The 119,410-nt window shown below is 37.5% G+C and overlaps 5 protein-coding genes and 1 pseudogene across 7 annotated transcripts; 3 read left to right on the top strand and 3 right to left on the bottom strand.

The window, feature by feature from the left end:
* Positions 1-14,006: 14,006 nt before the first annotated feature.
* LOC114461359 (uncharacterized) lies at positions 14,007-14,124 on the bottom strand (annotated as a pseudogene).
* Positions 14,125-21,305: 7,181 nt separating this feature from the next.
* LOC114454457 (AP-2 complex subunit alpha-2-like) lies at positions 21,306-58,820 on the top strand. Of its 2 annotated transcripts, XM_028434952.1 has the most exons (23): positions 21,306-21,505; positions 25,836-25,904; positions 28,054-28,196; positions 29,586-29,779; positions 29,856-29,985; positions 31,364-31,465; positions 31,549-31,657; positions 36,794-36,944; positions 37,025-37,193; positions 39,160-39,297; positions 39,400-39,582; positions 42,824-42,921; positions 44,772-45,003; positions 46,012-46,179; positions 49,143-49,232; positions 49,449-49,612; positions 50,690-50,772; positions 50,885-50,971; positions 51,928-52,051; positions 53,011-53,127; positions 55,820-55,889; positions 56,316-56,450; positions 56,992-58,820. In XM_028434952.1, the coding sequence occupies exons 1-23, from the start codon at positions 21,439-21,441 to the stop codon at positions 57,067-57,069; spliced, it is 2,901 nt and encodes a 966-aa protein (XP_028290753.1). In that variant the 5' UTR covers positions 21,306-21,438; the 3' UTR covers positions 57,070-58,820. The 2 variants fall into 2 exon arrangements, with proteins under 2 accessions (XP_028290753.1, XP_028290760.1); XM_028434959.1 differs by lacking the exon at positions 49,143-49,232.
* Positions 58,821-61,557: 2,737 nt separating this feature from the next.
* LOC114457710 (protein C19orf12 homolog) lies at positions 61,558-65,571 on the bottom strand. Its single transcript, XM_028439741.1, has 3 exons — positions 65,446-65,571; positions 62,809-62,971; positions 61,558-62,008 (listed from the first exon to the last, which is right to left on the bottom strand). The coding sequence occupies exons 1-3, from the start codon at positions 65,548-65,550 to the stop codon at positions 61,743-61,745; spliced, it is 534 nt and encodes a 177-aa protein (XP_028295542.1). The 5' UTR covers positions 65,551-65,571; the 3' UTR covers positions 61,558-61,742.
* A 913-nt stretch (positions 65,572-66,484) lies between these two features.
* LOC114457698 (tumor protein p53-inducible nuclear protein 2) lies at positions 66,485-71,548 on the top strand. Of its 2 annotated transcripts, none has more exons than XM_028439723.1 (4): positions 66,485-66,634; positions 68,783-68,921; positions 68,991-69,138; positions 70,967-71,548. In XM_028439723.1, exons 2-4 carry the CDS (start codon positions 68,798-68,800, stop codon positions 71,193-71,195), a joined length of 501 nt encoding a protein of 166 aa, XP_028295524.1. In that variant the 5' UTR covers positions 66,485-66,634; positions 68,783-68,797; the 3' UTR covers positions 71,196-71,548. The 2 variants fall into 2 exon arrangements, with proteins under 2 accessions (XP_028295524.1, XP_028295530.1); XM_028439729.1 differs by having other exon boundaries at positions 68,994-69,138; positions 70,967-71,541.
* Positions 71,549-74,062: 2,514 nt separating this feature from the next.
* Positions 74,063-81,121, bottom strand: LOC114460065 (uncharacterized protein F13E9.13, mitochondrial). Its single transcript, XM_028442092.1, has 6 exons — positions 81,002-81,121; positions 79,184-79,266; positions 78,378-78,558; positions 76,896-77,046; positions 75,624-75,751; positions 74,063-74,257 (listed from the first exon to the last, which is right to left on the bottom strand). Exons 1-6 carry the CDS (start codon positions 81,072-81,074, stop codon positions 74,067-74,069), a joined length of 807 nt encoding a protein of 268 aa, XP_028297893.1. The 5' UTR covers positions 81,075-81,121; the 3' UTR covers positions 74,063-74,066.
* A 2,285-nt stretch (positions 81,122-83,406) lies between these two features.
* ccne1 (cyclin E1) lies at positions 83,407-98,258 on the top strand. The gene is made up of 12 exons (XM_028440116.1): positions 83,407-83,774; positions 84,270-84,320; positions 84,487-84,574; positions 85,687-85,749; positions 86,963-87,126; positions 89,301-89,436; positions 92,530-92,676; positions 93,564-93,659; positions 93,820-93,954; positions 95,265-95,376; positions 95,450-95,607; positions 97,419-98,258. The coding sequence occupies exons 2-12, from the start codon at positions 84,307-84,309 to the stop codon at positions 97,596-97,598; spliced, it is 1,293 nt and encodes a 430-aa protein (XP_028295917.1). The 5' UTR covers positions 83,407-83,774; positions 84,270-84,306; the 3' UTR covers positions 97,599-98,258.
* The last annotated feature ends 21,152 nt before the right edge of the window (positions 98,259-119,410 follow it).

Genomic DNA, 119,410 nt, shown 5'->3' with positions numbered 1-119,410 from the left:
AATAAAGGATAGATTGAGAATAAAGGATAAATAGGATAAATATAAATATAAATATATATATATACAGTGCAGCAGGTATCAAGCTGGTGGAGGTGGTGATCGGGTGGGGGGGGGGGGGGGTTCAGTGGGTGACTTGGGGTGTGTTCATGTGGATGGTGGCAGAGGGAAAGAAGCTGTTTTTGTGTCTGGAGGTTCTGGTCCTGATGGACCGAAACCTCCTACCAGAAGGGAGAGATTGAAACAGTTTATGACCGGGGTGGGAGGGGTCGGCCACAATCTTACCTGCACGCCTCAAAATCCTGGAGGCGTACAGGTCCTGGAGGGAGGGCAGATTGCAGCCGATGACCTTCTCTGCAGAGTGGATGATACGCTGCAGTCTGGCCTTGTCCTTGGCCGTAGCTGCAGCGTACCAGATGGTGATGGAGGAGCAGAGGATGGACTGGATGATGGAGCTGTAGAAGTTCACCATCATCTTTGTTGGCAGACTGAACTTCTTCAGCTGCCGCAAAAAGTACATCCTCTGCTGAGCTTTTTTGATAAGGGAGCTGATGTTCAGCTCCCACTTGAGGTCCTGAGTGATGATGGTCCCCAGGAAGCAGAAGTACTCTACAGAGCTCACTGTAGAGTCTCCCAGGGTGAGGGGGGTGAGGGGGGCTGGGCTCTTCCTGAAGTCTGCTATCATCTCCACTGTCTTTAAAGCATTGAGCTCCAGGTTGTTCTGGCTGCACCAGGACACCAGCCGGTCTGTCTCCCACCTGTAGTCGGACTCGTCTCCATCAGCGATGAGACCGATGATGGTCGTGTCATCTGCAAACTTCAGGAGTTTGACCGACTGGTGAGAGGAGGTGCAGCTGTTGGTGTACAGGGAGAAGAGCAGAGGAGAAAGAACACAGCCCTGAGGAGATCCAGTGCTGATGGTCCGGGGAGCAGAGATGGTTTTTCCCAGCTTCACGTGCTGCTTCCTGTCAGACAGGAAGTCTGTGATCCACCTGCAGGTGGAGTCTGGCACGTTCAGCTGGGAAAGCTTGTCCTGAAGGAGAGCTGGGATTATTGTATTAAAAGCAGAGCTGAAGTCCACAAACAGGATCCTGGCGTAGGAGCCTGGGGAGTCCAGGTGCTGGAGGATGAAGTGGAGAGCCAGGTTTACAGCATCGTCTACTGACCTGTTGGATCTATAGGCAAACTGCAGGGGGTCCAGGTGGGGGTCGGTGATGTCCTTGATGTGGGAGAGCATGAGGCGTTCAAAGGACTTCATGACCACAGATGTCAGAGCGATGGGTCTGTAGTCATTAAGTCCTGTGATCCTCAGCTTTTTAGGGACAGGAACGATGGTGGAGGCCTTAAAACAGGCTGGTACGGTGCATGTCTCCAGTGAGGTGTTAAAAATGTCTGTGAACACTGGAGACAGCTGATCAGCACAGTGCTTCAAGGTAGAGGGAGAGACAGAGTCCGGTCCACAAGCCTTACGGGGGTTTTGTCTCCTGAAAAGTCTATTCACATCTCTCTCTTTGATGGAGAAAGGTGTCTCTGTAGGAGGGGGGGAGGAGGGGGGGAAGATAGGGGAGAGAGCCTCTGTAGGCAGCTGGGGTGAAACTGTAGCTTTGATGTGGGGGGTGAAGGTGTTGGAGTGAGGCTGGTCAGAGGTGTGAGGGGGGTTGGAGTCAGGTCTGTCCCATTGTCTGTCAAATCTACAATAGAACTCATTCAGACTGTTGGCCAGGCAGAGGTCGTTAGCAGCAGCAGGGGCTCTGGGCTTGTAGTTTGTAATTTGCCTGAGCCCTCTCCAGACAGAAGCCGAGTCATTTGCAGAGAACTGATATTGTAGCTTCTCTGAGTACAAACGTTTGGCTTTTCTCACCTCCTTTTCAAACGTGTACTTCGACTCTCTGTACCTGGCTCTGTCTCCACTCCTGAAAGCGACCTCTTTGTCTGTCCTCAGCCCTCTGAGCTTAGCTGTGAACCAGGGTTTGTCATTGTTATAACTCACCCTGGTCTTTGATGGAATACAGCTGTCCTCACAGAAGCTGATGTAGGACGTCACAGCGTCTGTAAACTCATCCAGAGAACTGTTCGCAGACCTGAAAACATCCCAGTCAGTCCAGTCCAAACACTCCTGGAGTTTCTCCACTGCTTCACTGGTCCATTGTTTAGATTCCTTCACCACAGGTTTACAGAGCTTCAGCCTCTGTCTGTATGAAGGAATCAGATGGACCATCAAATGGTCCGATTGGCCCAGTGCAGCACGGGAAACGGCGTGATAAGCACTGCTTAGTGTGGTGTAACAGTGATCCAGTGTCTTCTCCTCTCTGGTCGGACATTTAATTAATTGTCTATATTTGGGGAGCTGGTGTGAGAGGTCCCCTTTATTAAAGTCACCAAGCACAATGATAAAAGAGTCCGGGTAGGTCCGCTCCATGCACAGGATCTGGTCGGCGAGTGTGCGCTGTGCCTCGCGCACATCAGCTGACGGTGGGATGTACACGCCAACCAGGATGAATGAAGCGAACTCACGGGGAGAATAGAAGGGTTTGCTGTTGATAATAAAGGATTCCAGGTGAGGAGAGCAGTGCTGGAGGATCACTGTCACGTCGTTACACCAGTTACTGTTCACATAAAAGCAGATTCCTCCACCTTTCTTCTTCCCGGTGAGCTCCGCGTCTCGGTCCGCTCTGTGAAGTTGGAAGCCGGCCAACTGCAGCGCAGAGTCCGGTACCGCTCCACACAGCCACGTTTCCGTGAAGCACAGAACAGAAGATGAGGAGAAGTCTCTGTTTCTACCCAACAGCAGCTGGAGTTCGTCCACTTTGTTACACAGTGAGCGCACGTTAGAGAGGAATATCCCCGGTAACGGTGTGCGTCGGCCGCGCTGGCGGAGGCGCACAAGCGCACCGGCTCTTTTTCCTCTCCTCCGGCGCTTCACTGCGTGAGCAAAGGTGAGCGCACCTTTGAGTAAAATGTCCAGTAAATCCACAGAGGAAGCGATGAAAGTGGGGAATAAATCTCTCGGGGTTGTTGCCCTGACATTCAAGAGCTCTTCTCTTGAATAAGAGAAGCCAGTTGCGGATTTTACAACAAAAACAAGACAAAAAAGTGCGCACCAACACACCACAGCAGCCATCCGCGGCGCCATCTTGCAATAATGGCATAGCATATGCATAAAAAAAGTAATTTTTTTAATTTATGACAATCTTTAAGCATTTGTAAAGAACAATTCCCCTGTTTCGGATTGCGATTGAATTCATTTTTAACACACCGCTGATATTTTCTGACATATTCGTACACCGTAAGATCATTCTTTATCACATCATTATCGTACAGAGACAGCGTCTGTCCGTAAGATAACCCGCACGCCCGATGGCAGAGATAATAGACGCAGTGATGTCCGCAAACCGCTGACAGGGGGTGTTGCAACTGCTTGTCGTGGTATTCTATGTTTCGTGAGCGATCTTTCAAAAACTGTAAGATGGTCTCTGGGTAGTGTGCAAAGTCCGGAGGGAATCCATAAGAGTGGAAAAAGGTGGCTTTGCGGTTCTTTTCCAAGGTCAGAGCTAACCAGTGTTCTCCGGGCATGTGACCGGGGTGTGTGTTGACTATAAAGTAGGCGGGTGGTTTAAAAGACGGATTCAGCGAGGGGAGTTGATCCGACGCCCACACACCGCAGAACGCATCCCCCAACAGACTATGCAATAGAGTCTCTAGTTGAATGTTATCCATCTTCTCAATAATAATCCACCAGAACCTGCCTCTTAGCGTTGATCTCCAAAATAGAATCGTAACAGGCGTAGACGATAAGCGTAGTGGTGTTTGGTAGGGGAACTCTAAATCTCATCTCCAGTCTTAGATTTCCGTTTGAAATGGGGGAGAGGGCGTCATTGTCATCGCCCGGGTTGAGATTAAACACAAACAGAGAGTATCCTTCGTTAAAATCCTCCCGGGTGATGCTCAGAGGTAAGTCTTTAAGATGTCTCCCTGTAGCCAGGAACATGTTGTAAAATTCTCTGACGGATAACCCGGCGTTAAATTGCGGCTGGAAAGCCTTAGCGGGGATCTGTCTGCCATCCTGACAGAGAGCCAGGTATTCAACGTCGTTGTGAATGAAATTAAATGGTGATAGGTCTCTTCTCCCAGTAAAGGCTTCGTGGTGTACCATAGCCAGTACCACGTATTTGGGCATGGAACCCAGAAACAGATTCTCCTGGGTGCATATCCTAGAGTTCTCCGGTATGGAGTATGTTTTTACGTTGACCCGCGAGAGGGGGTAGAGAGCGTTACCTTTCATTAAGGCTGCGGCGTGACCTAACCGCACAGCCGGGGACACAGAGACTTTTTTTGCAAACAGAGAGGCTCCCAATATTTTCAGATGAAACGTAGAGTCGCGGACTCCGGTGAGGGAAAAAGCGTCGCTAGCTCTGGTCAGTTTAATTCTCAAATCAACCGAATTCAGCAAAAGTCTCTCGCAGAAAAATATATCTCCGTGAAGAGGGCCGAGCAGGTGCACTTCTCTGGAGGTGCTTGTGAAAGCCGCTCTCTTATTTAATCCTTTATTCGGCCCGTTAACGGTCACTGTAGAGTTTATTGCACCGGCTGTATCTTTGTATAAAAGGCCTGCGCTAAACTGACTTTTCAGAGTGTTCTCTGAAAAGTTGAGAAGAGTCTCAATCATAGCGCGGTAGGGATGTGTAGCGCTAGACTGCGAAATCAGCCGAGGCAATGTTGCTGGCTGCCTCTTTAAGATGCGGTTTAGCTATGGCAAAACCCTTCTTCACCAGAGGACTAATAAAACGAAATAATTTAGAAAACAAAGATCCTATCCCTCGCCCATACATTACCGGGGCTCCGTAAAAGCCGGGCAAATTCCCGCCGACCTGACTCTCATAATAAGATAAAAAACGGTGAGGGTCCTCTCTCAAGGTGGCCCTAACCATTTTTAATTTTTTTTCTTCTTCTGGATGTACCAAAAAAAAAACAATGTATCTTATTGTACGATGTTCGCAAAAAGACACCCCCTTAGACTAATGGGTAGTTACCTTAGCTCAACGTCTCGACACTGAATGACACTGTCTTAGACGTATGGTTTATATAAGCTGACGGCTTCATGCTTTGGGTCTAAAGTGAAGCGTTATGATAGTCTTACCGTAGGTAAAATCTACCGGTTTGTTTTGATCTGATTTTATCTCAATTTTAATGTTTTCAATGTGATGTTTGGCTACCGGTAAGTAATAAGAGGGATTGAAATATTGCGTGATAATGTAACCGTACGTTCCTTTAATATCGAACGTTCTCAAAAGCGGTGCATATATATCACCAACCATCTGCGGACTCACAATGTCGCAGTAACAATACATGTGGTAAAACCCTGCACGTATATCGGCTGGGTAGTGTGCAAACTTTTGGTCAAACACAAACCATTCCCCTGGTTTTAGTCCCAGCAGGTAAGCCGCTGGTGCGTCAAAGAGTACGTGAGTTTGAGCTCCGGCTTGGAATTCCATCTTTTTTTGAATACCGCTATAGACAAGATAAATATCGGAATTGATTTTTCTAAAAAAACTATTCAGCTCATTCATTAAGGTTCCTATGGTATTGTAATAGCCTCCTCTAAATCTCTGCTGATGTACGACGCTTTCTTTCGCTGGTTCTTTGGGTTTTTCCCTCCAATAAAAATAGGCGTCACTCTGCGCTATGGTAAAGAAGGTGTGCGGATATGAAATTTGCGTCATGGCTACCTCCCAGCGTCCGTCTAAATTTATATGTTGAGGTAAATCCACCCGGTAACTGGAACTCTTGTTGTCTTTAAAAACGTTGAGGCTGGCGTTGGAGGGAAGAGTGATGAAAAACCCTTCATCCTTTGGGCCGTACATGGTGAAATGATGGTTTTTGCCATCTTGTGTAGATCTTTTATACATTTTTCAAATCAGATTCCTTGATCCAACTGTTAAATTTCTCGGGCCAATTTTTCCACTGTACAAAAACCTGTTTTTCACCCTTCAGAATCTTCTCTACATGATAGACTCTGTCTTTGTCCATCGTTACTTTTTGCAACTCTGCCTCGTAAAATGAACCTTGGATGGCTTCTCCGTCATAATCTGTTAGTTTGTACACAGGTGGTCTGCGGGGTACACAGTGTGATATTGTAAACATTTCATCAGTAAAACTCTGTTCATATTTTTTATCAAACACTCCCCTCAACTTTGAGATCCTGACTATGTCACCCTTCTTAAAATTCATCTTTGGAAGATGTGTTTGAGGTGTACCATACAAGTTTTGAAACACTTGATCGGTGTTGTCCGAGGTCACCTGCACAGGCCTCATTTTAATACTGGTGTGATAGCTGTGATTATAACCTTTCACCAAGTCTTGTAGGACATTGAGGTATCGCAAAGTGTTGTTTGCTGTAAAATATCTCCACATTCTACCCTTTAAAGTACGATTGAATCTTTCCACCACAGAAGCTTTGAGATCGCTGGCTGTGGAAAAATGAACGATTCCGTATTTTTTCATCAAAACCCCAAAACTTTTATTTAAAAATTCTTTCCCCGCGTCGGTTTGAATTTTTTTGGGCGTCTGACTTTCTGCAAAAATGGATTCAAAGGCATTCACCACTTCCTTTGCGGTTTTTCTTTTCAGAGCCCTCACGTAAGCTTTCTTGGAAAATACATCTATGACCGTTAATAAATAATTGTACCCATCATTGTGCTCAGACAGGGCCTGCATATCACACAGGTCAGCCTGAAATTGATTAAGCGGGCGAGACACAAAAACCCAATTTCTAGGAAAATGTATTCTGGCGGGTTTGTGTAGAGTATATGCATCTTGCGTTGATAGGAATTTCTTAACATTTTCTACAGGGATAGTCTTTCCCATTTCATCTTGCACACCTCTACGGAGTCGCTCTACACCGCCAAAGCTACCGTGGTGAGCTGGGGTGTAGTATACTTTTTTCATGAAACGTATCTCAGACATGATAAGGAAGAATGAGAAGAAAAGAGAGGGTTTACAGTATTTATTCATTTTGATTAGCGATGCATCAGTCATTTTAAGTATACATATATAGATATAAAACATTAGCAAACACATTGCTTTTCCAAAAGACAACAACTAACATGAATGAATAATTAAAACAATAGCACACAACATACAAAAGTCTAAATCTACCTTTTTATCATTGTTAAAATCTGAGCCAGTACAGAATGATCCACAGTACGGTAAATGACATTGTGTATTTTTTCAAGCTCAAACATGATATTTACCGAATGATTTTTTAGCACAAGTTTGGTGGTAACATCAACGAGTAGAGCGTAAAATGCAAGCAGATGAGAGGCTCTCACTACATGATTAGCCAGGTCTTTTAAAATTTCTTAAAAGCATTCGGACAAACCAGATTGGCACAAAAATACTGTGTCGCGGATCATCGCACTCCAAAGTACCGGAGCGGGTTGGGATCTTGTTATTGCCAACAAGTTTTCCAGTCTCTCAATGTCCGTGTCTCTGGCAAAAAAATTGGTGTTTGTAGACGCTGAGACATTGTTCTCAATAACCTGACACAATAGCTTAATTAACTGAGAAATTACCATTTGGCTCTCAATGTCGGCGAGGACCTTTCCAAAGAAGCTCCCCATTTCTCAAAAACAGAATCAAGGATTTTTCTAAAACTCGGCCATCTCTTCCAGGTGCTCGATCGTAACCCCTTTTTCGCCGACCAGCGTGTCATACATGTCAAATATGGTGTCGTGGATTTTGGACGTTGACCTCAAACGTAGCAAAAGAATCTGCACGGCGGCTCTGACTTTGCGTTCCTCCATCGGAATGTTGTACAGGTTCAAGAGATGTTTGATGGCCGGAATTAACTTGGGGGTGTAGAGTTTTTTCATCAGTCCGTGAAAGTTGTCGTTGTAGAATTCGTGCTCGAGGACATCCAAGCAATCATGCTGCCGCTGGCTGGGATGCTGGATTTTGCATCCGTTGCACGTTTCTCTCTTGTACTTGTCCAGAACGTAGCTGAGAAGATGAAGCACACCCGCTTTTATCGTTTTAGCGAAGTCGAGGGGCCCACTGTCAATCTCATTCCCGCCGCTACCGCCTGATCTGGGTGGGGTCTGATCCTCAGCACTACTTCCTGCTCCGGGTGTAGTCTGATCTGGCTCGGTACCTCCTGAATAAATGTCTTCTGACATTGTCGATTCAGAAGAGGAGGAGGAGGAGGAGGTGGTTGTGGATGATTGACAGGAGTCGGTGATGTGTGAGCAGGGCGCAACCACGACGCAGCAATCTTCCAGTATAGGCGATAAGGACCGAGGGTACGACGATGGACCTCTGCGGTTCGGTGTGGTTAAAGTCATGTCGAAGAAGAGATCCTCCGTGTCAGGCAAGGCGGGGGGAGACTCAGGTGTGTCCATAAACACAGCATCCTGGCACTGACTGTCGGAAAAGAGTTCCTGCGTGTCCGGCGACACCGGAGATGGTGGCGGTGTGCTCAGACACGCGTCGTCCTGGAGTTGCGGATCAGAGAGAAGCTCCTGCGAGACCGATGACTCCAGGGATGGTGGAGGCTCGTCCGAACACTTTGCATCCTGGGAGTGCTGGTCAGTTTTAGTGTAAGGCCCCCAAAACTTTGAAAGGTCTTTAGGAGTCAGACGGTTGCTTCTGGTGTTTCTCTTGGTAGAAGGCATGGTTCTTCCAGCAGCTTTTTTCTTTCAGTAGTGGATAACTTATGGTTTGGACCGATGTATTTTATAGACTGTAAAAGTATGCCCCTCCTATTTAAAAGGAGGGGGCTAGGGTGGGGGGAGGGTCTAAAATGAAAGATGGTTATTTTTTTACCATCAAAGTATCGCTCCAGAGGCGGCAACTGTGAAAAAGTAGGGTCATTTTATCATTGATTTCTTTTTTTTTCTGACCATGCTACTGCTGGCAGAGTCAAAATGTTGCAAAAAACTCCACATTCTGAGTTGAAAAGATCCAGAACAAAGTAATGTCTTGATCTCTGCTGAGGGGTATTGTCTTTCTGCTTCTTATAACTAGCGCGGTAGAACCAACGGGCTGTGCCTGATGTTTTTGTCAACCAAATACTCACAAATGGTTCTTTTAGCTCACATAAATCGGTGGATGTGGGAAAAGGATTCAGCTTTTGCTTTTTTGTAGTATCAGAAGCAGCTTCTTCTTCTTCATTATTTTTGATGTTTCTAGGGTTAGCTAGTTTTAATACACCCCAGTCATTTGACGACAAATCAGCCGCAGACATTTGTGTGGTTTCACAAACATTCTTCTGATACAGACAGAGTTCACCCGTCTCATACTTGAATACGTACCCCCAGCTCCCGCGTTCATCATAACTTTCAAGTGACCACTCTTGATGCAAAGGAAATGGAGGTGGTGTCTGAATTCTTCATCAATCACTCTAATCTGCATAGAGACGACCAAAGTAGGTCAGGTTTTTTTTTTTTTTTTTTCCATTTTGGCGGGTGCTATAAGGCGGGACTTCCGGTTTGGGAAGGCGGGACTTCCGGTTTGGGGGCGGGACAAAGGGCGTGACGTCACACCTGTCAAAAGTTTGAGTGATTGTGGGTACTATCTCTCTCTCCCACTATATGAATGCATACTTCCGACAGGCACTTTACTAGCATACTTTAAAAAGCAGGACTTCCTCAAAATTGTTCTTGAAGTCGTTTCTCCTTTTGTTATAAGAGAAATGTATATATTAAGACCAAAGACATTCTTACTAAATCTAGTTTAGGGACCAAACATCACCCCCTATATCAGTGTTTCTCATAGGGGGGTACGTGTACCCCTAGGGGTACGTGATGGCACTACAGGGGGTTCTAGAGAGAGAGAGGGAGAGAGGAAATTTAACAAATTAAAGCATTACAAATATGGAGTTTTATAATGTTTATCTTTAGTTCAAAATTATCATCATACAAAAAATTACCAACAACTCACAACTCGGCAACAAAAACTGACAAAATAAGAGAAAAATATACTATAAAATAAAGAACAGGCAAACAACAACAGAATACACAAAATGACACCAAAAAGAGACTAAGAGAGAAAAAATAGCAAAGAAACATACAAAAGACATAAGGAACAACCAAACAACACAAAAACACAAATGCAGAGAGAGAATTTAAATAACAATAACACACAAATTGACACCAAAAAACACAAAAACTTATGATCGAAATGATTTTGATGAGAACATGAACGGAAGTCAGTTTTGGTTGCACATCATGCAGGAAATTACCGTAAATTTTCCATCCATCAATCCATTCATTTTCAGACCCACTTATTCCTGTTTGTCAGGGTCGCGGGGGTCTGCCGGTGCCAATCCCCGGCTCTCATTGGGTGCTGGGTGGGGGTACACCCTGGACAGGGCACCAGTCCATCGCAGGGCAACACAGACAAACAACCACTCACTCTCGATCACTCCTATGGGCAATTTAGAGACTACAATCAACCATTGTGTCATGTTTTTGGATTGTGGGAGGAAGCTGGAGTACCCTGAGGAAACTCACGCAGCACGGGGAGAACATGGAAACGCCACACAGAAAGGACCCAGGTGACCGTAAATTATATGAAATGAAATAAATCTAAATACTAAATACGGTTTCTTTCCACATATTTACAAAATTAGATTATTTAAAATCTGTGTTATCACTTATTCATTCCCTCATTATGATCCAAAGTTATTTTTTCACAGAATTCTGAGCCAAATGTTCTTGTAAAACCCATAGGGGCACTCGGATTCAAAAGTTAGAGAAAGGGGGAACTTAAGCCAAAAAAGTTTGAGTACTTCTGCACTATATGGAGGTAGATTTCTGTCTTTATTATTCAATCAAAAAAAAAACAAAAAAGAAAGAACTTTTCAATGAAAAATAAACATTTTCAATCGAAGAACAAAAGTGTTGAAAATATATAAGACCCAAATAATTGCATTTGAACACTTTTTTTCTTTGATTAAAAATATTCATTTTGGATTATTTATAATTTTTTTGTGATTGAATAATAAAGACACAAATCTACCTCCATACCCCGAAGGGACGAGCTTAGACAAGCAAAGAAAAAAATATTCACATTCCACATATACAGTACTCACATTACTGTGTACTTTTTTGAGTATCTCTCTAATAAATCAAAGAAGTTCTGCGTGCGTGCGTGTGTTTGTGTTTCTCCCCAACGCTGTGTCTGTTCAACCTGAAACTGTTTTTGACTGCTTGCACATAGGTTGAGTGTGTGCATACATTATTCTGGACTTATTTGGTGATGCTAAACGTTTATTTTAATTTTATTTTGCTCGGACGGCACATTCATGTTTACCCAGAAATTAAACCTATTCAGCTTTTGACCTCAGTGTGAGGAGGCGCTAACGCACAAATCTGTTCATTTACATCCTCTAATAATCAGTAGAAGAAGACCCTCCTCTAGTCCACAAAAGAAGGCCAGTATTAAAAATATTTTTGTGCTGCTAAAAGTTATTCAAATGTGTTGCAAATGTTTATTTTCATTTTGTTTTGAGATTACGGCTCCCAATTTCGATCGCTATTTCTAATTCAATAATTTTATTTGTACATAATAAAAGGTGTAAAGTGTTATGGCAATTATTATATTCATCATCATATCGTCAAATGTGTGTTCAGGTGTACAATTTGTCATGTTTTAATACATGATGACTGCATTACTCTTTGCACTTTTGAACAGCTGAGGCATGTTAGATTAAACAGTACAGATCGTATTGTATCCACAGTGCAACACAGAGTCTCTGCTGAAGGCCAAACTCAAACTCACATGCAGATATACACGCACACACACACTATCAAGGACAGATAAGAGTGGCACCCAATCTTCCTCATAATATACACGTCTTCATCATCCTCAAACGTTTCCACTGTTGGGCATCTGACCCCCTCCTTCTCCTGACCTCGGGGTGGAACTTTTTCTGTTATCTGTATAAAAGCTTAAGCTGTGAAAGTGTTAGTTAGAGTGGGTCTTTCCTTTTTGCTCTACCAGGAGCCTTTTGACCATCCTTGTTGGGGGGCTGCTTTTCATTCTTACAGGATGGAAGCTTCTTTTGTACTCCTTTTTTTATTTAATTTTATAATAAATCTTTTTTATAAAATCATCATGCTTCGACTGGACTCCATCATTCAACCAGAGCAATAAATCATGTCTCCAAATGAGGTCAACCGCAAATTTGCCGTGACAAATGTAACACCCATCCATTGTTTTCAGATGATCAATGGACGGTGTGGAACCACAAAAAATGAAATGACCAGACAACTATCACAGCCGACCAATCAGATTAAACGTAATGTACGGCGCCAAAACAACATTTAATGCCGGTTATTTTCTCAATTTTAGAGTTTGCAAATATAGCTATACTTAGAGCATGATATATTTATATATATATATATATATATATATATGACGTGGCATTTTGAATTTATGGTAGTACAAGATATCTGAATAAATGTATTTTACTTCATTAAATTACTATTACTTTTAATATTTAATATCTAATTTACTATTTAAAAGTAATTTCAAATTCAATTCCTTTATCAGATGAGGATGCTTTTAATCAAGCTCTCTTTTGTTCAAAAGGTGCTTTTAGGAATACAATGCAGGCTAAAAGCACAAAAAATAAATAAATGAACAAAATAAAAACAAAACAATAGTCATTGCTTCTTGTGATTACAAATAAAAGGTAAACAAAAAAAAAGGTGGGGGGGGGCAGGTTTTCTTGAAAATTAATTGTTGGAGGTGTCATCGTGATGGCACTAAATGTTTGCCCTTGTCATTTATTTATTTTTATTCCATTTTTTGCTCTTATTTTTTTGCCAGTGTCCCACAGGCAGAACATATAATTTTTTTGCATAGGTAATAATACTACAGGACAAGAATAGTAAACTTGGTGTTGGCAAGGCCAGGCATTATATACACAAGGCAATATATAATGTGCTCTACATGATTAACAATGCAAAATAAAACAATACGCAGTTTGAAAAAAATCAACAACAAAAACATTAAATTATGGAAAATCTCCCTTGGGACTCACCTGAAACACTCAGAAGAAGAGGAAACTGTTTAATAAGGTCCTAAAAAACTGTCTCATAACAAGTCATACAACCAGCTAAATTAACTTGGACTGGTGATCAGAATAATCTTTACTAAATGGAGAACTCACTATTGGTAGTTTGTTTGTTTTTACATTATGTTTAATTTGATTTAAATTAATCTATTTTAACATGTTATATAAAAATCTGCTAAAGTACTGCACAACCGCACCAGAGAATTTCAATTTTCTGAGGTCCGTCCATGGCCACATCACACTGGCTCCACATTTGTTTGCCCCACTAAAATTGGTCTGGACACCCCACCGGACACCCCTAATGCATGTCTCTGTGATGCATAACTTAGGTGTCAAGTGACAGACCTACAAAGACGCTCTTCTATGTGTGTGTCAAACCGATTAATTTTTAGTTTTACACTTTTTTTTAGCTTTACAACTCGTGCTTCATTTCTGCAAATTAAAAAAAAAAAAACAACTTGAAACTGAAACTTGAGATCAAATTTCTATGAAACTGTGACACTTAAAAAACACTGTGTCTCATGTGAGGATCATAAAACTGATATTACATATTCCTCACTTTGAACAACGGTGAACTTTCAAGCCCATTGGCCCCCAAATAATCCTGAAAAATAACACATTTTCAAATATATTGAACGAACAGGGAACAAGTAATAATAATAATAATAATGCATCAATTTGATATCGCACTTTATCATAGACACTCAAAGTCGCTTCACAGAATTAAGGCATTATTCTTTCACTCCAAACTTAGTGGTAGTAAACTACTGTTGTAGCCACAGCTCCCCTGGGGCAGACTGACGGAGGCAAGGCTGCCATAGCCCTCCGACCACCACCAACACTCACTCACACACTACATTCATACTAGGCAATGTGGGTGAAGTGCCTTGCCCAACAACACAATGACAGATACCACTGGGGTGACTGTACCCCACTGTGGCACCTGAAATTCTCAGTGGTTTCCCATCCAACTACTAACCATGCCCAGACCCGCTTAGCTTCTGAGATCTAACGGGATCGTGCAATGACAGGCTGGTATGGCCACAACATCATATTTCATAATAAATCAAAACAAAAACGAAGTTAAATTAATCACCTACATGAAAAACAAAAGTAAAAGTGCAGTAGTCAAAAACACAGGAAATAAGCAAACATTGTTTACAATCTGTGACAAAAAGCTTATGAAAACAAATTTTTTTTTAAGTCAAATATTGAAAGTTTTTTATTGTTCCACTCCATTTCACACGCCAACAAAATTAATTATTAGTTACACATTGTTCCCTGTCACATATCTATTGCAGAATGCAGTTTATTAATGTAGCGCTCTTTTAAATTCTGATACATTTTTAGGCTTCTCTGGAAGAGCATTAGGGCAAGGCCCAATACCTATTTTTTATTATTAATGTTTCAAGAAAAAAAATCAGAATTCTGACTTTTTTCTCTGAACAGTAATAACAATAACAAAATATTGTATTTTGGATCTTTTTTAAGTGGCCCTAATCCTCTTCCATACATTATTACTTTCTTTGTATGTAAGAGTTTTGTTTAGCATTAATGATGTTTATTGGCAATGAAGAAGGGCATTTAAGAAGATCAGCCTGAAATAGAAAATGTCCTCCTGTTTGTCGCGCCCCACCTGTCTTACCTCCGTTCCCCATGAGGAGGGCATGCAGTCATGCCGGCCCTAGCCTCTCTGGTGCCCTCGGAAAGATTTTCTTTTGTCGCCCCCTTACATTTTTTATACCAAGTAATTTATATTTACATTATTGTTATATTATTATTATTAGAATCATTTCTAACACTTGCATAGTGGTCTTCATCATATCCACAAAGACGCTTTACAAAAGGGGAAAACATGAGAAAAATTATTTTATTTAATTTTGATAAAAGGGTTTCACATACACATGTAAAAGAACACAAACAAGTAAATAAAAGCCAATTTAAAAATCTTAGTAACAGGTTCAAAATACTAATTAATATTATTAGAGTAACACAAGATACAGATAAAAGATCAAGTGTTCTTTTTAATTTAAATATTTATGGATAAAATATTTTACTATTGACATTCACATTTCATGAACAGATGCAAAACTTCCAGATTTAACATAATAATTCTGAAATTGTAGAAATGAACGCATGAATGAACATCATCAATTTAAACAATTGCAGTTCACAGAGGTACTGCACAAAGAAACTATTTAGTAAAAATAATGTCATTTTCTGGTGGTGCTTTATAAAGCAGCTTTAACCAACACAAGCTAAAAAAGCCCCATCCATTCTATGGGGAGGAATTTGTCTCAAAAATATTCACAAATACATCCACAATTTTCACATTTTGTTTTTAGATTTGTTTTTCAAATCCACAAATACATCCACAATTTTCACGTGTCATCATGTATGTGTGTGTTTTTATCATGTGTAAATCTTCAATTGTGCTTGTGAATTGTGTAAATTATGTTTGAGGATTGACCGGGGTGTGCATTTATTTTGAGACAAACTTAACTCAGCTTTGCTCAGATTTACACACACAATCAAACCAAGTGTTGTAGTTTGATCAACAGGGGAAGGCTGCAGTGATTTTGGTGACACTGCAGTAAATACCAGTGGCTTTATTATATATTATTTTTGCTTATATTGATATGTAAATGGGATTAATATACATCAGAGACTTCAATACTACCCCCTAGTGGAGGGTGGGGCTTTCCACATGTGGATCAGGATCTCTGGGTGTGTGGATCTGAGCAAAGCTGTTGCATTAAAAAAAATTTTTTTTTATTTTAATTAAAACTAGACTAACTAATTATTAATAATACTATCACGTTAAGTATACTAATATCAGCGCTTTGATTGTTTAATTAATATTTATTTGTTTTTTGGGTTTTTTTGGCGCCCCCTATGTTGGCCGGTGCCCCAAGCATTTGCTATACTGCCTATGCGACGGGCCAGCTCTGAGGGCATGCAAAACACTTTGAGAAGCACTGGTTTACTTTAATGAGTTTTCAGGTTATTCTAAATCCACAGATGCTAATTTGATCTTCAGCACGTATCCATACGTATCTATCCAGCATCCATTGAACACCATTGATGCCCTCCTAGGTTGCAGGAAGCGTGTGCCAGTTCCCAGAAAGACAACAGTGATAACAATCTCTCACAAGTTCTTTTGTCTTATCAATGGGAATCAAGACATGCCCCGACCAGCATCAATTCCCTTTCCAGTGCCCAAAGCCTAGATAATGTAGACATGGAGGATTGGATTCCAATTCCCCAAACCTCCTCCAAAAAAGGCAGCAGACCAAAAACCAGGACTAACCTCAGGGCTCTGATTTTTCCTCAAGGTTGACGACTGAAACTTTTTCCATGACTAGAAGCATATTGTTCATTGTTGTTGGCAGCGGAGGTTTGCAGTTCTCCTGACCTAGATGAGATGATTTCCTCATATGATGAGTCCCATTTGTCCCATTTACCTGAACCTGACCAGCTGAAAAACAGGAAAACTCCTCTCAGTCCTGGACTCACTTCAGGAAGAATAATACGACAAACAACCACATACAGTATAAATAGTCAAAAATGTATGTTAACCAATTGTAGTTTCAAAAAGAAATTTAGGTCTTTTTTTTATCTATAATGTGAAATGAACCCATCCCATTTTCATGAATGCACTTTAGATCAGGGGTTCTAAACCTTGGGGTCGCAAGAAACTGGGATGGGGTCAACAAATGCCTTAAAACGAAGAATATATTTTGAAACATTTTTGCCCTTTTTCTGCAACTACACTAAACTTGCCATATTTTTTTTTAACCTATTTTCATCACTTTTTCTTGCCATATTTTTGCTCCTTTTACGGTAATGCATTTTTACTACATTACATACATTTCTAGCACCTTTTCTGTAATTTTTTCCACTTTCAAAACAGTTTTGGCTCTTATAAAACCGTTCACCTCTTTTTCCACCTAATGTCACATATGTGGACCCATTGTTGCCAATCTTAACCTCCTTTCACCATATTTCATGCTTATTTTTGCCACATTCACAATTTGTCATGCCCATTATTTGCCAGTTTAAACTAATTGTTCAAATATTGACACTTTGAACCCTTTTTTTTTTTTTTTTAAGGATTTTTTGGGCTCTAGTGGCCTTTATATGACAGTTGCTTGACAGGAAAGGGAGAGCAGGGAATGACACGCAGCAAAGGGTCCCAAGCCGGGAATCGAACCTGGGACCGGCTACAGGTGAGGAACTACAGTCTCCATCCATGGGGCGGGCGCTCAACCCACCGAGCCAAACACCACCCACTTTGAACCCTTTTAACCACTTTTCCATTCCAAATAATAGTAAACTTCCTGGATAACAGTGGGTATTATTCGGATGAATAAATAAATGTGGTTATCACATATTTATAGAACAATGGACCATCATTTTGCTGATTTTATGGATGGTTTCTTGATGGAAGGCCAGTGGCAGCTCAGTTCCTGTGAATGTGATTATTAGTATAGAACGCTCTGACGACGTGTGTAATATAAAGTTTTATATAAGTAAAGACCATTTGTCGTAACTATTTTGGAGATTATAAAGAAGACCAGGAACATTACGAGGGAGGGATTATGATGTTGCACTTACCAGGAAAAGGGATTTTGATAATGGCACTTGGCGCAGCGTTTGGAAGCCAGTAATCATCTATTTAACTACAGATCCACACACTCCTTCAGCTGAACAAGGAAGATATCTTAAAACACCATGGCAACCATCGGATGCCCTTAACCTCATCAAACAAGTTGGAGTTATGTAACTGAAGCACTTCCTTGAGTAATCATTACATCACAGTTTGTCAAACATGTCTTCCTCCACAAGCGTGAGTTTAAAGTGCTTTAAAGGGTACCCGTAGTGAATCTTTACTGTACTATCTATCAAGAAAGTACGACCATTGCACTGTTGCAGATGCAGCGGATAGATAGCACTTTGGTGATTTTCCTCCTTTATATGGCTTCAAAGTTCTGCCAGAATCAGTCCACTCTCTCTCCCGCTCACTTTTGTCAAGCAGAGTGATCTCTGTTGCGTCTCGTATGTAAACAGTGCAGCCGGCTGTGGCGGCTCCGATGCACAACAAGAGTTCACAATAGCAGCTTTGTAGACATCAGATGGAGCTTCAACACACATCCTTGTGTTGTTCGTAATAACGAATGAAATCAGGTTAAAGGAAATGTTGAGAAAAGAACTACAAAAACCTAAATAAAGAGGAAACTCAAAGAAATCTGGTGGGATGTAAACCTAATTCACCAGAATCAACGACTTGGCTGTTCCCCATGGATTGTACTTTAAAGGAGCATAGGGCATGATCTAGAAATCAGACTCCAAAGGGATACCACGGTGGTTAGTGTAACTGCAGCCATCAGCCAGAAGGTCGCCTGACGCGACCCAACAGCACCAGATGCGTCGGGTTTGGACAGATATTTAGAATTAGTGGGAAATTTGTGCCCGCAACAGCAGTACAAAATATATCACATAATCTGTTCAAGGCAATAGGGAGAAATGTGTGTGGGCTCATTCTCTTTGGTTTTCAGCACGTCATCACCCATTAGCATTAAAAGACTTGAAATGAATGTTTATTTTTTTTTTTTCACAAATCCTGCCTTATGCTCCTTTAAGGTACAATGTCGTTCAAAAAAGTTCTACAAAGATGTTTTTTGAAAATAAAATAAAGGTGTACATATTTTGTTCATTGGTAATACAATAAACATATTTTATGTTATATACATTACCACCACAAGTAGCCTTTCAATCAGGGGTTCTTAAACTTGTTGGATTCAGGGACCCCCTAATAATCCTCATGTCACTCAAACAAAATGTACTGCCATTTGTATCACTAAATGCCAAATGAATGATCTATTCTTTCACCATTTCAACTTAACTTGACCACGCTCCCCCCTCCCCCCCGTGTTTTGATCCTATCTGCATAGACACGACTGTAGTCTGGTGACTTTCTAACTCCTCTCAGCGACTTTATCTTGTGTTATTGGAGTTTTGTGATGTTTCCAAAACTCTGACATGAAAGCTCGTATCAGGTAGGTATTTTCCTAAAGAGCGATTACTGCCATGAGGCCCTACCCTACCACAAAGCGCTCACAGGTGGCAGCAGTGATTGCAACTGCAGGTCAGAGCAGACCCACACCACTCCAGACTGGAAATGAATTGTGCATGTCCTCTCCACCTTGGACATGCTTGTCTAAGGTTTATTACATCAGTACGTGGGGCGGACGCTTGCTTTGAGTCCGCGTGGACTTCTGCCAGTCGGTTCAGAGTATGTTCAGATTATTGCTTCTCAACAGTGTTCTCCCTTTTTTGACTTGCTTTTCCATGTAAGCCGTTGTGCATATTGCTGCAATGGGGACTTTTCCTGTTGGAACGTCCCCTGTTACACCTTCAGTACATTCAGGATGTGATCGAGCATCGACCTTTGTTGAGCGACCAAAAGTAATACCCCAAAACATCTCATGGATTCTTTTTGTAAAAAGATCTCTGATTGGCCAAAAAGTTGCATCACGCTCCTTTGTTTTATAAAGCTTAAATACAGAGGCAAGGCAAGGCAAGGCAAGGCAAGGCAAATTTATTTGTATAGCGCATTTCATACTCAAGGCAACTCAATGTGCTTTACATGATAAAACATTCAATTGTTTAAAATCAATAAGAACATTTAAAATCATCAGTAAAATCAATTAAAATCATCAGTAAAAATCAATTAAAATCATCAGTAAAATCAATTAAAATCATCAGTAAAAATCAATTAAAATCAACAACAAACACATTACATCAACAACATGACTAAAAATCTCTCTCTCAATAATATGCAGTAGAGAAAAAAAGTGCCTTTAACGTTGATTTAAAAATGTTCACATTGGATGCTGACTTCAGCTCTGCTGGCAGTTTGTTCCACTTCTTTGCAGCATAACAACTAAAAGCAGCATCACCATGTTTACTGTGAGCTCTGGGCTCCACTATCTGACATGTGTCCATAGATCTGAGAGATCTATGGACACAGAGCAAATAGAAGGAGCAGAGCTCCAGAGTACTCTCAGAACACTTTGGATTAAAACATTCTCATAGGTTATTTTGGTTAAGATAGAAATAACAATAATACAAATTTACAAATATAATGCAGATGTATACAAAAACCAGAAAGCTCATTTAAATTCATCAAATTAACCATCAAAAGAACATCACATCTCCTCCACTCTTGCTGTTCCATGTAAGGCATCTTTGAGTTATTTAGGAAAGCGCTATAAAAAACTAAATTATTATTATTATTATTTTTTTTTATTTTTTATTTTATTATTTTTTATTTATTTATTTTTTTCCCAAAAAATATTCCACAATCCCTTCTGTCTTTAAAACTTTTGTAAATTAAAGTACATTATTACAAATTCAACATTTTTTTATTTAAATATGTATAACACGTTCTATAAATATTATCTGAGATGCCCATTGTATATAATTGTTGGCAACAGTTTTTAGTAATAATCATGGGTGTGGTGTCGGTAGTCGTCAGGGTTGGGGTCAATTACATTTTTCAGTTATAATTACGTTTTCAGTTACCCATCTTCAGTTACAATTCTGTTTCTTTCAATTACATTAAAATTTATTTTTTATTTTCAGAGAGTCAATTACAATTACGTTCTCAATTACAATCACAATTAATGAGCCTGAAATAAATAACCTAATAAAAGTTAACCTTCTTTTTGTGTTAGCTTTCTGTTAGCATCTCTTGTGATAAAAGGTCCTAAATCAGCTGTAAAACATACTAAAAACAAATATCTATCATCTAATTTCTTTCCTATCTATTGGTTACCTTCAAAGGCTTCCTAATCAATAAAAATATAGGTTTTAATATTTTTGGTGTGGGCGTCTGAGCCTGTTTTGTGTCAGTATACCCCTAGATTTCAATTTTTTTAATTGTAAAATGTGGGAAAGCTTTGTTTAGTGTTAAATTATAATTGACAATTTTTATAGAATTTTCACAGCAATTACAGTTACAAAGTCAATTATCTAAACTAAATTATTACAATTTGATTACGATTACGACAGCAACATGTTTATAAAATTACGATTATAACTTCACCATAATTGTAATTAATTATTAATTACGCGATTACAATTATAATTGACCCAAACCCTGGGTGCACAATGAGGTGTGAATCCCGCCCTCTAGCGGTGAGCCTGTGCTACTGCTACTGCTCCAGTAGAGGGTGTAACCAGAGATGTCTGCTATCAGGGCTGGGCTGAGGCAGACTGACAGTTGTTAGTTAGCTGTGGTGCGAACTTTGAAACACAAACACACACTAATAGTTGGTGTTTAGAGGGAAGCTAACAACATGCCCGCGGTGTCTAAAGGTGACGGAATGAGAGGCCTGGCCGTGTTCATCTCTGATATCAGGAACTGTAAGTTTATTATTTACCTTCACCTTAATAAAACACTACTTTATTAGTTAGCCTTTCTAACGCCTGTTCACACCAACAGTGTCAGAGGCAGCTGTGGAAACACACTCATAGAACATGTTTGTTGTTGTGTTTGTAACTCAGGTCAAGTCATAAAAGCGCACGCGTGTCAACAGCTGCATGTTAGCTTAGCATCAATGCTAACGTCTTTTATCAGGGTGTGGACACCGATAAGTGCATTTATCACTTTCACTGCCACTTTAAAGTGTCCATACAATCAGAAATCGTTGTACGTCTGTTTTTTGTCACCAATGATGAAATAGCCACGATTTTATTTAACTTTTTCCACACTTTTCGTGTCTAATATTTATTTATGTATTTAATAGGAGTTGCTGAAACTAGAGCAGCCGCACTGTTATCATTTATAGTTCCCCCAAAACTTTTCATCTTTTATCAGCCTCACGCTGAGCCGTGACGTCACGTGTCGTCAAACAGCAACAAAACACTTTTTTATTTATTTATTTATTTTTTAATGGTAAAACAAAACAAAGTTTTTTAATAGTGAGTCTCCTCTCAGGAGTTGAACCATCAACCCAACACTAACAGGTGCTCGTGACCTCATTGGCTGCTGACAGCCGTGGACGTCACGTGAGCCGTTTGTATTTATACATTTTATTTACAAACCTTTCAAGAATTGAGTTTTTTTTTTTTTTTTTGACGTACAATTATTACATTATTTCTTTAAAATTACATTTATTCTCATAATAATACACTTTTTTCATCATATCACACTTTCATTCTCGTCATATTACAAGTTTTTTGTTGTAATATTACAACTTTTCTTTCCAGTTAAATACCAACTTTTTCGTTGTAATGTTATGACGTTTATTCTTGTGAGAGTAAGACTTTATTCTCATATTATGAGTTTATTTCTAGTAAATATAGACTTTTTCCCCCCTCAAATTTAGTGTTTTTTCTTTAAGGAGCTCAGGGCTGGATCAATAAATAAAACAATCTGTTCAAACTCCTCCCCTCCAGCAGATGTTACAGATCACTGTACGCCACTTGTGTCAAACTCAAGGCCCGGGGGCCAAATCCGGCCCTTTGGAGCATCCGATTCGGCCCGCAGGAGAAAGTAAAAAAATTACAGTGGAAACATGAATCATACTGTAAATGAAACGTACCACTCCTGGTGCTTATATGGCATTATTGCAGACATTTTTTATGTTTAACTGTTGATTAAACTCAAATTATTACATAATATTACAGAAATTGGTCACAAAATCAAGGAAATTTAAAGTGAACATCCTGTTGGGACTGATATTTATCACTTAATGTTTGGATATTGTCAGTTTCTTACAAATTTAATATTTTATATATACGTAGAAGTGTAAACGAGGGCACAATAATGTTAAAATTTGAGATCAAACCATATCTGGCCCCTGACCTAAAATGAGTTTGACACCCCTGCTGTACGCCAAAACAACCCATCATAGGAACAGTTTCTTCCCCCAGGCTGTCACTCTGATCAATGCTAAACAGTCAAAGAGTGTCAGACCTGTTGCTGTGTAATAACTAAACATGTATCAACCCTGGAACAAACTGTCACTGTGAATGCACATGTACATAAACGTATATACTATTTAATTTCATTGTTCACCTGCACTACTGCACTATTATCCTATTATTATTATTATTATTATTATTATTATTATTATTATTATTATTATTATTATCTTGTTATATTATCCTATTTAGTTTTTCACGTCTTTAATTACTGTTTATATATCTTCAAGTTGATTGTTATTATTTAATGTTTACATTGTTAGAGAGAGCACAGGCACAGTTCACCAAGTCAAATTCCTTGTGTGTATAACATACATGGCCATTAAAGTTGATTCAGATTCTGATTCTGATAAATCACACTCCACGGTGAAAAGACAGCCGTCTCTGAGTGTTTGACCTGTGCGCTGATCTAATGTTGACATTAACAGTTTTTCGTTAATAAAAGCGGTGCTTAACACTAAAACAAACTTAAATATGTCATTTCTTGGGAGGAAAAAAATGAGGTTTTAACTGTAGAGTCGGACAAAAAAAAAATGCTTACCACTCCACACTCCAACTGTGACATGGTTATTAATATACTCACCGTTCACGTGACTGTTTACTGCAAGACCTCCACGCATGCATCTGTGGAACCAAACAGTAGTTTAGTCCACCGTGCTTGCCTTCCTTCAGCCTCCAAGCCGTCTTCTTCTTCTTCTTTATTTTGTGCAAGAATGCAAATCAACGTCATTTCACATCACGTTTGCAGAAATGCGCACAAAATTATGGCCCAGAACAGCAGAACAAAAAAAAAAAAACACTGTCATACTAAAGACCCTAAATGAGACATCTTTAATTTGGTAGCCTAAAACAATAAATATCCACACACAAAAAAGTGTGACTGCATGGCACGCCTCTAACACATCACGGATGTTGATATTAAGTTGAGATCTATGTAGGGCTGCTCAATTAATCGAAATTCAATTTCGATTTTGATTATTATACCCAACGATTACAAAAATAACATAATCGAGAAAAAAACAATTATTAAACAAAAAAAATATATATATATATCTATATATATTGCATATGTTTTATTTGCTAAATAAAACACCACTATTTCAGACATCTACAAATAATAAAGCTTGGCACACACATGTTATTAATACTAACTTTGAGTTGTTTAATCCACACACATGCAAGCTTCTCCCCTCCGCCCCACCCCTCTCAAAGCTAAAGCTAGCCTGCAGGCCAACACGAGAAAAGTTGTTGCTCTTGGTTTTTAAACATGGCAGGAGAAACGCAGCAAAAACACTTGTTAAACAAGTGGCAAGTTAAATTATCTTCTATGGGAATACTTTGGGTTTGATGATGATGACCTAGAGCAAAGACACATCACATGCAAGAAGTGTTTTGTTTTGTGCAAAAGTGAACACACTTGATTTTAGTGTTTGAAGGATTTTATTTATGTTTAAAGAATATATTTTATATATTTTTTGTACAAATAATTGTTTGAATAATTGTGATTTCAATTATGACTATAATCATTGTGATTATTATTTTTTCTATAATCGAGCAGCCCTAGATCTACTGTATGTGTAAGGAATCTGATTAACAAGTTATCGCCTCAAACTGGTTTTTGTGAACCTTAAACCATCCGTGCTTTTTGACGGGAGCTGATTCTGCTGACAGAGGAATATGCTAGGAACGGGAATATGCTAGGAACGGTGTGGTTGAAGTCAAAACCGCATCCATTAAAATCCTTCATTTATTTATTTATTTTCACTATGATAGCATCCTGTTGAGGTTTGTAATAGTATGTTTGAGCCCAGGGCAGCACAGAGTGAGTCTAACAAATAAAACCTTATACAGCACACATGTACAAAATGTATCTAGCTGAAAGACACAAAACCAGAAGCACGTAACAAAAGTCAGCAGGTTTAACAAAGCCTGAAACCTCACCATTATCAGTCCTGTACATGTCTCGCCTAAATACTGTTTTATCTCTCTCTACACTTATCTAACGTTACACCACATGTGGCCCTCAGCTAATTTTGTTCAGTAAATGCATGAAACGACTCCAAAAACCCATTATATGACAGTAAAAATGCACAAAACTTACTCCAAACACACGAGACGATCACAAAAAACAGATAAATATACAAAATGATAAAAAAAAGAAAATAGAAAAAAAATGACTCCTAAAAAATAGACTGATTAAACAAAATGATTTCAGAACCACATAAAATTAGAGAAAAATATACCAAATGACAATAAAATACACAAAATATGACTCCTAAAACCCAAAATCACCAAAAAAAAAAAGAGAGAAAAATATATAAAATGGCAACAAAAACACATAGCATGAACAAAAAATTTACAGAACTACAATGAAAAAACACAAATTGACTCCAAAAACAGACAAAATGAAAGAAAAATGTACAAAAACACAACAAAAATGTATAAAATGCCCCAAAAACAAAACAACAACAAAAATACACAAAAATGACTCCTAAATCACAAATTAAATGACCACAGTAAACCACACAAAATGACAGAAAAATGTACAAAATAACAGAAACACAGAGATTGACCTGAAAAATATACAAAACTACACTTGGCTCTTTATGAGATTTACAATCAGTTCTGTGGAGCTTTAATATTCTTACAACCAAAGACATAATTGATACGTGATTGGTTCTACAGTGCTGCTTTTGGTAGAACCTGAATATTTTAAAGCTTATGAAAGCTGTTAATCTGTTCTGATGGTTTCCTTATTGTTTTGCAGGTAAAAGTAAAGAAGCAGAGATCAAGAGGATCAACAAAGAACTAGCTAATATACGCTCGAAATTTAAAGGTAGGTTGTGTTCTTGATTATTGTGTCCATAATTTACCATATATATTAAAGATTGGCCAATATTTGCCATAAAATGTCAAATTTCTTGACTTCAGGATTGTTTTTTTTGCCAAACTTAATTTATTTTAATGAATTTATTTACTTTTTCCTCATTTCTGCAAAGAGCACCAAACTAAAGCAGCCCTCCTTAAAGAATGGTAGGAAACACTTTATTAGGGGAATAAGTTGTTTTTTTATTTCCACTCATATTAAGAAAGCGATATGTGCTGTTGTTTTGACAACATGTTAAATAAATAAAACTCTTTTTCTATAACTATAGATTGTTGGGTCTTTGTATATATCAGTATTATTGATTGATATCAGAAATGGAAATAAAGTGTTGGACATTATTGGATATCAGTTATTGTCAAAAAGGAACATGGAACATCTCTAATATCTATCTAAAGATGTTTATTTCCTGTTGTGGTGTAAGGCTGCAAGGTTTATCGATATCGAATCACAGTTGAGGTTTATACTTAAGCAATAATGTAACCTCAAGAGGCTGAGGTTTTTTCTTCTGTCTCTAGCATCCACTTAATACCAAATATTTTTGTTCTAATGTGGGGCAATTTGATCTAACATATGTTGTTTGTAGGGATGTAACGATTCACTCAACTCCCTATACAATTCAATTCACGATACTGAGTTCACAATACGATTCTCTCACAATTTATTTTACAAAATGGGACTGTACACAAATTACTGAAAAATATTCCTTTATTTTTTTTTAAAAAATACTGTACTATTTTCCTTTTATTTTTCATTGTCAAAAGAATCCCTTGATAAACTATTCAAAACAATGCAATTTAACTAAAAATAAATCTTGAATGAAATGAATAAAGGAATAATACAAATGAAGAAGAAGCCCATTAATTTAATTTCTGGTTCTATAGTAAGCTATGCAAAATTGCATAATAGTTTTTTTTCTTTTTAAAAGTGCAACTGAAAATGTATTTTGTGCCTTAACAATTGGACTTTTAAAAAACAAAACAAAAAAAAAACAGTAATTTCACTGTATTTACATCAGATATTTGTTTGGACCAGCAGAGGGCGCTGGTAACCCAGTGGTCGGTTGGCATGCAGAAATTCTTGCAGTGAAGAAGAGATGCTATGCTAGTAGACAGAGCTAATAGAAAAACGTGACTCTTACAGATATTCACGTAATATTACAGATATTCTTTCAGTGCTAAAGGGGTAAGGAATCATTTATGAACATGTTTAAGAGTAGGAGGCGGCCAGAAAGAAAGTAGTAGCAGATTCTGCCCACCGCCAACACTACTGGACAAGAGAAGGATAAATATATACTGCCCTCTGCTGTTTAAAAGAAGTACTGTGATTAAATTTTCACAGGATCAATGTTAACCGTGATACTTATGAATCGATTTTTAACTGCCTTACGATTAATCGTTACATCAATTGTTGTTTGACAGTCTACAAGTAACATGACTTCCTTCACTCATTATTTTAGCAGTTTATGTATTTAAATGTATCAAATATAAAAATCGCAAAGTGTATCGCAATATTGGTCCGAAAAACCTCGGTGCAGGCCTATTGTGGTGTTTGTTTTGTTTTACTCTGAGATTCACTGCAGTTATTGTCATACATAGTCGCTCTGCTCAGTGTGAATTTCATTCCCTTAATCATCTGTTGTTGTTGTTGTTGTTGTTTGTGCCACCTGTTGCCTGCTCATTATATTTAGTTCTCTGTAGAATGAATCTGTCTGCTAACTCTCTACTCTGAGAAACCTCTGCTTTTCAAGTGATAATAAAATTAAATTTTTTATTGAGAACTTTATTTTTTTTTGCATATTTTGCAAATCCTTTTGATTTGGCGGGACCTATCAGGAAGCAGGTGAACATGTTCCTGAGATATTGGAAGCTGAAAATGGAAGAAAAAGAAGGACGCATGAAAATCAACACATCCCCCCCTCACTAACGTGGCCAGGGTTCCCGCAGATCCCTAAAAAGTCTTAAAAGGCATTCAATTCATGAACTAAAAATAAGCCCTTAATTGTCATTAAAATGTCTTAAATCATTGTTTGATATTTGGATTGTCGAACATTTTCTGTTCCTGTCTTTTAGTGTGTGTGTGTGTGTGTCTTGGTTAACAGGAGACAAGGCTTTAGACGGCTACAGTAAAAAAAAGTACGTATGCAAGCTGCTCTTCATCTTCCTGCTCGGCCATGACATCGACTTCGGACACATGGAAGCCGTCAACCTGCTCAGCTCCAACAAGTACACAGAGAAACAGATAGTGAGTATATAAAGCTCTATTCTCCCATGTTTTTGGCTGCGCACTATTCTTCCCCTGCACTTAAGCCAGTCGCTGTGTGCCTTCATCCCAGTTACTCACTCTGGGTAGAGTGGCCCTGAAATGTCGGCGTTCCCATTCAAATGTGGCCTTACGCGCATTCTCCCGTCTGCTTAAGTTCTTTTCCTCTTGTATTCTTCTAAACCTGGAATAAGTGCAGCGCCCTGATAAGGTGAAACATTAAACTGCACTTACAGTAGTTCCAATTTACGCCACACAGACTACTACTAGTATTACAAAAGAGACTTCCAGAAAGAATCGATCCAAAGTAACACTGCCACGCTGTCACGGGGGTGGAGGGGTGTAACACATGCACGCCAAAGGATTGACCATCGGCATTTCTAATATGTTCACATTTAACAGTTCTAGACGGGACAAAATGTGTTACATTTCATTATATTTTATCCGTGCCGTCGACTACTTTTCCGGGGGGGGTAGCGTCATGGAGGTGATCAGCTGTGTGCTGAGGTGTGCACGTCAGCTGCAGCTCATTACAATGAAACTCTGACAGACGTCATACTGATGTCCAACTATTTTAACACTGTGTACAACTTAAAGCCCCAATTTGATTCACTACAAGAGTAAATAACAAATGAAACATTGATGACAGATGATGATGATGGTGACTAATGCGCTCTGATCGTTTCTGAATGCAGGAATGTTAGAAGTTCATAAAATCAGGCTTCCCCCACAAACATGAATTTGTCATTAGAATGAGGGGGAAAAAGAGAGATTTTAACTGTGACTCGTACAGAAGAATGCGGCCGATCTTCACCCTCCAGTAATCTGATCAAATCAACCCGTTACATTGATTATCAATGCAAGTGTTTCAAATTAAAACTGTGCTTTATCATTTTCACTGATTTCAATGACATTTACAGGTGTTAGGAAAACTGATTTCTAGACAGCTCCAAAAAAATGACATCATGGCCCAGTCCGCCTCCCTGGCTTCAGAACGCCTTCATTCACAGACTGCATGCTGTTGGTGGGCGTGTCCGGCACCTGGACCGGAGAATACGCGCAGAAGGGAGGCGTGTAAAAAAGCGCTTAAGCCCAGACGGGAGAATAGGGCCCATAGTGTGTGAGAACATGTTGATATCTATAACACCCCAGGGCTTTTTTCACTGATTGTAATTCAGTCTCCAATATTTGTTTTTCTATATTCAGTGAGCTGTGTTTTACCTGGAGGCTTATTCTTCTTAGATTTTCCGTTTTAAAATTTCCCAAATTCCATTTAAGGTTTTACCCATTTCCATGTCACCTGTCATGTAACCAGGGACCCAGGCCTTCTTACTGTGAGGCACAAGTAAGCCCTATAATGTCCTTTCACAGGGTTACCTGTTCATCTCAGTGCTGGTGAACTCTAATAGTGACCTCATTCGTCTGATCAACAACGCCATCAAGAACGACCTCAGCAGCCGTAACCCGGTTTCCATGAACCTCGCTCTGCACTGCATCGCAAACGTGGGCAGCAAAGAAATGGCAGAGGCCTTTGCCGCTGAAATTCCCCGGATCCTCGTAGCAGGGTGAGTACATCCGTATTCACACAGAAATAATTACAGAAATGCTCCAAAGGCTAATAAAGCTGCGTGTTTGATTCAGGAACACCGTGGACAGTGTGAAACAGAGTGCAGCTCTCTGTTTGTTACGACTGAACAGAACCTCCCCAGACCTCATACCCATGGGTGAATGGACGGCACGAGTCGTACATCTGCTCAACGATCAACACCTGGTGAGGTCCAACATCGTCTTTGATAGTTTTAGACTACGAGCTCACCTTAAACTGGTTCCAGGTTCTTAGTGTGTTCACTAGAGCAGTGGTTCTCAACCTTTTCAGCCCACGACCAAAATAAAGGTTCCAGATACTGGGGACCCCCACCGTTCCTGAAGGTGGTTGAACACAAACATTGAAGAACAGTCATGTGGAGACAGGGCCATCTATAGGGGGGAATAAAGGGGAGAGATTTTTGGGGCCCATCCATAAAGTCAGCAAAATAATGGTCCATTGTTTTATGAATCTGTGATAACCACATTTATTTAACCAAATAATATCCACTGTTATACGGGAAGTTTAGTATTATTTGGGCCATCGTATATAGTAATCTTAAAGATGTAAATCATTGTTTTAATCAGAAATAAATTGGGTTAAAAGAGACCAAAAATGGTGGAAAAGGTGGTGAAATGGGATTTAAAAAAACAGAAATTTGTTAAAAGTAGCAAATTAGAGTGGCCAAAAACGGACTGAAAACGTGGTTAAAAAAACGGTTCAAAGTGTCAATATTTGGGAAACAATGGTTCAGTTGTAGAGTGGGTCGTCCAATAACCGAAGGGTTGGGGGTTTGAATCCTTCTCTATTCAAGTTATTGTGTCCTTGGGCAAGGCACTTCACCCACATTGCCTAGTATGAATGTGATTTGTGAGTGGGTGTTGGTGGTGGTCGGAGAGACCGATGGTTGACTATATCTGCCTCGCTTCTGTCAGTCTGCCCCAGGGCAGCTGTGGCTACAATAGTAGCTTACCACCACTGTGTGTGGAGTGAAAGAATAATGCACATCAATGTAAAGCGCTTTGAGTGTCTATGAAAAAGCGCTATATAATTTCCAATGCAATGCAATATTGGCTTAAATGGGTGGGGGTTGGAGTATTGTAATTTAAAAAGTAGGTACAATTAATTTAAACTGGCAAATAATGGGCATCACAAATTGTGAATGTGAATGTTAAATTGGCCAAAATAATCATGAAATATGTTGAAAAGAGGTTAAAAGTGATAATATTGGGTCAACATATGTGACATTAGGTGGAAAAGTGGTGGAAAGGGTTGATAAGTGCCAAAAATGTGCAGAAAAGGCATTGAAATATGATGAAGTGGCAGAAATGCAAGTAATGTAGCAAAAATGCATTAAAAGGAGCAAAAATATGGCAAGAAAAAGTGATGAAAATAGGTTAAAATTTGGCAAGTTTGATGTAGTTGCAGAAACAGGTTAAAAATAAGCAAAAATGGCCTCAAATTGTTAAAAAAAAAATCCTTAGTCCAAGGCTGAGAACCCCTGCACTAGAGAAGTGATGAGAACTGGAGTGTTTAATGAATATTTTATTGTGTTTGGTTGTAGGGTGTTGTAACAGCAGCAGTCAGCCTTATTACCACACTAGCTCAGAAGAGTCCTGATGACTTCAAAACCTCCATCTCATTGGCTGTGGCTAGGCTGAGCAGGGTGAGCATCAGTGCTTTTTCTAGCTAAGTAGAATTTCCATTAGTGTGAACGACGTGTAAAGTGTTTCCGTTGTGTTTGCACAGATTGTGACTTCAGCCGCCATCGACCTCCAGGACTATACGTATTACTTTGTCGCTGCACCATGGTTGTCTGTCAAACTGTTGCGTCTGCTGCAGTGTTACCCTCCACCAGGTATGGAACTCTGGAGGGATATTAGCATTAGCATTAGCAAGCTAACAAACAAAAAGCAACTGAACTGGTCTACTACCAGCCCCTTTCAAAATAAAATAACAGGAATGATGAACAGATATCTACAAAAACAAAGAAGATGCATCAATTGCATAATTTTTGGGAAGGTTTACGTTCGGATTTTTCATTTAAAAATTTCCTAAATTAATAATTTTTGTGTCATTTCAGCATCAGTTTACCCATATCCATTTCATTTCATTGTCTTTCCCTGTTTAGATGACTTTACTGTAGGGGTGGGCGATATGGGAAAAATATTATATCATGATTTTTTCCTTTGTGACATCACTTTTTTTTTCATTCAGATCATTTAGACTATTTTTAAGTTGTTTACCAATAAAACAAACCAAATCACCTACTTAAAATAATCGCCCTAAATGTAAAAAAGAAGTAAAAGATCATTTAGGAGAAAGTAATTATTAATTTCTTTTTTTTAAATTGTATGTAAGCAATTATTCAAACTGGTTCCTAGTACAATTAACATCAAACAAAAAGGCTGACAAGTTATTTTAGTCACACACAGTTTTTTTACTTTGTTTAACTAGTGTAGCATTAGTATTAGCAACACTTGCTACATAGGGCATCAGTCTAGTGATTTCTATTTGTTATTGAGGTAACACACTCATATTAATAAAATCCTACTTTAAACAGTGTTTGAATGCCTCATTTCACACAGTTTAGACAATCATACTCTTTACAAGATGAAACATTACTGCTTTGGTTACATTAGGCCTGGCTGATATGGACCAATATTCATATCTCTATATTTTTCCTCAAAATGGCAATATGTGATATAAACTCCATTTATTTATTTTATTTTTTTCAATAGTTTAACAAGAAAAACAATAATGGGTCAAAGTCAGTGGAGAAAAATGCCACGAACACCCCTTTATTAATCACTAGCAGCTCAATATCAATATTTTGTATCACTTTTGACTTTTTCCTTCATTAAGGCTGAAATGTGATTTCATTATGTCGTGTTGCTTCTTTCAGGGCAGCTCCGAGTTGCTGAAAGTAGTTTTTAAAGTAAATCACATTCAAGACACTGTCTCTTTTAGAATATGGAAACAACCCTGTTAGCTACAGCGCAGCGACATAATTAGTTAGAGAAGAGAAACACATGCAGTGTTTTCTCAAACATATTTCAGTGCTTCAACACTCAAAACTGATAAAGTTTAACAGACAGACAGACATTTGCACTGAACCTCTGACAGACAGTCGCTAACACGGAGGAAACAGCACAGCTAACTTTGTGTGTCCGTGCACTGGGGGGAAGGGGGAGCAGAGAGTACTTCTGCCCCCTTTAAGCGCTTAGTAATCTGTAATGTCTGTAATGCTGACATGCTGACTAGCAAATGGTGTGATTTGGCAGAGGGAAAAAAAATGGATCTGCTGTGTATGGACCACAGACATATGACGCAGACACGGCACTGCAAGGGTTAAAATGTGAACTACAGACGGTTTTACGATCTCCGTGATTTGGAGAATTGTCGTCATGTTGTAATCCTTAACGATCTAATATCGTCAGAACGCACACCCTTACTTTACTGGCTATTAAACCTCCTGAAATCATACCAAAACATGCTAAATAGGGTTAATGGAGTCAACTTCTGTTATTAATTTAATATTTATATGCTTCAGACGATTTACGGAAGCCAAGAGAAGACACTGAAATTACACAAAATTTTGTCATCAGAAATTGTCGGTATGCTACACTTCCTAGAGATCCAGCCTAGAAGAATACCATGGAAATGTGTGATATGGTATTAAAAAATAGGGTTGGGTTTAGTTCATGTCATAAAGATATTTCCATTTCATTTTCAGCAAAATACTTCCAACTAGTGAATCATCATAAAGTTTTACATGAAATCTCAAGATTTTTGTGAGATTTTCTACTTTAGTGTGGGGATAAAGCACTATATAAATCAAGACCATTTACCATTAATTTTAGATTTTTCTAGAAAAAGATGAACAACATTTAAAGGTCCCATATTCTATTTTTCACCCATCTTCATTTGTTCTAAGAACTCTAAAAACATAATATTTGAGGTTTATTTTCCCAAACTTACCTGATTTCCAGAGTTTTAGCTTTTGAAAAGTCACATTCTGAGCAACTCCACACAAACAGGCTGATTTGAGGCCTACTTATGCATATTCATGAGTGGGCGTGTCTATAGATGGGACACTGACTTTCTTCTCCCCGCATGGTGACGTAGGGCCCGCCCTCCTCCCACCCACTCTGTAGCTGAGCTCATGCTCCTTTATAAACACGAGACAGAGTGTGGGGGCAGAGCGTTCGTTGGTACTGGAGAAAATATATACATAGCACTGCGCAAAGGACGCTGAAATGCTCACCTTCGTGGGCGTGTCTGTTTACATGTCAATCACGGCAGAGAGCTTCCTGGAGGCGTGGCTTCTTCAGCTCAGTGCTGTCAAATTCATCATCAAAGTGGGAACGCGTCATCAAATTGTAGCGAGGTGTTTGGGCTCACCCTGCAGTAAGAAAGGAGCAAATCATCTTCTAACTAAAAATTGAGGAAATCAATGAAAAAACACTTTGGACATGTGTATTAAGCCCTAATAGTACTTTATAATGTTTAAAGTACAGAAAAGTTAATTTAGCTTAACATGGGCCCTTTAAGGTTAAGAGTAATCTCTGAGCATTTAAAGTATCCACTAACCTTTTAAAACTCTCGTTGTTAACAACAGAAAACGGCCTTAACTGTACAATGTCTTTTGTTATTTCTTCAGCTGTTTTTAGGGAGCTTTGTTGTAAAAACTTCCTTCCGAGTTTTTTGACTAGACTGGATTATTTATTTGACACAATCCTTAAGCTTTTCTGGATGCCGAGTTAAGTGGCTTCTCATCTTGCTTGTAAAAGAGTAGCACACGTACATTTACAGTGTTTACATATGGTCCACCTATTCTCCATTATGGTTTGTTGATGCGGTGAAACCAAAACATTTCCACACTCCTGACTTGTAGCCGCTGCATCATGCACAGGTTCTACAAACTCTTTTGTTTCTACCTCGGTCTGTTGACTGCCTCCATCCGCCATGTTTACTTCCCCTCTGACCTCGCACTGTCACACCACGCCATTGGCTCAACCGTCTGTAACCTATGACCATGCCCCAAAGCATTATGGGACTTATAATTTACTCTTAAACGTTCCGCAACAGCAACCAAAGACTTATTTTTTTAGCACAACAGCTACCGTGGCATATATTTATACCGTGACATAACCACAATGATATCAAGGCACTTGTAATATCGCGTTATGATATCGTCAATACCGTGACATTCTTAATATAAATAATTCACACCGAAAGCGACTTCAGCAACTCTGGCGACTAGATTACATTCAAAATCAAAGTAAATGACGCAACGTCAAGCGACCTCCCTTTAAGCGACGCGACTCACGCAATTCCAGCGACTCAATCGTGCGATCTGAGTCGCTGGAATTTGCTCAAAGTTGAAAATTTTTTTACATTTTTTTTTTATTTATTCAGTTTATTTCCGACATGGTTGCATTCACAGAAGTTTTATTTATTATTTTTTTTTGTTTTATACATGTCGAAAAAGGAGACGAGAGAAGCAGTTTGCTCATCTAGTTCCCGTCCCCTGTTTAAAACACAGAAAATTTACATCAAAGCTTGTCTCTCTGGTCAAACAGTCTTTGGTTCTTCTGAGCACAATTACAATTTTTTATTTATTTTTTTGTCCTTTTTTAATGTAGGATTCATTCTCATCTGTAGTCAGTCAGTGTTGTCTTTTTTTATTCCTCCTCCTCTCCATCGGTGTTCGTGTCGTCCTTCTTCCCTGCAGATTTCATTCCCAGCCGTTGTTTGCTTGTTTTGTCTCTGCATCAAGGCTATTCCAGATGGAGATAGCTCTATTGACAGTGCTGTATTTTCCAATGTTAGATTTAACCCTTTCTTGTATAAACACATTACTATGTCTTAGTTCATAAGCAGTTTGTTTGTATATGAAACGTTTTTGTAGTTGATATGGGAGTGTTTTAAGAGATGCCCTAAATGCTAGAATTTGTGTGTTATAGTGTATTATTTCTTGCAGTTTTAAGTATTTGGCCTTTTCAAATAGTTCATTTGTGTGTGCGTTGTGTGGTGCTTTATATAGAATTATAATTGCTTTTTGTCAAATTTTCATTCATAAATACCTTTGTTTCCTTCAGTTTCTTGCCTTGCCTCAGTAGTTCTCCTTTGAATTTCACATTCGTGAAGGTGATTTTTACGGCTCTGTTGTCATCACGCTTTGGAAGGAGTTGGCAGGAGTTGATGTTGTCAGGGTTCAACACATTGTCCTTCGACTCCAAGTAGTCAATGACCTGTTGTTCAATCGATTTTGTGTCTTTGTCACTCGGGTCCACTGCCTGTCTCAGCGCACTCGTGTAACTCCTGGGTTTTATCTTTAAGCCTGTAATGATGACATCTTTCTCTCTTTCCTTTTGTTCCAACTCTTCAACCCTCGCGTTCAATAGTTTTATCTCTTCAGCATTCATGAGATTCTGTTGTTTCAGTACCTTTGCTTCACTTTGGAGGCTTTCCAGTGATTTTTCCATTGACTTTGTCTTGGCTCGTGCAGATAGATTGTCTTTGATAGACGATAGATCGTCTTTGAGGTTTCGTATCATCTCCTTGACCTCTTCCAAACCCGGATCAGGTTCTGTAGGGCCTGCAGGCGGTTTTTTAACCATTTTTCTTTTCGTCTTGGGCCCAAGTTTTATTTCTCAGGCTGTCCAGCTACAGCTGTAAGCTGTTAATCTCACAAGGTCGTGTTATCGGAGCGAGTGAACACACGTCCTCTCTCTCCGAAGACCAGAAGACAAATGTTTTACTTTTCAAGCGACTTTGACGTTGTGATGTGACATTCAATCAGCAATGAGTTTCTCGCCAAGTCAGGGGGGGTAGATGAAGCGAGCAAAAAGAGTGACTATTTTCAAGCGACTCATCACTGGCAAATTAAGCAACTGTAGTTCTGTGTGAATGCACCTTAACAGTCTTTGCAGACAATCCATCTGTCATCACTTTTCAGTTTTTAAGAGCTAAATGTGTTTGGTTGCAGAGGATGCTGGTCTTCGAAGTCGTCTGACGGAGTGTTTGGTGACGATTCTGAACAAGGCCCAGGAACCCCCCAAGTCCAAAAAGGTGCAACACTCCAACGCCAAAAACGCTGTGTTGTTTGAAGCCATCGCCCTCATCATTCACCACGACAGGTTAGCTGTGCTTCACGTGTGTTTGGCATGTGTAAAAGTCTGATTAAAGTGATCATTGGTTGTGTTTGGTTACCCATCAGTGAGCCCACTCTGTTGGTGCGAGCCTGTAACCAGCTGGGCCAGTTTCTACAGCACAGGGAAACCAATCTGCGCTACCTGGCTTTGGAGAGCATGTGCACGCTGGCCAGCTCCGAGTTTTCACACGAGGCAGTGAAGACGCACATAGAGACTGTCATCAATGCTCTGAAGGTGAGTGTCTACACAGGCTGCCTCAACAGAATAGACGTGTAAATATGGATCTATCCGTATTCTTTATACTTTTTACATTCTTTTTTTTATTTTTTAATTCTTTTTATATAAATCCTCTATTTTTGTATTGTTTATTTTATCTTCATTGCACTATTTTTTGGGTGTTTTTTTGGGTTTTCTGTGTGTTGCCTTCTGATGTCTTTTTTATTGCACTGTTGAGCTGTTATGACAGTACATTTCCCCACTGCGGGAGCAATAAAGATACTCAACTCTATGTCCTTAATCACATGTCATTACAGGATACTTAATACTGTTAATGGAGTTAAATATTGTCATTATTTTCATATTTATATGCGCCAGAAATGAAATGACACAAGAATTGACATTTGTTACACATTAGATCATCTGTTTTATGGCATAGAATATAGTGGAAATGTCAAATATTGTCCAGTCAGAGGGTTTAGTCCAGGGATGTCAAACTCATTTTATTTCAGGGGCAAAATCTGGAGCAGAACAAAAATGGGCTGTCTTGCCTGTCTGTGTCTGTGTCTGTGTCTGTGTCTGTGTCTGTGTCTGGAGGCACCTTCTATCGTAACTGAGTTGGCTGTGTGTGTGTGTACAACCTTGAGGTTTGGTACCAACTGGAACAGTATCATGTTGTGAGCTCATTGTGACCCACGGCAGGAGAAGATATTCCAGAGACGAAGAAGAACTTAAAAAACCTACAATTTGATAGTATATGAGCACACAATGTTTCTTTTCACAAGTAGTCATTGTGCATAAACACATTAAAAATTGTACGCATGAACACAGATTTGATATGAAGTATGTGATTCTATCAGTCTCTGCAGAATCTTAACTTAAATTTCCCTGATTTTAGGGATTTGGGGAAATTTCGTGGAATAATTTGAGGAAAATTTTGGAAGTAAATAGCTTGTTGTTATTGAGCTCCACAGGCCTCGTGTTCCCATTTGGCCACTTAGCTCTTAAGTTCAAAAATTAGTCTCCTAATAATTGATTTTAAAAAAAAACACTACATGTAGTGCAACATTATTGCTTAATTGTGACCATCACCAGCCCTCCCTAAGGAAGGGTAAGAAACACTTTATTAGAGGGAGGATATATAAAGAGAGAGCAGTGTTACACCTTGGGGAGGGGGGAAAGGAACAAGGAAGAAGTTATGCTCAAAGTGTAATGAGATGCAACTATTGTACGTATTGTCTTCTATTGAACCAGTTTTTTGACGAATGTGAAGAGATTGATTAATCATCAGCTTTGACTTAACAACTGTCTGAGATCCCCCATTTTTGGTTCTATCTGTTACTTTTTCATGTGGTATCCAGTTCACCTCCTCTGAACGAGGGTGTTTATATGATTTTCTACAATTCAGTCTACAATCTAACTTAACTCACGATGAAAATCATCATAGGGTCATTTCATGTCATTTCAACACATTTTCAAGACATCCCATGGACTTTGGTCTCAAATTTTTTTTAACCAATTGTTTTGTGATTATTCAATAGGCACACTCTACATTTTCGGTTTGATTGGATCAACACTGTTTTGAATATGGACAATTTATTGAGGGGGGTATGTGTCGATTTTGGCTTGTAGTAGTAGCTTGTAGTTCCTGAAATATTGAAAGCTGAAAATGGAAGAAAAATAAGGATGCACAAAAATCAACACATACTCCCCTCACTGAATTGGCCATATTTCAAACAGCATTCATCCCATCAAACTAAAAATGTACAATGTGCCTATTGAATAATCACGGAACAATTGGTACAACATTTCAGAATTTTATGAGACTGAAGTGCGTTGAAATTACATGGAATGACCGTGTCAAACTCTAAAGATTTTTAGATCTGTGGGAGATTAAATGAGTGCCTGATAAAACCGTGCCCTCTCCATGTGAACTATTTGCTCTCAGTCCTGCTTTTATCTGCATGGTTTGGTTTCCTTTCAGACTGAGAGAGACGTGAGTGTTCGTCAGCGGGCGGTGGACCTGCTCTACTCCATGTGTGACCGCAGCAATGCCAAACAGATTGTAGCAGAGATGCTGAGTTACCTGGAGAACGCCGACTACTCCATCAGAGAAGAGATTGTGGGTCACCATCATCATCAATATCAATCATCAATCATCATCACATGCTTGGTTCCTCTGTGTACGTTCCCTGTTCTCAGTGTGTGTGTTTCCTCTGTGCAGGTGCTCAAAGTGGCCATCCAAGCAGAGAAATACGCCGTGGACTACACCTGGTACGTGGACACCATTCTCAACCTGATCCGTGTGGCGGGGGACTACGTCAGCGAGGAGGTGTGGTATCGCGTCATTCAGATCGTCATCAACCGAGATGACGTCCAGGGTTATGCAGCGAAGACTGTTTTTGAGGTGAGAAATGACTACATTAAGCATGTGGAGACTGATACAAATTGGTTTCTAGATACAAACGGGCGCACTCCGTGTGTGCCTCAGAGGGGTGCGTGGTGATGTAAGTTTTGGTGTGCACACCTTGTGACGTCCCGCGCTCCTCAAGCATAAACCAGGCTTTGCAAAACACATCAATTATAACAAGCCTGTACGTCTGCTTGCCTTATGTCAGCACATGTAATCACCTATCACATCCAACTCCACACACGCATCAAAACTTAATCAAAACCAAAACATGTCGGCATGTCTACAAGGCATCTATCAACATGTGCAAAATAACCTCTGAAATACTATAACGCGAATCAACAAACCAATCAATGACAAAACACACACGACCATCATAATAAAAAAAATTTTTAAAAATTGGTAATGTAATAATGTCCGCAATCGTGATAAAAATCTGCAGTATTTAATGCAATAACCCACAACACAGTGCTAACAATTAATAATACAGTTTATAGGCCTACAGATTAGCACTTACCTTAAAACAGAAGCGACCACACAGGCCTGGGATCAGCTACCTTTGCTGTTGGTCCAGAAGCCCATGATGTGGACAGGCGATGACCTGATTTGATCCAGGGTGTGATAAAAAGTGTTGGGTCGAATCTCTCTAATGGGGGTCCATTAACTCATTTAGTGCCAGACATTTTCAGGATTTCTACCCCCCTCAGTGCCAGCCATTTTAGAGCATTTTGACTGATATTTAAAGACCCACAGAATATTTTTGTAATATGACAATCTGAAATTTGATTAGATTAGATTAAAGTCTCTACATTCAGAGAAAAAAAAAATGGTTGTATCTTGTTTAGTTCTTCCATGATCAGCAGTTGAATAGAGCAAGTTACACAAATAGCCAGTTTCAGAGCAAAAACCTGAGAAAACAAAAAATCTCTTGTGACTTTTTTTTTGCTTTATTGAAAACTATAACATTTCAACATTGGTTTCCCTCTAAAAAAAATAAAATAAAATAACAACACTGAGATTAGGCTTTTTATGGCAAAATTATTATTATTTTGCTATCTGGCTCACAGTTCAATGTTTTTCTATCAGTGTCATTGACGGCAGAAAACTCCCTCTCACACTCTGATGAGGTGGAGAAATGTGTTCTGCTTTCTGTACAAAGCTTTTCCAATGTTTTGCCTGGTGGTTTATTTTGCAACTTCCAGTGGCGGAACTCATCCACTGCCTCTCTTGCTGACTCACCAAGTTTTTTAGCAAGTGTACGTACTTGGCCGGAAGTGCTTATTCAGGAGTTTTAACATGTGGACAAGGTCTGATTCCGGCATTCGCCTTTTAAGGCCGTCAGTCACAGACTCTCTTCCTCCCGGACGCAGAGTGCCACAGCGTTCCTTGTTTTGTTTATATCATTTTATCTCACCATCGTCACACTATTCATGAGTTCCACACATGCTCTGGTTGAGTATGCGCTGCTGGGAACGTCAAATCTCGTACGTAGCGCCGTTTTCTGTCTCGTAAACGCCTTTCCTCCTCTCCCTCTTTGCTCTGCTGAGCATGGATGATCTCTCATCCAAAGGTGTGCTGCTACCTCCTACATATCACCTATTATTTTGCTATCTGGCTCACAGGCTGGGGGTATTTTCAAAGTGAGGAATGCTAACGTACGGACGGAGATCTCTCTTCCCTGTCACCGACACACACACACACACACACACACACACACACACACACACACACACACACACACACACACACACACACACACACACACACACACACACACACACACACACGCTTACCTGTGCTGCTGCTGCTGCTGGCGCTATAGTCCCGAATAGTTATTGCATTCTACTACTAAGATGAGCAGAGTAGACTGATCGACACGCAGTTATCTATCAGCTGTTTGCTGTGACTGCAGCTGATTTGACGGAGCTGGAAGCGGGGGAGGGGTACAAGTTTTATTTGCATTTTTTTATTTTAATGCGTACATTAATGAGTACAGACAACGTAAGCCATAGGTTTCTTACAAAAGTATTTAAAATAAGTAAATTAAAAGCTAAATCTGCGGATGCGGGTGCTGTGGGCTGAACTAAGGAAGAGAACATTTGAGGGGGAGGGGCTCTGCTGTGGAGCGGTGGGCGGTAAGGTGTCGAAAGGTCCGAGGTGTCTCTAGGAGGTGGGGGCGTACCTAGGAGGATTCAGGCGTATTTACACCTAAAATGGATGCCGTCAGAGTTTTTAAAGATACTCAAACATACATGAATGAGCCAAGGCAACACTCCAGGCATGTGTTTAATGAGGGAATGACACAGTAACATGATATAAATCTTGAAAAAGTCGATTTTACATAATACCTCCCTTTAAAGTGAAATAATGATGTGTAAATCATACATTAAAAATAGCCTAATTCTATGCATAATCCATGATTATAATAATACAACAAAAAAAAATATATATATATATAAGATAAGGGAAATACATGCTAAAAAACAGCATTTTGCCAATATTTAAGTGACCCCCCAAAATGTCACAAATCATGTTTCCAGGGGAGCTCATGTTTCATTAAGGGGGGGCTGAGATCCCCCTGGTCTGTTTTTGTGTTTTGCTTTTTAAGAAGAAAAAATAAGTTGCATAAAGTGATGCATAGTTCTAATAGAGATTAAAAGCAAAATGTACACTTTTTCAATGTATTGCTAATGTATCGTATCGCTGGTAGTGTATCAAGGTGCGTATCAAATTGTTGTCAGTGATGGAGATTCACATGCTTAGACTACATACTGTACCTCAGTGTTACAATGTGCACTAAATGGAATAAATTAGTGAGATAAACACAATCCAACCCATATTCTGAATCGTTTATATCAGGGCTCATCAACATGGTGCCCGTAACCTTTTTAAGTTACTGCTAGTTTTCCTATTATTTTACCCTTTAATTAAAATGAAACCGTTAAAATGTAGTATTTAACAAGTGTTATCAAACCCTTTGGATTATCCAGTACCTTTGAAGTATCTCACAGTTTCAGAAAGGTTGGTGACCTTTTGTTTTTTATATCTTATTCCTGGGGACACTACTTTCAGATTATGGGTGCAACCTTAAGTATTTAAATCAATGTACAGCTGTAGTGTTGATACTGATGACAGTTTGTGTTTGATTCAGATGTCATGTGATCTGTTATTTGTTTTGGTAAGAGTTTTGCATTCCTGTGTTTGTCATGTCATATTCATCACTTTGTGATTCCTTCAGACCCTCCAGGCTCCAGCCTGCCATGAGAACCTGGTTAAAGTGGGCGGTTACATTCTAGGAGAGTTTGGTAATCTCATCGCTGGTGACTCACGCTCCAGGTACAAACTTGCACACCCTGCTGCAGTCTACCGGTCTCACTAACAAACCTTTAAGAACGCCATCGGTGCACTGCACCCCTTCTTTTTCCTCATTCCGAGGGAGCTGTTTAAGATTTATTTCAGCTGTTAGCCCGTGCTATTTCTAGCAGCAATTTGCTGGTTCCTCTCCAGTTTTAATGCTGTTTGTGGTTGTGTCAGCTCGTAAAAACTGCTCAGTTTAGTTATTGGGTGTTACTGTCCAAGTAGCATCCAAACATACTGGTGACTGACTATCGACTGTGTTGCTGCCATTTACAATGAAAGACTTTTACAAAATAATTACACAGCTTTTGTGAGGGAATTAAAAAACATAGGCTGTGTTCGACATCCCACACTAACGTATAGAGCTGAGTAAAAAAATTTGATTCAATTAATTCTCATTGACATTTTACAAAATCGATTCACGGCTGCTGAAATCGATTATTTTAGTCTCTCACTATAGTCTGGCGTTAGAAAAGTTGACTACTGCACATGTGCAACGTGAGAGTGTATTCAGTGCAAACATTGCAGAAGCTCTACTGGGTGAGAGGCCCCATCATAAGTCAGAAGTTTGAAACCATCTCATTAATATCCTTGTAATATTAGAGAGATCAATACTGAATCAAAATCAAATCGCGATTAATCGATTCAAGACCTTATTAATCGAAATCGAATTGATTCAGGAAATTGGCTATGACACCCAGCTCTACTAACGTACTACACACTAAATGAGTATATACTGTCTACTATATACTATAGTATGATTAGGATGATGAGCATTCCTACTGAAGTACACTTCCAAGATTCATTTGGAACCTACAAGGACAAAAACCTGAATCACACTCAGGCTAAATATCTCTGTTGATTTTGCACCTTTGAAAGTTCTGAACTGAGAAAGTGACCAAGTAGAATATCAACATGTGCTCATTTGATCCATAAAACTCACATAAACACATTTCATTCATGTATTTCACAGATTTTCAGAGAAACACCATTGTGCTACTGACTAAACTTCCTGTTAACTTCAAAACAAGAGCCCTATTTACAAAAGAGTAAAAAAAAAAAACCAATGGAAGACTAGAAGAGGTACTTTTATTTTGAAAAGACGATCTTTGCTTTTTGCTTGAAGCTGATCCCAGGACCATTTTACTTTCCGCTCGCAATGCATCATGGGGCGATTGAGTATGACTAGTGTGCCCGCCGTGCATACTAAAAAAATCTCCCTATATTGTATACATCCAGGTATTTCTCACATACTCAATCTTTTCATACTATCTAATGTGGACGCACTACATATTCATTTAGATGTCAGACTTAGTATGAGTAGTACGTTAGTTAGACATTTACAACGTATCCATGTTTCCAATGTTTTAATTTTTAGCTCTACCAACAGCAGCCGTCACTCACACACGGGGAACTTGATCACAAGAACAAATAGCACCAGTAGATCCATAACACCAACTCTGGTTCCTTTAATCAGATGTGGTCAAGTGTTTGTTGTCTTTTACAGATTTATTTTTTGATTTATTCATGACGTTTTTTTTTCATCTCTATGTCAGTCATAGTTAGTTTGCTCCTTTTGGTCAGTGAGCTTTTCTACAGCATGAATCCTTCCAGAAACTTCTACAGCATTGCAAACAGGCAGAATCAGTCCTGAAATATCACTTCTTTTTTTATATAACCAAGATTACTCCTAAAACATACAAATCCTATCAGCGTGCTTTACTTTGGCCTTGAGCTTCAGGCACCTGACGTGTAATTGCTGACCACTTAAAAAAAAGCCTTTTTTCTGTGTTCTTCTTTTTCTTCTTCATCTTCCTCTTTATCTCCAGCCCTTTGGTCCAGTTCAACCTCCTCCACTCTAAGTTCCACCTGTGTTCCGTACCTACTCGAGCATTACTACTGTCAGCGTACATCAAGTTCATCAACCTTTTCCCTGAGGTGAAGCCCACCATCCAGGAGGTTCTGCGTTCGGACAGCCAGCTCCGTAACGCAGATGTGGAGCTCCAGCAGAGAGCTGTAGAGTACCTGAGGCTCAGCTGTATTGCCAGCACTGACATTCTGGTACGTCATTAATGTAACACGTGCTCTCTGTCATTCTTTCTCAGTTTTCACACTGTTGCCGTTTTTATTTTTAGCTGTACTGAATCTTTGTTTTATTTATTCATTTTCACTCAGGAGCCAAATACTAATTAGTTTGATACAGTATCTAGGGGTCCACAGATTTTAGGCGGCGGTGAAAAAGTGATTCCCACCAGTTTTTTTAATTTATGTAAAACTTTTTTTTTACAAAATAATAAAAAGCTACATTTAAAAATATATAAATAAGAAACAAAACAAATGCATGTATTTTTCCATTTATCTTGCCATATCTGCAAATGTCATCAAAGATGAATGCTAGATGTAGTGCTATCTTCTTTTTTGACAGTATTGCATGTTTTTTTTCTTGACAAAAATATAAAATAATATATTTTTTACATTCTGCAGTTGTCAACATCTTTTGTGTAAAAACCGTGGGGTAATTTTGTGGAATTGTTTGTGAGGAAATTTTTTTGAGAAAAATTCTTTCCACAATTTTTGATTTAAAAAAAAAAAAAAAAAAATATATATATATATATATATACATACAGTATATGGCAGTCATTTGATATAAGCACAGTAAAGTGAAGTTTTTGGTAATTTACACAATGATAAATTTTTACATTCTTCTGCGGGCCGAATTGGATGCTCTAAAACACCAGTCAAACTCAAGACCCTTTGGAGCATCCAATTTGGCCCCCAGGCCTTGAGTTTGACACATGCATTTTAAAGATTAGATGAAGGACTTTTGCCAACAAACAGCAGCAACAAGATTTTGCAGCAAAGAAAGAGAATAAAGGTTTTTGTGCTATCTCCAAAAGGAAGATCTGCTAATGCTTTATTATTATTTTGCTAGGAGACCACAGTTTATGCTAACGTGTAGCTGTGAATTAGCTTGGTAGGATGTGACATTACTGTATGTGTTGTACTGTCCATACCACATACATAAAGGCTGTAATGGATTATGAATTGATAGATTATCTCTGACTGTAGGCTACAGTCCTCGAAGAAATGCCTCCATTCCCAGAGAGGGAGTCATCCATTTTGGCCAAACTGAAGAAGAAGAAGGGTTCTTCTGCTAAACTGCCCGACATCGATGAAACCCGTCGGCAAGTGAACGGCAGCACGGAACACAGCGCGAACAACGGCACTGCAAACACGGTAAACCATTAAATACTCGGAGTGAAGAATCCGAGCAATTCAGTTTGAGTGATTGTTAAAGGGATCCTCCACTGTTTTTACAAATGTGGTCTGAAATCTTTGAAATGTACTTTTTAGTAGATCTATGCTCAACAAAACACATCATGCACCATATTCATTTAATTGCGTATTAGAAATAGGAATACTTTATAGTTTTAGAGCTTGTGTTCCCCCATCTTCAAATCACGTGGTTGATGATGTCACATGGCCCCACTGCCTGTAAACATCTCATTGTTTTTTATTGGAGTGAAGCATTCAGCCTTATTTTTAGATAATTTAGCAGCTTTTTCAGTCACAATGACAACTTGTGCTGCTTTTGGTTGCTCCAAATAATCAGGAAAAGTTAAAGATGTCGATGTAAACCTCTCCTGAAGCAGAGAAGAAGAGCACTCCAAGGCTCCCTTAAACAGCGTGCTGACACGCTCTGGTGGCTGAAGTTAGCAAGTAAATCACAGACTGTTGAAAACACACAAACCCTGAGGCTAGAAGTCCTTTTGGATGGGAGTCCTTCAACAGTCCAAGAAGTTGTTTACTACTCCTTGCACGCTGGACGTTTGATCCGTTCCACACATATCTAGCATACACAAACGGATGTAATTTCTACATATTACTTCATGGCGGACAAATATGTGAGCGCTTAGCCCTCAGCGCTCGCGCTCCGTACGGACCTGCTTGGAACAGGTCACAGGAGTGGACTAGACCGGTTTCACTTCAATGGAGAAACACGCAGACGCTTATCAGGTATGTAGGGCCCTATATCTTCCATGTTAAGGAGTTATTTAATCGGTCATTAAAAATGTAATCCATTGAAAGTGACATAATGTGAATGAAATGCCGTCATCAGAGCTAAACATGTCGAATCGGCCACCCCCAACACCGACTAAACTGCCAAAAAAATAAAAACTATGCAACTCATCACACACTCCTAAATACAGAGCGGAGCAGTTCCCACCTTAACTTTTGTGTCTGTGAAGCTCCACCCGTTTCTGGTGAAGCTACAAACAAGGAGGGAGGGGCTGAGCAGCCTCCGTCAGCTTCACCTGCTCAGTGTTTAATATGAACAACATCTCATCAGAGCTACAGAAGATCTGTGGGAACAAGTTGTGTGTTTTGGTGGATGAGACTGGTTGACATTAATGCTGCTCTCATTCATTCGTCTTTATATGACATATGATTATAAATAAATAAAAAGGAGCAGTAAGAATAATCTATAGCTACCTTTCAGTTGGAGCTTACGCATGGTTTTAAATTACATTTATTTTTATATTTCTGTTTATATTCTGTTTTATTGATAAAAACAGAATAAAAAATAACAATGTGGAAAACAGAATTAGAAGAAAAAAAATGGAGTTTGGAAAAAATGAAATGTATTTTATAGTGCCCTGTGTAGGCCTGTTAATGTTTGTCAGTTATTTCAATTCAATTTGACTTTATTTATATAGCGCAGAATACAACAAATAGTGTATTTTGCCTTAGTGTACTCTTCAGAGTGTTCAAGATTGCTTAATTCACGTGTTAAAATCAAAAATTCTCGAGGAGAGAATCCCCTACGATGGGCTTTTTTGTCACCTTTTTCACGCCTTTGGTGTTTGCATGTCTGACTACCAAACCACAGAGTTGGAACTATCGCCACCCTGTGGTAACAGATTTTTTTCGCATCACAACTGTTTTTATTCTCTTTCGGTAAACAAAAGAGGTTTGCATCGACTTCTTTAAAGGGTTACTAAACCCCTGTTTTTTGCTGACCGGACATTAGGAGGGAAATTCAAAAAATGCCTTGATTATGGGCGTTACTGCTGTAGCAGTAAGACCCGCCCACTCTCTCAGCCCATACCGCTGTTCGCAGAGACAGATGGTAATACACACAATGATTTGTCTGTACACACACACATAATGAGTTCATAAGCTGAAATATGTCACTACTACCAAAGGCACACACAATCACAACATGAACCTCACACACAGCCTTACATACGCCACTCAGGGGCCAACAACCCTGTTCTCGCACACATAGCGATAAGACGGACACACGTCCGCGTACACACAAGACAGATGGGAATACACTCTTAGCATGATGTGTCTGTAAATACATGCATATTGTAGCTTGATGAACCCTCTGATTAGTGCAGAATCTGCTCTTTATAGAAGCACGGAGTCAAAAACATCACCGCACACGAAACACAGTGGACTTCCTCATTGCCTGTCAATCAATGCTCACTGAGGGCTGCGATTGGAGGAAATCCTCTCCCTCCTCTCAGGTTTTATAGGAGCAGCGGCGCCAACAGTAAAAGTGATGACGCAGGGGAATCCGGAAGAATCCCTTTCAGCCAATAGCAAAATTCAGTTGTATTGCCCGGCGTTCAACCCTTAATGGCCAGCGTGACGGACATTTTACAGCTAAATGCGCAAAATTAAAATACTTTTACTAAAATGTGAAGAGTGGGACTAGGATTAATAAACAGCACCCAGATACATATGTATTCAGCCGGAAAACGTGGGTTTGGGGTTTAGTTACTCTTTAACGTTTCCTGTTTTTTTAGAGCAACCAAAAGCAGCAGAAGTTGGTATTTTGACTGAAAAAGCTGCTAAATCATCTAAAAAGCAGGCTGAATGTTTCAAAACAATGGGATGTTTACAGGCATGTGATTTCAAGATGGCGGAACACAGGCTCTAAAAGTGTAAAGTAGTCCCATTTTTAAAGGTTAATAAAATTAATATGGTGCATAATAATGTGTTTTGTTAGTCATAGATATTTTAATCCCTTTAACAGCAGGAAACATTTCCATCTCCCATTCCCTGTCTATATCTATACCTCTGTGTCGTTCGATGGAGGGTTAGTCTTCAGACCTCAGACTTCCTCTCTTTGACTTTCACCTGCATTTTATGTCCTCTGTTCTTTTCCTTCTTTACTCTTCTTCCATCAGTCTCCTCCTCTTCTATTGGAGGATCTGCTTCCTACCAGCAGACCCCGTCCTTACTCTTCTAGTCCCATCCTGCTCTCTGCAAGCACCATGGTATACTACATCACTGAAACAATTGAACCAGGATTATTTCTGGTTTTCTGCATGTTTTTATTTAAATTAGATGTGATGTGAGATGGAAGCGTAGAAAAGCACATTGTTGTTTGTTCGACTGTCTGAAATTATGAATTTAAACATTTCTCGACAATCTCTTGAATGTGTTGAACGTCTATGGGGATCTCTCTCTTTCTCTCTCTTTCTTTCTCTCAGGGCTCCGCCCACTCCTTCACAGCAGACATGCTGAATCTGACCTCCACCCCAGCAGCAGCAGCAGCAGCAGCAGTGGGAGGAGGAGGAGGCGGCTTATTGGTGGATGTCTTCTCAGAAAACTCCACGTCTCCCTCAGTCGATGTGTCTGAAGATCATCTAGAAAGGTAGGCCCACACTGGTTGAGTTTATTCTCTAGTGGTTTATCGCCAGTAAATAAATGTGTTCTCATGAACCTTTATTTATCAAATGTCAGAAAATTAAGGCCCTTAAAAAGTATTAATCTCACAGTTTCCGCAGCACACACGCTGGCACATACGCACACAAATATTGTAAATGAATTTTTTACGTTACTTTCACCAGATTTTTAGCAATATTTGTGAAATTTGTGATATTTTTTTCTTGTAAAAACATAATGTCAATGTTAAATCCAAATGTTAAATCTAAATGTTAATATATTGAATCTAAATTTCTATATTAAATTTCAATATACATTTTAAATCTAACTGCTAAATGTAAAATCTAAATGTTAAATGTAAATGTCAAATGTTAAATCTAAATCTGAATGTTAAATGTAAATTTTAAATGTTAAATCTAAATTCTGAATGTTAAATCTAAATCTAGATGTTAAATCTAAATGTTAAATGTAAATTTTAAATGTTAAATCTAAATTCTAAATGTTAAATCTAAATTCTAAATGTTAAATCTAAATTCTAAATGTTAAATCTAAATGTCAAAGGTTAAATCAAAATCTAGATGTTAAGTCTAAATGTTAAATATTGAAGCTAAATTTACATTTTTAGCAATATTTGTCAAGTTTTTGATTTTTTTCTTGTAAAAATATAATGTCAATGTTAAATCTAAATTTAAATGTTAAATATTGAATCTAAATTTCAATATATGGTACATTTTAAATCTAAATGTTGAATCTAAATCTAGATGTTAAATCTAAATGTCAAATGTAAATCTTAAATTTCAAATGTTAAATCTAAATCAAGATGTTAAATCTAAAGGTCAAATGTTAAATCTAAATCTAGATGTTAAATGTAAATCTTACATGTCAAATGTTGAATCTAAATGTCAAATGTTAAATCTAAATCTAGATGTTAAATTTAATGTTAAAACTAAATTTCACAGCTGAAACTAAATATTTAGCTAATATGCAAATTCACCAGAACTACCAAAATAAAAGCTCAATGACACAATTGAGAATGATGTGAACTTTGTGTATTTATGTCTTTCAGGTTTGTTTGTAAGAACAATGGTATTCTTTATGAGAACCAGCTTCTGCAGATTGGACTAAAGTCTGAGTACCGGCAGAACCTGGGTGAGCACATTTAGATTTTTATCGTGACGAGCATTCAGTGTCTGTGTGAGAAGAATAAAAACAGAATGAGATGATGGATGTTTGGTAATAATTGCTCTGTTGTTGCTGCAAGGCCGAATGTATTTGTTCTACGGAAACAAGACGTCCATCCAGTTCCTCAGTTTCACCTCATCAGTGACCAACAACACCTCCCAGAGTCATATCCTTTATACACACGCACACACACACACACACACCCGCTTACAAATTATCTTGAGCTATCTGTATGTGATGGCGTGAGCCAGGGTTGGGGTCAATTACATATTACCCATGTTCAGTTACAATTCAACTGTGATTACATTGACCAGCATTTTTAGTAATTAAATTACAATTATTTTTTTATCCTCAGAAAGTCAATTACAATTATGTTCTCAATTATTAAAGTTAATTTACAATTAATCTCAATTACTGGGCCTGAAATAAATAACCTCATAAAAAGTTGACATTCCTCTTGTTGTTAGCTTTCTGTTAGCATCTCTAATGATAACGGGTCCTAAATCAGCTGTAAAATACACTAAAAACTGATATATATCATCTATTTTTGTTTCTGTTTATTGGTCACCTCGTCAGGCTTCCTAATCAATGAAAATATAGGTTTTAATATTATTGGTGTGGGCGTCTGAGCCTTTTTTGCGTCAGTATACCCCTCGATTTCAATTTTCTTAATGGTAAAATGTGGGAAAGCTTGATATGAGACATGTTTTAATAATTGTTAAATATATGTAGAACTGTCCATAAAACTGTAACATGGTTCCACAGTTTTGTATTAAATTGTCATTGACATTTTTTAAGTAATTCTAATTCATTTGTAGAGTTTTTTCTGTTTTTTTTTTTTTTTTTTTTTTTTTACAATTTTTATGTTTTGGTAGTGCTTAGTGCACTATATAAATAGTTGAAGTTGAATTAATGCCTCCTACAATTACATTCAATTATCTAAACTCAATTACAATTAAATTATGATTACAACCGCAACAGATTTTTGAAATTACAATATAATTATGACATCATTATAATTAATTATCAATTACGCGATTACAATTATAATTGACCCCCACCCTGGCGTGAGCACGTTAGTTCTTATCCAACGTCTGCACAACCCTTGACCGTTGCGTCCACAGCTGATCGTCCAGGCTAAGCCAGTCGACCCAATGATAGAAGGTGGGGCGCAGGTCCAACAGACTCTCAACATTGAGTGTGTGTCTGAGTTCACTGACGCGCCTGAACTCACCATCATCTTCAGGTGACTCTCGTACGGGTCATTACATGTCATTTCAGGACATTTCCAGGACATCTCACGTACTTCGGTCTCAAAAAATTCAGAAATATTTTACCAATTGTTTTGTGATTATTCAATAGGAACACTGTAAATTTTTAGTTTGATTGGATTCATACTTTTTGAGATATGGATAGTATAGTGAGGGAGATATGTTGATATTTGCTCGTCCTTATTTTTTTTCTATTTTTCAGCTTCTAATATCTCAGGAACTACATCACATAGACAACTGAAATGTGGTATAGTAATTCAGCTCCACCTACTCTCTCAGAATACAGAAACAGATCTGGTATACATTCTATCTAGTTCACATGCGGCAGCCCCTAAACATTGTAAAAAAGTGAGTGTTTGGGTCTGGAACATGTTTGGGCCTTCAGTAAACAACTAGTATATGCCTCAGCTCCCTGTAGTTTGATCAGCTTTAAGCTATGAACATAGACTGTTCACATCACTAATGATTAGTCACACATATGCATTGGTTCTTTGGTGACATGTTCTGGAAATCTGAAAAAACACTTTTTAAAAACTATTTTCATTGGATCATAGCTGCACGTAAGAAAAAATCTGATCCCTGTTTTAATTTATAGTATAAAGGTTACTCATTTTTGGGAGATAAAATAATTTGTCTTTATGCTACTTCATTGTTATTTTGGACCCCAACTTTGGGGCCATTTCACCACTCGCCAATATTGAAAATCCTTTACATGAGGTCATTGTAGCTTGTTTCTGTGTCTTATAAGCATTTATTGTTAATTTGTTTTTCATGAGTAACATCAAAAATGTAAAAACCATTGCATCAGAACATTTCTGAATTTTTGGAGACCGAAGTGCGTGCACCATTTGTTAAAATGACATGGAATAATCCACACTGAGGTTTTCACAGCTTTTATTGTTGTATTGTGGACCGTGCGTGTGTGTTTGAGCAGATATGGTGGGAACCCTCAGCACATTGCAGTGAAACTTCCTGTGATGCTGAACAAGTTTTTCCAGCCCACTGAGATGACGTCTCAGGACTATTTCCAACGGTGGAAACAACTGGGAGCGTAAGGCCTGTTTCCAGTCATCCCAGTCTACTGCTGTCACACATACTGTGTGCTAATGCTGTGAGATATCAAAATATATATCTCGTAGTGCGATATAAAAACATCTACCGTATGATGTAACCCTCTATCGTTTATATGGCTAATTTAATGTGTGCATGTTTACGTCACCCAGAGATACTAGTTTACAGCACCGTTAAAGGTGCAGTCCGCAACTCTCAGATCCATCCTTCCACCTCCCTCCCCGCTGCTCTCTTGCCCTGCCTCCAAACTTTCCAGAGTCCCTACCTCAGAGGAGCTAACAAGCTAACGTTAGTCCGACAGCAACATCACAGTAATATAACATGCTCTGTTAATAGCATATTACTGCAGTGCTTCTCTCTCTCTATGTGCACACACCTCAGCAGCAGCAGCAGCAGCAACAACACAGCGTCACTTAGAGCACCCACACGGAGGCTGCTGCGCGCACATGAACAACACATGCACTACAGAGTTCTAGTGTAACAATTATAAATCAAACAAGATGTAAATCAAGCAGCAGTAATTACCTTTCAAGCAGAAAATTCAATCTTCTACCAAGTCAAATTCCTTATACTGTCCTAAAATCTGTACTTGGCCATTAAAACATTTCTGATTCTGATTCTACTCCTCCAGACCATACACTGTAAAAAAGACGGTGCACTAGCTCCGGGAAAGGGGCGGGGACTGTGAGCAACAGCTATCAGACAGTCCATCAAACACACCCCTGGCTCTGATTGGTTGTTTTTGCTCGGTTGCGGTGCATTATGGCAATCTGTTAAAGGCTGCAGGTGCAGCAGGGGGGACTCAATGAGCCTGTTTTTTCCACACAAACTACTAGTTTGATGTAAAGCTGTCCTTACATAGTGACAGCTTTAGCAAATATGACAAATAGTCACTTTATAAGAGTTGCAGACTGCACCTTTAAAGGAGCAGCTGGTCCTGGTCCATGTGACTGAAGTAGGTCCTCCTTGTGTTGTCTCCACCAGCTACCGAAGCCACGTCCACTGCAACCACCAGAATGGGCTGGTCATATCCAGCTTAACTCTACATCATTTAACACGGGCCGGGCCATGCTCGGACATGAGCCTTAAGGGCTTGTACTACAAAGCTATATAATTATACCCTGGATTCTCTGTCAGACAGAAGCTGTCCTAAGAATCTCGATTACAACAGGCTAAGTTAAGCAAGTTGATTTCAGCCTCGCTCTAGTGACAGAGGAAGAGATTACAGCGTCAGACCTATCACAATTACAGGGGAACTGGAGAGCACTTTACGTCACAATGGAGGAATAATTCGTTCAACATATGAAGAATTAAAATCCATAATTCAGACCAAAAACAACACTGTTGCTGCAGTAAATGCAGGAAGTAATTAATGCAGGAATTGACAAGTGTTAATGATTAAATTAGTGAGATTATAAACAGACACTCTGATGAGTTTCACTTTTACCTTGTCTGTGACTCTGATGCTGCGTTCATACAGATCAGCTACATCATAAGGTGGAATATATTTGTATTTTACAGGACTGGGGCTCTGTGCCTCACCACAGAAGACATGAATGAATGAATGAATTAATTAATTTATGAGTTTGAAAGCACTGGATGCACGCACAGGTTTTATCAGCTGACTAATGTAGGTCAGTCCATCAGATAAAAATCTCTGTTTCCTATAGGATGTCATTGGTATATGAAAGGACTGCATTGATGTCTAATAATTCTCTCTCTCTGTCAGCGTCACATCAGATCCACACAGTGACGTGTTCACACAATGATCCTTGTTTTAATGCACAGGTCACTGTCCAAGAGATTTCAGTCCTCGCTCAGATCCTAACCAGCACAAAACCTGGTCCAGACCAGTTTAGGTGTTCAGCCTAAGTAACCATGGTGATATAGCCCCGTAAGACATTAGCCAGCTTCGTAGTCCAGTATAGCACATACTGATTAAATCCCGGACGTTTGCACGACAAGAGGAGATCTAGCTGCATAATATAGACCGCCAAGTGTTTAGTTTAGCGTGACAAAGGTGCAGAAAATAGATACTATGGTATGTGGAGGTGAAACGCTGCATTTTTAGGCCAGATTTAGGTCCCTCGGAGTGACTGGAATCATCAGTTAGTCTGGTTACAAACTGTGCAAAAGAGATGCAAACGTGTCTCACAAATTGAAGTGTTAATTTATCTTCTGCTGCTACAGAAAAGCTTTTAAAGAATATATCCTAACTAAACCTCTACTATCATATATTAACTTTGATGTAGTAAAATTCACTACAGGTACGGTTTAAAACAATGGCAGTGGCCATTATTATTGTTGGTTTTTTCGTCTCCTGGTGGCATTTTCGCATACGAATTTACAAATCAGGACACATGAAAACAGTATACGTAGCAAAAGAAACAAATATTCCTTTATTGAGAAGACTCTTAAAGGAGAAGTACCTATTTTATTTTAGTTTTTAGTTTTATTTAATATATATATACTGAATAGCAATTTTCCATTCATTTTATGTAATTTTAAGAAATATACTTCATCGGGATATATATATATATATGATTATCAGGATATAAATTGCCTATATTGTGATATATAATTTTCTCCATATGGCACAGCACTACTGTGTGCTGTCATGTTGTGTTAACTTTATCCTCTTTTATTTTACCTTTGATTTTCTTGTTCTTCAGTCCACAGCAAGAGGTTCAAAAAATCTTCAAAGCCAAATACCCAATGGACTCAGACGCCACTAAAGCAAAGGTAGACACTGATTCTCTCTAAACTACGTGTGTCAAACTCATGGCTCGGGGCCAAATCCGGCCCACAGGAGGAAGTCAAAATTACAGAGAAAACCTGAATCATTGTTTAAATAAATTTCAACACTCCCAGTGCTTATATCACATGATTGCAGTCATTTTTAATGTTAAACTGTTGAAAAAAACTCTACATTCTTACAAAATCCTTAAATTTTTCTCAAATTATGACATATGTCTTTTTATTAAATAGAAATAGGTCACAAAATCAAGGACATTTTAAGTGAAGATCCTGTTGGGATTGATATCTGTCACTTATATGCTGGATATTGTCGGTTTCTTACATATTTTGCATTTTATGTATACGTAGAAGTGCAAACTCGTTTTCCAGAATAAAATCTATGTGTGTGTGTTTGTGTGTGTGTGTGTACAGATCATAGGGTTTGGCGTGGCTCTGCTGGACGGAGTCGATCCCAATCCTGCAAACTTTGTTGGTGCTGGTGTTGTTCACACTAAAACCAGTCAGGTGGGCTGTCTCCTCAGACTGGAGCCCAACACACAAGCACAGGTGAGCACAGGTCTGTGATGGAATTGTTATCAGATAAAGACAGGGCCGAATTAATTGAAAGTGTGTGCGTGTAAAAATGTTAATTGTAATTATGAATTACAGAAAAATAACACACTAAAAAAAAAGCAGTTAATTCCTTTTTTATGCACTCCAAATTGTACTAAGTGCTGTTTTTTATTTTAATACAAAAACACGTTTGTCTTAGAAAGTTTACTAAAAATCCAGAAAAGCATGATTATATCTTGGTTAAATTTAAGTTTGTGCTTTGTGAACAATGCAATCATAATATTCTTTATTCATATTATACATTATGTTAGTACTCAGTGATAGAAATAAAAATGCTGCCACATTCATCAACAGCTGCTCATTTTTACGCTGGGATTGGTCAGATACCAATATTTGATGAATCACACATTGGTCCTGTTGTGCGACCACATTTGCACCCGTTTTCATCCAAGTTTAATAAATGAGGTCCTGTGTCTTTACCTGATATAAAAAGTGATCTTTAAGTGAAGTGTGTAACGTGTTTCTCTGGGTGCAGATGTACAGGCTGACCCTGAGGACCAGCAGAGAACCTGTATCACACACACTGTTGGAGCTCCTCTGTGAGCAGTTTTAGAGGCACCTCCCCACCCCCCACCCCCCACCCTTAGTTCATCACGTGGAGCTGATATATTGCACATTAACATGTTTCACATGCTTTAGTTTCAAGCTGAACACAATCACTGCCCTGTATGTTTGCACTGTCACTCAGAGCACCTTGGTGCTACTTCTATGCTGTCCTCACAATGTCTAGTTTTCTAATGCTCTAAAGAGTTTTTGTTTTTAAAGATTCATTGAGATCTGAAATAAGTCTTGTTTTATATGAGATATTGTCCAATATGATGCATGCATTGTTGGTTTTTTAAAAGTAAAACACAGGACTCGTTCTTTACTAGGCTAAAGAGAGGAGCTAATGATCCAACATCCTGGACTTAAACCCAGTCACACTTTGTGATGTTACAGCTTATGTTGTTGTTACTCTGTGTTTTTCAGGCACCGTTAAGGGTGGATTCACTAATACCAGAAATAAAGGGTGGTAAACCAGTTGCTTCCCTAAATCCTTTGGTGACGCATTTTCCTCACCTACTGCGAGGAAATCACTAAGATTGCAGCAATGATTAGTGCACGTGCAGAAGTGGTGTAGACCGCCCTATTTAAATGAGTGTTTTGTATGTGTTATGTTGAACATACAGGGAGTAGGAGAGCTGAGTGCTCGGAATGTAAAAAATGTATTTGATGCAGCAGAATTGGAGGTGTTAGTAGAGGAAGCTAATAATAAAATGGACGAATTACAGCAAAGACATAAATAGATTCTTTATTCATCCCGCAGTGGGGAAATGCGCGCGGCTGGAATCTGAGTGTGACAGTGAGCCACGGAGGAGAGGTGTGTGCGTGCCTATGGGTAGAGTCCAACACGGTGACCAGGACAGGTAGCGAGCTTATGTTTATAGTGCAGCCAGATAATAGAGTGTAGCTCTACAACAACAAAATGGCCTGTTCTTCCTTCACGGTATCATCTTAAACAAGTGTGAGGTGTACGTGAGTGATCCCCGGTGGAGCAGCAGCCTCCGGCCATGGAGAGTGCAGATCTCAGCTGTGTCTCCTCCAGCCACGGTGGGGAGACGAAAACAGGAAAGGTTTTAACATGTTCCTAAAATTGTAAATACATTCATCCCATATGTATTAACTCAAGGTCTGAAAATGCCGTCCCTCGGTCGTCTTTCCCCTCCCCTGTCTCCTCACAAATATCACTGCTGTCATTACTACTCAAAAAGCTGTGACAGTTACCACCTGGTTGTAGGCCGTACTAATTTTATATGGTAAAACAGAGGCAGCAATGAAATTCAGCTTTGATGAAATGCATTGCTTCCCCTGCATTATTTTTATTTGTATTTCCTCCTCCCATGTTTTGCTCCCCTTGTGAGCTCCACCTACTATACATATTCATTAGAAGGAAACGCGCTAAATGGATTGAGGGCGCATTGTGACACGCTCCTGATTCCCTGGGGTTTGTACGCCTTATTAGCGCATGGAGTGACATTAGCACATGTTTTAATACTCCTAAACCTTTAGTGAATCCGCCCCTTAGAGTATAAGGTGTCTTTAAATACACGTAGCAACAGAACGTTTCTATGATTGTGATTTATTTTTGCTCTGCAGCTGCTCCTGTATTTAAACCTTTCTCTGAATCAGAAACAGACTATGACTGACTTAAAGCACTGCCACTAACAGCACCTCAGGCTTCATATGTATGTACAACACTGTGAGCACATGGGCAGCATCTCTGTGGTTTTTTTGTTTTTAATAAAGTCCAGTGTGTTTTTAAAAGGTTTTCCCATTTTAATCTATGATACATGTCTGACTGCTTCCACACACAAAAAAGGAATTTATTCTGCACATACAGTGGAGGAAATATTTGATCCCCTGCTGATTTTGCAAGTTTAACTGATTACAAAGAAGTGAGCAATCTCTAATATTTATGGTCCTCTTATTTAAACAAACAGAGACAGGAAATAAGTATCTACCGGTAATCCCCAAGCAAAAACATGAATTAGTATTTGGTGGAGTAACTAGTTTTGTGGCACAGAATTCCAGGTTGGCACACATCCACTACGGTGTATGTTTTAGTTCTGAGAGTGAGTTATCAGGAAAACCTCAGTCATTTATCAGATAGATATCAGAGACGGATTCATGACTCAGCAAAACCTCAGTCATGGCCCAGATCTTTTCAATGCATGCACGTAGACTACGCTACTTCCTTCACTCGTAATCTTTACGACGGAGCTCCCGGTGGCGTGATATTTGAAAGTAAACCAACCATATGATGTTTGTTAAATATTTTAATAGAACACATGTAAATATGTCACTGTTTTTGTGGTGTTTTTAATTGTTAATTTTAAAAAATAAGAAAAAAAATGGAAAAACAATCGCTAGACGATATATATTTAAAAAAAAAAAAATGCTAAACAGCGATTCACTCAAAACATAACAAAAACCAACAGAAAATAAAATAAAAACCAAAATAAATCAGATTTCACTGAAACCATACATTTCTAATTATACCATATTTAAATAGCAGGGTTTCAATCTTTTAAATAAAGGGTTTTCACCTACGTCACATTCTGGCCAGTAACCAGGATGCGTGGCCATATTGGAGGCACTCCGAGGTAAACACTGCGGTGGATAAATGTCCAAAACCACAGAAAAATTCCTCAAAATGTGTTAGAAATGCAAAGGCATTCAGGGAAGGACTTGTCTGCAGGAAAGGGCACAATATTTGGAAAAGTTACAGTTTAGAGGTGGTGCAGATTCATTCGAGTCGACTCCCTCGTCTTGGATTAATGACGACCCGGAGAGTCTTCTGTCTATTGTGTATCCTGATATGGTCAACTACCTGGTTTTAACCCTGACCCAATCTGGGTCATTCTTTGGATAAAGGTCAGAGCTTTAATCTGGAACATAATAAAATAAAGCCCATTTTAGCTCTACATTTTAACGACTGTAGTTGCTACTGTAGCAAGCTATTAAATGTGATTATATTGAGTCAATAATGCCATATGCTTCATATGAGTTATATTCTTATCACATGAGAAAATTAGTTCAGAGCTGCTGCTATCAACAATTCACTTACCTGACAAAAAATGGGCCGAACAAATCCAGATGTTTGCCTTGTAGATTCTGCTTTAGCTTCACTAATCCTAAGCGTCTCCTTTCCTCTGATAACTTTTGACATTGATCTCCCTGATTTGTTATAACTATTGGAAGTCGATAAAACTTTAAATGTTTTTCACGGTCTGACCGATTGGCACAGCCAAAAACACGGCAAAAATTCACTATTTCCTTTCGTTCGGGTGGGGCACTGAAAGGCATCACTTGTCAAACCAAGTGCCGTCAAATGACGGGGCCTCAGGCTTCAAAATAAAAGTCATCAGACTCAACAGCCTCAGGACGTGAAAAAAGGGCATTAAGCACGCTTGGCTAGCGCAAAGCAACGTTCATCTTGTCATATTTGCACTTTTTAGAAGAGTGAGTGTCACCACTAGAGGGCATTCTGACAGAGGCTAATGTATAATATGTAGCAATGCATGGAGGCTCCTGACAGCTGGTTTATTTATATTCTAGTTTCCAAATGTGTTTTTTTTTTATTTATTCATGTACCGCCTTTGGCCATTTACGTACACCACTGTGGGAACCTTGGTTATAGAGTGCTCACTTTTTTTAAATCAGTCGAACTTACAAAATCAACAGAGGATCAAGTGTGAAATATTGAGCAGATAAAATGAGGCTTCATCACGAGATGATTATTTTAATTGTTTTGTCATTTATGATAAAATAGTGCTCGTTATGTTTATAGTTCTTCTGCAAATGAGTTTATATTTTTATGCCAAAGCTGCAGATGAAATAACACTGACCTCTAGTGGCCGATGGCACGTTGTTTCATATAAGAAGTTTTGTTTCAAATTAAAAGCCCAGCAAAGAAAAAAAAAAGAAAAAATCTGTAAACTACAAGTTAGGAAACCTTAAGGTTCTCAGGTGGAAATATCCAGATTAAATGATCCAGTCAGACTTAATTTATCCAATTTAGTGGGCTTTAATAAACCAGGCTGGAGAACACTTCCAGCTGCTTCACTCACTTTTTTATAAAAGGAAGAACTTTAATCTAATTAAACACATTTCATAAATATACTTCAGAATAGAGAAAAGCTACAAAATAAATGTGATTATTCACAATTTGATTGAAATGCTTTAAATGCTACATTTGAAAAGTGACAAAAGGCTAATACATTCATTCAACATATTTTAGTTTATTAAAGACGCAAAACTGGCAAAAAGAAGCACTTAAATACTTCAGAAGCTGGATTCATGTATTTTAAAAAAAAATTTTTAAAAAAGCATTTTTGCAAAATGAAAACCTGTGTGTAAAACCAACTTAAAGCATTTGTAAAGCCATGTTTCACATTAATTGTAGACGTCAGTAGCTTCTGTGAACAGGTTATTTTTTTTTCCAACAAAAAGTGTATCATGTGTCTTATTTTTTGGTTTAAAAAAAGAAGTTCTTCCAGTCCACGTTTTAAAACATGATTTATTGACACATTTGCAAATTCAGATTCTTATTTCAAACGGAGGAATCAGACTGGAGTGTAAGAAAGCAATGAGAAGTGGTAATATGGGACAGTTTCTACATCCCATTGGCCAGAATAAAAACAACATTCAAAGTTTATCTGCTCCGCTTTGGTCCAATCAGACTCATCAGTCCTTGTAGCGGACCTCTGCGTGCAGCTGATCCTTGACATATCCGAGCAGCGTCGAGAGGACCTGCTCATGCAGAGAGCTGCTGGCCATCACCAGAGTCACGAGCTGGGCCGCGTCCGTCCAGTCCAGGTTCCCCAGCACCCCCATCACCTGGTTGTGGAGCTGATTCTGCTGAGTCGGGTTTAACTCAATCAGGATCTGAGGCAGAGGCTTGAACTGACCACTGGTCAACCAGGCGCCCAGAACACCACCACAGAGTCCACCTGTGGGCGGAGCCTCAGTCAAACACAGTAGGGCTGTGCATGTCACAATACCATATACCTCAATACATCACAATATCAATACAATCAAGTACACATTTCTCCTTTACAATTACAAAATGTAATGAAATACAGTTTTTTTTAATGTAACTTGTAAGAACAAGTAAATAGTAACCAGAGTTGGGATGAACTGAATTTTTCAATTACGTCTTTAATCATCCACGTTGTATTACAATTATGGTGACGGCATTTTTACCAATTACAATAATTATTTTCCCCCTGAAATTCAATTACAAGTATGTTCTCAATTACTAAAGTTAAATTGTTAAATATGGTAAAATGATCCTCAACAGAATCTGAAACATGTTTCAATAACTATGTATGTGTAAGACATAGAGCTGTAACATGTTTTCCCAGAGTTGTGTTTAATTAAATTGTAATTAAAAGTTTTCATAGAATTTCCAGGCCAATTACAATTACAAAGTCATTTATTAAAACCCAATTACAATTCAATTGCTCTATGAGTTTTGTTTGAAGAAAAAGGACTTGTAAAGCTCTATTATCTATTTACTTTATTATTTTTTTCTGTCAGATTGTAAACTGTGTAATTGTTCAAACAAAAATACAGAAAAATGAAGAATAAATTAAAAAAAAACGATTAAAAAAGTCGATTTGGACATTTTCTGGATCAGAACGATAATTGCATGGTGAAATATCACAATATATCGCCAAATCGTTTTTTTTTTTCTACACCCTGACTCGACAGGCCTGAGAACGTGTTCTGTTCTAACGCCGGTTCTTACCCACAGCGATGCCCATAGGTCCAGCTAGCAGCCCTCCAGCAAACGCAGCCCCTCCTGCCACAGCCGCTCCTTTAGCCGAACATTTCACAGCCACTGAGATCTGCTCATGAGCCGATAGTTCACAGCACAGACGCATGACGTCATCTACACGTGGAGCCATTGTCTGGGAACACATGGAGAGAGAAAAGACGACCGATTGTAAACTGAAACACTTTTTATTCAGTCGTTTGTAGCTTAATGTGAAGCTACTTTTCTGTTCTTTCTTTTCTAGTGAAGATGGTTTTGTTTTTCTTACCTCCCCAGTTTTTCTCTTCTTTTTTTGTTGAAGAAAGGTTAAACCTTCCTTTTTGTGTTAGAATGTTTAGTACTGTTGATGAAAACTTTATTTATATCAGGGATGCCACACACATTTTGGTTCAGGGGCCAAATACGGACCAGCTCGATCACAAGTGGGCCGCAGGTTTTAGGTTGGAAAACAAACAATCAGGTTTGAACTTCCAGTTATAAATTAGACAAAGTATGGGACACATCAACAATAACTAAGCAATAAGTGAAAAAAAACTTTAAAGTCCTTTTATTTTTTTATTTTTTGATCAATTTTTATTCAATTTGGTGAGATTTGGTCGAATAATTTAAGAAAACCTGCTGGATTTTGGGAAAAATTTTGAGTTCTTTTAACAACAATTTACAACTGAACTGTAAGTTGGTAATTTACACAATGAATCACATTTTCTCTGTCATTTTCACGTCCTCCTGCAGGCCGATTTGAATGCTCTGAAGGACCGGGTTTGGCCCCCGGGCCTTGAGTTTGACATAGGTGGTTTAAATGGCCAATTTTCAAAGTTTAAACATAATTTTATGATAAATTCTGCAGAAAATGTATTTTTAACCATTTCCAGCAGCAGGTTTGTCACATGGTAGATGAAACCATCAATAGATTTACTGTCATATACAGTCATGGACCAAAGTATTGTGGCACCTGTGAAATTATTCAAGAAAATAAACCATTTCTCCCAGAAATATTTGCAATAACAAATGTTTTTTGGAATCGATGCTTTTATTTCCTTTATGTGCACTGAAAAAAAAAACACAAAAAAGCAGAAGAAAAAATTTAAAAATTTGCAGAATTTTACACAAAATTAAAAAAACCAACCAGAGAAATTTGTTGGCACCCTTTTAAAACTGTGGTTAAATAATTTTATTTCAGACATATTTTCAGCACCTGTTACTTATTAATTTAAATGAGCATCACATGCTTGAAATAAAATGATTTTTCCACAGTTTTAAAAAGATGCTAGTACATTTCTCTGCTACATTTTTGTTTATTTTGTGTAAAATTATGTACATTTTGCCTTTTCTTCTTCTGCTTTTTATGTGGTTTTTTTTCAATGCACATAAAGGAAATAAACTAAATTCCAGGGCTGCCACAATACTTTGCTCCATGACTGTGTGAAAAGCAGCTCCTGACCTGACGACACATAAAGGACTTTAACATGAAATGGTCAATTCTGTTTAAGGACACAAATTATCCACATGTCATATTCGTGAGAATGTACAGTGTTAGAAAGGAAACTAAATGACCAGTACAATGATCCCATTGTGATATTTCACAAATGTTTGAAGAGAAGGAAATGAATGTCCTAATATATGTTGTGCACGTCCCCATCCATCTAGTTTAACTAGTTTTACAGCTGATATGATTTAAAAGGTATTTCCAGTGAATAAAAAATGAAAAGTGAAAGAAAACCTAGTAGTAAATGATAACAGTGAGTGTTGGCTGTTCTCACACATGAAAGAGCAAAATAAAACTAACATTCAAAGACAATCCCTATTTAACAGACTTTATCATTAAAGTAAAATACAGACTTTGTAATTGAATGCTACATTTGATTAATCCATTAAATAAATACATAAATTAAAAATCAATCAAAAATAAGTCAGTGGTTCTTAACCTTTTTCTTGTCGTGACCCCATTTTTACACCACAAATACAACTTTTTTTCTATAAAATTACTTTTTTTTGGTTTGGATCATATTTGTTTTACTGTGTTATAAATACAATATCAGTGCAAAAGTAACAAGATTCACCAGCTCAGGTATTTTTATTTGAACTACATTTATATTTGAGAAAGTGAGAGTATAGCATACACTTGCTAGAGATTGTGTGTGTGGGGTTTTAATTTGAAAAAGCATCCATTACTGTGATATTAGAAAAAAAAAAAAAGTTTTTTTAATTGTGCAAAATAGAAATAAAAATAAGTAAGTACGGTACAATAAAATAAAAAATGTGATTTTAATCAGCATTTTTTTTTTTATATATATATATTTTATTATTACTGGACATTTAAGGCAAACCCAAGGTTGAAAAACCCTAAAATAAATTATACAAAAACCAGCCAACCATAACACTAACCATTAACATGACAATATTAATAAAATAACTGGTTATTGATCTCAATTTTCCGTATTTAAAACAATAAATATGTGTTGGGCAAATTTCTCTGAAGTCATTTTATTTTCACAGAGAGATGACGACACTTATAGATAAGTTTAACTCGATCAACAACAACTTCAACAGATTTTAGTTCATTTAATACAATGAATACAAATCTCACACAGTCTGAAGTCTAACACTCACCAAAGGGAAGTCGTTTCTCTCCCGGTGCTGCCGGTACTTTAGTTTGACTTTCACGTTAAAAGTGTTGTTGACACTAAAACGATCAGACAAAAACACACAGTACATGCGAGAGCCGCACCGCAATGCATGCTGGGATACCGAGTGCTTCGCGTCATTATTTAAATTAGGTTTGTTTTTTGTTTTTTTTTTTATCGTTTTTTAATTTACAGAAATATTTACAGTGTGCACACAATATTTACACATTAAATACATACAGACAGACATTCACTTCACAAGGAACATTTTTCTGATTGAGCAGAAAAAGAAGATTTTATTTATTTTTTTATTTAAAAAAATACACATTTAATAGAAAGTGTCTATTCGTACGGTTGCCGTACGGACAACCCCTGTCCAACAGTTTTTATGGTTTTGGTAAGTTTTGGTTTTGGTCTCAGTCACGTGACCTAAACTGCAACGACTGACCGATCACGTGACGTAAAGTGGTCAAATAGAGGCGCTGCATACGTGATAACTGTGATAAATGTCGCTCATGTGTGTATTAAAGATAGATTAGGGTTACATTTGAGTCAAATTCATGGCCCGGGGGCCAAATCGGGCCCTTTGTAGCTTCTAATTCAGCCCGCAGCAGAATTAAATGATTAAAATGACACTTTAACTTTAATAATTGTGTAAATAAAACTCAACAATATTTCCAGGTGCTCAGTTTTCCCAGTGCTTATGTCGTATGATTGCAGTATTTTTTTTTAAATATTAAACTGTTGAAAAATCCTTCAATTTTCCCTCAAATTATTACATAACATTTCCCTTAATTAAATAAAAATTCTGCTGGGACTAATATCTGTCACTTTTGCTAGAATATTCAGGATTTCTTATATATTTAGTATTTTATGAATAATAATGTTGGTTTTCCCACATAAAAGCTGTGGCCCTCTGGAGATCAAACTGTTCCTAAACTAAACTTTAAAGTTTGACAAATCTACATTAGAGCAAAGGTTGCCCTGCTTCTTTGGGGGCGGGGCTCCGCACTCCGTCTTACGTCATAACAGAAGGCGGAGTCTATCCTCAGATAAACAACCAACAGATCAGCGTTGGACTATAACGGGAAAACAAGTTAACAACGTTACAACACGTCGTGTTTTCCACAGGAAAATATTAATAATAGGAAGAAGAATCAGCTTTATTCTGAAGGGTGAGTTTAATCTTTGTTTTTATTCTGCGTTTCTGATCGTTTATCAGCGTTTTAGCGTCTGTCTGTCTTTCTGTCTTTGTTCTCTGACTGCATTAATAAAGCCTTTGTGTGCCTCAGTCATCCACATTACAACAGTCAGCACTACTACCAAAGATAAAACATAAATAATAATAATAAACTAATCATTAATGATTAATGGTGGCAGAATAAACCTGCTGAGGTTATGTCAGGGACAAGGTTGTTGCTCAAGTGTGTGTGTGATGTAAACACACACTCATATACCGCCCTACAGTGTGTGTGTGTGTGTGTGTGTGTGTGTGTGTATAAAATTAGATCTGTTAGGGGATCAGACAAGAGGAACGCAGCTTTCCAGAAAGTGGATCACCTGCAGTTTGTGATACTTATCAAGCTATATATATATATATATATATATATATATATATATATATACATAAATAATTAGGATTCATTATTCAGTCAACCATCTTTTAGGAAATTTACTTCGATCTCCTGATATTGTTTTACTGCTTACTGTCAGTCTTCCTCAGAGGCGTCTGCTGATTTCTTTGATGTGCGAGCAGTAATCAATAAAAACATTTTTTAAAAACATGCAATGATGAACATGACCACAAAACCACACACCAAACTCAGACAGCTGCGAGTTAGTTCACCCCATCGCCCTGTGGCCCCCTCAGGGGCCTAGCACCACATTTTGGGCCCTGGGTACAAACCATTTTGTTGGGCCCCTACTGTCAGTTATGTACCCCTTTTTTGTTTGTATTTTATAAATATGTTCTACTATATTTTAGTGGTTTATTTAATATTGTGTTTGTGACATACTTTTGATATTATTTAGTGGCGGCTGGTAATTTTTTGGGGGGGTGGGTAGGGTGTGTACACACACACACACACACACACACACACACACACACACACACACACACACACACACACACACACACACACACACACACACACACACACATATATATGAAAACAAAGGTGTTGTAAAAAGAAGTGTATAGTGTATTAATATGCTGTATAGTGTATTAATATGCTGTATAGTGTATTAATATGCTGTATAGTGTATTAATATGCAGTATAGTGTATTAATATGCTGTATAGTGTATTAATATGCTGTATAGTGTATTAATATGCAGTATAGTGTATTAATATGCTGTATAGTGTATTAATATGCTGTATAGTGTATTAATATGCTGTGCCTGAAACTGAAATCCATTGGCCTGTAAAGGTAGATCCTATATTTTTACTGTGGCTACTAATACAAGTATATTAATGAAATTGCTATATTTATCTGGTTAATAAAAGGTAAATATAAAATGATTAGAATCATGGAAACACTTATACTTGGTGGCAACAAAATTTAGTCTTCAAAATCATTTTATTTCCAATCAAGGTTTGACGTGCAAAAGGAATGTTCCAGTATTTAAATGTGCAAGAATGTACGTAGTTCATTTCAATGGACATAATGTATTGCCTAAAAAAGATGTGAATGTTTTTAAATACTTTATTGCATTAATTAACAAACCAAATGTCATTTTCACAGACAGTTGTCATCAAAAGTACACTTAAAATAAATAAATAAATAAATAAATAAACAGACCAGAATAAACAGAGAGAACAATGAACAAGAAAAGAAGAAGATGGTTTTTCTTTGTTGATAGACAGCAGCATGGGGCCCTGATGCAGCATGAATAATTTGTTTTGGTGCAAAACTGTGCTTAATTTCCACAAAAGCCATTTTAATTCCAATACAAAAAATCTAAAAATGTTTAAAATGCAGTTTGTTACATATACTGTATAAAAAAACAAACTTCTGAGCACCCCCCTCCCACACCATGTCTGACAGAACTGTCAAGTTGGCCACGCCCAGAAATAACTCATAAGGACACATCAAAACAATCATTAGACACCTTTGAGGAAGACTGACAGTTGGCAGTCGAAACATGTCAGGAGATCAAAGTTAATTTCCTAAAAAACTAAAGCTTTTTAAAAAAATAAAATAAAAAAAATTGTAATTTTTTTTTTTTTAAATTAAACTTTAACATATTATTAAAAATGAAGAGAAAATGAACTATCTGGAATTATGATTTAAAACCAGTGTTTGATCTTTGTTTTTGGGACCAGGAGGAAAACCTGAAGATGTTTGGAAAGATCTTTTCTCATTTTCTCGGAAACACGGACGAGGACCTGGAGGCCACAGACGACGCCCGTGAGAACCACCTGGAGCTGGAGGACGAGGGGTGGATTATTGTGAACCTGCCAGGTGAGTGCATCGCCCTCTAATAAATATGAATAACATGAATAAACATGTGTAAATATACAGTTTGTTCAGCAGATGGAGATGTGTCATCACCCTGTGTGGATGCTTTGGAGAACCTGCTCATCGAGCACCCCAGCATGTCTGTGTACCAGAGGAGCTACAGGATGAGTGGAGAGGAGAAGGAGGATGAGGAGGGTTCAGATGAAGAGGATGACCCAAGGTCGCTAATTACAGCAGAAAAACACACACCATTTAGATGTTGAACATAAAGTGAAAAAACATTTTTATAGGAAACAAACATCATGATAGACATTTCCAGAAAGCAACGTCCTCCCAAGCTCCAACTAAGCTCCAACTAAGCTCCAACTAAGTCCACCATCCGTAACGCTGCAGAGGTGGCAAAAGTACTATTATCAATTACTCACGTAAAAGTATAGATACTTGAATAAAAAATTACTTTAGTAAAAGTAAAAAAGTAGATGCTTCTAAATGTATTTATGTAAAAAAGTAAAACAAATGTCCCTTTAATAATAAGACAGGGTTTTTAAACCAGCAAATTCCATATATTTATTTTCTTTAAGAACTTGTAGAAAACTGGTTCATGGAAACAAGTTAAATCTGTTACTTTTCAACACCTGGAGAATTTAGCACTCATAAAAAATACATTTTGTAAATAAAATGTGTCAAAAAAATAAATAAATAATCAATAAATCCCAGAGCAGCTTTTAGTTTAACATTTTCAAAAACTTGAAAATATTTGCGTCTTTTTACATCGTGACGTCATCTTCGAAGGTCTTAAAAGTAACAAAGTCATCTTGAAAATGTAAGGAGTAGAAAGTACTGATATTTGTTTTAAAAACTAAGGAGTCAGCAAAAAAAAATAATACTCACGTAAAGTATAGATACCAGAAAAAACTACTTAAGTATAGCAACGCAGTATTTGTACTTTGTTACTTGTCACCTCTGCTCCGCCAATAGCGCTCGTTCACGTCAATGAGCTTTTGGTACTTTTTGTGAATGTGCATATTAGCTAAATATTTAGTTTTACCCGTAGCATTTAGATTTAACATTTAGATGTAACATTTTCTTTCTTTTCTTTTTTATCTTTATTTTGAACATGAAACAGTGAAATTTAACACAACAAAACAAAAAATTAATAATCCATTATAAATATATATATTTATATATATATATATATATCATTATCATTAACATGCTCAAAAAGGAGTAGGAAGAAGTATAAAAACGTATTTAATCCAACCACCTAATTTCTATTATATGTGTATAGACACATGCATACACACACGCACACACTTAATTTCCTATGTACAACTCGACATGATTGTCAATATGGTAATATAATAACACATTTACACATCAATGAGTTTTATAAATTAATAAATCAGTGTCAACAGTAGATTTAATATTTAACTATATATTTCATATTTCACGTTTAGAATAAACATTGATATCTTATTTTTACGAGTAAAGTAAATATCACAAATTTCACAGATATTGGTGTAAATCTGTTCAAAAGTAACGTGAAAAAATAAACACACGGTTTTTTAAATGTGGTTTGTTGCTAAATGTTGCAAAAAGTTGCAACTTTACAATCAGCACCCCTTAATTACATTTGTTAGTTAAATTTAACATTTAGATTTTACATTTTACATTTAGATTTTGCATTGACATTACATTTTTAAATATCAAAAAATTTACAAATATTGCTGTAAGTCTTCTTCTCTGCTTCATTGTTTACTACTAAACCACAGAGTTGTAACTTTTACCCCCTGTGGACACTGATCTTTTCGGGTCACAACTGTTTCTTTTCTCTTTCCGTAAACAAACGAGATTTACATCCACATATTTAACTTTTCCTGTTTTTTTTTAGAGGAACCAAAAGCAGCACAAGTTGGTATTTTGACTGAAAAAAGCTGTTAAATGATCTAAAAAGTAGGCTGAATGCAAGTGTGTGTGTGTGTGTGTGTGTGTGTGTGTGTGTGTGTGTGTGTGTGTGTGTGTGTGTGTGTGTGTGTGTGTGTGTGTAGGCCTGTTGTGGTGAGGCAGCACGTGTCCTGGCGTCTGGCCGCCTGGGGCCTTCCTCTACCCTGTGGCCTCCAGCTCCAGGCTGCAGAACGGGCCAGGACTCAGGCTGAACGTAAGAAACTGGGCCGCGGTTTCCTCCACCGTCAGAACCTGACACACATGAGATCATCTCTGAAAGAGAAAAGCTACGGCTACTTCAAGCAGCCGTGCCAGCGCACACACAACTACTGAGTTACAGGATCCATGTGTCCGTCCTCACAGCGCCGTGCCTTAGTCACGTGATCCACCATCGCATCTTTGATGTTCCGTGCACTCCACACATAAAGCTGCAATGTTCACATCAAACCTCTGAGAACTACTAACCTCAAGCAGCTCAGAACAAATAACCTGATGGTTTTTATCAGTGGTTCACAGCCTTTCTTGGGTCGTGACCCCATTTTTATCTCACAGATTTCTGGCGACCACAGATACTAATTTTTTTTATCATATTTGTGTGAAAGCCCATCCCTCCAGTAAAAAAAACAAAAACAAAATCTAGGAACAGTAAAATAACAATTATCATAATTAAAAAGATTAAAATCTAAATCATAATTACAAGATACTAAGTCATAATTATAAGATACTAAGTCTACATAATTATCATAATTATGAGTTAGATTTTTTTTCTTCATTATTATATTACTTTTCCCAGATTATTTTTATACTTTTTACTGGTGAGAATTGGTTTCCATATATTTGTTATACTTTGTATCAAATACAGAGTATCCAGTATCAGTGCACAAAGTAACATTTTTATTCTGCATTTTTTTTGAACTAGATTTATATTTGAGAAAGTGAAAGTGGTGTTTTAATTTTAAAAAAAAAAACATCCATTTCTGTGCTATTATGTATTGATTTTTTTTAAAATTGTGCAGAAAGATCGAGAAATAAAAATAAATAAATATGGTACAATAAAATTAAAAAATAAAACTTTAGTTAGTCATTTTTAAAATATAATTATTACTAAACATTTCAGGTGACTCCGTTTTATTGCCAGGCGACCCCACATGGGGCCACGACCCCAAGGTTGAGAACCTCTGGTTTATTGTACAAAAAAAGAAAAAAAAATTCTGTTGCATGCTAAGAGAAATAAAAACCTTTTATTTTGTTTAAATAAGGGATATGAATGTTATGTTCATGTTACTGGTAAAGTGTGCGATGCTGTTGTATTTGTTTGAAGTTTGGCTGTAATTTATGATGAAGTGTGTTTGATAAGTTTGACACATTCAGTGTGATACAGTTATTTTTACTTCATGTAAATGTCATTTTCCTTCAAATCTCTGCTAGTCCACAGTTTTTTTACTCATCATATTACACAAGCTATTGTAATAAAAATAATTTTCTATTTGTGTGTATTTGTAAAATGTAAAAAAAAAAATGCATATAAAATGATTTTTCTAAAGTTGGTGTCAGCATGTGTTTAATGTTGTTGCACTAACAACAGTGTAGATTTGAAACAGCAAGTGAAAAGATTCATTCATTAATAAATCAAGTATTAACAGAGGTGACGGTAGAGACTGTATCAGATTTGAGGGTCATGTGATCATTTAGAATAATGACCAATCTGAGCATAATACAAAAAAAAAAAGAAACCAAAAAGGTTTGTGCATTTTTTTGTCATTAAGTGTTTATTTTTTATTTTTTATGGTGGTTCTATAAACTTTTCTGTTATTTGTGGAGTCATCCTGTGTTTTTGTCTGTAGTTTTGTAAATGGTTTGGTTTCATTTTGTTGTCATTTTTGTTCATTTCTATTTTTGTCCATTTGTTTGTTTTTTTTCTTATTAATTTGGTGTATTTCTGTTTTTGTTTTTCTATATTTTTCTGAGACTTTTTAAGGCGCTGTATTTTTATGTAATTTTGTATGTTTTTTAAGTCACTTTGTGCGATTTTGTTATTATGTGTTATTTTGGTTAATTTTCCATTTTTTTTGTTGTTGTTTATATATTTATATATTGTGATATTTGTGTATTTAAGTTGTCCATGTGTATTTGTCTTTAATGTTATATGTTTTTTTAGTCGGTTTTTGTATTTTTGTGTATTTTTAGCCAGTTTTTTTTTTTGTTGTTATTTTTAAAATGTATTTCTGTGGTCATTTTTACATGTATTTTTGCTCGCGGTGCTCAGCACTTCGGCTCCACAGTAAAAGTCTGTGGTGCATCATTCAGTCAGTGGAGCTTCAGTAAAAACAAGACGTCTTCTAAATATATTTAAATTGTAGTTTTTCCTTTAACTAGTGGTTCTCAACCATTTCAGGCCGTGACCCCCAAAATAAAGGTTTCAGAGAGCGGGGACCCCCTCTGTACCTGAAGGTGGTTGAACACAGACATGAACATTGTAGAACAGTCATGTGGAGACAGGACCATCTATAAGGGGGAATAAAGGGGAGAGTTTTTTGGGGTCCATCCATAAAGTCAAAATGATGGTCCATTGTTCTATGAATCTGTGATAACCTCATTTATTTATTCATCTGAATAATATCCACTGTTATCCAGGAACGTTTACTATTATTATAGTCATCTTAAAGATGGAAATCCTTGTTTTATCAGAAATAAAATGGGTTAAAAGTGACTAAAAAGGTGGTAAAATGGGTTAGCAAGTTGCAAATTAGAGTGGGTAAAAACAGACCGAAAGGTAGTAAAAAGGGTTCAGAGTGTCAACGTTAGAGCAATTAGTTTAAACGGCAAATAATGGGCATGACATATCATTAAACGTGGTTGAATTGGCAAAAATAAGCATGAATATGGTGAAAAGAGGTTAAAAGTGACAATAATGGGTCAACATACTGTATGTGTGACAATAGGCGGAAAAGTGGTGAAAATGTCTTGAAAGTGGAAAACATGCAGAAAAGTCATTGAAATTTGATGGAGAAGTGTCAGAAATAGGAGTAATGTAGCAAAAATGCATTAAAAGGAGCAAAAATGTGGCAAGAAAAAGTGATAAAAAATGGGTTAAAATATAGTAAGAAAAAAGGGTCAAAATAATAAGCAAAAACACACACGCACACACAGTGAGATCAGTTGGTAATAAAAACATGCACAGTCACATACAGTATAATCACCCTTTTATTCCCGTAGATCACGGATTCTACCCATCAACCTCTTCACTCTCTCTGGGTCCACAGCGTTGGCCCAGTGGCCCCCATGTTTGAAATGAGAACCGATGATCATTCCGTTTGCTTCCATGTAGCGTTCCACATTATCCAAGGTAACGCCTGAGCCAATTAACACTGGGATTCCAACAGACTGGGAAACATCTGCAGAAACATAGAGAACAGATCACATAAAGGGATGATTTTCACCACGTGTCAAACTCAAGGCTCGGGGGCCAAATCTGGCCCTTTAGGCCAGGGCTGTCAAACTCATGTTGGTTTAAATATGGACCAGTTTGATCTCAAGTGGAGAAGAACAGAATCATTTGAAAATGATCCTGTCCTAGTTTTCAATATCAGTTCAATTCACTTCAAAAAAATCTTGATTTTGTCAGATTTTCTGTGTAATTTAGAGGAATTTTTCAGAACTGTTTGTAAGAAATTGCAAGATTTATGGAACATTTGAGAGTTTTTTTTCAACAATTTGCTATTAAAATGACTGCATTGATGTGATATAAACATAGAGGTGGGCCGTCGACCCAAAGTAGACCGGTACGGTTCACTACGTGTTTTTTTTTCTTTTTGATGAGCGAGTGGAGGCAGACATGATAACAGGTGGAGAAACTGCTCCAAAAGTGACAATAACTTGGCAACAAAAGAGTGTAAAGTGACTAAAATGGGAGAAAAGCGGTCACGAGCGGCCAAAAAATATAGAGGAAACAGGTGGTGTATTTATGGCAAAGCGTAGTTTACTGTAAATGGGCAAAATCATGGCAAATAATAGTGAAAAAGGGCAAAATTGTGAAACAAAAAAGAGGTCAAATGTAGGGAAAAAGGAAACAAGTGGTATTTATTTATTTATTGGGCAAAGGTTAGCTTATTTGGATAAAAAGTGGCAAAAAAAAACGTTTTGAAAAGGGGCAAAAATGTGACAAAGGAAGTTGTAAAATGGCCAAAGGAAAAAGGTAAGAAGGGGTTAAAAAATGTATCTGTTTTAAGGGTTTCTGGGGAATAATAATTAAAATTAAGACATGAAGAGCCACATGTTGAGAATCACTTGCTTAATAACAGCTTCTACATAGTGTCTCTGATAATGTAGTGGACTGATCTGACTGACGTTTGGTCCCAGTCGCTGCAGTCTCCACCTGTCACTGAAATCAACTCGCTTCATAGTACGGCTGCTCTCCGACAGAGAATGTTTGGTTATAGTGAAGCTAACGGAGATAAATCCTGGATATACACTAACAGGTCAAAAGTTTTAGAACACCACACTCTTTCAATTTTTTTACTGAAAATGATTCAGTTTATTGTGTCATTGCACTATGAAATGAAAGCATTGAATAAATTAACAATTTGAGTTGAAAAGGAAATCATGAAATCCATGAACAATACTGTTCACCTGATGATCATGAGGGTCTGGTACCACCCTGGGTTCCAACACCGCTGTTATGCAGACAGAGGGGGTTGAAAGGAACACCTGTAGGAATTAGTAGCACCAGCTTTCAAGGCTGATGTGTGTGTGTGTGTGTACCTCTGAGCTCCTGTGGGTCCGCCTGCTCTCCAGTAGCAGCTCCTGTGATGATGAGTCCATCTGAGAGGAAGAATTCTGCAGCACGAGCCGTTTCCTTTATGCTCACATCTGATGTGAGAGCATGGGAGCTGGAAACACACACACACACACACACACACACACACACACACACACACACACACACACACACACACACACACACACACACACACACACACACACACACACACACAGTAATTGTCAGATCTGAGAGCATGCGTGTTTTGCTGTTATTATCTATATTTTCCTGTTATTTTGATGTATTTTTGTTGTCGTTTTGTATTTTTTTTTTTCTTTTTTTCTTCCCATTCTCTGTGTTTTTGGTGTTTTGTGTTTCTTTCTTTGTAGTTTTGAAGCTATTTTGTGTATTTCTGCAGTTTTCTGTATATTTTCCAGTTATTTCATGTCTTTTTGTTGTTGTTTTGGGAGTAATTTTGTTGTCATCTTGTCTTTGTTATCGTTTTGTGCATTCTTCTGAACTTTAGTATGTTTTAAAGGAGTCATAGTGCATTTTCACTGTTGTTATGCATATATTTCACTTTTTTGTTGTTTTGTGCATACTTTTTAATATGTTTTTTTCACATTTTCTGTGTTGTTTTCTGTTTTTGGAGTCTTTTTTTTGTGTATTTTTCAGTTAATATTGTAATGTTGAAGTCATTTTGTTTTGTTATGTATGTCTTTCTGTATTTTTGTTGTTTTTTTTTTTTTACTTTTGAAGACATTTTGTGTATTTTTGCTGCGTTTATATATTGTATATTTTTCAGGTATTTTATGTGTTTTGTAGTTATTTATTTTGTGTATTTTTAATAGACTTTTGTACATTTTTCTGTCATTTTGTATGTCTTTTGTAATATTTTATTTTATTTCTGCTGTTGTTTTGTGTATTTTTCTGTCATTTTGTGAGTTGGGGGCAGCACAAAGTTAGACTAAGGGCCGTATGTGGCCCCTGGGCCGCCTGTTGAAGTGAAGCTGCATGTAATTGTTGTCTTTGTTCAGGAAAAATCCAATCATTTCACATTTAAGGTTAAATTATTTCCTTGTTATCTTAGTATGAGGATGTTAGAGTGGAGACAAACACAAAGTAACAATGTTTGAATGAATGAAAAGCACAGATTTACTTCTACAGTCTGTGTAGTTTAAAATTGAAATGAACATACATTATTGGACTGCTGGAGTATTATCAGAGATTACCCAGAACCTTCATCCTCACACTGTCTCCAGGTGTGGACTCACCTGTGCTTCTTCTTGATGTCAGTGAAAACCTGCACGTGTTCGGCTCTGATACGTTTACGATATCTCAGTAAATCTCCAGCACAGGCGTTCAGGAGCCCCTCATCAGCCACGTGAGAAAACACAAAACCCTCGGCCCGGATGAAGTCCAGACCTGCAAATGCATCCATCAAAATACCAACCATGGGTAACTTGGGCACCCAAAGTAAACACAAAATAACAAAATTACTACAAGAAAAATACATAAAAACAACTGGCAGGGTTAACACCTTTGAACAGTGAGTCAAACAGACCAGCATGGTCCTATCAGAACAATCTGAAAACTGTGTTCTCCTGTAATTACAGCACTGATTGGATGGATGGATGATGGATGATGGATAAATGGTAAATGGACTTGATTTTATATAGAGCTTTATCACCACTGAAACAGTCTCAAAGCACTTTACATATCAGCTCATTCACCCAATCACTCTCACATTCACACACCAGTGGGACAGGACTGACATGCAAGGCGCTAGTCGACCACTGGGAGCAACTTAGGGTTCAGTGTCTTGCCCAAGGACACTTCGACACATAGTCAGGTACTGTGATCGAACCCCCAACCTCTCGATCAGAAGATGATGTGTTGTTGCAATAGTAATAGTAATAGTAATGATGGATGATGGATGATGGATGGATGGATCAATGGATAGATCGATGGATAGTTGGATGGATGGATGAACAATAGATGGATTGATGAATTATTTGATCTATGGATTGATCGATCGATCAATGAATGGATGGATGGATCAATTTATCAATGGATGAATGAATTGATGGATGAACAATAAATGAATGGATGAATAGAGGGATTGATGGATGGATTGGTCTATGGATGGATGGATGGATGGATCAATAGATGAATGAATGAATGGATGGATGAATGATAAATGGATGGATGAATAGAGGGATTGATGGATGGATTGGTCTATGGAAGGATGGATGAATGGTAGATGGACCAATGGATAGATCAATGGATGGATGGATCAATGGATCAATGAATGGATGGATGGATGGATGGATGAATTAATGGATGGATGAATGATAGATGGATGGATGAATAGAGGGATTGATGGATGGATTGGTCTATGGATGGATGGATGAATGGTAGATGGACCAATGGATAGATCAATGGATGGATGCATCAATGGATCAATGAATGGATGGATGGATGGATGGATGAATGATAGATGGATGGGTGGATAGAAGGATGGATGATGGATTGATCTATGGATGGATGATAGATCAATGGATGGATAGATGGATGGATGGATCAATGGATCGATGAATGGATGGATGAATAATTGGATGAATTAATGTACGGATCAATAGATAGTTGAATGGATGGATGGATCAATAGATCAGTGAATGGATGGATGGATGGAGGGATGGATAAATGGATGACTGGATGGATGGTTGGATGGATGGACAGACAGAAGGACCAACCTGTAGCCATAGCAACAGCCAGTGCCTGCTTATTGGCTGAAGACAGAATCTGAACTCCCATTGGTAGATGAGGACATAGTTTCCGTAGAGCAGAGCAGACCACAGTCAGACTGGAACACACCTCAGGACCAACGTCAAACACGTAGGGAACGTCATGCATGTTCTCAATGATCAAACCGTCCTGTAGGAACAGCGTGGACAGTTGGTGGTTAATAATAATAATAATAATAATAATAATAATAATAATAATAACAATAATAATAATAATAATAATAATAATAATAATAATAATAATAATAATAATAATAACCATAATAATAATAATAATAATAATACTAATAATAATAATAATAATAATATAATAATAATAATAACATAATAATACCCTAATAATAATACCCTAATAATAATAATATAATAATATAATAATAATATAATACTAATAATAATAATAATAATAATAATAATAATAATAATAATAATAATAATAAATCATAATAATAATATATAATAGTAGTAATCATAGAATAATAATCAAATAATAAATAATACTAGTAGTAATAATAATAATAATAATAATAATAATAAGAATAACAATAATAATAATAATAAAATAATACTAATAATAATAATAATAATATAATAATAATAATAACAATAATAATAATAATAATAATAATAAGAATAATAATAATAATAATATAATAAGAATAGTAGTAATAATAATATAATAAAATAATAATAATAATAATAATAATAATAATAATAATAATAATAATAAAGAAATCAAACAAACAAAGACTCACGACTCCAGCATCACGGTAGATCTCTGCGTCCTGACACGCCTCCTCTGTGATCTGACTCATTGTTAAAGTTCCCAATGGGGTCCCTGGACACACAGGACAAGGTTTCACATGTGTCAAACTCAAGGCCCGGGGGCCAAATCTGGCCCTTTAGAGCAAACAATACAAAAAAGTCAAAGAAACCACAAATCTTTGAGTAAATTACCAATTAATTCAGCTGAAAAATATCTCAACTATAGATATCTCCAAAATAATACACAAATTAATTGAACTCCACAATATTAGCAGGGGTCACATTTTCCCCATGTTTATACTCCATGACAACAGTCACTTTAACTCTGAAGTCTTCAGAAATCCTGAATCCTTTCACTCAAATTATTCAACAAAATCTCCCCAAATTACAAAAAAATTGTCCACTAAATCAAAAACAAAACTTTAAATAAATATCCTGCAGGGACGGATATCTGTCACTTATTGCTTTGATATTATTGGTGCCTTATTTATTTTATAATTCATTTATACATGGAAGAAAACTGCTGCTATTCTCCAACTTCATTAATGTGATAAAAAGGAGAAACACTGTGAACTGTTGCTGGTTATTTCATTAATGATGTCATTTGACTTCAATCATTTAGCATTAGCGTTAGCATTAGCTCACTGACTGGAAATCTTTCCCAGAGTCTTATATGCAGAAGTGAAAGTGACGAATTACAAGTACTCACGTTACTGTAATTGAGTTGCTTTTATGAGTATTTGTACTTGTTTGAGTATATTTCTAAATCAGTCATTTTACTTGTACTTTAGTACGTACCGATTAAACGTAATGCATCACACTAAAACTACGGTTATTTACTCTTCGGTTCAGGTTGTGGTTTCTACCTATTATGTTGTTACCGACATAGAGTTCATAAATACTTAGAGCCTGATAATTATTTTTATTTAGAATTTAATTCATTGACATTATTTTATTTAAAAAAAATATTGTACATATTGACAAACCTTTTATTTTATACAGATGCCTTTATGGAAAATGAAAAAAGTTCTAAATGTGCAAGATTTGGTCTCTTCCTTTTTAAGTTTCTACATGAGATGTTTACTGTATGCAAAGGACCCGTACCAAGGTTTATTACCAAAAATAAACTTGGGGTGTGAAAGTAGCTAGTAACGTTTACTTTGAGTACTATTTAATTGAGCTACTTTTTACTTGAGTATTTTATGTAAGACTTACTCGTACTTGAGTACAATTTCAATCAAGTAATAGTACTTCTACTTGAGTAGATATATCAGTGCTCTTTACAACACTACTTATGTGCAAACACTCAGACATCACTTTGTCTTATTTCTAGTCAGAATTCCTTCATAACACTTCATTTAGGCGTCATTCACTAAAAAATAAGATATTCACATATTAAAAAAAATCCTGCACTCATCAGTGGCATTTAAATACATACAAATATTTATTTTTTGCTAGAAGTTAGTTGAAAAATTTGTCAAGATTTGAAATTTTTTCCTGTTGTGTTTTGAAAGAGTTACCCACTCCTTGTTTTTGTTTGTCAAATTTATTGTAAAAAAACCTAAAATGAAAGAGAAAATGCTCTGTTTAACCTTGTTATGGTTATTAAAAGTAATTGTTATGGTCTTAGTCTTGTCTTGGCTCCCAAAAGTCTTGGTGTTGTCTTAAGGCTCAAACATACTAGGGCGTACATCACTCCAGTGGAGCGCGCTAGGCCAATGTACGATTACTGATACAATTACACATTTATCTCAAACCAAAAGACCAAAATGACGACTTAGCAAACGCCGAAGCTCATCTTTCTTTACCTGGTAAGGCTTTAACGTGAACCATTCCAATGACGGCAGAGTTTAGGCGACCAAACAGGTTTAGAAACTTCATCCTGCTGTTTGTGTATAAAGTAACAGACCATGTGAACCATGTGACCGACCAAAGGTCACCTGATAAGCCCCTGCTGGTCCCAGGATGGAATCATCCACTGCTGACACTTCTGTCATTGATTTTTCAGTAGATTTTTAAACATATAAAACACAATGTTTTTGTTCTGAAGGTAATTTAATTTATTTAATAGAAATATGTCACATATTTCACCACTTTGCATTATTTGAAGTCTGTAATCATCAAATATTTCTCGTCTTCTTCTCCAGGCATCGATAGAACTCACGGTGGACTCAGATCTCATGAATCCAAAGTTTGTCCAATGGTCCATCTCCATGTTGTTCAGGTCCAACATGATGAACATTGTAGCCACCTGCTTACAGTGTTGTTGTTCTGAGGACCAAGAATCATTTTGCTCCACAGGTGGAGCAGTTGAAAATGTGTCAATTCTGTGGGCCTTGCAAACACAAAGGGATTCTCTTTCAGAACCAAAAATGCCAGTTCCTGAATAACCAGGACCTCCAGAAAGTGGACCATCATGGGTGTGTGTCATGAGCCTCGCTAACCCTGGGTGGACCTGTGATAAGTGCCTCTCATAATATGTTCTTCATCCAGGATCAGGTCTCACTGTTCCAGCCACAGTTTGAGAGTCTGTTTATAGTTATTTTGGATAAATGACGTTCTTCAACTTATTGATGGGGGAGCATCCTCATGTACTTGAACAGACTGGATCTATTATATTTACAAAAATGTGGTTAATTTGGCTAAATGTTCATTCATTAATGTAGGTGTTAATGTTAAATCCCTGTTTTCTGTGTGTGCTTGAAAAAACAATTGAGAAATGACATGGAGGTCATCATCAGCTCCAAATTCTTTCTTATCATTCCTACCATATTTTGACCTGCTATTACTCTGCCAATTTTATTTATTTATTTGACAGGAACAATGCAGTCAGACATAGTTACAGCAAAAGATGCAACTGATGCGATGCATACACAGTGTATAGCTAGCTAGTGCTAATTCTCAACTCCTGTCCCTGGTTGAGTTTTTCCCTAGATACGAAATATACAAAATGTATAAAAGCACAATCTTAGACACATATTAACTTATTTACAACAGTGATCTAGTATTTATACATTCCCACATTCACTGATCAAACGTGGTCCTATAGCTAGGGATTGTGCAGTTATTTGGAGGTGCTTAAATTCTTAACTGATCAACACCATTCAAATGTCAAAATGTTCCACTGCTTAGTAGCAATGCTGCTATCTATTTTGTAAAATGCTAGCAGTACATAGAGTTGTAGATTAGAATGTAGACAACATTTTGGTGCAAAAATCCAAATAAAATAAATACTGAGCTAATATGCAAATTCACCAGGAGTACCAAAATAAAAGCTCATTGACATGACTGGTATTAACATTATATTTTCACGAAAAAAGTAAATATCACAGATTTCACAAATATTGCTGTAAATCTGGTCAGAGGTATTATATATATATATATATATATATATATATATATATATATATATAAAAAATCACATACGTTTCTTAAACGTGGTTTGTTGCAAAATGTTACAAAAAGTTACTGTTTTTTTCAGCATTAAACTTTAAAATCGGTTCCCCATATATAATTAAAAGTTCACTATAATAATGATGCAGCTCTTTATTTAGCTTCTGTTTTTGAAGATATTTGAAATAAAAAAAAAACTTTTTTACGTCACTTTTTATTGAATTTCAGTAACAAACTATAAATGGATTTTTTTTTGCAGAAACATGAAAGAAATGTATAAAGATAAAAAAATGCCAGGGGTACAAAATACAGGAATCAATAAATACACATTTCAGATGAAACAAATGTACAATAAATGTAAGTGGACAATAGTTATTATTATTATTATTATTATTATTATTATTTTACAGTTTTGAGGTTCACTGAAGGCCGAATGAATTCTGTGTATAGTTCTAACATAATGAAAATAGTTTAAATTTGTTTTTTGGAAGTGAATTTACATTTCTGCTCGTGATTATCACAAATGACACCGTGACCCGTGACGTCACCAGTTCCCTTTAAGCGCCTGTTACCACGGACTAGCTAAGCCCGGGCTTTGTTTGGTGTCATTTAGTGCTAATGATGATTATGAATCACTATGACAACTATCAGCAAACATGTGATATATTCACTAAAGTGTTATACTGATGCTACAGAGCGCTATAAGCCCGCATAGCTTATGTAATGTCAGCGTTTATTCCCTCTGCTGTGAGCACAGCAAGGCTTTGTTTACATCCGACAGAGCGGCCACGCGGTTCTCTGCACTTCCGGTTACAGAAGCCCCGCCTACGCAGCTGTCACTTCTCTGAGTTTGCCGGCAAAATCTCAAAGTTGCTTTTTCCGTCATATTCCGCTCATTTTAAAGCAGCTGTTGCTAATATTTGTACTTTAATTATCTATTAGCCGCGAGACGGAAGTGAATGGAGTGTTTGTGAGCGCGCGAGGAGGCGGTGAAGTCGGAGTTTTAGCGCCAACTTGAAGCGCTCCTCTGTGACGTTTGATGCCTGAACTCATCTCTGTTCAGTGCAAGGCGCGAGCTCACCGGAACCAGCACGGCCTACCGACACCGACCCTCTGTACCAGAACTACCCGCTTCACCTGCACCTGTGGACGGCTTCAGTAGAGTAAACTTCACGGCCTGACCCGGAGGTAAGCCTGGAACTTACTAACTTTACCCAACTACTGCTTTGGAAGCTAGCTTCGGAAGCTAACCAAAGCTACACAACTTCAGCGTGTCAGTCCAAAATAAGTCTTTTATCTGTCCTTAAACTGTACTGGAGCACACGGGCCAGGTGTGTGTAGTTTGTAATCGATTATCTCACTCATCAGGCGCGTTTCAGCGGCCATTATGTGGCCACATTGATGTCCAAGTTGGTCAATAAAAGAACAGTTCTGAGTGAAATAGCCGCTGTTAGCTGCTAATATTACAGTCTAAGGTTTGTCACTGGTTTATGTGATGTGTTCAATGTGTTTGTTGGTGTTTTTAAGATGTTTATTCCCACTTTAACATCGCGTACTGTACCAGTTTACCCGCGGAAGGCTGACTGGGCTTTGTTAGCTGTGAGTGGGGGTTGGGACTGTGTGTGTGTGTGTGTGTTTAGACCCCAGAAAACCCACACACACACTCAGCTTTGTCATCCACAGGTTTGCTCACACTCTCCCACACAGACCTCGGACTATAATGCGAGCAAAGGGGTGAGTTTTACGCCTTTTATTCCATCATGTGGTAGAAGTTGGTGAAGCTGTAGCACTGTGGCTAAAGGTTAGCACCAGGCTCGCTGTGGGACCGGGTTCCGACCCACATGGTTCAGGTCTGATGTGGATCTCTGATGGTGTTGTGTGTGTGTGTGTGTGTTCACAGGGACCAGAGGGAACCGAACCCTGACCATCCACAAACCCCCAATGAGCTCCCAGTGAGGTCCAGGAAGAGGAAGGCAGATGTTGCCATTGTGAGTGACTGTTAATGTTAGAACAACCAGTGGCTGTACTGGGATTTAACCACTGACACTGGGACTTTCACACTCATTTATAGCTTTTACCCACGTGGGAATTCAAGTAAGCAAAATAAACCAAAATAGTTAACACATTTAAAATGTGTCATGATTAAAATCATTCTTGTTACACTGAATTAATTCATCACTTGGTAATTGTCACATTATATAGAAATGTATAAGGTGTATAAAGTACCTGACAAAATGAACGAAGTAAAAATACAATAATTTAAAATGACTGGTAAAAGTTAGTCACACATTAGAAAATCACTTGAGTAAAAGTCTTAAAATAGCTCACATTTTAGTATCAAAAGTAAAGTATTGCATAAAAAGAATCTAAACAGCCATAAATGTTGCCCCCTTGTTTTATTTTTTTTTCACTTTTAGGTAAATGAAAAATATGTGATATGATAAAACAAACAAAAAAACACCTGAGCAAACACAGTTAGTGATTGATTGATTATTGGCCCTAAAGACCAACTCCTTCGCTTTCAGAAATTGGTGTAATTTCTTAGATAGACCACATGCTAGCAGAGTTATGGTCTTTTAAATCAACGTGTTCCCGAGATGCATTCAGGGTCCCTGGGGAACATTTTGATGAGTTTGTAAAATCCGAAGTACCCCTGACCGCGGTTTAGGGCGGAGCTCAACGCTGCTCATCGTCGGCATGCTATTGGCTTTCAGTCCGTAGTTTGGGGCGGAGCTCAATGTGGCATGCTATTGTGCTGTGATTCTTATACAGTTAAAAATAATCAACATCAAAATAAATAAAGGTTAGGGTTAAAGTCTGAACGCGATTGGTTTATTGAACGTTGAGCACCGCCCCAAACTGCATGCTGCAGTCAGTAGTCAATAGTTTTGACACTTTAGATAAATTATAGATAAATACATTATAGATAAGTAATGGTTTTTGTTTTTTTTTTAATTCAAATTGAGCTCATTAATACTAAGGTACTACATATATGGAATCTTTTTATGCAAAAAAAACCCTCTCGCTTTTTTTTATAACTTTTAAGAAATGCAGTCAAACTGAATATTTTGTTGATATATTTGTTGCTTTTAATTCTCAGTATTTACAAGATCCAGATGAAGTGGGAGCAGAGATGACCAAGAAGAAGCACCGTGATCCTGAGGTGGGTTCACTAAACCTTTCTACTCTACAGCAATGTTTACCAAACTTTATATCTCCATGTACCCCTTTCCTTTATTTCTTATCGCACATACCCCTTAGATTATGTTAGACATTATTTATTGGTGTCTGCAGGCTTGTCTAATCTGTCTAATCTAACATTAACCTTGAATTTAGGCTTTTTTATCCATTCATTTTCCTCTGCTCCTGCCATGTTGTGTGTTATATGTGATTGTCTTTTCATGTTTTCTTGGACGTGATGAAACTGAAATGAAACTTTCTTGTTCTGTATTATATTTAATGACAAATACAGATTCTGATTCTCTATTTCTATTGCTGGTTTTAAATTTGAATTTCACCTTTTGGTGTATTTTAAAGAGTTGTGCCACAAAATATTATTGATGGATGAGGAAAAACGTCCGTGTGCATATAACATAAAGTGTATAATGTTAAAAAATAAATGTTTCTGTGTATCTATGTAGGTGTTCAAGTAGACCTAGGGATACACGTACCCGCTGCTCTACAGGAACAGCTTAAAATAGAATATTATAAAAAAAATTCTTATTTTTGTCAATCAATTCATGAAGTGAAATTCATAGAGCTTAATTACAAAGATTGGAAAATTTTAAGTCTTTGTTTGTTGTAATTTTTGATAATTATGGCCCACAGATGATTAAAACCAAAACTAAGACTGCTCCTCAGGGATGGGTTAAGTGCAGAAGACAAATTCCAATAATGTACTAACATTACATGGCCAATTAAAGGCGAAAGCCCGATTTAATCTTTAATCTTAATTTAATCTTAATCTAATCTTAATCTTAATCTTAATAAGTTATATTCTACTTTTTATGAGACACAGTTTTGAGTTTTCATAATCTATAAACCATAATTATCCAAATTACAGGAAATAAAGGCCTGAAATATTTCACTCGATGTGTAATAAATCTATAGATTTCACTTTCTGAAATGATTAGCAAGAGTATTGAGCTTCTATATTCTAAATATTTAAGGGAAGAAAACACAGTTTAGTTTTAGAAGTTTGAAAATGGTTTATTGTGTTTAAAGATTTGGGATAACAGCATAAAGATTGATTAATGCAGCTGTAAAAATGATTCGTGCGCAGTTGATAAAGTGTTTTCTTCTAAATGATTCAGACTGTGTGTGTGTGTGTTAAACTTCACTCTGATTCTAACTGTTGTTTTCCTGCTGTGAAGCAGGGGCGGAGCCCTGGTGCTCACAGCACAAGTCCACACAGGTGGATCTCCACCCCTGATCAGGAAGAACACCAACCACTGGCCCTGATTAACCACGGCCTCCGACTCTACGACTTCAACAATGTGTTTGCTACGCCAGTGCATTATGCCCCCCTCCCTGTGCTGTGGTGAGTAATCTACCATTCACGTTTAACGTACACACACACACACACACACACACGGCTGCTTCAAAGGCTTCACATGAAGACCAATTTTTAGGTTGTAATATTTTTAGTATAAATTAAAATCTTAATTTTTTAAGATTTAGAGAATATTTCAAGTTCAAAGTTGTATCTTAATAAAATCCTAATTTTATGAGATTAGATTTATACTATTTCAAGACTAAAGTTGTCATATTTGAAAAAAAAACAGTCACATTTTAATAAAATCTTTAATCTTAATGAGTATTATTTCAAGAATAATCATATTTCAATATTAAAGTGTAATACTTTGGGAATAAAGTAGTATCTTAATAAAATTGTATTTTTATGTGATGTAAGTCGTAATACTTCAAGATTAAAATCGTAATTTCATGAGAATAAAATTGAAAAGCAAACAGGATGTTGTGTTTGTTGTGGTTACTCGTGCGTTATAGAGAATATGGAACATTGAGTGAGATTATAATTCTCTTTAGTTATTGTTTTCTCACACATGGATGTTTTGTATTGACTTGATCTGATAAATGTTATTATTTAAATAATATATAAATATATATAAAAAGAAGAGGAAAGTCTTTCTACTTTTTTTCACTAGGGGGCATTGTTTAGTCCTTTCACTGTTTCTGAAAGTGTCTGATTTATTATGGAGCCATTTGCTTTAAAAAACACTTTACTACCTTTTCATTAGCATGTTAGCAACAAGTACATCTTGTTTTATTTATTTATTTTTTATTCAAACAAGTTAAAAGAAGAAAACAACAGCAACAAAAAATAAATATACAAAAAAACAACTCTACCAACATAGACTATTATTCCTGTTCGAAAGAGTAAAATACACTTAAAACAAATATCTATCATCAAATTTATTTGTTACTTTTCTAATCAATGAAAATAGGTTTTAATATTTTTGGTGTGGGGGCGTCTGAGACTTTTATGTCAGTAGTAGTAGTAAAAAATTTTTTAAATGGTAAAATGTTGAAGAGCTTGATATGAAACATATTTTATTAATAAACTACATATGTGTAGAACTGTGAATTATAATTGACAATTTTTATAGAATTTTCATGGCAATTACAATTACAAAGTCAATTATCTCAATTACTATTTAATTTTGATTACGACAGCAACAGATTTTTAGAATTCCAATTATAATGATTGTAATTATTAGGGATGTAACGATTAATCGTAAGGCAGTTAAAAATCGATTAATAGGTATCACGGTTCACATTGATACTCTGAAAATTGAATCGCAGTACTTTTTTTTTTTTTTTTTTTTTTTTTTTAAACAGCAGATGGCGCTATATATTTATTGTTCTCTTGTCCAGAAGTGGAGGCAGCGGGCGGATTCTGCTACTACTTTCTTTCTGGCCGCCTTCTACTCTTAAACATGTTCATAAATGATTCATTACCCCTTTAGCACTGAAAGAATATCTGTAATATTACACAAATTTCTGTAAAAGTCACGTTTTTCTATTAGCTCTGTCTGCTAGCATAGCATCTCTTCTTCACTGCTAGAATATCTGCATGCCAACCGACCACTGGGTTACCAGCGCCCTCTGCTGGTCCAAACAAATATCTGATGTAAATGTGCAATGACTAGTTTTTTTTTTTTAAGTCCAATTGTTAAGGCACAAAAAACATTTTCAGTTGCACTTTTAAAAAGAAAAAGAACTATTATGCAGTTTTGCATTGTTTACTATAGAACCAGAATTTAAATTAATAGGCTTCTTCTTCATTTGTATTATTCCTGTATTTATTTCATTCAAAATTTATTTTTAGTTAAATTGCATTGTTTTGAATAGTTTATCAAGGCATTCAGTAATTTGTGTACAGTCCCATTTTGTAAAATAAATCGTTTGAGAATCGTGTCAGGAGTTGAGTGAATCGTTATATCCTTAGTAATTATCTATTACAAGATTACAATTATAATTGACCCCAACCCTGGAAACAACAGTTTATCAGGAAAAAGTCTCGTTGTTTTAAGTTAATCTTTTTATTTCTCTCTTCTATCCATTACCAATGTGGATGTAAATATTTCTTTAACCATATTTTTTTAGTGATCTGCAGGAATTCATTCTTTCTCATTATGTTTTTAATTTGGTCAGAGTGATATTATTTAACATTACCTGGACTGTTTGTTGTAGCTGGGCCAGTAAGGACGTGGTGTGGAACAACATGTTGGAGAAAGATAAAACCTACACCAGAGATGTTCACATGATGGAGAAACATCCTCATCTCCAGCCCAAGATGAGAGCTATTCTCCTGGACTGGCTCATGGAGGTCTGTGGTCCATCTCCACCTCTGTCTCTTCTCTCAGTTTACCTTTTTTATCAAAGTATTTAAACCTGCTGCTTTTAGTTGTTTGGAATGTTAGTTTATTTACAGTAAACTGAAACTACATCTTAATCCAAAAAGTTTTATAATCACTGTCATTGATCAATAAATAACAGGTATTTATTTAGAAAAACAGGAGATTTTACTTGTAAACAAATGTCAAAGGTTAAAATTGCCACTCAAGTTTGTTTATGACTCCCACGGTCATGAAATTCCTAGAAAAGTTGAGGAATTTGAAAAACCGAATATCCAGTCTTGAAAAGTCATGGAGTATTTTAACTGTTTTTGAAATATAGTCCATTTTATTTCAATGGTTAAAATATGTTAAACCATAAAGATGTTGAGCGTTATCTAAAAGCGAAAGTGTTGCATGTTGGCATCATAATTGAGTGGGAATCACAAGATCTCACAAATTTACTCTTCGCTTCATTTATAAAACTGAGTGTAGGTGAGATCACTTCAGCTGGCGTACGCTAAAAACCAGGAAATGCATTTAATTAATCCTAGTGCTTCAGAACTAAGTCATGGAAATTTGGTTAAATATTTTTAAAAAGTTTTGAAAAATCATTGTGAAAGTGTGGAAACCCTGGACTCCATCAATGTGCTGTTGACTTTGAAAAAGTTTTTGCATTGCTTTGTGGGATTTGGAGTCCTTCAGAAGAATGTAAAAGTTTGTTTAAAGAAGTGTTATTACTTTGTCACTTTAAGTGTTAATTGTGATTAATTCTTTACAGTAAAAAAATAACGCACTAAAAATAACGCCATTCATTTTAATGTAGTTATGTCTGCATTTCTTCAAGTCTGTTAAAAACAATAAATTACTTTGTTATATATTAATTTTTTGATCTGCCACAATAATGTAATTTAAATGAAAATACCTGAAACTGAAGGCATTTCTCAGCTATTTTTTGGTGAGATTAAAAAGACTAGATTAATCAATTGTAGAGCTTTAGGTCACAAAGTCCTTGGTGCGGCTTTAAAGGTCTCATGTCATGATATTTTTCACCCATCTCCATTTGTTCTAAGAACCCCAAAAACATTGTATTTGAGGTTTATTTTCCCAAACTCACCGGTTTTCTAGAGTTTTGGTCCTCTGAAGAGCAATTCTACACAAACAGGCTGATTTGCGTTGCTACTTATGCAAATTCATGAGTGGGCGTGTCTATAGATACGCCCACTATAGGACACTGACTTCCTCCTCCCCGCACGGTGACATAGGGCCAGAGGACAGCCCGCCCTCTTCCCACCACTCCGTAGCCGAGCTCATGCTGCTTTATAAACACGAGACAGAGCGTGGGGGCGGGGCGTTCACCGGTACATGAAAAAGTGATTAATTGGCGTGGTGATTTTGGCTGTATTCACGTGTATATATCAACATCCGCCTTCATTTTGTTTTGGTTTTCACCTTACACTGAGTTTTTGGGGTCACACCGACATCAGTACTAGACATGAAGAACTTTTGGATGAAATACAATTTGAAAATGTTTGCTACTTACTAAGAGAAGCACGAAGCACGAACACTTATGCACTGAGATCCAATGATCAGCTGTTGCTCACAGTTCCTTTTGCCCGCACAGAGCTGGGGAAAAAAGCCTTTGCACATGCAGCTCCTTGTGCTTGGAACACACTGCAAAGAGACTGGAATTTGACTGAATTGTTATCCTTGAATGCTTTTAAAATGAAACTGAGAGAATTTGAGACTGCCTCAGTTGTCTGTAATTGTTTTATTTGATTCTTATGTTATCCTGTCATTTTAATGTAATGTAAATGTATTTCTGTTCAGTGTTGTAACTTTGCTGCCTCTTGGCCAGGACTCCCTTGAAAAAGAGGTTTTTAATCTCAATGGGATTTTTTTCCTGGTTAAATAAAGGTTAAATAAAAAAAATAAAAAAATCATCCACAGCAGTTTAAGCAGAAACTGTGACCCAAAGAACATGTTGGATACATTTGTTTTGCGGCTTCTTTAGGATTTTTTAAGAAACTTATAAATAGAAAAATTTCGAGGCTCCTTAATCATCAAAGGGACCCCATTTTGGGCTGCGAGACACTGGGAAGGGGTCAACAGATTCTTTCAAGCAAATAAAATATTTTTTTAACAATTTGAGCCAATTTTCTGCAACTACACCAAACTTTCCATAATTTAACCTACTTTCATCACTTTTGTCATTTTTGCGCATTTTTGCTACATTACACTCATTTCTGCCACTTCATGAAATTTCAATGCCTTTTCTGCACATTTTTCCACGTTCGACATTTTCTGCATTCATAAATCTTTTCCACCTAATGTCACATATATTGACCCATTATTGTCACTTATATTTCATGCTTATTTTTGCAATTTAACCACATTCACGACTTGCCATACCCATTATTTCCCAGTTTAACTAATTGTTCCAATATTGACACTTTGAACCCTTTTTACCACTTTTTCTGTCTGTTTTTGGCCACTCTCGTTTGCAACTGTGCAATCTGTGGTTTTTAAAATCCCATTTCCAATATTTTTGGTCACTTTTAACCCATTTAATTTGTGATTAAAACAAGAATTTCCATCTTTAAGATGACTATAATAATAATAAACATTCTGGATAACAGTGGATATTATTCAGATGAATAAATAAATGTGGTTATCACAGATTCATAGAACAATGGACCATCATTTTGCTGACTTAATGATGGACCCCAACAATCTCTCCCCTTTATTCCCCCTTATACATGACCCTGTCTCCACATGACTGCTCTTCAGTGTTCATGTCTGTGTTCAACCACCTTCAGCTATAGTGGGGGTCCCTGCTCTCTGGAACCTTATTTTGGGGGTCGTGGGCTGAAAAGGTTGAGAACCACTGTTAGAGAACCTTCTCTTGGTATCAAAGATTCCCATCCATGGCTTCTAAACATCATCTCTATTTTCTCTTCTCAGTTCACTGTGTTTAAAGGAGTCAGAAACGTCTCTAGGAACCTCCTCAAAGTGAACTGTGTGACTCCCATTGTTAAAGTTCATTCCGTTCCAGGTGTAATGTAAAGTCTTCTCGTGTGTTTCAGGTGAGTGAGGTCTATAAACTGCACAGGGAGACGTACCATCTCGCTCAGGACTACTTTGATCGCTTCATGGCTACTCAGAGGAACGTCTTTAAATCTACGCTGCAGCTCATCGGTATCACATGTTTATTCATCGCTGCCAAAGTCGAGGTATGAACGCTTTGGTCACACTGTGTGCACGCACTGTTAATCTCAACACACAGAACCATTGTGTCCCACTGATCTTCCTTCAAGACACAAATCTCTCTTAATCAAACCAGATCTAACAATCACGTACTTTGGCCAATCGGTAATGGAGAAAACGAATAAAGGTGTTTGTTTTCCATTTTTCGTTTTCTGTACCGAAGCAAAAGAGCTTGAATTTGAAAAACAAGGCGTTTTCCATTTTTTCATTTTGGTTTTGGAGACGAATATCAAATAATGAGTGTTTTTGTTACATAATGAAGAACGAATGATATGGATTCTAAAGCTTTACCATTTAAATATGTAAGTTCAGCTGTACTTTTGGAAGAAGAATTATTTGTTTTGTTTGAATCAGTTTTGGATCTAGTTGTTCAAAAGGAGCGCCCTAAATATTCTCAAATGTTTGTAGTCATGTTATTATAATAATAATTCATCAATTTTATATAGTGCTTTTGTAGATATTATTATCCAGTGAAAACAATCGATACCAGGTGGATTAAAAGAGAGCTGATATACCTGCAGGGAAATTAAAGAGACAAGGATAATATAATAAAGCGTTAAAACAAACAAATTCATTTGTATTATTTAATTCCCTCACACAATGAGAATCGGTAAGGAATCAGATCGATACACAGTATCGATAATGGAATCGCTAAATTCATATCAATTCCCATCCCTAAGAGTGAATGAATCAATGTGAGCGAGCACTTTAAGGAACAACCTGTCAGATCTACAGTCTGAGTGGATTAAACTGTGGTCACACCATAAAGATGCCCCTTTAGAGAAGGAGAAATAAAAAGCTTTTTGTTCACTTAACGTCATGTTCGGTTTGCCTCTGTGTTTTGTTTGTGTAGGAGATGTATCCTCCCAAGGTGCACCAGTTTGTCTATGTCACAGATGAAGCGTGCACAGAGGACGAGCTCCTCAGTATGGAGATCATTATTATGAAGGTAAACAGCACACACTTGTCCTCCTAGAGGAAGTTCTCAGGTTAAATGAACCTGTAGCTCTTTAGGTTCATGGAATAACAGCTGCAGTGATGTTCATGTCTGTTTTTATCTTCATATTTATCACTGGTCTCACCATGTTTGTCACTGTTTTTTGTCCCAGGAGTTGAACTGGAGTCTAAGTCCACAGACTCCCATCTCCTGGCTCAATGTTTACATGCAGGTGGCTTATCTGAAGGAGACGGAGGAGCTGCTCATCCCTCAGTATCCTCAGGCTACCTTCACACAGATCGCAGAGGTACGTCCTGGGTTCTCTTCACTAAGACACACCCCTTCCTGCTCAACAATTCAAAACCAACATTTAGAAGTAACATGTTAACGTTTAATTTATCAGACAACTTTGTAGGCTGGGCTACCCGACTGAAAGCGCCACTCACTTTATTCTTCTTCTTGTTGTGTACACTAGTTAAAATCACTACTCCTCTGTTATTCGTGAACGGATCAGGCTGAAATTTAGTAGTAGTTGATTTGAACTTGTTTTTCCAGGAAATTTACTTAATCTCCTGACATGTTACGACTACCAACGGTCAGTCTTCCTCAGAGGCTTCTACTGATTGCTTTGATGTGTCCTTAGTTGGCAGTCATAACATGTCAGGAGATCAAAAAGTTGCCTGAATAAATGAAACCTTCAAAAAAAAGACTAAATGAACTTGCTGGAATTGTATTGTTTAGAATTGTTGGCAATCACCTGTAGGGAATTTATTTTACATCATAGAAATTGTGGAATTAATGTTCTGAAATGAAAAAATCTAAAAAAGTGTAATTTAAAATCTGGACCCAACATGACACGGAAACACCAGAAAACGAATGAATATATCAAAGTTTGTCAAAGTTCTCGTTCAAAATCTCAACTTGAGTAAATATGTTGGTGATATTTTGCTAAAATTTTAATTTAATATCTTCATGACATTGTCTAAACACCCACTTACATGTTTTGGAAACTGGGGATGTAACGATTAATCGTAAGGCAGTTAAAAATCGATTCATAGGTATCACGGTTCACATGGATACTCTGAAAATTAAATCGCAGTACTTTTTTTAATCTATTTATCCTTCTCGTCCAAAAGTGTAGGCGGTGGGCTGAATCTGCTACTATTTTCGTTCTGACTGCCTTCTACTCTTAAACATGTTCATAAATGAGTCCTTACCCCTTTAGCACTGAAAGAATATCTGTAATATTACGTGAATATCTGTAAAAGTCACGTTTTTCTATTAGCTCTGTGTGCTAGCGCATAGCATCTCTTCTTCACAGCAAGAATATCTGCATGTCAACCGACCACTGGGTTACCAGCTGGTCCAAACAAATATCTGATGTAAATACAGTGCAGACTTTTTTTTTTAAAGGCCAATTGTTAAGGTACAAAATACATTTTCAGTTGCACTTTTAAAAAGAAAAGGAACTATTATGTAGTTTTGCATTGTTTACTATAGAACCAGAATTTAAAAAAATAATTAAACAGAAATAGGTAAAATAGGTCAACTCTGAAATGGTTTTGAATAATATTTTTGTAGTTTTTTCGGAGGTGCTGAGTGTGTTTTGTGTTCCAGTTGTTAGATCTGTGCTTGCTGGACACTCGCTGCTTTGAGTTTTCTAACGGCATCCTGGCAGCCTCGGCACTCTTTCACTTCTCCTCTTTAGAGTTGGTGGAAAACGTCTCAGGTGAGTGAAGCCTCTCACTTCCACTGTTTCTCTCTTTGATTCTGCTGTGACATCACTATTCTTCCTCTTCCAGCTCTGAAGCGTGTGAAGGTGGAGGAGTGTGTGAGGTGGATGGAGCCGTTTGCTGTCGCTCTGAGAGAAATGGGTCGGTCGCCTATGAAAGTGTTTCCAGGAATCAGTGCAGACGACATGCACAACATCCAGACACACTCACCCTACCTGACATGGCTGGTGAGTGATACACTCACTGTGTGTGTCTTTAACAGTATAGGCAAACACTTTGGCCCTCATTCATCAACCTTGCGTGAAAAGGGGCGTTAATCTGAGTGCACATTGTTCGTACTACGGGACCAACATGCGATTCTGACCAATACCAGCATACAATTTATCAGGTGTTGATAAATGCGGCGGCTGAATTTGATTGTCATTAACATATTACGCCCTCCTGTTTCGGAGGCCACGTCCACTGAGGTCAAACAAGAAAAGAAACAGTTCCAAGATGAAAATCGCCATCCTCACATCTGAGGTGGAGCTAAATAAAGATGTGCTTTTTGATAGTGTGAAAACTGGAATTAAAGAAGCTAATTTGAAATGCTCCGTGGAAGAGGATCATCTACTGAGCAGGTGAAGTCTGACCCCCACTGTGCGCTGAGAACAACTACACAACAGAGCCATGGATATGACGTTGTCCGCTCGCTTTAGGCAATAAATAACACATTCAAATAAATTAACAATACCCTTAAAATGACTAAATGTTGTCCCTTGTCTGTTTATTAGGCAATCAGCCAATCGCTTCTGTTCGGCCGGTAGCAGAGTTTACCAGTGGGGTTATATAGTGTTCAGTGAAAGGAAAACCAAAAAAGTGGTACCAGTAATAATGTGGACTTTTTGCTAATTTTATTTGGTTTAATTTGTTTTAATAATACATTTTCATCTGTTCTGAACGTGTCTGAGTCTGAAACCCTCAGTTGTCATTGTAGCATAATCAGTCAAATTTTTCTGCTGAACTACAGACGATCATATACGAGGTCAGACATGACGTGAGATCTGATCATAGTGTACGCTCACGTCAGAATTGATAAATACCGAAATTTGCGTGAATTTGGTTGGAATGCTCAGATCTGAACATATGAACAGTTGATAAATGAGGGGCACATGGATAAATAAATAAAAAAGGCAAAATGTAACTGTAAACAATGAACTTGTGACTTCTCCACAGGAGAGCGACTTGAACAGGAATCATAAATTTATCCATTTATCTTTAAAGGTCCCATATCATGCTATTTTTCACCCATCTCCAGTTGTTCTAAGAACTCTAAAAACATAGTATTTGAGGTTTATTTTCTCAAACTTGCCTGATTTCCAGAGTTTTTGCTTCTGTAAAGTCACTTTCTGAACAATTCTACACAAACAGGCTGATTTGCGACCTACTTATGCATATTCATGAGTGGGTGTGTCTATAGACGGGACGCTGACTTCCTCCTCCCCGCACGGTGACGTAGGGCCAGAGGACGGCCCGCCCTCCTCCCACCCACTTTGTAGCCGAGCTCATGCTGCTTTATAAACACGAGACAGAGCGTGGGGGTGAAGGACGTTGAAATGCTCACCTTTGTGGGCGTGTCTGTTTACATGTCAATCACGGCAGAGAGATTCCTGGAGGCGCGGCTTCTCCAGCTCAGTGCCGCGTCAAATTTATCATCAAAGCGGGAACGCATCATCAAATTGTAGTGAGGTGTTTGGACTCGCCCTGCAGTAAGAAAGGAGCAAATCACCCTCTAACGATTGAGGAAATCAACGAAGAAAAAAAAACCACTTTGAGCATATGTAAGAAGCCCTAATAGCACTTTAATATTGTTTAAAGCACAGAAAAGTCTATTTAGCTTAACAGAAACCTAAAGAAAACTAACACTTTGATACAAAGTTGTTTTTAACTGTCACTTTTTGAATTTTTAATCATTTAAGCTCTGAGTATCATCAGTATGTGGTGTCAGCTCAACACTTTCTCAGTGATGTGTAAATAGATGTGATTATTGTGTGTTCAGGAAAAAGCCCAAAGCTCCCAGGATGGAGAAGAGAATCACCCGAGCCTCTGTCCCCTTCCCTTGGGCGTCCTGACTCCGCCCCTCAGCAGTGAGAAAAGTGATGAGTCTGTGCGACTGGAACCTCCGGCTCTGATTGGACGAGCGCGGAGGCTCAGTCCGTCACATGAAGTAACGCACTGACGGGACAGGAAGAACATAAGCTGGATCAAAGGAAGAGGAATTAAATGTGTCGTCTCTGCAGCGTAGGTCACACTTCTCCTCACATGCTGATTGGACAACCTTCACCTGCAGAGACACATGATTTCTTCCTTTGATGTTTAATTCAAAGGTTTCCTTCCTTTGAAGAGCCACGCCTGCCTTTAATAGACCTCCTCTTATCCTCTATGCAAAGGCCAAAAACTCAACAGATGTTTAACAGTCTCTACTTGATTGAATGTGTTTGGATCAGTGACTATTTTTTTATTTTCGCCCACACACACTCGCCCAAAAACTAATACTAGAGTCAGCATTGGCTCTATGTGCTGCTATAAAGTGGGCTTTGCATGATGGGAAATGTATGCCTGTGATGTGTGTGTGTGTGTGTGTGTGTACATAGAAAGAGGGTTTGCGTGGTTCCGCTCCTGCCAGTTTGTCAGACATGACGCTCCGCGGTGCGTTCAGGGACCAGTAGTAGCTTGGCTACCTCCGTAGACAAGAGAACAGCCACGGCTTCAGAAGCTCAAGTGTTTGATTGTATTTAATGTTTTCACTTTTATTACACACTACAGTTTGTTGGTCCGCCATCAAAATGTAAAATGAAATGCTGCTACAGAAACTTCAATTAAAGACTGTTTTTAATGATTTCTTTTTCATTTGTCAATCTTCAGATCCCTGAAAAAACGCCTTGTGTTGTCCCGGCAGTAACAGAGAGACAAAATATCACGGATTAAACATATTTTAAAGCGCCTTTTGCTAACTAAATGAGCCAATTATATCACACGAACACAAACAACAAATTACCGGTAACATAAATGTTTAATAAAAGACAATCGCTCATTATGGAGCGCATCCCTCCCTCTCTCTCTGAGTGACAGCTGTCAAATCTGCCATGTTTCAGTTTGACCTGAAACCGAAAATTAAAACCTATTTTTTTCCTCATACAAATGACAAATTTACATCTGTTTTAGTGGTAAGCCTGCTTTTATTAACAGACAACTGTTAATGTCAACATCAGATCAGCGCACAGGGAAACAAACGCACGTCAAACACAGGTGCGCAGTGCACGCCCGCGGCGCCAAAGACAGCAGTTAATCTGTTTACATAATCCACATATCAAATATAAGGATAATCCATGTTCTTGTGCAGAAAAACGATTAATTCAATAGTGGATGCTTGTGCTTCAAGCCTCTTAATTCGTTTGCTCTCTCACTGACTGCTGCAGCCAAAACTTTTTTTTTTGTTGCAGCGAGCACTCACTCACTCACACAGCTGTTGCTGGACATAGAATCATGTTTAGGGATTAAATAAATTATATTTGATATTTAATCCTTATCACATAAGTGCATTGCATATTTTTTTTTACGGTATTGAAACTGATACCGTTTCCGGTCGACCACGATGGCATCAACAAATTAGTCCACTAAACGATCAAAGATGGCAGTCCTATGATTTAGCCACTTTTAACTTGCACACCCATAACTCATCTAATGAATCAGCAGCACAGCAGAGAGTTAAATATAACATGCTTACCTTACCTTTTTCAATATTTCCCAGCCGAGGCCTGCCTTGTCTTTCATAAACCTAGAGCAGCAGATCATCTTAGCTTTGAACTGAGCCTCTGTCTTAATGTCCATATCAGAACTTTAACCGTGGGCGTTGACTGTGTCCTGTCTGATGGAGGCAGGTTCTCCTGCATTAGCATCATCGCTACAGGTGCTGCTACTCGCTATGCTAACTGTAGCTACACGCTACGTTAACTGTTGCTACATGCTACGCTAACTGCTACTGTGCTGCTGCTTTTCTCCATGATTTCAACAGAAACAACCTCGAACTTCTTTACCACAGGCGTAGCTTCACATATTGGCTTAAAACATCTCTTTAAATCCAACTGCCCTTTTTTTGTAGCCATTTTCTATCGTCTTCCAAGCTAACAAGACATGGCTTGTGGGCGTGGCCTGACTTTCCCTCTCTTTTTGGGCTGAAAAGGTTGAGAATCATTGATGTAAAACAACCTGGTTAATCTGTGATTATTCATAAAAATGATAGATGAATTAAGCTTTGTAACCACTAGATGTCACTGTAACTCTGTGGTTAAACTCCTTTTTATCAACAGTGGACAGATAAAACACATCTCCAAACAAAATGTAATTATTTGAGATTAAAAAAAAAAAAAAAAACCTCTACAAATGCCATTCAGAGTAAAAAAAAAAAACCCACAACACAGTTTTGACTTTTGCACAGACACAATGTTGTAATTAGCAAAACCAATCTGCTTTATTTATAGCTTTATGTCTGTGGACAGTGTGGGAATGAATGGTCACATTTACTGTTCTTACTGAGCTCTCACACACGTAATAAATGGATCATTTTCCTCAACAAAAAAACAATCACATAACATATGTTTGTTTAACTGGGTTCTCTTGATCTATTTTAGAACTTTATGGAATATTTAAGTAGAAATCTAGAAAATTCTATAGCAAGGGTGTCAAACTCATTTTCGTTCAGGGCTAAATATGGACCAGTTTGATCTCAAGTGTGTCACAGATTTTATGCTGGAAAATGAGTCATTTCAACATTATTGTGCCCTAGTTTACACATATGTATACATAAAATACAACATGTAAGAAACCGACAATATCCAAGCAACGCACGATAAATAACAGTCCTGACAGGATCTTCACTTTAAATTTCCTGGATTTTATGACCAATTTCTATTTACTTATGGGAAATATCTAATAATTTCAGGAAAATTCAAGGATTTTGTATGAATTTTGAGTTATTTTTTTTATGAACAGTTTAACATTAAAAATGACTGCAATATAAGCACCGGGAAAACTGAGTTTCTGAAAATATTGTTGAGTTTCATTTACATAACGATGCATGTTTTCTGTCATTTTTACTTTCCCCTTCGGGCTGAATTGGATGCTACAGAGGGCCGGATTTGGCCCCCGGGCCTTGAATTTGACACGTGTTCCAAATTATTCACTAACTCATGCAGCTGTAAGTCAATGTCAGTTTACTCAGGGACTGCTGGAATGTTTCATGCAGGATGAATATATATTTATTACATGGTTGAACATAATCACTCGTAGTAGAAGTTCAATTCACTGACAAAGCAAAATCAAACCTCTGTATTAGTTACTGTTGCTGTTAATGTTAATGTTAATGTTAGTGTTAATGTTAGTGCTTGGAAAGGGAAAGTGCTGCCCTCTTTTGGCCAATTTTACTAAACGCAGCTCAAACACTGATGTTTACTTAACAGGAGAAACAAATGACAGCAGAATAAACCCAACTGACATTCTTTGTTCTAATATAAAATGATCATTATATAACAGGTGAGGATAATGTAATAAAGTAGCTGTTTTGGATGGACCAATAGTTACCTGTGTTACTATAAAGTTCTGCTGCATCATAGAAAATCCAGAACATATGATGAATAACATTTAAAGCAGAGATAGACAACTTTGATCACAATGGGGGCCACAAAAAAGTGATGTGTCTGAAGCGGGGGCTGCAATATAGGAATATCATCTCAACATTAGCATAAGGACTAATCTGGAGAACAATAATGGGTTTAATTGGTTTTTTGTTGTTATTTTGCATATTTTTGTCTCATTTTGTTTGTACATTATTAGAGTGTTGTTTGCATTTATTTGGTTATTTTGAATGTTTTCAGACTCATTTTATGTATTTCTGTTGTTGCTTTGTATACTTTTTTGTCATTCTGTGTTTTGTTTGTTGTTGTTTGTGTTTTACAAGTAATTCTTTGTGTTTTTGGATTCATTTGTGTTCTTGTTTTGTCTATTTTTCTGTAATTTTTTTTGCTAACTTCTGAGTTTTGGAGTAAATTTGTGCATTTTTAAAAAAATATATTTATTGTCATTTTGTGCATTTAAGGGGCCACGGAAATGTAAAGCGTGGGCCTCCAGTTGCCCATGTCTAATTTAGAGCCTTTGATTCTTTGGTCATGGTTAAGCTTTAATAGTAACTAAACTCTAATATTTCAATTCAATTCAATTCATCTAATTGAACAATAAATTATATACCGCAAATTACAAAAAAAAAAAAAAAGTATATATATGTCATGATTATGGACGAAGCTCTGAGAAGAGTTAAGCCACGCCCAGTCAGATTATTGCCGGGGGGGGGGGGGGGGGGGGGGGGGGGGGGGGGCAATATAATTAACTATATAGAACGTCTCGAGATTCTTGCCAACCACAATGTGTCAAGCATGTACAATATTAAAAACATGATTAGTAACATAATTTATAATGTTGAATACAAAAATGTGCATTGCCACGTCATTTAATGTTGTAAATTCATGATAAAATCTTTCTGCTTAATTTTTGCTGCAGTACCATACATGAACTGATGGGTGCAGTTTCGCTTCAACATGTACATTGTGAAGAAGAATTGTGCAACAGAAGAAGAACCAACTTAAAGCCTCAAAAGTTTGGGACCATTTCACTGAAAACTTATACTGCACACCTGAGATAGAACAACAAATTAATTTATATTTTATATTAATTTTGTACAGTCATTGTGTTTTATGGCACTTAAAATATTTGTATATTATGTACATTTTATTATTTATTTATTTTTTTTAAATTAATTTGGGAAAACTGTAATGAAAACTTTTGACCCTGCCCTTTTTGAGAGCAAAGGTCCCCGAGAAGAGCTCTTCTTCTCTGCTTCATAGTCTAAACCGAAACAAACCGCAGAGATGGAACTGTCGCCCCCTGTGGTCACAGATTTTTTACGGGTCACAACTGTTTTTGTTCTCTTTCTGTAAACAAAATGTTTACACCGACATCTTTAACTTTTACTGATTATTCAGAGCAACAAAAAGCAGCACAAGTTGTCATTTTGACTGAAAAAGCTGCTAAATTATCTAAAAGTCAGACTAAATGATGCTTCACTCCAATAGAAAACAATGGGATTTTTACAGGCAGTGGGGCCGTGTGACATCATCAGTCACGTGATTTCAATATAGAGGAACACATGCTCTAAAACTGTAAAGAAATCCCATTTTTAAAAGGTAATAAAATGAATATGGTGCAAAATAATCTGTTTTGTTTGATCTTTTAATAAGTACATTTCAAAGGTAAAAACAGTGGAGGAAAAAAGTTCCATTTAACTCAATAACTATGGATTCAAAGGGTTTGTAGTTATTCGTAGGAATGTTTTGGACCTTTTAAACCAGGTTCTAAAAAGTGTAACATGTTCCACAATTAACACATAAACAGATTTATTTATTTATTTTTTTATTCAGTTTGATTCGATTCTTCCAACTTACTGCTTCTATAGACAGAAGTTGTATCACGACTGGATGTATATTATGTAATTCCATTTCCACTGTTTCTACATATCAAGGTTATTAATGTTGTTTCCTTCCTAAAGAAATCTTAAAAGTTCTTATTCAATAGTTGAAGTTCCTTTAAACGTGTCTGTGTTAAAGCAGCACAGAACAAAAGTCTTTGGTAATGTGTTTCATTTTCATGTCATCTTTAATAAAAGGTTAAATCAAACCTCCTGCTATTAGTCTCTTCTCCTGACAAAGCAGAAGGATCTCATTTCTGCTTGTCATTAATTTCATTGTCCTTGCTTAAGCTAACAAACGCCTTATTAAAATTGCATTTAGGGATTAGTTATTTGCTCTTTACTTGTCTTTGTTCCTTCGCCGGGTCTTTTGCTTCAAGACATTTCTCCAGTATCTGCATCTTTGTTTAAGCCGGACATATTTGGGGAATCTTAAAGCTGTGTGGAACAATTGAGCGCGTGTGGATTAGGTGTGTTTAATAAAGCAAGCAGCGAGGTGCTCTGTTATTTAAAGTCTTTATGGGATTTCCTAATGTCTGTTTGTGTGTGTGAGACACCATTTCCTGTCGATACCAATCCACACATCCCCGGCACCTTTTATATTGTAATTCCTTTAATTAAAGTGATTTTATTCACAGGCACACAGCTGGCACCGGCGACGTTCCATTAGCCATGTGAGTGGACGTTTGGATCGGCGGGAGCTGCTCACATGGAGCACACAATACTATTTTCATCTCCCAGCTGAGTTTGTTGTGTGTTTTGAATTTATTAATCATTGATTTTAATGCGCTGCCTCTTGACAGTGGCAGCTACCCACGCATTAATTAATTCCTGCTTCCCAGCCTTACAAAATGGCATTTAAAAAACAATGAGAGGTCGGCTGGTGTTTTCTCTGACCTATAAATGGAAGGCGTCAAAAAAGCAAAATGTCAAAATTTGCTTTTATTTGTTCTTCTCTTGGCAGATTTTATTTATTGGCTTTTCTCTTTATTTGATGGAGCTTGATAGAAACGAGGTTATTTCGGGTTTCCGTCGAAACCATGTGTAAATACAGTTGCGTCACCTTTAATATTGGGTTCGTCTTTTTTTTTTTTTTTTTGGAGGTTGTGAAATGCAATAATGTCTCTTTTGTTAGGCGTGTTTCCCTGAGTGCGGCTGCTTTGCATACGGCATCTGCCAGGAGCCTCTCAAAGGAACCCAGGGTCTTAAGTTGAGGATAAAGGTGCATTGCCATCAACAATAGCTAGTCTCTGTTTATCCTTTCAGGTCTTAAACTACTATGTGTACAAAGATTTTCCCTTCTGTGAACTGGTGGAAATAGAAAAAAGAAGAAGAAGAAGCAGATTGGATCTAAAATTAAGCACATGGTTGTGGAATTTGAATGGAGTTGGGATTTGAATGTATTTACGGAAGTAGAGTCGTTTTTTTATTTATTTATTGAGGAGTAAAAGTGAATTGTTCATCTATTTAAATGAGTGACTGGTCTGTGTGTTTGAAGAGATAAAAGCTAGCGCTCATAATCCTTATTGACACTCGGGGGGTGTGCGTAAAGAAAGTCCCTGCAGTGCCCTGCCCCACAGAAGGGGCCTCATCCCTATTCACACAGGCTTCTTTAATGCTAAAGATTTCCTGACAGATTTGCTCTCAACAGATTGATTAGTGCACGTTGTGAGAGAGACGAGTAGAAACTTCCCAAACTGGCTCTCACTACGTTTCCTGTGTGTGTGTGTGTGTGTGTGTGTGTGTGTGTGTGGTGGTCGTGCTTATCGCAAGCTTCAAAAGCATTTCACAGGCAAACCAAAGAAAAAACACTCACACACACGCACACACACCGCCCCACTCGTCATAACCTGATGGCATTTAATGCCAACCTGGCAGGGCTTTGGCACCAACCCACCGACAGTGCTGACAGCTGCAGGAGATAATACACTGAGTCGTCTCAGTTCACCTCTATCACACACAAAACAGCTTTAAAAAAGAAAAGAAAGAACCAAGGTAAAATTCACACAGCGCAGCCAGAATATTCTTAAGCTTCAGGAACCTACAGTACAGTGTAACTCTTGTGTTATGATCGTCACTCAGAGCAGACATGGGCAACATGCAGCCCCTGATCCACTTTAACCCCAACGTAAACACTTAATGAGTCCAAAAGAACAGGAAAGGACAGAAAAATTCACAAAACAAAGGCTTAAATATACAAAAATTACAGAAAGATATACCCAAAACTAATAGGAAAATACAAAAAGGAACACAAAAACACACTAAATTATTCCAAAACACTACAAAATACACAAAAAGTACAACAAATATGCACAAAATGTCTCATGACACCCATAAAACCCATTCAATTACACAGAATGACAGACACAATATACAAAATGACAATAAAAATGTACATAATGACTCCAAAAGAATATGAAAAGAGCAAAAGATACACAAAGCAATGGTAAAAATACACAAAAATGACAAAAAGAAACACAAACCAAATGGAAAAATAGAAAAAGGAGATCAAAAATTCCTAAATTGACAACAAAACACTAAATTAGTCCAAAACACTACAGAAGACTACAAAATACAGAAAAAGGACATAAAACCTGGTAAAAATGCACAGAATGACAACAAACACCACAATAGATTTCTCCAAAAACATGCAAAGATACACAAAACAAATAGAAAAATACACAAAAGGAGGACAAAAATTTCGAAAATGACAATAAAAACACACAAAATGTCAACAAAACACAATAAATGACTCCAAAGCACTACCAAAAAAATACCCAAAGTCGACAACAAATATGCAAAAATTGTCTCAAAACCCACAAAACAACAAATATATACAAAAATGAGAATAATAATGTTGAGATTGGTCATTAATGGGACCCCTGGATCACATTTTTGTGTCCATCCCACGCTGTGGTAACAGTTGCTCGTCTCTGCTCTGGGATGTTAAAGGATTTTTCTCGTTATGGAAACATTTGCCTGGATGTGTTCACCTTTTTAAATTGGCCTCCTCTCTCTCCCTTGGATCCTACCTGTAAGCCTTGTTTCACTGGTGCCAGTGGCTTTCCCACCACATTCAAACAGCTGGGACTCTGAGCTCTTCACTGCTTTATTATAAACCGTAACAAACCAAACGCCAACATTTGACATCACACAGTGTGTTTGGAGAACGCTGCAATTAAAGCTTTCCCAGAAAAATGAATCTTTGAATCAAAGCAAGTCAACAATAAGAAAATAACACTGGTAAAGTTTTTTATGGGATTGTGGTGTGAAAAAAATGAATTATTGAATGGCAGCAGCTGGACACATTGTTCATTTGTCATAAATTCATCTTTTTACTACAGCCATGTTTTTTATTATAGGACGGAATAGCATTAAGGAATGGGAGAACATGCAAACACCCACAAATATCCATGATAAAAATATATTACTTTACTATAATAACGTCATAACAGTGTTTAACTCGTTTCCTAGATTAAAAGCGTTGATTTCCAGAAGCTGTGTTGTTTCCATTGACCTTGGAAATGTGCAGAATCTAAGTAGTTCAATAAAAACTGAAACACCTGAATTTTGAAAAAAAAACACTCAATTATCGCTAAAATGATTTTGCACTTTGATGAGGACGTTTATCAGACGTTTCCATATTGAAATGTATCACAAAAGCACAATGGAAACACTTTTTACGCAATTATTTGTCACAGAACGTGACGTTTCTTAGCTTTAGATTTACAAATAAAAAAGTTCAATATTTTCAACTTTTAGCCACTTTCAGCAATATTTTCATGTATTTAAATGATTTATTCTTTGAAGCGTTCATATTAATTTACAATTACCATGTTTTAATTTTAGTGAGCTCAGTACACATTCTGAGCCATTCATGCATTGGGACTAATAATTAGTATAATTATAATAATTTCTGTGTTTTGGTTTTTGGTCTTGGTTTTCTAAATTTTGGTTTTCCGTTTTGGCCAAGAATTTTCATTTTGGTGCATCCCTAGTTATGTGGAGGTTTGGGGCGTCTCTGGTCGAGATTTCACCAAAGTTACATGACTCTACAACCATAGACATTATATACGTAGACTTTGCATCAACTGCTGCAGCCCACTAGAGTGGTACATAGATAGATAGATAGATGATAGATAGATAGATGGATAGATAGATATAGACAGATAGATAGATATAGATGGACAGATATATAGATAGATATAGACAGATAGATATAGATAGACAGATGATAGATAGATAGATAGATAGATAGATATAGATATAGTTGGACAAATAGATAGATAGATAGATAGATAGATATAGATAGATAGATAGATAGATATAGATATAGATATAGATATAGATGGACAGATAGATAGATATAGATAGATATAGATAGATATAGACAGATAGATATAGATAGACAGATGATAGATAGATTGATGGATAGATAGATAGATATAGATGGACAAATAGATAGATAGATATAGACAGATAGATAGATATAGATAGATATAGATGGACAGATATATAGATAGATATAGACAGATAGATTTAGATAGACAGATGATAGATAGATAGATAGATAGATAGATATAGATGTAGTTGGACAAAGAGATAGATAGACATAGATAGATAGATAGATAGATAGATAGATAGATAGATAGATAGATAGATAGATAGATAGATATAGATATAGATGGACAGATAGATAGATATAGATAGATATAGATAGATATAGATAGATATGATTGATATAGATAGATAGAGACAGATAAATATAGACAGATAGATGATAGATAGATAGATAGATAGATAGATACTGCAGATAGATAGATAGATATAGATATAGATGGACAGATAGATAGATAGATATAGATAGATATAGATAGATATAGACAGATAGATATAGACAGATAGATATAGATAGAGAGATGATAGACAGATGATAGATAGATAGATAGATAGACAGATAGATAGATAGATAGATAGACATAAATAGAACAAAAGGAATCCAGAAAATGTTCAGATATGCTCAGGTTTTTATTGACAACATTGATTAAGGCTATACATTGCATTTGACATTTATTATTGTTGTATAACCTTCCCGTTTCATTGCCAGTTCCTATTGTCTAATTAAACTACTGTCTTTGGGAAACCTAAACATGTGAGCAATGTAGCCAGAGATAAAGAATTGTCTACAACAAAAATAATTCCATCATTAATTATCCCTATTATTAGCTCTAATAGATGTTGTATTCTTTCAAACCCATCAATTACTGCAGTTAGTCTGTTTTTTCTTCTATGTAACAGGCTGTTGCTATTGATGCTAGATTCATAACATCAATGGTACTGTCCGTCCTGTCTACGTTTATATCACTATAGCTATGACAACCTGCTAACAATATGTTATCCCTTACATGTCCATGCACCACTACCTCCATCAGCACCGTTCCAAGATGGCGGCGCTGTAAACGCGTCCCTCCTCGGTCGATGCGGAGTCTACGTACTGTATATAATGTCTATGTCTAAAACAACCTTCAGTGGAAACACCTTCAAAGAGCGATTATACTTTGTGAAAACTTGAGAAATATCATTTTTATTCAATATAAAAACAGTTATTGAGTGGCCAATCCAAAGCTACGTGTAGGTTTGTTAAAGTTCAGAGTTTACGTGATACAAAACAGACAAAAAGAAGAACAGAATTGCAAAAAAAATGTCTCCAACCCCACATACCCAGAATTGCTCTTTCAACTTTATCCAGTGCTTGTTCCAAAGATGAGGAGTCAGTGTTTTAAATTGTTCTGGTTTAGTTACTTTGCTGTTAAAGTGCTCTGTTTGACGTATTGAGTCAACCCTTGGGTAAATAAAAAGGAAGCCGTGTAGCAGCTGCTCTCACTGTTTGAACCTCCCCTTCCTGTTCTCGGCCTCCACAGAGACGGATCGAGGGAGAGCCATCGATCAATGGCAATCGTTGAACGCCGCCCCGCCTCCTGTCTTCTGCCTCCTGGCTCGCATTGTTTTTTATCTCATTTGACAACCCTGTTGCCATGGCGCTGAAGATGGCACTTCAACCCTTGTGCTTAATGATCTCTTGGATGATAGCCTACTTGTCAGACATTCATGTCCTGCTCTGTTGAAATGCAGAGACAGAGAGGAACGATCTGCTGCTTACGCATGGGCATCGCTGGCTGTTTGAGTCCAAATGCTAGTGAACATGGTGTTATGGCTTATTTACCAAATGAGCTGTCTTAAACAGCTCTTCTGTTTGCTATTCCTGGTCAGTCGAAGCGTGTGGTTAAAGACGGACACTCAGGAGGACAAAGACACTAAATGGCAGTTATTTTGCAGCATTAACTCAAACACCCCCCCCCCCCCCCCCCCCCCCTTTCCTCTGGCAGTTGAGCTCCGGGTAAGAGATTAGCACTCGTATAAATAGCTGCCACATATCCCGCTAAGAGAATATACTTTGTGTCATAATGAAGCCAGAAAATCCTAATTGGGAAATTGAAACACACAAAAAAAGAGAGCCTTGCATTCGTTTCTTAGACATAATCCACCGTATTGCATAAAATCAGGGACGAGGCGTCACAAAGGTTGATTTTAGTCATTGCTGTGATCGAGACAAAGGTTGTGCCTGAAGCCATCGTACGGTGCTACTAAGTGACGGAATGTTCCATTTGATCATTTCTCTTCTCTCAGCATTGCTCGGCTTCTCTTTGGAAGGCCTGACTGTCCTAGAAGCAGAGGTGGCAAAAGTACTAGTCTTCAGTACTCAAGTACAAGTATAGATACTTGAATAAAAAATGACTCTGGTAAAAGGAAAAGTGCTGAAGTTGCTCCCTAACTAAAAGTAAAAAAGTACATGCTACTAAATGTACTTAAGTAAAAAGTAAAACAAATGTACCTTTGATAATAAGACAGGGTTTATAAACCAGCAAATTCCATATCTTTTTTTGTTTTTTTTTTTTAAGAACTTGTAGAAAACTGGTACATGGAAACAAGTTAAATCTGTTACCTTTGAACACCTGGAGAATTTAGCACTCATAAATTAATACATTTTCTAAATAAAATGTATCAAGAAAAAAAGCAAATGTTCATTTAAACCCAGAGCAGCTTTGATTTTTTTTTAAACTTGAAAATGTTATAAAACTTAGGGACCTGCCTAACAGAAAAAAAGCACAAACTACAATGAATACTATACAGTATGGGGACATTTGCACAGTGGGCACACTAGTCATACTCAACCGTCCCATGATGCATTGCTAGTGGAATGTAAAATCATCCTGGGACCGGCTTCAAGATACAAAGTCAAACATCTCCTTTTCAAAATATAGTTCCAGCAAGATTCATTTTTTCTTCTTTTTTAATAATATGTTAAGTTGAGGTTTCATTCATTCAAAAAGAAGAAAAAAATAAATCTTGCTGGAACTATTATATGGAAGTCATGTGAAGCTTCAAAGGAAACATCAAAGGCAATCAGCAGAACTCCTCTGATGAAGACTGGCAGTCGAAACATGTCAGGAGGTGAAACATTTCTGAAGAACATTGTCTGAATAAACAAAACCTCAACTTAACAAAACATCTACTTTTCAAAACAAAAGTATCTCTTCTTGTCTTCCATTTGTTTGTTTATCAAAACTCTTTTATAAATAGGGCTCTTGTTTTGAAGTTAACCGGAAGTTTTGTCAGTCGCACAATGGAGGGTCTCTGAAAATGTCTGAATTGTTATCATGAAATGTATTTACGTGAGTTTTATGGATCAAATGTTGATATTCTACTTGGTCACTTTCCCACTTAAAATATTTTCAGAACTTTCAAAGTAAAGGTGGAGAATCAACAGAGATATTTAGGCTTAGTGTGATTCAGGTTTTTAAAGCTGTAGGTTCCAAATGCATCTTGGGAAACTTGGAAGTGTACTTCAGTGGGAACGCTCACCATCCTAACCACACTATTAGTATGCAGTATGTAATATTATTTTCCAGCACTAAATGGATAGTACTGTAACACCCTAAACAAAGTAAATTCAGTAATACAAAGCTTGAGGCAGAAGAACAGAACAGAGAAAAGCCAAAACCAATGTCATCAATATTACATTTTAATGCAAATATTGGTCGATAACTTTGCTCATCTCTACAGCTAACCGCTAATAATAAATACACTTAATTTTCATTCAATGAGATGTCCATTCAGTGATTGGGTGTCGGTGAATGTTAATAATATACAGTAATATATAAGAACCCAGTGCTGTTCCACAGAACCAGTTATGTGATTATGGACAAACAAACCAAACCAAAACAGAACAGGTGTTAAAAAAGAAGATTAAATTATTGATTATATTCATAATTGATGTAACATACAACACGGATTAAGAGTTTCTGGCCCTTGGGTTGATATAGTTGAAGCTCTACTGACATTCTCTTTCTTAACCAGGATAAAGCAGAAGTGATTTTATTTGGTCCAGAACACCTCAGAGATAAATTATCAGAGAATATATAGTCTCTGGATGACATTACTCTGTCACCCAGCACCACAGTAAAAAACTTAGGTATTATCTTTGATACTGACTTATCCTTTAACTCTCATATTAAGAAAATCTCAAGGACAGCCTTCTTCCAGCTCCGTAATAATAAAGGACTCTGCGATGTCGTCACTTTGAGAGCAAAGCGATGAGTCAAAAATAGCTTTGTCTGAGTTAGCTTAACTGTGTTAGCTGGTGTTTTGTCTCCTGTACACAGACACGGCCTTATCTTCTTCTTCTTCTTCTGCCAGAACAGAACACAATGAAAAACACACTCTTCCTTTTATCTGCTTTTATCTCCCTTTGTGCCGAAAAGCTTGAAGGAATCAGCATCTTTATCTCTCCCCTCTTCCCATAATGCAATAGGGCCAATGCTTCCTGTGTGTCATAAATATCCTATTGAAAGGTACAATTGAATTAAACTAAAAGATCTGTGAAGAAAATGGGAAGTACTCTCACTTTTCCCATCTAATTTTTTTGACAGTGGGAATTTCTGTAAATTGACACTAAAATGGTCTGGCTTGCCTGAGCTGGCCTTCTTCACCCCCCCACCCCCCACCCCTCACCCTCCCTTCCTCTAAGTGCAGGCGGATAACATGCATATTAAGAGGCCATGGGCAATGTGTGCTGAAATGGGACAGAAATGTAGTAAATTAGATATCCATCGTCTGGCAGATCAGATTTCTCTTCATCAGACCAGCTCGCTTTCTTTCCTCACTGACTGACACCTGATAATGGATGATAGAGGAACACACACACACGCACGCACGCACGCACGCACGCACACACACACACACACACACACTCATTGCTTCGAAAAGTACTTAAAGTCACAAAAAAAAAACTAAAAACTAGCCCATCAACATTATAACAGAATGAGAATAGAATCATCACAAGCATAAAATCCAGTTTAAATCCCAAAATCTCAAAATTATTCCAATTGAGCGACAAAAACTACGAAAGCTTATTGACAGAAGAAAAAAAAGTTCTGGTTTTTCTCAATTGATGAGTTCAAAATAAGTAAATAAGAAATATTGGCCCTGTTTTTCTATTTTTATAAGAAATATTTTTTGTTTTTTTTCCCCCTTGTGAAATTATCAACTCGGAAAAAACAAAAAATATTTGCTTTAAAAAATTACGTCATCAATTCAGAAAAACTGAAAATTATTTCCTATATAAACTGAAAAACAGGCCATTTCTTTTAAATTTATTTACTTATTTTTATCTCATCAATTAAAAAAAAAAAAAAACATAACTTTTTTCTTCTTCTGTGAATGCAATAAGCTTACAAAAAAACGACGTTGCTATGAACGCTTGTCAGCAACAAGCCAGTTATCCATGTGGTAACTTTTCTTTATAATTAATAAGTAAATAAAAAACATTTCCACATAAAACCTATACTCATATAGCTAACTATATTTTAACCTATTTATCATTACTATCATTAGGCCCGAGTGCCATGAGGAGAAGGGCCTCTTGCTCTCATAGTTGCCACACTATGAGGCAAGGGGCGGAGCCTATGCAAACGCCACGTGCCCGTCAGTGACCAGGGACCCTTGTCATGTCGTAGGCATGCTCCCGCGCTTTCCGAAAATGTATAGTTCATGTTACTCAAAAAGGGGGAATCATTGTTATTGTGCTGGAATTTTATTCTTTCTTTCTTTCTTTCTTTCTTTCTTTCTTTCTTTCTTTCTCGGTGTCGGAACCAACTCACCTACTTTTCACCCACTGAATCATTATGTAGAGTCACAAAAATTCAAACAAAATTTAATTGCGCGCTTCTCTAACTTCTGGCTATTTACGATTTTAAAAATGCAAAAAAATGACGCGCCAGCGCCCCCAAGTCCTGTCTGTGTCCGCTCCATATACTGTACGCTGTTTGTAAAAGGATTCAGTGTATTGGGTTTGGGCCGTATTGTAACGCAGTTGAAAAAAATAATGATTGGATGATAGTCTAAAAGAAAATGTCATCTTCTTCTTGAATAAAATATGACTTCCATCACAACTCCAGCAATGTTCTTGGATGTGTTAGTACAACAAAAATCATAAATGTGTCTAAGTTTATGTCAATAGTACATTTCTGTCTAAACAAATCAATAATAATGCATTGACAGTATGAAATTGACTGTTATAATATGTTTTTGTATGAACTTGAAGCAGCGCATCGAAGGCAGCATGTACAGCACTCAATACTTAGTCGAAGCTCCTTTTGCCTGAATTACTGCAGCAATGCAGCGTGGCATGGAGTCAATCAGTCTGTGGCACTGCTCAGGTGTTACGAGAGTCCAGGTTGCTCTGATAGTGGCCTTCAGCTCTTCTGCATTGTTAGGTCTGGTGTCGCACATCTTCCTCTTCACAATACTCCATAGATTTTCTATGGGGTTAAGGTCAGGCCAGTTTGCTGACCAATCAAGAACAGGGATACCATGGTCCTTAAACCAGGTACTGGTAGCTTTGGCACTGTGTGCAGGTGCCAAGTCCTGTTGGACAATTACATCTGCATCTCCATAAAGTTGGTCATCAGCAGGAAGCATGAAGTGCTCTAAAACTTCCTGGTAGACCGTTGCGTTGACCTTAGACCTAAGGAAACACAGTGGACCAACACCAGCACATGACATGGCACCCCAAACCATCACTGACTGTGGAAACTTTACACTCGACATCAAGCAACATGGATTCTGTGTCTCTCCTCTCTTCCTCCAGACTCTGGGACCTTGATCTCCAAAGGACATGCTAAATGTACTTTAATCAGAGAACATAATTTTGGACCACTCAGCAGCAGTCCAGTCCTTTTTGTCTTTAGCCCAGATGAGACGCTTCTGACGCTGTCTCTTGTTCAAGAGTGTCTTGATACAAGAAATACGACAGTTGAAACCATGTCTCTCATACGTCTGTGTGTGGTGGTTCTTGAAGCTCTGACTCCAGCTGCAGTCCACTCTGTGAATCTCCCCCACATTTTTGAATGGGTTTTGTTTCACAATCCTCTCCAGGGCGTGGTTATCACTATTGCTTGTACACTTTTTTTCTACCACATCTTTTCCTTCCCTTCCCCTCTCTATTAATGTGCTTGGACACAGAGCTCGGTGAACAGCCAGCCTCTTTAGCCATGACCTTTTGTGTCTTGCCCTCCTTGTTCAAGGTGTCAATGGTCATCTTTTGGGCAACTGTTAGGTCAGCAGTCTTACCCCCATGATCGTCCCTCATCGGCGGCCATCTTACCTCAGACAACTCACGCTCTGACATTCTGCACTCTACGGTAGCTGTTGGAAGGTGAGTGATCAGCTTAAACAAAAATACCCTTAACTTGATGATTTAGATTTAGATTTACTAAAGGTTTGCCTTAATACAAACCTTATTATACATAGGTATGACATAGAATGCTTGTACATGTTGGAATAGCAACTTGCCGTTGAGTTAAAGACGAATTTTCTGAAAAAAAATCTATCAGTATTTCTAAAAAACAACAGAATTTAAAAAAATTAATGTAGAAAACACGGAATTTGGAAAAAAAATTAAATGTATATGCATTTAAATGTATGAACTATTTTTAAATTGAATCGCAATCGCAATATCTAACAGAAAAATCCCTCCTTAGCGCCCCTCCCCCCTCCGGGGCGCGCCTTAGTGCCACCGCCCTCCGGGGCTCAGTTGGGGGACCTCATGGGCCGGCATGTCTGGCCTTGGGGGGGAGGGAAGGGTGAGCTATGGTACCTCGCCCGTGCTGGGGCCTCCCCTGGAGTTGTGCTTTTCGAAATTAAAAATTATTAAAAAAAAAAAAAAAAAAAAAAAGAAAAATCGCAAATAGGTTTTTTTCTCAAGATTGTGCAGCCCTAGTCTATATATTTAATTCTATTTTTTATTCTGCCCCCCCGGACAAGAATCTCAAACTCTGTCTATTCTGCCAACCATCAAAAACATAAGATGCCTGTACTACAAAGCTGGATAAGTACTGTATATCCGTGGTTTTTTGTATATATAGCAAACTTCACCTACCCAAACATTCACTATCAAAGAGCCCCCGTCCTACAAAGCAAGATATAAATACGTTCACTTAAGACACGTGATTTCAGACAGAATTGTGCGTGCCCCTGAGACAGGGGTGGAGATTACAGTTTCAGACCAATCACAATCACGGAGAAATGTGTAGAACAATTTACGTCACAATTGAGGAATAATTCTTGAAAATTAATATGAAGAATTAAAATCTATAATTCAGACCAAAAACAACACTGTTGCTTCAGAAAAAGCAAGAAGAAAGGGATTCTGGCTGGAAGTTGGAGACACTGTTAATGTGTAAAAGTGTGAGATTATACAATATTAATCCATGGGATGATAAACGGACAGCGCTCTGATCAGTTTCACTTTATTACAGCACACGTGTTTCTATTCAGGAAGTCCTCCTCAATTTATCACACATACACTGGGATGAGAGCACATTGCTTCACTGTAGTATGTTACTGCTGATTCCGTCAGTGTCACTACAGCGTATGAATAAATATTATGAATGAATGACAGAATAAACTTAATCCGTCCACCCAACACAGGCTTCATCAGCTGACTGTAGATCAGTCTAGTGTAAATCTGACTAGTACACTTAAGCTGAGATGAAAATGCAGCAAGGCATGAAAGAGATAAGGCTTTTTTTTAAGATAAGGCTTTTGAAGGAACCTACAAACATTTGAGTCTGTATTAAGGGTTATAAAATGATTAAAAAGGCATCAAAGAGTCTAGCTCTCCCTGAAAGAACTCCTCCTCCATCTAGCAAACCATGGGTTCAATATTCGCTGTGTGAACACTTGAAATGTTAGCTAATATCTCCAAATATGAAAGTCAAATAGACAGTGAGAGCGAAGACGGTGTGGTGGCTAAGCAGTAGCTGCAATATTCAATCAGTCATGAGGAAGGATTGGGGTTGAATCCCTGATGGCTCCCTCAGCAACAAACAAATTAAAAGTCAAATACATCATGAGAAGTGTTACCAGTAAGTGGAGCTTTGGTGAGGTGTGTCAAGCTGTGACGCTGGCACAGCAGAGCAAGAGTTCAAATCCCAGTTCTCCATTAGAAGCAACATGTGTGAATGCTTTGTATTGTAACATTTTTCAACTCAAATACCCTAAAAGTCAAATAGGCCACGAGCATAGACCTTCTTAAGTCAAGTACTAATGGTGCAGTGGATAAGTCTGTAGCATTAAGACATTGGGTCACTGTCCAAAGGCAAACAGGGGTTCAGTTCATTCAAGTACCAGATGCAAAAGCTATAACAAGGCCTAAAATGGTGAAAAAATTTCAAACGCCTCAAAATGGAGGTAAGGCGTAAAAGCAGGCAAAAATTTTTCAAACGCCTCAAAATGGAGACAAGGCTATAGTAAGCAGTGATGTCCCGAAAAAAAAAGTAGCAGGCTAAAAAAAAAAACCTAGACATCTAGAGGGGTCGGGGGGCAACCCCTCTCTGGAAAATTTTGCAAAAATGTTGCTATATGGTGGCTTTTAGTGCATTATATTAGTGTAATTGTGGCTTTTCTTCTGTCTATTTTATAGCGCTTTTCTTAGCATGGTGTATTTTCTTACCTAGTTTTTGTTTGCATGATGCATTTACAAGTTGAAAACTGGTATCCATGATAATGATGGCAAAGATCTGAGCATCATAATCAATTGACCTTTTTCCAGTTGAAAATGTACCAACTTATAGTATGGCAGTAGTATGGGTGCTTGGTCTCTTAGTAGTCCTCTGTAGAATGTTGTCTGGCACTGGAACATATCTGCATGATTATTATCATTTTTGTGTGGTTTGCTTGTAGTTGGGTTTGGTCATATATTCAGTGTATCAATGCAAATTAATATTCACAACATATTTAACACAAGCACATTAATATATCTAACCAAAGCATATTTTAATGAAGCACAAAAGTTATGTACATTAAGGGTTGAGTCACGGACTGAGTAGGGGTTGATATTGACTGAGTGATCCTCGATGATGGTGAAGCCTGGATGGTGATGGGTGAAAGTCAGGTACTAATACACACATGTTAAATACTGTTAAAATACCAATAATTTGAAATAATTAGGTTAAAGTGATTAGAAGTGGAAAACCTTGTTTAGAAAAAATGGTACTGATTTAAAACTGTAAAAACTAAATGAAATACTTGGAAAAGGTTGAAAAGTTGAAAAGCAAAATTTGATTTCAAGGAACAAATGGTTGTCTAATTGTTTTTGTACTGTGTATTTTCCTTTTTAGGTTTTTCACCGAAGCTGATGTACCAACCTACAAACAATACTTTGAATAAAAAGAAAGTAATTGAAGGTCTGATTCTTTGAGTGAAGTCCAGGAAATAACATCCAGTGAAGATAAGTTCTTTTCAAGTCAGGAACAGCACAACATTGAGGTGGACTTTACAGTTGTAAAGTCAGTTATCACTGATTTGTGTCAGATGATGAACTGCTCGTTCCAATCAGGCACCGTACCAACATCTCTGAAAGTAGCTGCTGTGAAACCTCTGTTAAAAAAGAAAACACTGGATGCCTCTATACTGGCTAACTATAGACCAAAATCTTCCATTCATGGCCAAGATCATTGAGAAGGTGGTCTTCAACCAACTGAGTCAATTCTTAACATTCAACAAAATATTTGATAAATTTCAGTCAGGTTTTCGTTCTCATCACAGCACAGAAACTGATCTGATCAAAGTGATCAATGACATAAGGTTGAACATTGATTCAGGAAAAGTATCTGTTCTCATGCTATTGGATCTAAGTGCTGCATTTGACACTATAGATCATACAATTTTGTTGCACAGATTGCAAACATGGGTTGGACTAAATGGAAAAGTAATGCAATAGTTTAAGTCCTACTTGGAGGATCAAAGGTATTTTGTAAACATTGGAAACTTTGAATCTGACAGATTACCAATGTCCTGTGGGGTTCCTCAGGGATCTGTTCTTGGACCCCTTCTGTTTAGCCTATATATGTGTTAGGGTTTGTTAAGTGGGACCCATAAACAAACACAACACCCAAAGTGTGGGTCGACGTGAATTTATTTAACAAAAAGTGTCCTCTTGGCTTGGCTTGATCCTGGGAGTGGCTCCAGAGCAGGCTCGGGTACTAGAGGAATAAAAGTCCAGAATCAAAAATAAAACTTGGCAAAAGGTATAGACTGCATGATATCGCTAGAGCAGAAGTACCGCAACATAGACGGAACAATCCAACGATGAGTGGAGGTGAGTCTGAGGCTTTTGTATTGCAGTGATGAGTAATTGGAGCCAGGTGTGCCTGCTCGGAGTCCACGCCCCACCAGGACCAAGCCTAAAAGAAAAACAAAGAGCCACAAGAGGGAGACAAAAACAGGCACATATGGCCAAAAACATAACAATATGCTTCCTTTAGGACGGATTTTACAGAACTGTAAGGTTGATTATCAGAGCTACTCAGATGACACACAACTATATCTATCACTGAACCCAGATGACTATGGTCCCATTGAGGTGTTGTGTGACTGCTTAGAAAAAATAAACTGCTGGATGAGTGAAAATTTCCTTCAACTAAATCATGACAAGATGGAGGTGTTTGTCTTTGGTAACAAGGAAAAGAGGACAGCTGTCAGCAAGTATCTTGAGTCTCGATCTTTAAAAGCTAAAGACCAAGTCCCAAATCTTGCTGTTCTGATTGACTCAGATCTTACATTCAGCAGTCAGATCAAATCTATCACAAAAACATCTTCGACCACCTAAAGAACATCTCCAGAGTGAAAGTTTAAAGACTCAGCAAGATCAGGAGAAACTGGTCCATGCTTTTTTCTCCAGCAGACTGGACTATTGTAATGGTCTTCATCAAACATCTACAACTGGTTCAGAACAAAGAGATCAGAACACATTAATCCAGTTTTAAAGTCTTTACACTGGCTCCCAGTCAGCCTCAGAATAGACTTTAAAGTTCTGCTGCTGGTGTATAAATCTGTGAATGAGTTTGGTCCAG

The sequence above is a fragment of the Gouania willdenowi genome, chromosome 3 (genome assembly GCF_900634775.1).
Source record: "Gouania willdenowi chromosome 3, fGouWil2.1, whole genome shotgun sequence".
NCBI classification, from domain to species: Eukaryota; Metazoa; Chordata; class Actinopteri; order Blenniiformes; family Gobiesocidae; genus Gouania; species Gouania willdenowi.
This window is presented reverse-complemented; position numbering and strand designations above follow the sequence as displayed.

Coding starts and splice junctions, on each gene's coding strand:
- LOC114460065 (XM_028442092.1), bottom strand. CDS start 81,074: ATGAAGTTTCTAAACCTGTTTGGTCGCCTAAACTCTGCCGTCATTGGA. Junction 79,267..81,001: donor TCACGTTAAAGCCTTACCAG/GTAAAGAAAGAT, acceptor CTGTGTGTCCAG/GGACCCCATTGGGAACTTTA. Junction 77,047..78,377: donor GGCTGTTGCTATGGCTACAG/GTTGGTCCTTCT, acceptor ATGCATTTGCAG/GTCTGGACTTCATCCGGGCC.
- LOC114457698 (XM_028439723.1), top strand. CDS start 68,798: ATGTTTGGAAAGATCTTTTCTCATTTTCTCGGAAACACGGACGAGGAC. Junction 68,922..68,990: donor GATTATTGTGAACCTGCCAG/GTGAGTGCATCG, acceptor CAGTTTGTTCAG/CAGATGGAGATGTGTCATCA. Junction 69,139..70,966: donor GATGAAGAGGATGACCCAAG/GTCGCTAATTAC, acceptor GTGTGTGTGTAG/GCCTGTTGTGGTGAGGCAGC.
- LOC114454457 (XM_028434952.1), top strand. CDS start 21,439: ATGCCCGCGGTGTCTAAAGGTGACGGAATGAGAGGCCTGGCCGTGTTC. Junction 21,506..25,835: donor CATCTCTGATATCAGGAACT/GTAAGTTTATTA, acceptor ATTGTTTTGCAG/GTAAAAGTAAAGAAGCAGAG. Junction 45,004..46,011: donor TTGCCAGCACTGACATTCTG/GTACGTCATTAA, acceptor CTCTGACTGTAG/GCTACAGTCCTCGAAGAAAT.
- LOC114457710 (XM_028439741.1), bottom strand. CDS start 65,550: ATGTACTGTGTGTTTTTGTCTGATCGTTTTAGTGTCAACAACACTTTT. Junction 62,972..65,445: donor AGAGAAACGACTTCCCTTTG/GTGAGTGTTAGA, acceptor ATGTGTTCCCAG/ACAATGGCTCCACGTGTAGA. Junction 62,009..62,808: donor ACCTATGGGCATCGCTGTGG/GTAAGAACCGGC, acceptor CTCCGCCCACAG/GTGGACTCTGTGGTGGTGTT.
- ccne1 (XM_028440116.1), top strand. Junction 84,575..85,686: donor GGAAGGCAGATGTTGCCATT/GTGAGTGACTGT, acceptor TTTAATTCTCAG/TATTTACAAGATCCAGATGA. Junction 95,608..97,418: donor CACCCTACCTGACATGGCTG/GTGAGTGATACA, acceptor TTGTGTGTTCAG/GAAAAAGCCCAAAGCTCCCA.